A 106,720-nucleotide genomic window follows, 5' to 3' on the forward strand; every position below is an offset into this window, starting at 1 on the left:
AATGGAGAGCAGTCCTTAGAATGTAGCTCCTTAGAATGCGTTGCTTTAGCGCACACCTCGAGAGTCGAACCAACGCCGCTTAATCTTGAAGCTTCTTCGTTCTCGAAGTCACGCGCTAACCAACTAAGCTATCGATGCGGACATGAAGACAATAATGATGACAAGCTGAAGAAATGGTCTCTGCGATGAAACTCAAAGACCCACCTGTAAACAAGCACTGCCGCGTGTATAGCGATCAGCTTCTGTTCAGCGATTATCAACGTGATCTATAGGGCACCAAGCCCAGACACCTGCTCTTCCCTGAAGCTGTTCCTTCTGTCTTTGATTTTTTTCAAGACATGTGAAAGCCACTACCAATGCAGTACCCACAAAACTCGATCGACCTAGGTACAGGTCTGTGAGTACGATCGGGCGTTTGGATCGAATAGCAAAGCGAGAAGACAACAAGACTTTGAAACAGGTCAGAAGAACAGTAAAACATTGGCAGGGTATGCAGCTCTGAATAGATAAGCTACTTTTGGTTCATATAAACCACTTGGTTCAAGCAAATTATTTTCCGGATTTTTCCAGATTCACCAGGCAGTTAATGAACACTTCAAATCTAAACCAGACCCTCAACCACCTATCCATGCAAAACCTAAACTACCCAACCTTGCGGAATTCACAAATGCACAAGAATTCCCCACGTTGTCGTCCATAGGCACACAAACAGATCCTCTTCCCTCTTCACCTTGCTCTGCTCCATGTTGCCAGGCAATTAAGACCAACACACCCATAAAACATCCAAAGATGGGTCACATCACAGCGAGGAAGTCCCGGACCATGTTCACTGGGCCGTTGACGGGATTTCTCGGGCCCGGTACCAATTTATCTTCGGGCCCCCTTCATCGACAATGTTATGAATATAAAGGTTGTGTACAAACTTTTATTGATGTGCTGTTAAAATGAGGATGACACATACCATTCAAAGTGGAAAATTAAGAGGAGTATCGTTTATATATATATTATTATATTCCCAAAGGCATTAAATTTTTTCTACATAGCCTACCACTATGCGCTTATCACAATCTTGGCGCTGCTGGTAACCTGTATTGCAATAGCTTGCTCTTCTTTGTAGTGTCAGTCTTGTCAGATGTAGAGCTTTTTGTTATTCTGTGCTCGATTAAATCCGATATGCCAAAAGTATGGTCGATTAACAAATTTTGTGCAATCTTAAAATTTCCCGAACCGCAAAACTTACTAAACTATGTCTATATGGCGGTTGCTTTTTTGAACTTTTATTTGTCACATTGCGCAAGGATATTATTTCCCAATTCCATTGATGTTTCACTGGTCATTCTAGGCTCACCAGAAGAAAACTTACAGCAACGTTAGTACAGACGGTCAGAAAGTTTTCAATTTGATTTGGGAAAGGTTTTTGGGCCTAGGTCAGCGGTCGGCAACCTGTGGCTCCGGAGCCGCATGCGGCTCTTTTATCTCTGCGCTCTGGCTCACGTGATACTTTTCTTGTACTAGTTCGTGTCACAAAAAAATATTGTGGTGCAATAATCAAAAACCGAATAGTTGCGAAAAGGAAGCGCAACACTTTATCTTTGTAGCCAGTGTTGCTGATTGGTACTCTGGACTCTAGAGTACCAAAAAATAAAAAAATTGGTAGGCCTACCATTTTGGTTGCGTTTCCGAATTCCGATTAACCGATTAGTTGTGTTTCCCAGTCATGTTAAGAGTTGACAGCTGTTGAAATGGTAACTACCATGGTCACCTGAAGATGCGGCCTGATTTGTTACATTTTGATTACAGCTACCGGTACTGCTAGTGTTTGACTGACGTTTTCGGAGATTGTTTTCTATTTTGCTGTCTCCTAATGATATAAAAGCTTTTTGTTGCCTTGGGGAAGCAATAGCAAATGAGAAAAGTAAGTTGAAAAATGCTGAATCAGACTGTTATTGAAAAATTAACAGTCTGACTAAAATCTTCGAAATCACATTTTCTTTGTTTTTCAACATGTGAGGATCTTAAAACCTATTGTGTCTTCTGAGGAAAACAATAATAAAAGCGTAAAAATATAATTTTTAGAAAAACTTCTTTAAACATTCTCCCAAAGTTAGCAAAACCTGAAAATTTCTGCAAAATGTGACAAATCAGGCCGTATCTTAGGTAGCCATGATGTAGCCTAACTACAACTCAGTTCTACAGGGTGCGACCGAATAACGCGAACAAAAGGCTTTCCTGTAAGCGTTAGGTTTTTGCTGTAAGCAGTCAATTAGATGGGGCGGTTCAGAGCAGGTTTTAGTTTGATGGAGACGAGACCAAATGGCTCTTTCAATGCTAAAGGTTGCCGACAGGGGCGACGGAAGCGGGGGGGGCAGGGGGGCGGATGCCCTCCTGCCTTCAATTTTTCTGCAGATGGAGGGGAAGGGGGGGGCAATGGTGCCCTTTTAAAGCCATGTAAGCTATTGCACATTTTGCAATATAACAATTTCTGCCATTCGCTTTTAGCCTAATTATAATCTTTCATTTTTACCTCAAAATAATATTTACGGCTGGTCACAGCGGTAAACCATAATCTCTTCGTGGGAAAATTGTAACATAAGATTCTCGGATCCGTTCGTCTGTATGTAATGACCGAAAAAGAAACACTCCTTTGAAACGTCTATTCAAAAAGTGTATTTCTGTAAAATTAGCCCGCGGCTATCGAAAATGGGGTGCAACGCAATAGACCACTAAAAACTTGTCACTACAACAAACTACTTAGTTAAAAGACGGAAACTTTGTCCAGCTAGCAAGCAAAAAGCAAAACAGTTAAATTTGCGACCAACTTCCAAGTAACAATTTTAAGAATGGTCAGAATAATTTGCAATATCTCAAACTCACGTAAGCAGTTAAAGCAGTTATGTGACGTAATAATGAAAGGAATTGTGAAGCAATTCAAACAGGTGTTCAAAGGTGATGATGCAATGTTTCATCAGGTCTTACGAACGATGGTGCAATATTTGGACATTTTCTAGCAATTTCCTTGACGTAAGATGCCAGCTAGGTTAAGTAGACCATAACGGTTTTATATGACGTTTGATTTGGTGAACAATTGGCTGGAACATAGCGGCCCCTAGTTATGACAGTCTAACATGGCATAACTAAAAAAGAATTGACGACAATTGTGAGCCAATGAATAAAAACACACGATTCACAAATTGTTTGAATCACTCACGTTTAAGTTAATACGCAAATACAAAGGGCATGCAAAGAATGAACAACAATACGAATAATACACGACGATACATGAAATTGGTACCATAGGTACACGCTAAAATGACGCTATATACAATGGTTAGGATAATAACCGACTGTTCTGGGCTCAGACAAGGGTCGGCCACCGCAGACAAAACCAGGCTCAAACCCTAACACTTAAGTGTTCTTTACGGGGGCGAGGCACGAAATGTCACTCAACACGTAGTCTACTTTCACTTTCCCCGTACTCTCATCATAGTTGCAGACGGCAACTTTAGCTCTACGAACCACAGGCTTCCCTTTCCTAATTTGTGGGACCACCTCATGCACCCTCCCAAGTTGATACTTCCCACGTTTACCAATGTCTTGGAGAGAGCCCACCACTACAAGTTGACCAGGCTCCAAATTCTCGGCCATTTTTAACCATTTTTTCCGCCCTGAAGACCTGGCAAGTAAAAATCGATCCATTTGCTCCAAAACTGCTGAGAAAGTGACAAATTGAACCGATAATCTCTTCTTAATTGGTCACGATCATGTGATTGCCCAACAGCACAGTATGGGTCTAAGTATGGGGTCAAAAGTGAGGCAGAGGTGATGACAGTAAAATCCCTAGGGTCGTCACTCAAAGGTACCAAAGGGCGTTCGTTTACGATCCGAACGGCACTGCCTGTGTACGTAAGCAGTTCAATAAAATTGGGCTTACGTATTAAAGAGTCCAAAATGTAAAAAAATTCAATTTTAAATTGTTTTACCATTGCCTCCCAGGCGCCACCTTGCACCGGAGCATACGGAGGTATAAATTCCCAGTTTATCTCTCTCTGTCTCAGGGCGTAGTCAAATTCAGCTGATTCTATCAACTCGGGTAACTTCTTAGATGCTGCCTGAAAGGTGCTTCCATTATCGGAATAGATAGCATTAACCTGCCCACGTAAATCTGTAAACCTAACAAAGGCAAGTAAAAAATCACTCAGCGACAATGACGTAACCAGCTCAACATGAATAGCTCGAGATGCCATACATGTGAACAAGAGTCCCCAAGCTTTTTTGTGGCTCCTACCTTCAACAAAGGTTAAAGGTCCAAGATAGTCTAAGCCGCAATCAAAAAAGGGTTTCCTATGCGCAGTTGTGCGAGACCAAAGTAAATCAGACATGAGCTGCCTTATAGGCCGCGCTTTCTCAATCGCACATACACCACAATCATTAACCGTATTAAGACTGGGCTCTGAAGGGATTCCCTGAGTTGGGGGGGGGGCATAAAATGCCCACCATTTTTGAACGTTTATTACGCCTTTGATATGCATGCTGTCAGTTAGATATTTTACCAAGTGAAAGAAAATTTATCTGACTTTCCAACAAATTCAAACTTGTCTTCGAATCATGTGTATATCTATAGCTATAATAGATTTATTAGACAGGCATCAAATCGCCAAAGTTGGATGTAAATTATAATAAAGAAACAAGGCTTTATCTTGCTCTGCTTGAGATAATGACGTCACTGTATTCCCACGGTAATAACACTTCGCGTTATGTCTCTCAAACTAACAACCGTAACGGCTCATCAACTGCCGAGAAACTATTTATTCTGTAATCATCCAGCCGGCAAAAGTGCGACATTATTATATCGACTCAACGTTTGACCACAGTGCTTAGACGTAAAAATTGTTTATTTGACTTCAGTTTGTTAGAAAAGATGCGAATATCGGAAACAAGTGTTGCTTGAGATGTAGGCAGATTTGGCTACAAGCAGCAAAAAATATATTCTTACACAGCTAACCATTCCACTCCTTTTGCGTTGATTCAACGTCTTTAGTCGTTGAATCGACGTAAAAATAACCGATTTGCCAGTGGAGAACAAGCACATGGAAACGATTTTATTTCTGTTTGTTTCAATCGCAGCAACGTTTTTACGTCGTTTGACGTTGGATCTGCGTGACAATGTGTAACTTTATCATTGCTGTTGTTTTCCGACAAAGAAAAATAAATTGAATTGAATTGAACTATCAAATGCAAATGAAATCAAAATACGTTGATTCTATTCAATACCGTATTACAGCGAGCGAGTTATATCGATTGAACATCAGCGTTACATCAAAATCATTGAACAATAACCACAGTTTGTTTTGTAGTTGCATGATACAAGCTAATAGAGTCGGTTTACAATGTTCTTCTCCCCGTACTGTTACCTTGCCGCGGTGGGGAGGCTTGAGTATCTCAAGGATCCTGTGGGCTATACCGAAGGGGGCTCGTAGCCCCTGGCAGGTTTAACCATGTCGGGCAGGTTAGAGGTGAGAGGCCAGACAAAAGACAGTACAACAGCCGGGCAGACGGAGCCCGTCAGCCTTGGACGGCAGTTCGTCTCGGGGAAGGCAAACCCTGATTCAAAAACCTCCGCTGTCTTGCGGCTATATCCAGTCCTGGAAAAGGCTACGGGAGACAACCCAGACAGAAAATCCGGAGTGGAGTACGTGAGGCGGTCGACTGTCAAACTCTGACATCTTTCCGGCAACTCCTGCAGCCAAACCGTCGCCGAGTGTCACGCTTTGCATTCCCTTGGACCACGCCGGAGAGGCAGAGAGGAGGGTCCTGTTGTGTATTTGGGCAGCGCAAGACCTCCATACAGACGCCCAGGCCAGCACTCTGGAGAGGTCACTCCAGTCGCCCTCATCCCTGGGTGCAAAAAACAAACCGGAGGACAGCAGTCTACGGGTTATAAGTCAAACAATGATGCGTAGCGACCGCCCGCGTTGTGAAATCTTTTATTTGGCATCACAACACTCGACTAAATTAATTTTGATGGTTGTTCTCTCGCGCCAGTGTAAACCAGCTTATCCTTATGCATGGCTTGTGTACCGTAACCTCCGTTAGCTATATACTATATGCATTTCAGAGTGAAAAAAGAAACAAATCACGTTGTTACTCGATCTACACGCTGATACACAGCTCGTACAATTTGTCATATTTATGTTGATTCAACGTCTAGCAACGTAGAACTAATGCCAAATTTATCGAGTTTTCGAGCTGGGTATAAATTGCAACAGTTTGCCGATGTTTAGAACAATCCAATTAGCGAAATCAGGAATTGTTTATTTACCACGTTTCTGCAGAAACAGACGCAAAACAAAAACGTAGTGCGAAAATATAAAGTTACAGACTTTTCGCATTCTATACCCACGAGTTACGTCATTTTACATCGGTTCAACAATGATGATAATAAATCAAAGCTGAAACAGCAGTGTGCTGTTCTAACGCTTATCTTTTGAAACATAACAATAAGCGACGTCCACTTGTGCAGTCATTGGAGGCAGCCAAGTTTACAATAAATCAAACTCGTCTAACGTTGATTCGACATAAGAATCCTATAGTATAGGCGATCGTGTGCAAGCATTCTCTCATCGCAAACTTGTCGATTATTAAATCGATTCAACAGCTGATGATATTGAATCGATGAAAACATGGCACTTGCTGCCATCAGGCTTGTACGAGGTTAGAGATATATCATTCATAGCATTATATACCATTCCCCAATAAGTAAAGTGATGCACTTGACTTGTATTAGACAACTTATCTAGTTCGAAATTCCTTCATATACATATGCGAATTCATTTTTAAAATACATTTCATCAACATATTGTTATTTTTTTCTGTCGATATCTGCTTCATTTCGCCAATTTCACATTAGAGGGACATCTAAAGACTGAAAACTGATAGACAAAGCAACCAAACTTTGAAGTAGGTTATTCCAAGAAGAATATATCCGTTGCGTAAAATAAATGGTTTTGTTTCAGTCACAGACAGAAGTAACTGTATGCAATTTACACCAGACACAAATCATCATGCAGTGTCTTCTTCACAACTAATCAAATTACACGCGCGATAAACTCATTAGGCGACTCGGCTTGGCGGCTTGGCGCCTTTGAATAAACGATCGATGATCTTTCACTCTTTTTATAAAAGAAACCAACCAAGCGCAATCTGCTCTCACTCCAGGAGAAAATCAATGAAATATTTCAAGGTACAAGCTAAAAACAGTAGAATATCTCCCAAACTGAATCAGGTATAGCCACGAAACTTTAAATACGTTTAGCCAAGTAATATTTAGGAAAAGTCAAGAAATTTCAGCTTATTAGCACGTATGCCCATTAAAATACATTCGTTTGAAATTGGGGTGGGCACATTATGCCCAACCCCAGTCTTAATACGGTTAAGATACCTCTTCACGTAGGCATTACCATTAGCGATCCAAAACTTCTGTCGCGTAGACAACAAAGTGTGCTGTATTCCACAGTGCGCATTTCGATTATGATGCGACAGTACAACAAGCCTAGTGAAGGGGTGTTTCGAAGGCAAAACAATCGGATGCTTTGCTTCTAGAGGGATCTCGGGAGAATTACTTAAGCGCCCTTCAATGCGGATTACACCAGTGTCATCTACACAAGGTCTGTACTTTTTAAGTGAACGCAATTCTTTCAAGCGTTCCTGCTCACGTTGCGAAGCGCCAACACTACCCCGCTTTATCACTTCCTCAAGGGCATCCGGCGATCGTTTAGTCATTAAATGTACCACATCGCCATACACGCTCTTCTGAACAAACTTCACAGTCAAGTCTAAGGCTCTATTAAGATAAGAGGCGTCCAGTTTTGGCTTCACAAAGCTACGCTTTCTCGTTTTACAGCACAAAAATTCAACAAAAGCAACCAAATAAGCGATTCTCTTTTTCATAACATACAAAGAAGGTGCGGCCTCGATCAATCTGTGAAGACCACCCTGTCCAACGTCAAGCGAATCCTCTTTGTCACGAAGATATAGGCTATGGACCGGTACTGGAGTGGCGTTTTCTACAGATAGAATTTCTTCACACTGATAGAGAAGACTAGAACCATTCAACCACAACTCTCGAAATTTTTTCTTTGTAATAAGATTGGCCGTGTGCCAACATCAGCTGGGTTCATATCGGTAGAGCAAAAACGCCAATCCTGGGGTCCAGACAACAATAAAATATGCTCAACTCGACGCGTAATAAACTTATTCAAACGTAAATCAGGGTTTTTAACCCACTGCAACACAGTACGAGAATCACACCAAAAATACTTAAAGTGCCTCTGACAGGAAAATAAATTTGCTAAATTTACCTAAGATACCAAAGAGATGACACTAACAAACTTCCCTGACCAGCAAATAGTAAAAAATATCAACAGGCTAATAAGTTACACGCTTGCAAACTTTCGTTCACTTTCGGCGAATCTGGCACTCATTCAATTGCAAAAATAAAAATGGCAACCTCGCTGTGACGTCACCGTGGATGGGAAGGATACATTCTTTCTCTGTGGTGAGTTGGTAAGGTATGGTACGACTGCTCCAAAACGTCAATGTGTGGGGCTATATTGGTCTAAAGCATGTGAAAAATGAGAATTACCGAAAGGAAAAAGTCAACTTATTATTACTATCAGGTTTAGATCAAATAGATTGAGTTTATTTTTATCAAACAGCATCTCAATTCAATTGAAATTGCAGTTTTTCTAAACTCTTGTAGGGCTACAGTTTGGATAATTTTTTATTTGTCCTAATCTGGCTATAGCCATTTGCAGTGTAACAGCAGTATCTCACAGACAGTACACTTAATTTATGGTTGAGGTAGGCCTAATGCCTGGAAATTGCTGTTCATGTGACAGAGTCAGTGACAAAGACGTGTGGTATATTTTCATGCTTTCAAACAAAACAAGGTGCTGAGAAGAAAATAGTCAAAGTTTTCTTCAAGTGTTCGAAAGTGGGATGGACCATACAAAACTAGTCGTATATGTTTTCTTCACTTCACTGGAGATGATTTTGTTAACACCACCAACCCGATTTGGATCTTCTCAGCAATGAGTGGCGTGCTGGGAACTGTAGGTGGTGCGTTTGCCACAAGTGCGAGTCTATGTCCCAGCCCAATGAATGTGTATGTTGCCATGAAGTGCCATAGACGAAAGAACTTTTGAAGAAAGACGCATCTAGCTGTGTTACCAATTTGACCGATTTTGAGGCACACTTACATCCCGCAGTTCTGAGGACTTTTTTTATGAGGAGCCGGAAGAACTCGAGAAAAAAACAATAAACCGAAAGGAGAAAACGGAGACCTATCAAAAGAGTAAGGATGCTACATTAGACTAAAAATACCCTAAACGCTAAAGAATGCACACTAAACAAAGTGATTTTATTTCCTTGCAGGCAGTATCGGTAATTAGTCGCTTACAGGCATGTATTGAAGTGGATACTACAAGGGGGTGCTCTCGGAAGCAACAATCGGATTGTGCTGCCGTCATGCATTGTTTGGCGAATCAGAAACAATTTTCAAGCCCAGATGGCCGTTGCACCGGATTTCAATGGCCAACACATTATGAGGGAGAGAGAGAGAACTTTTATTTATTTATGAATAGTGATGAATGATGATGAATTAAATATGAATGATGATTCGTACGATTTCTTCATTTTTCACTTCAAGTATATTTTAGGTTTTCTAGGAACGTATCCAGTACAGTTTTATTAAACTGCAAAAAACAATAAATCTTTGAAAAAAGCAACCGCTTGTACCACTCCGACCAAACTGTGATCCACCAATTACATCTAGAAAGCATTTGTTTCATCCGTCGCTAACAACGCCCACCCAAGATGACGTAATACCACCAAAGTCGTCCCAGAGCAATGAAATATGGAGTTTCGCCTGTGGTGGCGCTGCGGAACTGTCGTTTTGTATAAATTTTGCCCTAACCAGTCAAGCTTCGAGGTTAAGATTAAAAAGTTCGCTAAGCATAATTTTGCGCTAGAAAATGCTTAGAAAATTTACTATACTTGGGTCCAACCTGTCAGGGGCACTTTAAGGCAGTCGGGCATCTTCAATGCCTCGTAGGCCTGCTTCACGAGTCTTGCTGTATTCAAAGCGGCAACAAGCTCTTTCCTAGCTATCGGCCAAAGAAACTGATTTTTTTACAACAATGGTAGATTTACCCAAAACGAAAGACACACTAGGAACTCCACTAACCAGTTTACGTAAGTAAACAACAGAAGAGAAAGCTTGATTCGAAGCATCACTAAACCCATGCAATTGAGATGAAACAACATCATCCGGACTACACACACCAGAGTCTGCAAAATACCATCTCGGTAACGAAAAATCTTTAAGCAGGTCCAAAGAGCGAAGCCACGACTCCCACTCTTTAACAAAGTTATCAGGAACCTCGGTGTCCCAATCAAACTTGTCTATCGCCAATTGCTGAAGTATCATACGTGCTTTCAGAAAAAATGGCGCTCCAAAGCCTAGCGGATCAAAATTTTGTCCAAGTTGACTGAGCATACTTCTGCGCGTGTGTTTAGCTAAGGGCTTTAAAGAACATGCGATACGTATCTCGTCAGACTCGGTTTACCACACACAACCCAATGTCTTCGCTGATGGCAAAGTCATATTTTCAGTCTGAAAGTCAATGTCACGAATCAAAGGTGAAAGCATCTCATTATCCAAATTTGACAAGACAATCATAGCCTCCTTGTTAGCACTCCACTTAACAAGTTTAAACCCACGGCTATCAAACAAAGCAATTGATTTATAAGTGATTTGCTGAGCTTCCTCTAAGATATCAGCCGAAAATATAAAATCATCCATGTACATATTATTTGCAATATTGCAGAGAGTTAATTCACCAGCACCGCTGGGATTTTGCTCGATCATTTTCTTTATAGCCAAGCAAGCGATATATGGGCTACTCTTTATTCCCAAGGGTGTACGCAAAAACGAAAGGGTAGCCTACCATTCTACCATTTTCAAGGTCATCATCTTCAAACCACAATATACGAAACAAATCCCTCTGCGACTCAGGTAACTTTATTTGAAAGAAGCATTTAGTCACATCAGCCATAAGACCAAATCTACTGAGCCGAAATCTAGCCAAGACATCTCCCAGAGGGTTTAACAAGTCAGGACACGAAAACATTACATCATTAACACAAGTTCCTCGAAATTCAGACTTGCCATCGTAAACAATACGCTTTTTTAATTGTGACGTCACAAAATATGGTAAATCCCACTCAAATCCCTTTACGTTTCCTGCTTCACCAGCACGCTCAATATAGCCATTTGATTTAAGATCTTTCATGGTGTCAGTAAGGAAATCACGAAGTTCAGGTTGTTTTAAAGCCTTCTTCCTTAAAGCAGCAACTCTATCTGACGCCAACACAAAATTGTTAGGTAGATCAATATCTTCCTTCAACGGAACAGGTATCTCAAATCGACCATCTTTCAACTCAATATTCGGTTCAACAAGTTCTCTAGCCAAAATGTCATTGCGAGACAATTCACAGGTTTCATTTTGCAAGGTCAAATCCTGAATGACTTTATTCAGGTCTGCTATTTCCATATCGCGAGACTCAATTTTACGCTGAAAGCCAGAGATGACATCCGACTCTGAAGACGTCTGCACTCTGCACACGTTAGCAACGCTTTCATCTAAGGGTGACTTACCACCACAAGCCAACCAACCGAGAGGAGTGAGTAAAGCATGCGGTTCACTACGATTTTCACCAACACGCTCTTCTTTTGCACACATCAAATAAGCGTTGTCGTTGCCAATCAGTACATCTACAGTACTACAATCATTCAAATGAAACATATTCACGTCATGAAAATGACGGAAACCATTTAAATCTTGTTTATGCGGTAAATTTTTAACATTGTCAGCGCAAGCTGGGTTAACCACCGAAGTTATATCACAAAACAGTTCATCCGTCTCTAACGACTGGATGTTGAGTTTAACAAGGTCAGCACAAGTAGGTTTCTGACCAGCCAGAGTATCCATTTTAAACGACGTTTTATCATACGGTTTAACGCCAAGTTTGCAGACCAAATCACTCAAAACAAAAGTCAACTGGGAACCAGAAAAATGCTGACAATACACCAACTTCGATTTGCCAGTCATTGGATTCAAAACACGAGCAGCAGTAATGCGGTTAAAAGCTGCTTTAACATTTCCAATCTTAACATTAACGCACAGGAACTCTGGCACCAGCATCCTCTTTGCCGACCGAATCCAGAGAATCACGTGACGTCACATAATAATCATGCAGAAGAAACAAGTGTTTCCTATCGTTGTTAGGCCCACATTGACGACAGTTATTTGCATGATTACAGTCCCTAACCATATGCTGGCGCAAACAATTCAAGCATTTGCCAGCTTTCACAATAACATCTCTCCGATCTTTAGGTGTTGTAGCGGCCAGTTTCCTTTGCTCCCTTTTTTGTTTTGTTGGTGCTCTCTACTGCCTTCCGCAAGGCACGCCTGACGCCTTGTAGATTTCGATAAATTTAGTTTTTGGGTTTTTGTCCGCCATGGAAAGAGTACTGTAAGTAAATGTGTGTTTTAATATTGTTTTTATGTTTCAGCACTGGAACATTGTTAAATTTAAATCAGTTTTTGATCACATGCTGAAAGAACCAAGTTAATTTGTCATAAACGCCATTGTTGGCTATTGTTCTCTGATTCCTGTTTGGTGTTATCTGGTGATTTGGTATTTGCCTAGGTTTGAACCTTTTGTTTTTTCATCTTTGTGTACTTTCTTTCTTTTATGCCTCTTGGCCATGTACGATCTGGGTGACCAAGTTTTTGCCTTTGTTGCAAATATTTGCTAGCTCCCCTTCATAGTAAACTGCATTTTTATACAAGTTTGCTAGTGCTCATTTCAAATAGGCTAGTCTCTGTAGACAGGGTTTCTACATCATTTAAATTTAACAGTAGGACATATCCTTTGTTGGTTTAAAGTTTAAACTACTTTTTTAGGTCTGAATTCATTTAAACATGTATCAGAAAACTCCTAATTGCCCCTTTGGTAGTAGACTTTCCAAGTTAGAAGCAATATACAATACTAAAATGAGGGGATTGCTCGAATCTGAAAGAAATGTTTTAGCTGCCATAGCTGATGGCTTTAGCGCTCCTAAGGTCAGAGAACTAGAAAAATATTTTTTCGATAGTCATAGTAACACAATGTGTGCTTGCTTGGATCTTATGAGTGCCATTCCTTCGGACAATGTGCACATGGAAAGGAAATCCATTGTCAGAGCTCAGTGTGAGAAGTTGAATTCACTGAAACTGGCAATGGATAACCGGTGTGCGACATATACAAAACAACATAAGGCTGTTGGCCCTAGTGCCATGCACTCATCTCTCAATCAGGTAGATAAACCCTTTTGTCCCTCTAGCGGCACCAGGGAAAGAATGCGTAGATTGGCTCGTGAAGCCATACTAGAGTATGAGCTAAGTGCCCCTAACCAAAATCAATCTACCTCTCCATCAGTGTCTGCGAGTCAAACAGATCCAAAACAAGTCTTTAAAAAATCCGCCAAAGCGACCGATAAAAGTGACTTTATTACTCTCGACCAAACAGGGGGAGGCCTGAAAGTTGGACTTCTTGCCGCGACGACCCAAAGTCTCACCAAAATGACAAGCAGTTGCCAGTACCTGCAACTGGTGAACAGTCGTCAGGTGTTTACCACTCATGGACACCAGAATCTGTCAATTCTGCCACATGCGGTACGCCTTGTGGGTCAAGCTTTCAAGCACCCAGTCTTGGTGAGTCACATTCCTTAGCCAACGCTATTTACACCATGGCTAGCTCCATGCAATATCAAAGCCAATCCTTGCGTGAGAAAGAATTGTTTGATGGTACGCCTACTAAGTACCATCAATTCATTTCTCATTTTGATTCCTTTGTCATACGAGGTGTGTTGGATCCAGCTATTAAACTGGATCGACTTATATCTTCCTGTACAGGTGATGCAAGAGATTGCATTGCGAGCTGTGTACTGTGTTTCTCTTCTGAGCATGGCTACCAAGAAGCAAGGAAGTTACTGGAGTCCCACTATGGCCAACGGCATACCATTGTTGGTGCTTCTGTAAGCAAGTTAACTGAAGGTCCACCAATCAGGGCCAATGATCCTGCTGGTATAAACAGATTGGCCAGGGAGATGAGAAATTGTGAAATGGCTTGCAAGGGTTATGAGATGTCTGATCTGGATACCCAACAGACAATTGGAAAGATCTTCAGCAGGCTTCCAGTCCATCTGCAGCAGGCTTTTGCTAGCAAAGCAAGTTTGCTGTTAGGAGCCGGTCACCGGGTTAAATTCTTCGACCTCATGGAGTTTCTTCAAGCTCGCGCCGAAGTTGACCGAAGCTTTCTTGGTCAATTAATTGGCCAAAGAAAAGATAAAATGAAGCCGGATGCATCTAAATGGCGGAGTACAGGGGCATCCTCTTACTTCACCCATGGCGCACCAATAGAGAGATCTAATTGTATGGTTTGCAGCGAAAATCACATGTTAGCTGACTGCAAAACATTCCAGCATATGCCCCAAAGATCAAAATGGAAGTTGGTGTTGGACCATCGGTTGTGCTTCAACTGTCTAGGAGACCACTTCGTTCGCCGTTGCCAAAGCAATAGCAAGTGTGGGATTTGTCCAGAGAAACATCACTCCCTGCTTCATAACGGAAGATCTCATGGGAGAGAAGGAGAGCAAGGCCCCTTGCATGGTGGGAATGAAGGGCATCCAAAGGTGTCCACAAACATGATTATTGAAGGTGGTACTGAAAACGTAGCGGTCACTTGTGCAAGTAGCGATGTGTGTTCCCGAGGGGATGGTATGGTGAACTTAAAGGTTGTTCCTGTCACAGTGTATGGAAGTGATAGCCAGCATTGTATTAACACATATGCGTTTTTGGATGAGGGGTCTAATACCACATTGTGCTCCACTAGTTTAATGGATCGGCTGCAAATGAAAGGACAAAGTGTGAAGTACTCTCTTTCTACTGTAAGTGGCACCTGTGTAGAGCAAGGATACAGGCTTTCCTTTTTGGTTAAAGGCATCAATGAGAGCACTGTGGTGCCCTTGAAAAATGTACTTGTTGTTGCGAACCTACCAGAGTTAAGTGACAGCATCCCTACAATGAGGGACACGGAAGGACGGGCATACTTGAACGATGTAAAATTTCCAGAGCTTGTGGGTGAGAAAGTGGAAATCTTGATCGGTGCAGATGTTCAAGTTGCCCACCGTTCACTGGAGCGCAGAGAAAGTCCGCTTGGAGGTCCTGTAGCATTGAAGACTGAACTTGGATGGACTCTGGTAGGCCCGATTAATGACCAAGCTCCTAACAGTAGCTTGGCGTATGTTAACTTCATTCATAAAGACAGCTCTCTTCTCCATGCTCAGATGGAACGTATGTATAACCATGACTTCAATGATGGCCCTGACGTTGATGGTTTTTCTCTTTCCATCAATGACAAAAAGGCTGTTTCGCTAATGGAGAAGTCAGTGAAAAGAGTAGAAAGCCACTATGAGATTGCCTTGCCCTGGAAGTCAGAAAACACAGAGTTACCATTCAATCGTGTTATAGCTTACAAGAGATTGATGTATTTAAAGCAGAGATTTCTAAAAGATGATGGGTTATTTCAACAATACAAGGATAAACTTTCTGGGTATATCATAAACGGACATGCACAAAAGGTTCCTGAAGACCGATTGGCACCAACAAATAAAACCTGGTACATTCCCCACCATTCAACCAGTGGAAAATTCAGAGTTGTCTTTGACTGCGCAGCCCAATACAAAGGAAAATCATTGAATGGGGCATTGTTATCTGGACCAGACTACACCAGCAACCTTGTTGGAGTTCTTAACCGTTTCCGCACTAATCCATTTGTGGTGGTAGGGGACATAAAGTCAATGTTTCATCAGGTGTTGGTGCCCCCTAACGATAGTGACAGCCTTAGGTTTCTTTGGTGGCCCGATGACGACCTGTCTAGGGACCCAGAAGATTATCAAATGCTGGTTCATCTTTTCGGTGCAGTCTCATCTCCCAGTTGTTGTGGGTTTGCTTTAAAGAAGGTTGCAACTGACAACATGCTGAACATGGGACCCGTTGTGTTAGATGCTATTCGTCGAAATTTCTATGTAGATGACTTTCTCAAATCTTTTAAAAGTGTCCCTGAAGCCGTACTGATTGTAACTCAGTTGCGGGCCTTATTAAAGTGTGGTGGGTTTGATCTTGTAAAACTGCGAAGCAATTCGAGTAAGGTACTAGAGGCCTTTCCAAGTGAAGACTGTTCATCAGCCAGCATCAACTTGGACTTGGAGGCAACAGAGGACGAGAAGACCTTGGGCGTGCACTGGAACACCCAGACAGACAGTCTTGTCATTAAGGTCAACATTCAGCCACGCCCAGCCACCCGTCGTGGAATTCTATCGATGGTTAGCCAATTGTATGACCCTTTAGGCATCGTGCACCCCTTTGTCCTCCCTGTGAAGGTACTCATGCAAAAGTTGTGTGCTGATGGCCTGGGTTGGGATGAGACTATTCCGTCAAATCAGCATAAAATCTGGGAACAATGGCTTAGTCGCCTCCCTCAGTTGGAGGGCATCTCTATCCCACGCTGCCTCTGCAATACCAGTTTAGCAGTTGACAATGCTCAATTACACTGTTTTTGTGATGCGAGTCAGACAGGTTGTGGCGCAGTGGCTTACTTGCGAGTGGTTGACAGTTGTGACAATGTGCAGGTTTCCTTTCTTATAGGAAAGTCGAGAGTAGCCCCTTTAAAGTCTCAGACCATTCCTCGGTTGGAGCTCACTGCTGCTGTGGTTGGAGTAAAACTTGCTACTTTTCTCAGGAAAGAGCTTGATGTAGTGATCAGTACCACAACCTTTTGGACAGATTCAACTTCGGTGCTGCAGTACATTCAAAATACTTCAACTAGGTTTCAGGTTTTTGTTGCTAACAGAATTGCTGCCATTCACTCTGGGTCAGAACCTTCTCAATGGCGGTATGTCAATACCACAGACAATCCAAGTGACCTAGCTTCTAGGGGTATCATGCCGGACTTAGTTGACAAAGCTAGAAACTGGTTTACGGGTCCAGATTTTTTTTAAATGAGTGAAACTGGCTGGCCTTCTTTTCCCAATCCGGTGCCTTCTGTGGCAAGCAGTGATCCCGAGTTGAAAAAGCAGTATCGCATCAATGCATTAACCATGCAGTCTGACGATCATACCACCGCGCTGGATCGCCTGTTGAATCACTTCTCCTCATACCTTCGCCTTAAAAGAGCTGTGGCTTGGATGCGACGTTTCAAGCAATTCTTGAAATCTAAGGTCAAGGGAAGTACCTTTAAGCAACCAAGTAAAGTAAACTTGACGGCCCAGGAGCTAGACGAGGCAGCAGACGACATAGTGAGGCTTGTGCAGAAGCAGACCTTTGCTAGAGAGGTGGCGCAGCTGCCTGATCACGAGACCTTTAATGCTTCAAGTCATACCCCTACTGTGAACCTTAAGTTCTCCCCTCTGCGCAAGCTTTGTCCCATCATTGTGCATGGCATTTTACGGGTTGGGGGTCGTCTGCAGAGATCACACTTTTGCTTGGAAATGAGGCACCCCATTATCTTGCTTAGTAATCATCATGTCACAGGCCTCATTGTAGATTTTTTCCATCGTAGAGAAGGACACTGTGGCACATTACACACACTTAATGCCACCCGTGAAAAATTTTGGATTGTTAAGGGCCACTCATCAGTAAAAAAGTTTTTAAGGAAATGCTTAAAATGTCACAGCATTGGCGCCTCTCGTGGCCAACAGCTAATGGCACCCCTTCCAGAGTTCCGCGTAGCTCCGGGGAATGCGGCATTTTCGTGCACTGGGGTAGATTACATGGGGCCTATCCTCGTCAAACGTGGTCGAAGCATGGTTAAGCGTTACATCTGTGTTTTCTCCTGTCTGGCCACTAGAGCTATTCACTTAGAAATCTCTTATTCTCTTGAAGCTGCTTCTTTTCTTCAAGCCTTGCAAAGGTTTACCTGTCGCCGTGGTACTTCAAATCAGATTGTCAGTGACAATGGCAGCAACTTTGTTGGCGCCGACCGCTTGCTCAAAGAAGGTCTGAAGAAGATGAATGCAAACCTAATTGCCAACAAGCTGAGTTGCCGTGGGATCGAATGGAAGTTTAACACTCCAGCCGCGAGCCATCAAGGTGGCGTATGGGAGAGAATGATAAGATCGGTTCGTAAAATCCTATGTGCATTAACTGATGAAAAGGCTTTAGATGATGAAGAACTTCTGACATTTGTTACCGAAGTGGAGCGCATTCTCATCGGGCGGCCCTTGACACCAGTGAGTTCCGACTGGGACGACATGGACGCCTTGACGCCGAACGCCCTTTTGCTTGGGAAGATAGACAATTCTCTACCACCGGACGAATTTTTGAAGTCAGATGACTACAAGAGGTCCTGGCGACTGGTGAACTACTTCGCCAGTCAGTTCTGGAATCGATGGGTAAAGAGTTATCTGCCAACACTACAAGTCCGACAGCGTTGGCTCCAACCTGCCAGGAATCTTCGGGATGGTGATTTAGTCTTGATGGTCGACGAGTCGTTAAAGAGAGGACTGTGGCCCAAAGCGCGTGTCATCGAAGCTTACCCCGACGAGCACGGTACGGTGCGGACTGTAAAGATTAAAACGGCAAGTTCGACTTACCGTCGAGATGTGCGAAAACTTTGCCTGTTGGAGGCCGTGGAGTAATTAAGAGACTATTGTACGACGGATTGTTGTTTTTCATCGCTGTTTTCCATTAGGCCTATGTGTGTGCATGCATTTTTATTGTATTCCAAACTTTTGTGTCGTTGGCCTGTTTTGATCTTGTGTGTCTTCTATCACACAGTCGTAGCGCTAGAGCCTGTCTCGTCATCTTTGACTTACATTAATGTTTTTTTTTGTAACCTTTTTTTTTGGATGTTGGCCACACTTCTGTGCGTGTACTTTAACTTTAATATAACCATTTGATGGCATGGTTACAGGTGTCAAGCGTAAAAAATCTTTACAATTAGACAAAAAATGATATTCAACTTGACCACGTGACGAACAATAAAAACATGCCGGTATGTCACTACGTCTGGTCACACCACCGCGCGGTGCGCCAACAGCAGTCGAGTACTGCGAACTCCCTGAAATCACATTATCATGGGGTTTTACCGACGTCTGCCTAACCGGACATGAAGGCAATTTTCCTTTGCCAAACTGCTTAAAATGCTGCGACTCACCAGAATCGCCCATTAGCATAATGCTAAAATCAGTCGACTTACGCGTTTTCTCCCGTACTACAAATTCAAACAAACTCTGAAAAGTAGGTTCATCAGTGCTACCATACTGATCACCTAAAAAGTCAAGATAACGCTGCTTAGCGCCAAACAGGAGTCGCTTAGCCAAATCCAAAACAAAACGTCCTTCTAATTTATCACGCTGACCATAAGCTTGCGCGTATAGCAGACACTGCGACAATTCATCTTTAAACTCTTTCAAATCACTAGAAGAGATCGAAGTCAATTAGCTACCATAGCGATACTTTCTAATTTCCGGTTCGGCGAAAAGACCTCCACGAACCCCAAAACGCTGGGACAAGAGAGCTAACGACATTTCTATCCTGTCTTCCTCTGACAAGCCAGGAGTGTCGGAAACCAAATTAGCAATCGTTTGCGCAGCTGTCCTAACACAAGCTGCTTGTAACAAAGTCAAACGAGTTCCTTTAAAGGGGAGAAGCTGCCATCAAGGCCGCAATACGATTTTTAAAGAAGACAAATGGCATGTTATTACCATCGTAACCAATCAAGGCCGCCTTATCGAAAAACGTCCTTCTACTTTGGTATTCAAAAAAGCAATCCTGTTGTTGAGAACTCGATTTAGCGGGAGAAGACAAGCTATATCCCTTAAGGGGCTGAGGGGGCTCATTCATATGTACAGCCCGATCACGATCCTCACAAATGTTAAAATCAGTAGACGTGACACGCCTCTCACAACCACTCAAATTACGTGTAGCTGGGCGATCAAAACCTAGCGGCGCAGAAAACTGTGAAGAGGGCAAAACATTACTTCTGATAGCGGCCCCGTGACCTGTACGCTCTGGGGCAAAAGTTCGGCTATAATTCGCAGGCCTTGGCTCTACAGCCTTCGGAAGACCCTTAGCCGCGGCCCCGAAACCTCCTGAAACAGCTGGAAAACGTGTGGATTGCCCTGGTCCACTCACGGACTGAACAGGCGCCTGGAAAAGGTTATGTAAATTAAACTGCGATTGGTGTTCACTTCTGGAATGGCTAGAAGAGCCCTTCTTAGAACTACGCCGGGAGCCCAACTCTGAACGATATTCAGCTAAAACTACCTCTTTACGTTGTTCAGCCCTCAACTGTGCGTCTTTGAGTGCGAACTCAGCAGCTCTCGCTTCGGCTCTCGCGGCGGCCTCAGCAGCTCTCGCGGCAGCCTCTGCTCGTGCGGCCTCAGCTCTCACGGCAGCCTCTGCTCGTATGGCCTCAGCTCCTCGCCATGGCCTCAGCAGCTCTTGCTTCGGCCTCAGCTTGTATCTGGAGCTCCTCTCGTCTTAGCTGTAGGTTAATTTGTGCAACTATCCGAGACGAACTCCAAGACATCCTAGTGCTTACATTTGAGGCGCTATCCTCAGGATGTACGTCAGCATCCAACATATCTGAGAACTCACTTACTTTTTGTTCAAAGTTATTTTTTAATGAGTTAAATTCCGGATCTACCCTGTCACGAAGTTCTGCCAAAATTGCAGAGTTAAAAATTTTACTCAAAAGTGCATGGAAATGCCGTAATTCCTCTTCTAAAGTAGATAAGTTAGATTGAAAAATTAACAGTTCCTGCTTATCACTCAAAGAACCTAGGGCTACAGAAAGTTCCCCAATTTGAGTCAAAATATCCCTTCTAAGATGCCGGGCCTCGCGAACTGACTTAGCCTCATCGTTACCGGGTCCCTCCCCAGAATGGCCTGCCCGACTGGAAAGAACATCATCAGGCTTAAACTCAGTCGAGTCGACGGCGGCCGAGTCCTTGTCGCCACCGAGTGTAGACATATTAAATGTTGGGGCTAAATTTACCAATTAAAAAATTAAGTTACACAAACACTCAAAATTATTACAGTAGTTATAAAAAACTTAACTGCAAAGACCGTAAAAATACAAAAAGAATTTAAATGCACAATATCGTAGTTGTACGGGTATATGAAGTCCTAAAGTTCCACAAACTTGCTTGGATTCGTCCACTTGAATCTTCAAGCACAGATCGATTGTCTTTAATCTTTTTTCTTGCCAATGAATGTCAGTGTTGTTTTTCTTCAGAACCAACAAAGAAACGCCTTTAATTTTTAGCTTGAAGTTCTTCAGTACCAACTGAGAAGAAAAGTCTTTAATTTTCTTGTGCTTCTGTAGACTACCAACCAACAAGATCTTCTTTTATTATTTCTTTGCTTCTGTAGCCTACCAAACCAACAACTTCGTCTTTTATTCTTTCTGCTTCTGTACCAAACACTAGGCAGAGTAACGTCTTTTATTATTTATGGTCACAGCGGTAAACCATAATCTCTTCGTGGGAAAATTGTAACATAAGATTCTCGGATCCGTTCGTCTGTGTGTAATGACCCAAAAAGAGAATGTTGGAGGATCATGTTGAGAGCCTTCACGTGGTGATCCCCGTTAATCCTTTACAGGAGACTAATCTCAACACTACACTCCAGTTACTGCCAGAGAGAGCATGTTTAGGGTGGTAAAAGGATAGACCCTCGGCCCTACGATGAAAATAATTAGCTTCAATACGGAAGGTTTGTCAGCCACGAAAGCAGTTCTTATAGCTAACTTACAACCAGACATCCTGTGCTTGCAAAAAACACACAGAGACAAAATCCCTCCTAGCATCCCAGGAATGTACTTAGCCATTCAATCTCCCAGCCGAACCCATGGTAGTGCCATATTCTGCAGGGAGAAGTCAGCGATTCTCGGATCGGCCAACCTAACAACGGGTGCTTTAGAAATTTTGCACATAAAAACTAATTCATTGGAAATCTTCTCAATATACAAACCCCCCACAGAATCTTTTTCCTGGCCAAATAACACCTGGATCGACAACAGCAAACCGTGCCTCATAATAGGGGACTTTAACAGCCACAACATTGCCTGGGGATACAACAGCAGCAATAAAGATGGAGAACTGGTCGAACTGTGGGCCTCCAACAATAATCTCTCATTGCTCTACTCGCCGAAAGACAAACCAACCTTCCACAGTGCCCGATGGAAGAAAGGCTATAATCCCGACCTTGCTTTTGTTAGCTCAAAATACATCAACTCCTTTAAAAGAACAATCCTCGAACCCACACCCAAGTCCCAACACCTCCCAGTATGCATCAACATAAACCCAGTAATTCAGCCCCGAATCTCCAAACCACTGCCACGGTTTAATTTCCGCAAAGCTAACTGGGACAACTTTACACAAGTACTAGACTCAGAAATCGACAATATACCCCCCACACCCCAATCATACGCTGTTTTTCAAAAACTGGTTTGGAAGGTCTCAAAACAGACCATACCAAGAGAAAGCCGCAAAGAATACATACCTGGTCTCACAACCGAAAGCAAAGAAGTGTATGAAGAATACCTGAACCAATACAACTAGGATCCTTTCAGCCAAGAAGCTCAGAACCTTGGCGAAACAGTCCTCAACAAACTCGATGAAGAAAGAAAAACGCGCTGGAGAAAAATGATAGAGTCAACTGACCTTCGCCACAATAGCAAGAAAGCATGGGCTACCATAAAAAAATTAAATTCTGATAACCAACTGCAAAATAACCTCGCAGCAGTCACACCAAACCAAGTCGCCCACCAACTGCTCCTTAATGGAAAGACCAAAGCCAAGCACCGATACCACAAACCCACCAGGTACAAAAACGATAGGGGAGAGTGGGGCTAGTTGGAAAGATTTTTTTTTAAAGTGAAATTTAAAACAATTGGTGCATAACCTGACAACGTGAAGTGGCTTAAATTATCATCTATGGTGTCCTCTATCATACAACCAAAAATAAGTATTGAGTCAATTCAGCTTTTAATAAAAATTTAAAATAAACAAACATACAATTGATTTTTCAACTAACCCCATGCCTGGGGTTAGTTGAAAAACGTCAGTTTAATGCCCACCAATGAACTGGATACTCTTTTTTTAACCAACAAACATTTACATGGGGTTGTAAGCAAATATGTTTACCTGCTATAAAATCAAATGCAATGAATTGTACACCTAATCATCGTAAAACCATTTTTTAATAAACGCATTGTTAAAACTTGTGATGCCGTATATATAACACTTTCCAAGTTATTCAAATTAAAATTTAACAATGTATGTCTGCTTAAAACAAATACATTGGAACTTATACTACTTATTATCATACCACGACGATATACTCGTATCGTACTACGTAGTCATACCGTTATCAAACCATTTTCCAATTAACCCCACCCACTATTTTCCAACTAGCCCCATTAGCATATGACAAACTATTTTCCTAAAATATTCAAGCATGGCGCATTGGACTAAAATTTGTTTATGTCTTAGTGTTGTTGAACACCTACAGCTGACACACACCAAAAAACTTTTGCCTATCTTTAACGATATCGACGCATAAGATGTTTTTTAATTTCCAAAAATTTTACTTCGAAAGTAAGAAAATAGAAAACTGTCAGCCAAACAGGTATACCTTGACTCAACAAATCGAAACTAACATGGATTATGTCTTTTTATAAACTACTTCACATGTTGGCAGTAAATATTTAAAAAAGTTATCGGGAGTTAAAAAAATGATCATTTTTCAACTAACCCCGCCTTCCAACTAACCCCACTCTCCCCTACCTTACTAGAAAGGGAAACCAACGATCAATTTTTTACACCAGCAGACCTTCAGGTAGCCTTCAAACACTTGAAAAGTGGTAAAGCAACAGGCCTAGATGGAATCACTACTGAACAGATCCTCCATTTTGGTACGAAAGCAAAATCCTGGCTTTTAAAATTCTTCAACAATTGTCTGGCCGGTGCAACAATCCCAAAGATCTGGAGAAAAGCAAAGGTAGTAGCTCTTTTGAAACCCCAAAAAGATCCCTCTTCCCCAAAGAACTATAAACCAATATCACTTTTATGCATCCTCATGAAAGTATACGAACGCCTCATACTAAATAGGATTTCAACGCAAGTAGATGACCAACTTACACATGACCAGGCAGGTTTTCGACCAGGGCGCTCTTGTTGCGGTCAAGTATTAAACCTAACTCAATATATAGAGGATGGATTCGAACAGAAACTCGCCACTGGAACCGTCTTCGTAGACCTATCTGCCGCTTATGATACCATCAACCATAGGGCCTTGCTTCTTAAACTAGATCAAGTCATCAAGAACCCCCACAATCAACCAAGCTATTCAATCACTTCTTACAAATAGACGATTTTTTGTTGAGATGAATGGTCGAAAAAGCCGATGGAGAACCCAACGTAATGGCCTGCCGCAAGGCTCTGTCCTTGCACCTATCTTATTTAACATATACACCAATGATCAACCAAAACCCCCCAACGTACGTCGTTTCATTTATGCCGACGACCTCTGCCTAGCTACCCAATCAAAAAACTTCTCGGTGATAGAAAAGACCTTAACAGGAGCACTCTCCGAGTATTCCACATATTACAAGTACTGGAGCCTAAATGCAAACCCTTCCAAAACCCAAGTGACATGCTTTCACTTGAACAATCATAAGGCTAGCCAAAAACTTATCATCAATTGGGAAAACACTGCTTTACAATATACCCCCTTTCCTGTATACCTTGGCATAACACTAGACAGGACCCTATCCTATAAGACACACCTACTGAAGCTTAAGAAAAAATTATCTGCTCGCAATAACCTTTTGCAAAAGCTGGGAAACTCAAACTGGGGAGCAGATGAGCACACACTGAAGCAAACAGCACTGGCTCTCTGTTATTCGACCGCTGAATACTGCGCTCCAGTATGGGCTAGGTCAAGCCACACCAAAGTAATTGACTCCAAATTAAAACAAGCATGTAGAATCATAACTGGCACACTCCGTCCAACACCAATCGCCGACCTCTATAACTTAGCAACTATAGCTCCACCTCATATCCGAAGAGAAGTCGCTACAAAAAAGGAAAGAGTAAAACAAATATCCGACCAACGCCACCCTCTCTATGAACACAAACTTATTCCAGCAAGACTCAAGTCACGCAAAAGCTTCATCAAAGTCGGCCCATTGGAACACACAAGCGCGACAGCTGCACGACTAGAAATGTGGACCTCTGAGCCCGATAGGACACAACATCCTGCCATCCCAAGTCCTTCCGAAAGTCTACAACAAACTCCCACCCTTGAGAGAAGAGAGTGGTGCTGCCTAAACAGAGCCCGCTGCGGAGTCGGGAGAAATAAAAGCAATCTTTTCCGATGGAAGATGACTCCTGACCCAATGTGTGATTGCGGCCTAGACAATCAGACGATGAAGCACATCCTCACCAACTGCCCCCTTAGCCCTTCATGTGATGACAACGACCTCAAAAACATCACAAACAATGCTCTTACCTGGCTCCGACACTGGCGTGACAAGCTATGAATGAACCGAAAAAGAAACACTCCTTTGAAACGTCTATTCAAAAAGTGTATTTCTGTAAAATTAGCCCGCGGCTATCGAAAATGGGGTGCAACGCAATACACCACTAAAAACTTGTCACTACAACAAACTACTTAGTTAAAAGACGGAAACTTTGTCCAGCTAGCAAGCAATAAGCAAAACAGTTAAATTTGCGATCTTATAAGGTCTTTCGCTTACTTCTATGTAATGTAGGCCCACCAGTGTATTTGTCGTGATAATTTGAGAAAAAAATAAACCAGTGATTGATTGATTGACCAACTTCCAAGTAACAATTTTACGAATGGTCAGAATAATTTGCAATATCTCAAACTCACGTAAGCAGTTATGTGACGTAATAATGAAAGGAATTGTGAAGCAATTCAAACAGGTGTTCAAAGGTAATGATGCAATGGTTCATCAGGTCTTACGAACGATGGTGCAATATTTGGACATTTTCTAGCAATTTCCATGACGTAAGATGCCAGCTAGGTTAAGTAGACCATAACGGTTTTATATGACGTTTGATTTGGTGAACAATTGGCTGGAACAACGGCACAAAACTCTGCAACACAGTACAGGCCTTAAAACTCGTTTTTTTCGGCAGACATTGCGTGGCCTAAAGGCAGCTCCTTCTCGGCGGCCAAATCTGCAAGCTTGAAGGCCAAAATACAAAATAAAAATAACGATAGCACAAGTAAATAGAATTAAACTTACAACAATGCTAAAATGATCACTTAGCGTTGTTGACGCCTAGGCGACGTCCTACAATAGAATCGTTGCACCACGCAATAACTGCTTTATCGGGATTGTAATCCAGTACTGCGGGACCATCTAACGACACCAGTGATGTACGCGCATACAAAAAATATTGACGCCGTCAGCGTTAACGCAAACGTTCGAAAAACCATACGCTGTATGCGTCAACGCAACTTGTAAAAAAAGTTGGCGGCGTCAGCGTCAGCGCATACACTAGCGTAAACTAATTTTGTTTGCTAGGTGCCAAACATTCACACGGTATAAACTACTTGAAACAAACAAGTTTTATTTTGAATTTCCACGAAGAAACACAAGCATCTGAAAGTGTTCATCTGACATTTTGCTGTGTTTTGGTTGCAATATGTCTTTGTCCATTGGAAACATTCTTTCAACTGCAGCGCTGGAAGGTATTGGCGTGTTGTAGCGAAAAAAATACATTAAAAATTATGCGTTGACGCTATGCGCTAAAAAACCGCGAAAACTTTACGGCGTAGCCTCAAGCGCAAACTATCCAAAAAAATGTGGCCGCAAGCGTTAGCGTAAACAAAAAGTCTACGCTGCATGTATGCGGCGTAGAATTTGCGGCGTATACGTACATCTCTGAACGACACTCCCACTAGTGTCTCCACTGTGGCTGATTTTAAAGAAGTTCGCCACTCCCCTAGAATTCTTTTTAGCAACGAAAACAACGTTCGACATGTGTTGACGATGGCGGCAAGGTATAATAAGTATTTCAATGATGCGAAAGACATTACTAAAAGAAGCATAATTTTTGCAAAATATGATCAAAAAATGTTTTCCCCTTGGATGTCAACTCACCTAGTTCTCCTTTTTAACAACGATTCAATGTCCGACAACATCGAATCGACATAAAAACGACAACATTGCCAGCCGATGTAAATTAGCACTTCGGATTAACACTTTGTTAAAATAAATGTCGGGAATTACAAACAAGACTTACAGCGCTGGTGATCGGCTGATCGCAGATGGATATTCCATCAATAACAAATATTCCCCGCACAATGCAACAGTGGCGATTATGACGCGCTGACCTAATTCTGCGTCACTCTTTGATACTACGATCATTCCATTGCGAAATTAAATAATTGGCTAGAAGAGACCGGCGGCCAAACTTGGCCGTTTGAGGAGGTAGCACCGGCGGTCATTCAAGCACTACTTAGCGGCCATGGCTGCCGGCTGCTTTAAGGCTTGACAGTAGGTTACATCATTATAACATAGCATGATGCCCTTCTTTGTATACCGGACAGGCAGGCTATCATTACTCAATACATAGTGAGCTGATAGATTAGCATAATCGCTATAGCCTATCTTATTTTAAATCTTTTTAAAAAATTGGCTTTTTAGTAAACAAAAGTGCTCTTTTTTCGTAATCCTGCTCCCCAGTCAAAAATCGTTCCGGCACCCGGCCTGGTTTCCGACCCGTGGCCTAGGTCAAACATTTGCTGATTGCTGCAATCTGAAAAGCGGTTTTGGTCTAATTTTCAGTGCAGAAATAGGGATAGCAATCTTCTTACCTGTGCCATTTCAGTTTTTGAGTTTAAAGAAACATTAGCTTGTTTATTTTGTAATTCGTGTTTCGGGTTATTTCACTAAATATTCGTGGTTAGAGAAATCACTTAACGTACTATATTCTGTTCTTACTATATTCTATACTAGACCAACCTAAATTCTTATTTTACTGTTTGGTGGCTGAAATGGCTATTTTACAACCAGAGAGCTGAAATAGGCATAGTACCCGGAAGAGGACCCGGTACTTTACCATCTGACGGCTGATGTGGCTGTTTTTACCTCTGAAGGCATTCCTTTAGATCTGATTGTAGATTGCGGGGAACCTTTTAAATCCGGGCCCCCTTAAATATTCCGGGCCCGGGTACAAAAGTATCCCCTAGACCCCTCTGTCAACGCCCCTGCATGTTCAATATGAATTGCTCATTTTTTAGTGATATATCACTTGATGCAGATAGACTCAATGAGACGTATGTGGTTACTGAATAGTGTGAAAACATCAATTTTTACAGACATTTCTTTCATTGCCAAATTTTCACCCTGTCGGTGAACTTTTTATGCGATCGTAGACTATGTGAATCACAAATGTGTAAGATCAAAGTTAACGATATGGCTTCTGAGTTACCGGTAGTTTAGTGTCGTTGAGGTAGGTTTAGTAGTTTAGTAAATTGTACAACGATCTAAACTGACCTGTTTGAGATTGAATCTCGGAGATCCTCGCCAATCACTTCCTTCAGCCCAGCCAGCAGAATTTTTAAACTTCTTTATCCAGGCACATCGTTTCAAAGCTGCCGGCCTGAATTATGCATTGGCGGGTTGTGCTGGTTTTGGCTACCAGAGAGTCATTCTCCTGGCAACATTCGCTTTCGATTATTGTCGGCATGATGGCACAATTACCACACATAAGCCTACACCAATGCAAATTTTCCATCCGACTGCTGTCCGAACTGGTGTTGTCAGAGCACGAATCAGAATGATGTTCTTCGCTGTCAAGTCGCCGTCTTTTTGGTTCAAAGAGAAATCCTTGTCTGGTTTCGGATATCTTGTTTGTGCTGATCTTCTATTAAGCTATACTCAATATACAATGACTTATGCGACGTTTCCAAGGCAAATGCGTGAAGCTGTCAACTTGGCTGCCACCCGATGACGTCACAAGACACATAGCGCCATCCGGTGGCCGATTTTTTCGTTGTATTTACCAAACAAATAAAAAAATAATACTTAAACATCAAAGAATCACCAAAAAAAATGTTCTTTTCAGGTCCCCTTTGGTCTCACCCAGAGATATCTAAACAAGGGGATACGAAAGCTTTTATTAATTCTGACAATAGAAGGGCTTTTGTTAATCGTAAATAATCTGTGTTTATCGTGAAATGACAATTGCCACCGATAGTAGTTTAATAAATCTTGTTATGATAACTTGCATTGCGCTATTAGCATCAGGCCTGGATATTCACAGCATGCTCATGGTTGCTTGTTAATTTAACTACCCTAATACTTGCTTTACATCTAGCCTACAGCAAAGGCTTTGTTTAAAAAAACAGCTTACTGCATGGGCGCCGATCGCTCTCTAAGATTGGTGGGGACATTTACTAGGAAAGAAAGGGAGGCCAGCGAAACGAGCTGAAAGATCGGGGTCTGTTCAACAAACAAACAAATACAGTAGGTACAAGTCTTATGCGATGTATTTTAATTGTCAGTGTCAGCGTTGAACAGCAGATGTCTAAACACTGCAACTCGGCAAGAGTCTCCGGCGAAAAACGAAGTCCTTGGAGAGGTAATGGAGGTTGATTGACTGATAAAATTGTGACATTTGGTTAATATTTTCCCTTTTACGTTACAAAAATAATGTAAGAAGATGGTGGGGACATGTAAAAAGATGGTGGGGACATGTCCCCGCTGTCCTATAGGGATCGGCGCCCATGGCTTACTGGTAACTTTTCAACCGTCTTTGTAAACAACTAGCCTATTCTTTAAATATGCTCTATGTAATATTTACTAACTGTCTTTGGTAGCTAACTGTACCAGTTGCACTACAAAATTTTCTGCAATTTTGAAAAGAACCTTATGTTTCACGCGCTACAATCTACCGCCCTGGTAGTGTCATGAGAATAAGGCAATCGTTGTAAGCTTTCATATCCCCTTCTCTAGATATCCCTGGTCTCACCGCTTCTTTGCTTGCAAAATTAAGGCTTCACCCGCTTCTATATAAAGTCATTGTCAAAAACCAAGCAAAAACAATTTAAGATTTCCATAAAAACTTTACAAGTAGCCTAAAAATAAAGGCTAAACGAGCAATTTCATGTGTGCCAAGTCTCACTTTACTGAAAGCGGACTGAAAGGTATTTACTTTTCTTTTAGTCCACAATAAAGGCTACCATAAAGACTACCATACGCCTATTCAAAACTTTATCAAAAATAATGTCTTGGCGACAGTTAGTTTAGTTGTTTTCTTTCCACAGAGGTAAGGATTGAATTGTTTTGTTTGTCTTTCATATCTTTATCCTGCATTGCTGGAAGGCGGACTTGAGCGCTTTGCATCGGTGTACGGCTTCCGACGTACACCTGTCCCACGCTGCAGCCGACGGCAAAGTCTGTTTCCGGTTGTCTACTCTATTTATGACTTAAATTTGGTAGATACTACCCATTAGGCCTACTCGAAATCGATCACTGGGTAGAGGCAATTATCGTAAAGTTTCTTGCCCAGAGAAACAACAGCAAGTGCGGGTGGCTGGAGTCGAACATGCAGGCTCTCTACTGCAAGCCCAACGCGTTAACCTCTCGGCCACTGAACTACGTGGCAGAATTGGTGGTGCGATACTAATGAGCCCAGCATCGTGGGCGAAACACGTGTCTATCGCTGAAATCATGCTATTAGCCTATGCTACACTCGACAGCTGAGAAACGAGAATAATGTTCTCAAATTGTTTTTGTTGCCCCAGTCAAGAACAATAAAATTAACTTCAATTTGATAATAAAACTTTTACCGTTTACAAAAATCTATCTTCAATTTCAAAGCTATGGTCAATAAAATTTGCATTTAAACAAAAAGCAATAACTGATTGCCCCACAAAACACACTACGCAAAAAAAAAAAATAATAAACGGGAAGCTAAATTTGGCAGTTATCTTAGATGCCATATCACTTTCAACGTACCGACTAAACTACTTTGGCTTACAGATCTTCTACTGATTTACTTTTGTTAAGGTATTGATGGTAAGAATCCTTATTCTTTGCCGAGAAGTGGAAGCTTAATTCTAACAGTTTTGCAGAAGCTTTTAACTACTGACGCTGGTCACCTAAACTGACAGAGTGAAGTTTCTATATGCTCGTTAAAGTGTTGTTGCCTGTATATTACTTCATTAGTAATTCCATAAAAAAAAGAGCTGCCTTGAAAGTGTTGCTCAAGCGCGCACACCGGGAGTAGAACCATATTCTGCTTCTTTCTGCAGAAAAATTTCATTCAGACTGTGTGAGTTTCAAAATACGATTAAACTGCGCAGTTGTAGCCTACACGCTTATAAGAGTAGGCTCGATAACTAAACCAGGATGTGCACATGATTGCCAGATCGATCAATGCGTGCTTATATGTTAAGCTTAATGAAGGTTTTATTACTTCATTAGATAACGATAAAATCTAACCCAGGATCTGCTTAAACCTTAGCAAATACAGTTTCAAGAAACATCTCCAATCTTTGGGAAATCAGATTCAAAACCTTTCCTGCTACTCATACAAGTCAAAGGTTTTCAACCGAGTGTAAATTTACACCTTTGGGAGTAAATTTTGCAAGAACTAAATTCATGTTTCCAGTAAATTTGTCTTGAACAACACTCCTGCGGTTGAAACTACAATCAAATCGCTTTGTTATTGGAGCACCGGTCGCAATGGAACGTCATGACAACGTCATATCAGTCGTCCCGCATGGCTTCATCACCTGGCATACTTCCAGTTGCTTTAGGTATGTGGAGTTAACTGGTTCTTTCAATTAATTCATCTCTTATTCTATTTTAAACTGTTAGGTTTGGTGGCTGTGCTTAATTTACTTTCATTTACGTAACCATTAAATCTGCATCGCATGCACGTTTTAAACTTCTGTCGTTTTTCGACCTTTTCCTTTTGTTCCCGTACACTATTTGTAACTTTATCATTGCTGTTGCTTTCCGACAAAGAAAAATAAAGTGAATTGAATTTTTATTACATTCCAATTAGAATACAAGGAAACAACATCTAGTGAATGTTGATATTGAATGGCCGCCAATTATTATTCTCTGGCCGGCTGAATCGTGAGGCTATCCCACACGCCAAACCAGTGCTTTTCACATTGATTCAACATCTGTGGACGTTGATTCAATGAAAAAAAGAACTTGTTTGCTGCATAGGATAACTATATATTCAACTTGATACAATTTTATTTCCAAAGAAAAAACCAGGTGTGCTTCCAAGACGACAAGCTTAGCTTTTTGAAATGAGAACGTAAAACAAATAAAATGTGTAGACATAACCGAAAGCTGTTAACCCATAAATGAAGGTGTTCAACGTGTCATTGGATCTGCCTCCACTTCTGTGCACTGGAATATGATACTCTTTCAACTGCGGAAAGACAACACTGGAGTCAAGATTATGTTTAAGACAGATACCGCTGCAATTTAGAATAAGCAAGATCATGTCTGTCTCAGAACTGTTTGTTCGTACTATATATTTATTGCTCTATCTCGCAACTCGTTTATCTAGCAACAGTTGGAACAAACAGCTCAGTTTTTATTTCTGATCATTACAACAAAAACAATACAGGTATGCCAAACATAGCAGAGGTCTAGAAAAAGATAGAAGCGACAAAAAAAGGAAAGAAAAGGATAATCTGTTTAAAATTTGGCACGGTCGCAACACCTTTGAAAAATTTTTAAATTTAAAAAACGAAAAGAGTAAGATAAAATTAAATCAACAAAAATTAGACAAAAAAAACTGACAGTTCAGTTGCAATGTTGACAGGCTTTGGTTTGTCATCAAGAGTGGTAATGGTCATGAGGGCAACACTGTTAATGCGTTTATGTCATCCCTTCTACATATCAACGTATCATTTCAAAAAGATACAATTAGTCCAATCATTATTATAGGCTGTTGGCAAGTCCAGCATGCATGTAGGGTCAAAAATCTGTTGTAAAAGGGTATTTTCTAAAAAGTGTGATTCATTCTCACCATCTTGAGGTGGTGCTTTTGTTTCGCAGCAAGATCAGGAAATGCTCGTTCAAAGTCTTCACGGCTGTTTGTTGACATGGGGCCAACATCGTTGTCTTTGACAATACGGGTTTTCACTTCAGATGAAAGTGCCTGCGAGTAACCACAGAAAGCTTTATTGCCCGCCTCCAACATTCAGTTGCAATCCACTCAAAGAGTATGATAACAATTCAAATATATTTGTACAATATGTGAGCGTTTTTGAAATCTTGAATGCCAAATTATCAGGCAATGTGTTCAATGCAAAATTGCATGCCCTGTTTCCACTATAGTATTAAATCTAACTGATGCTACTAGAGCAGTGGTTTCCAACCTGGTGGTTGCAACCCTAGAAGGGGTCGTCCAATGGTTTTGTGAGGGTTGCGACCACCAACTTTGTTTGTCACAACCATCGACATTGATCTTGCTGTTGAAAAAAATAGTTGATCAGGGTAGGGGAGTTACAAGATATTTAAAATCAACATAAGAGGTCGTCATTAAAAAAAGATTGGGAACCACTGTACTAGAGAAACATCGGTAATGTAATAGATGGACAACACAATGAAAAAACAAAAATGGAAACTTTTAAGATATAAAACTCTACAGTCTACACACATAGCAAAAAAATACTGACTTCACATAAACCTTGACTTGAAACACTGTACTTTAGAAATGCCTTGTTAGGCATGCTGCCGAGTATATATACTGTAATATGGTATAAAAATAATGGCCATTGGCCAATAATGCAGCAGACAAGAGCATTAGTACCACAGCCATTGACTCACTACAGGCCACAATATGTATAGATATTCTACAATAACCATAATCTTACCCTTGTTGTTCTTACTAAAAAAGCTTGGCGATGGGCCATCTTTGATAAGGCCAAGCATGGCCTCAACATATTTTTAATTTTAAAGGTTTCTTTCTACACAAGATAGTAAACAAACCTGTATTAAAAAGTTTTGAAGTAAACAAATAAGGTTTTGTCAACACAAGAAATAGGGTCGTGTCTAAGTGGCCAATCAGACTTTTTATGAAAAAACTTGTGAATTCTTCAAACAAGTAAAAACTTCCAAATTTTTCCGGAAGTGTTTTAAATAGGCTTGTGTGACCTCCAAATTCATATTGTCTTTGCATTGCCATAAATACTTTACAAGCCCAAAACTTCTGTACTCTTGCCAAGAGCATTTGAGGGTATTCTTTCATTTCATTTAATTACTCGTAAAAGCATTTGCAAGCTGATGGCTAGGCTAGCCAGGGTGGCAGCTGACAAACAGGCTAGGGTGGCAGCTGATATAGATGACCTTACAGGTCTTTGGTTGCCATCCTGTTGTGCTGATAGACACTCAATTTGTATGTACTTTTTGTTTGTTTATCGCCAGCAAAACAATAGACTGAACTGATGGAACCCCTCTTTTGCAAAAGTAATAAGGCTACTGAGGTAGCTTCTTTGGGAGCAGCTGACTGGATGACCAAATGCCGAATGGTCTTTCGCTGTCCCTGGCTACTAGACTGCATTGTGCAACACTGAGCACACTTAAGCATTTCTCTTAGGTTTGTAAATTGAATGTTATTGTGATGTAAGCTTATCATGAACTAAATGAAAGCTTATTATGATTAGCAAACAAAGTTGAAGTTTGAAGTAAAGTTAAAGTTATTTCTCTTTCTCATGCCAAGGAAAGCAAATAACTGATTGGTAGATATGCAATTATGCATGTGGTTCATGGATAGTCACTTCATAGTTATATGTATAGTTAAGGTTTTTCAGTCACTGAACTTTGTACAAATTTTCTTTTCTTTTATGATGTGAACACAGTTTTCCCAATTTATTATATTGTCACAATTTAGATTATATGTATAACTTATACGGTATAAAACAATGAAAACTATTAATACTACAAAAAATCGATCTTTACTGTTTGCATGTTTTTTCAGACCTTCTGATGATCCGTTAGGTGAAACAATTTGTAAAGGTTTCAGATAGTAATAACTATATTTGACTTATACGGTATATATATATTTGTTTCATGTAATTTGCTCTGTTTGGCTGTTTTGCTTGGCATTGAGCACTTTTTGTAATAATAATAATATTGATTCTTTGTTTGTTACATTCTATGTACCAGTTTCAAGAACTGGTAGGCTGATTGTTTGGCTAAAAAAATGCCAAAGAGGTACTCGATTAGGTAACTTTGCATTTTTTCAAGGTCTCCTGATGCGCTGTGTGACATTTGTGTGTATGTTTGCAAGTCTGGAGTATGCTGTAGTAGGCCCACATTGCTGGTTGTTCTACACCAAAATAATTTTTTTTTCTTTATACAAAGACCGGAGCTGGCATACACGTCCCCCCCTCCGGTAACTCATGACAAAGACAGGACTCGACCAAAAATATAGGGTGAAACTACTTTACCTTTGCTTTATTGTTCACACACTTCAATCCACATGTTTTGGTCAATTCCTCTTTGTCATGAGATGAGTAACTAAGGGGGGGGACTTGTATACCAGCTCCCAAAGACCTAATCCGGGAGCTACGGTAGTATACAAGTCTCGTTCCTGGTAAAAAATGCCAGCTGCTCTTTATACAAAGACTGGAGCTGGTATACACGTCCCCCCCCCCCCCGGTAACTCATGACAAAGACAGGACTCGACCAAACATATAGGGTGAAACTACTTTACCTTTGCTTTATTGTTCACACACTTCAATCCACATGTTTTGGTCAATTCCTCTTTGTCATGAGTTACCAAGGGGGGGGGGAGGGACTTGTATACCAGATCCCAAAGACCTAATCCGGGAGCTACGATAGTATACAAGTCTTAGTCCTGGTAAAAAATGCCATGAAGTCATAGACAGGAATCGGGTGCAACCTAGTTCGTACCTTGAACCATTCGTACAGTCAGTTCGTACCATGAAAAGATCAAGAAAAAAAATTAAAAAAAGCCGAAGTCGCTGATCGCAGTTTAATAGCACAAAGCCGAAGTCGCTGATCGGAGTTTACCCAAACAATTTGAAACAAACTCAAGGGTTAGGGTTAGCGGAAACTGCGGTTAGCGGAAACTGCAAAACTGCGGAAAAATGTTTGCGGAAACTGCGATCAGCGAGGGTTAGAGCATATATTTATGGTTAGAGTTAGGGCAAGCGGAAACTGCGGAAAAATGTTTGCGGAAACTGCTATCAGCGAGGGTTAGAGCATAGATTACTCTATGGTTAGGGTAAAGGGTAGCGGAAACTGCGGAAAAATGTTTGCGAAAACTGCAGAAAAATGTTTGCGGAAACTGCGATCAGCGGTTAGAATTAGGGTAAGGGTTAACGGAAACTGCGGAAAAATTTTGCGCAAACTGTGATCAGCGAGGGTTAGGGTTAGAGCATAGATTACTCTATAGTCTATATCAGGGGTGTGCAACGTGCGGCCCGCGGGCCAAATGAGGCCCGCGAAGAAAAATTGTGCGGCCCGCGAAGATGTTCCAATTTTTAATTGTGTGCGGCCCGTGAAACGTGTTTATAGTTTAGTTTAGTCTGGTACGTTAGGGCAGTGATTTTCAACCGGTGTTCCGCGGAACACTGGTGTTCCGTGAAAGATCGTCAGGTGTTCCGCAAGAAATTTATTAGTTTGACTAGTGTTCCATGGAACACCGGTCGAAAATCACTCCTTTGACACAATTAATGTGCACAAATAGCTATTATTCATGGCGTTCAGATAAAGGGTTCAGATAAAGAACAGTTAAGCAAAGGACTTGAAGGTTACTGAAGAGTTAGGTTTGCAGCAAGTGGTTATTTTATTTATGTTTGCAGCAAGTGGTTATTTTATTTAACAACTTATTGTTACTTCAACAGTGCTACAAATAGACTTGAAAACAGTACGAAAAATCATAATTAATTTTAGCTTTCGAGTTTAAAGTTTAAACTGGTAATAATGGATAGATATTTTAAAAGGAAATGTGCAAATGAACAGGCTAGTTCTGGTAACAATGAAAAGAAAGCAAAATCTGTGATGAGACAATACAGTGAAGATTACATTTTGTTTGGATTTACTTTCTCTGGTGATCCTACTGCCCCGATCCCATTATGTATGATATGTGGGAAAGAGCTATGCAACAGTGCCATGGTTCCAGCCAAGCTGAAGCGTCATTTAGAAACAAACCACCCGTCATTAAAAAACAAGAAAAAAGATTATTTTGTTCGCCTTCGTAAAGACATTGAAGTGCAAGCGAATTTCATGAAACGAGTAACAACAGTATCTGAAAAAGCTCTAAAAGTGAGCTACCTTGTAGCTGAGCTTGTAGCTAAGTCAAAGCAGCCACATACTGCAGCAGAAAAAATAATACTACCGGCTTGTAAGATGATTGTAAATGAGATGCTTGGTCCTGATGCAGTTAAACAAGTAGCTAAAATCCCGCTCTCGGACAACACAATTGCTAGACGGATCGAAGACATGTCTGTGGACATCGAAAAAGTTGTTTTGGAAAAGGTACGTATCAGCGGAAAATTTTCATTACAACTTGATGAGTCGACAGACATCAGTGGACATGCTCAACTCTTGGCAAACGTACGTTTTGTGGATGGTGATTCTATCACAGAAAACTTTTTGTTTTGCAAGAGACTGCCTGAGAAGACAACCGGGGAAGAAATATTTCGTGTTACCTCAGATTATTTTGAACAAGGAGGACTTGAATGGAAGAACTGTAATAGTGTCTGTACAGATGGAGCAGCAGCCATGGTCGGACGTCACAAAGGCTTTGTTAGCAGAGTTAAGGAGAAACACCCAGCTGTCATACTTACACACTGCTTTTTTGCACCGAGAAGCCTTAGTTGCAACAACTTTGCCAGCAGATTTAGCTTCTGTGCTTGATGCTGTGGTGAGGATGGTTAATTTTGTCAAAACAAGACCACTAAAAAGTCGCATATTCGCAGCTTTATGCGAAGAAATGGGAGCAGAGCATACAACTTTACTGCTTCACACGGAAGTCAGATGGTTATCAAGAGGAAAAGTCTTAGCTCGTGTTTATGAATTGAAAAATGAGCTAAAGATATTTTTAACGGATGAAGGCTTTGATGGGGCAAAGCTGCTGGCATGTGATGATTGGTGTGCAAAGTTAGCATACATGGCTGACATATTCCATCATTTAAATGAATTGAACACACGGATGCAAGGCCGAAATGAAAATCTTCTGACAAGCACAGATAAAATACGTGGATTTCGTTCAAAAGTGCAGCTTTGGCAACGACATGTGAAAAATACAGTCCTTGATATGTTTCCACTCACCCAAAAATGTCAAAGAAATGTGAACACTGCTGCTCTATGCGAGACTATAGAAAAACATTTGAAAACTCTCGAGGAGAAACTGTCTTTTTATTTCCCTTCTGCTCCTACCGAACGCTTTGACTGGGTCAGGGATCCTTACAGCTCAGCAACAGCTTTTGACAAAGTCATGACTGTACAGGAGCAAGAAGAATTTATTCAACTTAGACAAGATCGCACGTTAAGATTGAGATTTTCCGATCTACCTTTGGAACGTTTTTGGGTGATGACTTCCAAGGAGTTTCCTATTGTGGCAAACAATGCTATTTTGACTTTGCTTCCATTTTCAACAACTTATCTGTGTGAGATGAGTTTTGCAAGCATGACTGCTATAAAAGTTAAAAAACGAGAAAAATTGAGAACTGTTGAGGAAGAGCTTCGCTAGGGTGTTGCAGGCGCCCCGACCCTCTCGGATTTTGCTTACCTTTTTTGTGGTACTGTGTTTAGATCAGTAGACCACAAATATGAAGTTTCATAAATTTTCATCGACGTTTACCTCCACCGCCGAGGCCATTTTGAGGACCACTTTTTGATTTTTTTAATATTTTTTGCCACTAGAGGGCAGTGCATAAGTTTTGCAATATTAGGAGTATATTTAAAAGATGCCCTATGATGTTCTGAATTGTTAAAAAAAAAATTGGGGAAATGGGATAAGTATATCCAGAAATATTCAAGTTTTGTCACTAATTTTTTGCACAATACTGCTCCTAGTGGTGAAAAGAAAAATTAAAATATCTTAAAAACTACTCATCATATTGTTATGGAACTTGCATGCACCCCCCCATTTTCGTGGATAAGGAATTTGATTTTAGCAATATTTTTGCAAAATATTACCACTAGAGGGCGGTATTCCTAATTTTGATCTGTTTTCCTGTAAAAAGGCGATATTGTTGCATTTCTTGAGCTGTGCTATCTGAAGAATACAATTTCATGACTTATGCACAACAAAATGTATTCAATTGTAAAGAAACTGCATGCATGCACTATGTCTAATTGTCTATATCAATAAATCCAAACAGGCAATGTGAGTCTTAGTCAACACAATTTCCGCAAAGTTGTACATCTTCATTGTGTTGATAAACGATGTTTTCTATGATGTGGTATCCTTCCTTCGATTCTCCTCCACCACTTGAATATAGTTTTGCAGATTTTTTTCCTGTTTTGCTAGATGAAGAAAGTCGGATACCAGTTTTACCCCTCTCTCTGCTGAATCATTGCAGACTCTGAGTGCACTTATGATACCATTAGCAGAAGCATAGCCATCATCTATTTCCCACTCTTTCGGGTGTTTGGCAAGAAAAGTTGTTGAAATGTGCAAAAGTTCAAAAAACATTTTGCTGCTGGGATTTGCATAGGAGCACAATGACAATGAGTTATCATTAACAATGTCTGGCAACTCTAGCTTTCCGTATCCATTACCAAACCTGTTTGTAACCTGGCCATCGAAACTTGCATTTAAACGCAACAGAGTTCCAGCCAAAGCTTCCTTTTCATCCATAGTGACTTGTTTGTCCCATAGAGCTAGGGATCAGCTGCCCAGTTGCATACCATGTGTGCCTACCTAAAGCTTTTAAAGCAGCAACACTGATAGTTTTGTCTACTGCAGCATAGCTTTTGATGTCACTTACCAGTTGCAAATCTTCTCGGGGTGCTGATGCAGCAATTGGACAGTTGAACCACCATCCATTAAATTATATGTTTTGTATTTGTGACTTGGAAATGATTCCTTGTGGTAGAAAGTCTTGCAGCATTACTATCTTATATAGCAATAGAGCTGCTTTCCCATCCACCTTGCTCGATAGACTGTACCACATTTCATGAAGTTGAACTGTCCACTGTTGATTCCAATGTACATCACCATCAGGTCTAAAAGTTCTTTGTAGTTACGGTAGTTACCCCTCTGATAATTTTGCATATCTCTCTCAAAATTTATAAGTGCTTCCATTTTTCTTTGAGTTGTTACAAATTCTCCCAACTCTTGAGGATCTTTGGTATGCAGTACATGGATGGATGGTCATTTTATTTTTGTTTGGATGCGAAACGCCGAAACATACATAAAACAAAAACTGACAGTGTGCATCATGATGGGTTGCATTGAATCCTTTGTTCCGGAATCTTTTGAATAGTTCAATGCCGTGAAAATCGAAATGTTAAGATCTCCAGACATTGAACTATTCAAAAAAATTGATGCAACCCCACATGCTGTCTTAACAACCCACAACCCGTCTTAACACTTTTTGAAAAAGATTTTCATTTTGTTTCAATAATGTTTCCAACAGGTGGGAAATGTCTCACTGATAGCAGAAACCAATTTTTAGGGATTAAAAACGATTTTTTAAAGTTCCACACTCAGGCTGAAATATAGTGCTTTCGGATATGCAAATTAGGTTAAATAGGGGTTATTTATGCTTTACACTTAATTTTTTTGTTCACAAATAATTGCAAATGGTAGGAAAAGGATGTATTACGGATTATAATATCGAAATGTCATATATATTCTATATTTCCTATCAAATCATGTTTTGCAACATTTATTTTGGGCATACCTAAAATGTATTATTTTGTAAATAACCTAATGTGCATACAACATTTACAGTGTTTTTTTACATTTTTGCACTATCTTTTTGTACAATTGTCAAGAACTGTGAAATTTCTACAAACATACATTATTAGCAACTGTTTGTCATTAATAGTTCCTTGGTTTGGTTGGGATAAGTACCGTATTATATGGATTATATACGGTACAATTAGAATATATGGTATACACTACTATACAGGGTTTTGTTTGTCGTAACCAGGCTTACACCCAATGGTTGAAGATTTAGATTAAGTGGACGGGAAGGCAAAGAAGCCAATCTTCGTGGCCACCTTCAGGCATGCCTTTAAGTGTCATGCCAGAGACACAGCCGCATGCTCTTGAGCGGTGTCGAACCGGCATGGCTATACACTCATACAGGGTCATCAATAACTAACGTTACAAGAGATCCAATTCAAAAACTAGCAAAGGAGGCAAATGTGGCCTATGGAACCATGTTCACAGTTCTCAAGAAGGATTTGAAGATGAGCTCATTTAAACACATGAAGAAACAGTTGCTAAATGCTAATACTATTGAAAAACGTCTCTCCAGAGCCAAAATTCTGCTCTCACGCATTGAAGAGGCACGCTGCCAAACCTTGTGTTCAGCAATGAGAAGAAATTTGATGTCCAGCATCATCTTAACAGTCAGAATGATCGTGTTGGTCAAGAAATGGTGACATGGAACCCCGGTTAGTCTGTCGGAGACAAGGGGCGGCATCAGTGATGGTGTGGGCCGAAGTCAACGAATCAGGAAGGAGTATATTGATTTTTGTGGACCAAGGAGTGAAATTGAGCCAAGAAAACTACCAAAATGATATTCTTGAGGGTTCATTGTTGCCTTGGGCTAAGAAACACTTCAAAAAACGTAATTGGTCATTCTAACAACATTCTGCCCCCTCACATGGAGCTAAGAGAACGCAAAACTGGCTTTCAGCCAATGTGCGGTTCTTCATTTCCAAGGAAGGATGGCCTCCTTCATCCCCGGACCTGAACTCCCTTTGGCATCTAGTTTTACCTGGAGAGCAAGGTTTCGACTAAACACCACCAAAGTTTGACCAACCACCTGCTAGTGTTGAAAATGTTAAGACAATTTCTGTTCCATCAATTAACACCCAAAAACTTATTTGGACCAATAGGCCTTTGAAATCGTTCTTTGATATTACCAGTAAATTTTCTCCAGCTATTTCAATTGGTTCACCTGGTGATTGCAAATCATTCAAAAACAAGCATGACAACTTCGTTGAAGGAAATTAAATAAGATTTGATTTGTCTTTTGATTCCAATTTGATTTTTGTTGGTTATTTTTCTCGGACATGTTGTTTTGTACAAACTAAACATATCTGCTGCCGTAATATTCATTTTACTTTTGGTATCACCGTTTGCATTTTACTGTAAAATGTTGTTAAATTAAGAGTTTTTGAAATTCTTTATGCCTTTAAATTTAGGCCAAGGAATCTAGGAAGATTAGGGATGGGCAAAATAGAATACCGAATATAACCGGTTGTAGAGTTTAACCGGTTTCAAAATGCATATGAAATCGGATAATTGAAACCGCTTTAACGATCTACTTCGTACTAGTCCGTTTGATCGCAACGAATTCGCTGCAGCGAAAGTAGAATTGTTTATCGATTCAGTGCGATGCGGCGTCGGAAAAACGCACGAGTTTCATTGTTCGCATTAAAGAGATCTTTCTTGTCAAGCGCTTTGTAGTCCTCACAGTCTTGCGGAAGTGTGGCACGAAACAGCTTAATCCGCTTTCAGGATTTTTCTCTATTTCGGTACCACAAACCTAAGTTGTTTCTGGTAGAATAGAAGGGTCGACTTGCCTTCGCTGAGCCACCCAACATCGTAAGCTACCACTCTCGTATGCAAGGCAATGTCGACCACAGGGTGTGCGCATTAGCGACCCTCCCTGCAGAACTACGTACGGGTAGTTGGCTTTGTCTTACTGTACTACCGCAGAGCAAGGGGGGCAATTTTTTTTAGGGGGGGGGGCAATTTTTTTTAGGGGGGGGGCAAAATCATTATAATTGTAGCTGTTGCTCGAGAATGTTGGGATTTTGCCAGGGGGGCAAAAATTTTTGAGGGGGCGAGGCCCCCCCTGGCCCCCGGCTGGCTACGGGCCTGTACTACCGGTATGCCAGTACAGTGACATGGACGACTTGTTGAGCTGTGGGATTGAAGATGCTACTTGCAGTAGTGAAGATGAATCAGCAAATTTGGCTTCCCCTGCTTCAGAAATAGATACCTATCTCACGTTGTTGAAAGCAATGCTTTCAAAGCATCCACTACTTCAAAACGCCCTTGTTTGATGGAAAGTAAAACAAAAACCAATTTTCTTGTTTCTATCAGTTAGTTTCAAAATATTTTTGTGTACCTGCTACATCTGCTTCTTCAGAGAGATGTTTTTCAAGTGCAGGTTTAACTGCCACCAATTTGAGATCTCGTTTGACTGGTGAAAATTTAGAAAGCCTAAATTTGTTACACTGCGATAAGCAATTTTTGTGATGTTCATTGTTTTTGTAAAGTCGTAAAATCATTAAAATGTGTCGATGGTAAAAACTGTCAATTATTCTAGAATAGATATCTGTATTCTATATTCGGTTTCAGTATTCTAGAATATTCTAGAATAGCTAATTATTCTATTTTGCCCATCCCTAAGGAAGATGTCAATTTATTTATTTTTAATGACCAGACAAACTTAAAACTCTCTTACACATATATATATAACTGTTTTACAACAACAAAGACCTTGCCAAAAACAACAGTATTAATGAGTCGCGCGACATTTTATACCTAAAAATATGAATATTTTCAAGTTAAGTGTGGAACCTCAAAAATTAATTTATCGTCAAAAATCTTTTTAGAGCATTTCAGTATCACCATTTCCCATCTATAGAACATATTATTGCCCTACTTTTGGAAAAATGTTACACCCTACTGGTACGTGTGGCGTCAATGTTGGCGTCATGAAATCTCCCTATCGGACGATTCTGACAGACGAACACTTGGAAAATAGACTTGAATAGCGAACACTTCCACTAAAGTAAATTTGGAAAAAAGCCGTCGGGAAAAGAAGCCAGCTGCAAACTTCTCACTGAACTCGTTTAAAGACGGTGTGACAATAAATTTGAATAACAGTTTTCTTCAAAAATTTATGCGTCTTAACATATAATTTCTGCAAGGAGATAATTCCTAATAATCCATAGGAATAACATGAATAACAAAAAAACTACTTTTTTGTGCCTGCCACTACTAGAAATCATATGTTAAATAAACGTGCGGCCCGCGGTTTCCTCCCGTTATTTAAATCTGGCCCTCCTGTAATAAAGGTTGCACACCCCTGGTCTATATGGTTAGAGTTGGGTGCAACCTAGTTCATACCATGAACAGTTCGTACTCTGAAAAGATCAAGAAAAAAATTAAAAAAAGCCGAAGTCGCTGATCGCAGTTTAATAGCACAAAGCCGAACTCGCTGATCGGAGCTTCCGCAAACAAACTCGAGGGTTAGGGTTAGCGGAAACTGCGAAAAAATGAAACAGCGGAAAATATTTGGGGAAACTGCGATCAGCGAGGGTTAGAAGATAGATTACTCTATGGTTAGGGTAAAGGTTACCGGGAACTGCAGTTAACGGAAACTGCAAAACTACGAAAAAATGTTTGCGGAAACTGCGATCAGCGAGGGTTAGGGTTAGAGCATAGATTACTCTATGGTTAAGGTAAAGGTTAGCGGAAACTGCAGTTAGCAGAAATTGCGAAACATTGTTTGCGGAAACTGCGATCAGCGAGGATTAGGGTTAGAGCATAGATTACTCTATGGTTAGAGACTTAGAGTTAGGGTAAGGGTTAGCGGAAACTATGGAAACTGCGGAAAAATGTTTGCGGAAACTGCGATGAGCGAGGGTTAGCGTTAGGATAGGGTTACGGTTAGGGTTGGCGGAAACTGCAATCAGCGACTTCGGCTTTGTGCTATCTTTCCCTCGATCTTTTCAGGGGGAAAATTTTAAAATGTTTGCGGAAACTGCGATCAGCGACTTCCGCTTTTTTTAATGTTTTCTCTCGATCTTTTCAGGGTACAAAACTAGGTTGCATCCGTTAGAGTTAGGGTTAGCGGAAACTGCGGAAAAATGTTTGCAGAAACTGCGATCAGCGGACTTCAGTTTTGAGCTATTTTTTCTCTTGATGTTTTGAGGGGAAAAATTTTAAAATAATTGCGGAAACTGCGATCAGCAACTTCGGCTTTTTTTAATTTTTTCTCTTGATCTTTTTAAGGTACGAACTGACGATCTGAACTGTTCATGGTACGAACTAGGTTGCATCCACAGGAATCGACCAAACATATAAGGTGAAACTACTTTACCTTTTCTTTACTGTTCAGTGTTCACACGCTTTAACCCATGTGTCATGGTCAATTCCTATCTATGACATGATGGTATTTTTCACCAGGGGAAGACTTGTACACCAGCTCGCCTCCCACAATCAGTAGACAAATTTCCAATTTTAACATTTCTATCACATCATACAGCCTCATAAAACCCTACTGGTTGAATGGTTTAAAATATTTATCCTCACACTGACAAAGACTTGATTGGTTATGTTTGGTAGTTTCGCATACCGTACTTGTAAAGGCTTTTGACGCAGGGCCAGTTACGAAGATTTGCAGAGTGAAGTTTCCAATTGTTGAAGTGTTGTTGCGAATGTTGCCAGGGAATCATTCCATTTATTTGGTTCCGCTGAGAGCAGTCCTTAGAATGCGTTGCTCATGCGCACACCCCAAGAGTCAAACCAACGCTGCTTGATCTTGATTGAAGCTTCTTCGTTCACGAAGTTACACCTTTAAAACCAACTCAGCTATCGGAGCAGATAAAAAGAGTCAAGAGAACATTACGTAGGTTTTGAAACTGAAAAGTGCATATCAAGTAGGCCATAACCCTCATGATTCCAGACCAACCATTGCCTGCATATTGTCTACTGTCTCGTTTCCACCCCTCCGCTTGACCTTGTTCATTTCAATATAGATTCACTCAATAAAAAATTATAATCTTGGTGCGGTGCTGCCAGATACTCCACAACACCACTTTTACATTTCGAGGTCAAAGTGACAAAGTAATCGAGGTCAAATTTTCTTAACGTTACGCATACACGCTCTGACAAAACCGTATCAACCACGATGTCTCTATAAGGTTTTTACTTACTAAAAATAGTAAAAACAACCATAGTTTGTGTCAGTAGTTCTACCCCCTAAAAATTGGACAAATGCAATAGCCTGTTATGAGATGTTAATATGTTACCAACGCAATAAGCAGTGTTGTACGCGTCATTGAAATAAATTGACAGCGTCAGCGCAAATTGCCTAAAAACTTTACGGCGTAAAGTACTGCGTAAGCTCTTAAAGAAATTGACGGCGTCAGCGTCAGCGCTAATTTCTAGCGCTAATTTCTAGCGCTATTTTTTGCCAGCGTCTCATAAAAAAAAAATATTTCAACCAAGTTTAGGCTAACAATAGCTATAAATAGAGAGCAGCTATTATGTTTAGAGACTGTATTGTAATTAGCTGCTTAGCCTATTAGTTATTTTCTTGCAGAAAAACAAGCATTTCAAAACGTTTGTCTGACAATCTGCTGCGTTTGGAACGCATATTGTCTTTTCCAAGTGAAAACATGCGTTCCACAGCAGCGCTGGTTGGTATTGGTGTGTTGTATTTCAAAAACAAGTTGAAAATCTTTACTCGGAAAGGTATCACTGTTCCAAGCGTGCTGTGATAGTTTAGCATGTATAGATCTTTTAATGAGGTCCACTGCACCAACATCGCTCTTTTCAGGGGCATAGAGCTCTTGAAATAAAGTATCTTCAACGTCCGCGATGCCATTGATGGATTTTTCGCTTTTTGTCTCTGATCCCTCGTTCTCAATACATGGGTGATCACCATTTGGCGAACTTCTTCCGCTTGTATTCCAGGGAACCATTCCAACCAACGCCAAAGCCGGTAATTCGGATGAGTCGCGCTGGCCAGAATACATTGTGAAACTCTTATTGTGAAACGAGATTTTCCATGAAAATAAAAAATGACGCATAGCGCTTGACGCTTAAAATCGGCAAAATAGTTGACGGCGCTATCACTTCCGTCAACTGAAAAATAAATTGACGGCGCTAGCCTCAGCGTCAACAAAAAGTTGACGCCGTCAAATGAATCATTTTGTTTGCTAGGTGCCAAACATTCACACGACACGGTATAAACCACTCGAAACAAACAAATTTTATTTTGAATTTCCATGAAGAAACACAAGCATCTGAAAGTGTTCATCTGACATTTTGCTGCGTTTTGGTTTCAATATGTCTTTGCCCAGTGAAAACATTCTTTCAACCGCAGCACTGGAAGGTATTGGCGTGTTGTAGCGAAAAAAAGTATTTTGGAAATCTTTTGTTGGAAAAGCGCCCACGGTTAATGGTCCTTTGTGTGGCCTCTGTCCAAGTACGCTTTTACAACCTCGTCTATGCTGTCTTCGCCAGTGTCCTCATAAAGAGCATGGAGTAGCCCACGGGGTTCGTTGTCTCTGGCTTCCTTCGTCTGGTTGCAGTGGCTCTCAGCCTCAAAGTTTTTTAACAACTTTGATATGTGGCGAGTGTGGTGCAACTTAGTTCGTACCATGAACAGTTCGTACCCTGAAAAGATCAAGAGAAAAAATTAAAAAAAAGCCGAAGTCGCTGATCGCAGTTTAATAGCACAAAGCCGAACTCGCTGATCGGAGTTTCCGCAAACAAACTCGAGGGTTAGGGTTAGCGGAAAATAAAACTGCGGAAAAATATTTGCCGAAACTGCGATCAGCGAGGGTTAGAGCATAGATTACTCAATGGTTAGGGTAAAGGTTAGCGGAAACTGCGGAAAAATGTTTGCGGAAACTGCGATCAGTTAGGGTTAGAGAGCATAGATTAGGCTACCCGATTGTTAGAGTTAGGGTAAGCGGAAACTGCGGAAAACTGTTTGCCGAAACTGCGATCAGCGAGGGTTAGGGTTAGAGCATAGATTAGTCTATGGTTAGGGTTAGGGTAAAGGTTAGCGGAAACTACGGAAAAATGTTTGCCGAAACTGCGATCAGCGAAGGTTAGGGTTAGAGCATAGATTAGTCTATGGTTAAGGTTAGCGGAAACTGCGGAAAAATGTTTACTGAAACTGCGATGAGCGAGGGTTAGCATTAGGGTAAGGGTTAGCGGAAACTGCGATCAGCGACTTCGGCTTTGTGCTATTTTTCTCTCGATCTTTTCAGGGGGAAAATTTTAAAATGTTTGCGGAAACTGCAATCAGCGACTTCCGCTTTTTTTAATGTTTTCTCTCGATCTTTTCAGGGTACGAACTGAGGGTATGAACTGTTCAGGGTACGAACTAGGTTGCATCCTGGCGAGTGCCTATCAAGAAAATTCTAGTATTATACTAACTGTCGCTCCTAGTAATACTAGAGGTAGGGGATACAACACATTTTTTTGGGGGTAGTGTCAAAAACATCAGTGTCCAACCATTTTGGAAACAGTTTTGTTGTACGACATCAAAACTGCAAAAAATATTAAAATCCGTCAACTACACATCAGTAGACATCATTTGCAAGATTAGTTTTTCCAAATTCGCGAAACGAAGAATAACAAAAATAAAGCTAAATTTCAATGATGTTTACAATTAACTCACACCAACAATTCAAAATATATGGTAGCCTTAATTTTCAAGGAAATCAGGTACGCAAGTCTAGTTTCCGAGATTCGGTCCCCAGATGTATGATCAATGACCATGACCGATAGATCATTTTTTCCTGGGACTAAAGCTAGAAAATGGAAGTTCGGTAGCAGAACTTTTGGGCGCGCAAGTGTGAAAATGGTACGGTATCTGCAATCTGCATGCCTGATTCCTTTCCCTGAAGGGTGAAAACACACACTGCGTAACAGTTTTCGGGTACCGTAGTTGCAGTTTTCACAGTTTTTGTAGCAGGCTCCTTGTACGGAAGTGTGAGTTTCACGCTTCGGTAGCAGGAATCCAGGTACCGTAGGTCCGTAGCGTGAAACTCACACTTTCGTGCAAGCAGCCTGGAAAAAAGTCACTTCGAAAATATAGCCTAAAGATAAAAATGCGTTTTTAAAGTCATCTGCATTCTTAAGCGTGAATTTCATCATGCGTCCACCAGTCATTTCCCAATCACCATCTGGTTTACATGGCAACACTTGCTCTGTGTCAACATCCTCAATGTCATTGTGTTTGGGGTATGTCCATAGCCGGCTGCTTTTAGGTTGTACTCTATGCAAATGTTTAACTTCTACCACCATGTTTCCTTTGTGCGAACGTGTATAATAGTGCACAACAAAATCACCCAAAGTATCCATTTTGCCATTCTTAAGATCTTCAAATACAGGGTCATCAATAATTAACGTTACAACAAGAAATCCAATTCAAAAACTGGCAAACATGGCCTATAAAACCATTTTCACAGTTTGTTTGTTTGTTTGTTTGTTTATCTTTATCCTGCATTGCGGGAAAGCGGACTTGAGCGTTATGCATCGGTGTACGCCTTCCGACATACACCTGACCCACGCTGCAGCCGACGGCAATGTCTGTTTTCCGGTTGTCTACTTTACTTATGACTTAAATTTGGTACTACCCATTACTCGAAATCGATCACTAGGTAGAGGCAATTATCGTTAAGTTTCTTGCCCAGAGAAACAACAGCAAGTGCGGGTGGCTGGAGTCGAACATGCAGGCTCTCGACTGCGAGCCCAACGCGCTAACCACTCGGCCACGGCTGCCGAAGATGTTGTTGAAGATGATGAAGTTGAAGATGATCCCATTCAAACACATGAAGAAACAATTGCTAAATGCCAATACCATTGAGAAACGTCCCTCCAGAGTCAGATTTCTGCTCTGACGCATTGAAGGAAGAGGCACGCTGCTAAACCTTGTGTTCAGCGATGAGAAGATAATTGATGTCCAGCATCATTTTAAGTCAGAATGATCGTGTTTGGTCAAGAAATGGTGACGTGGAACCCGGGTAGTCACTCGGAGACAAGAGGCGGCATCAATGACGCAGTCAACGAATCAGGAAGGAGTCCGTTGATTTTTGTGGATCAAGGAGTGAAATTGAACCAAGAAAACTACCGAAATGATATTCTTGAGGGTTCATTGTTGCCTTGGGAAAAGAAACACTTCAAAAAATGTAATTGGTCATTCCAATAAGATTCTGCCCCTTCACATGGAGCTAAGAGAACGCAAAACTGGCTTTCAGCCAATGTGCCGTTCTTCATTTCCAAGGAAGAATGGCCTCCTTCATCCCCTAGACTTTGGCATCTGGTCTTACTTTGAGAATAATGTTTCGACTAAATACCACCAAAGATTGGAAGCGCTGAAGGCTAACCTAAAAAAAGAATGAGCAAAAATACCTCAAATAGTTATTCATGGCTCTTGCAGGTCCTTTTCGAAGAGTCTTCGGCTTGTTATCGACACAAATGGCAAACACATTGAGTAAAACTTGTTTTTCCTAAATATTTATTTCTTTGACAATAATGTTATATGTTTATTACTCAAAAATTGCCAACCATTTGTTAAATACAGTTGTTTGAAGTCATAACGTTAATTAATTATTGATGACCCTGTAGTTGTGGGAATGTGTTCAAAAGGTAAGGCTGGTTTGAAACTTACACACAGTTTAAGAGAGGCAGAGTAATCTTGTGCATAAAAACAGATAAGACCTTCAATTCTGTGATAAAAAGCTCACAGTTTAAATAGAGTTTACTTGCTTAAAGGGCGGGGAAACCCAAATTCACTTTTTGCGAGTTTTTTGTTTCAGCGTGATGTCATTGTGTACAACATGCGTTTTAGCAAAAAAAAAAATCCAAATTTTGTTGCCCTCGTCTCGCTAAGGCCGCTTTTGTTTGATACCCGTTTGCGAGGTCTCGCGTGCATCAAGCTGTGATTCTGTTCGCTGTGACGTCACAAGGTACATATAGTTGTGGCCAAAAGTTTAAGACCAGACTTGATTTATGAGGATTTTTGCATTACTTCAAAATACTGCATCATATATTGTTTCAGTTGCATCATCTTTATGCATCATCTTATATCTGATGCAGTAATTTGAAATAATGCAAAAATCGTCATAAATCAAGTCTGGTCTTAAACTTTTGGCCACAACTATATGTACCTTGTGACGTCACAGCGAACAGAATCACAGCTTGATGCGCAACGAGACCTCGCAAACGGGTATCAAACAAAAGCGGCCTTAGCGAGACAAGGGCAACAAAATTTGGATTTTTTTATTGCTAAACGCATGTTGTACACAATGACATCACGTTGAAACAAAAAACTCGCAAAGTTAATTTGGGTTTCCCCGCCCTTTAAACCAACAAATTCGTCCGGATGTTTCGTCCAGTAGCATATGAAGCAATGGTAATACATGAAGAATTGAGGCTGCTGAATAACTCAACTTGGTGAAATGCTGTTCGCGATATAGTGACATGTGCTTGATTTGCTGTTCTCTTTCCACAATAAGATCAAATTCATCAGCAAGTGAAGTTGAATTACCCGATTTATCATGGGTAACCAACTTTAATATTGCAATTATACCAGACACAACAATAGCCTTTTTGCCTCTAAAAAAAGGGCGTTCCAGTTGTTCCAGTCTTCCCACTTCCCCTCCTTTCTACTCTCTTTGCCAAATCAGCAAGAACTTTAACATTTGACTCATTGAGCTTCTCAACAGGGCTGTCTTTAAATGTAGCAAACCTAGCAAACCTCGCAAACCTAGCAAACGTAGCAAACCTCGCAAACGTCGCAAACCTAGCAAACGTAGCAAACCTCGCAAACCACAAGATTGCCAGATGGTATTTTTTATTGTATTCTTTAAAATTTCTTGGCTTTTTATTTATCGGGTGCATGTTTTTTAAAACCCTTTTGAACAAGTTACTTGTTTAGTGTTGATGTTGCACAAGTTCTATTCTCATCTATAAAAAGATATCAAAATCTCTGCTTTGTTGGTTATGGTTAGTTTTGATATAAATACATTTAAAGCAATGCCTTTGCGATCAACATTTGTGAGATAGCCTATTGCAAGTTAATATTAACGCAATATTTGGTAGTCAGACATTCGGGAATCAGTACTCCATCGGTCCATCCCTTAGTTAGACTATGGTTGGGTGAGTTCACTAATTACTGGTTTTCTAAAAACCGGGCTGCAGACGATAAATAAAACTTAACTTTTGCAGACGACCGTAGTTCCAGCCCTGGGCTACGCAGTGTGACCACAGTCTCTATATTACTAGTCTGGAAGCTCAATGGCGTTGCTATGCAAGGGTGTGTCTTAGCATTTGAGACAGCGCCTCAAGTGGCACGTCAGTACTTTGCAATTCGTAGCCAAGCCAAAAGTCTAGGCAGGTTTAGCCGAGTAATGTCAACTGCAGGTTGTTTTAACTTTAAGTAGGCTAAATTCTTATTTGCATATTACCGCTAAATAGGCGGTAATAGGCTATTTTTTCTTATTCCAGATTATCCTACTAAGTTAGTCTTAAATTTTTAATATAGAGACTGTGGTCAAATCACAGAATCTGCTTGGAAGGTAGGCTATGCAAATGCAGGCATATTGCCAACTATCAACGGTGAAACTGCATGATATTGTGGTTGCAGACTGTTTTTAACTAATATAGAATGTTTAGGATGTTTGTTACAGTTAATATCTAGCATGACTACAAATAGTTAAAACATGATGTGAGTTTTCAAATTACTAAAGAATTGATTACTTTATAGTTTGAAGTAGTGGTCTTTAAAGTTCATAAGTTTCTATGTACCAAGTAGCCTATATACAGCAGCTTAATATATTTGAAGGGTTTAATTACTAAATATTTGTGGAAGCTTTAAGCTGAAGTAGGCTTGAAATTAGTACCGTAATTGGCAGATGCTACTTAGCCAGCATCATTTCCAAAAACATTGATTGATCAACTAATTCAGTTGACACTTATTTAAAAAAAGTGTATAAAGTTGTTTTATTTAGTGATACAACAAAAAGTTGATATGTTTCAATCTGTGGCACTCAAAATAGTCACTCCCAAAAATAATTTGTAAACAAAGAGCATTAGCAAGACAATTTTGAGTACGGTACCGGTAAGTATGCAGGTTCAGTAATTTAAAGCGACAAAGATTAAAAGTTCTGAGATTTAACTTGTATATATAGCAGCGTTTCTCAACCTGGGGGTCGCGAAGGTCATTTGAATGTGACAACATATGAATTTGACAACCATGTAGGCTTTTTTACTCATCCAAAGCATCTTGCAAAGAATTGCTTGTGCAAGATTATAAATATACATAAAATCCAAGACTGTGTACCAGAGGAATATGCCCAGTTGTTTGAGTTAGCTGATCATGGAGGTTTGTCTGCTCCTACAGATGCTCGACTGCACTACATTATTTTCTATATGTTAGTGTAGCGATCCCCCCCCCCCAATCAAGGAACTTCAAACATCCTCCGAAACCAGGCAACAATGAGCGACGTGGCAGTCGCGATACCCCCCTTTCAAGGGTTAATATGCTTGCCCATGGCAGCAGGGGACCTGGAGCCACCGGAATTGCTTAAATACTTAGAATTGCTTAAATACTTTTCAGAGTGCTACGTAGTGCACTCTTCGGCTTATGCGATTGTTTAGCTGTTTTGTTTCTACCATGTAAGAAGTCTTGTAGTGGCAAAAATATAACCTCCTCATTCGCATTTCCAGCACTTTCTTTATAAGTTCATTTTTTTATTTCTGACCATCACAGCGAAAACAATACACGTCAACATAACAAGGGTCTAGAAAAGTTCTTCAAAGGCGCCTTCGTAGAGAGTTTCCAGTTAATGGATTGCTGTATACCTTGCACAGTCCAGGTCCGGCAATAAGCTTTCTTCACAATTGTCATGATATGCATCAGGCAGATTAAAGTTGTTGATTTCATTGCGCAATATGTCGGTGTAATACTGTAATACCCCACTTTTTGAAGAGAATTTCCCTGTCATTGGCGCATTTCACCTTCCAAATCTTCATTCAACTGTAAGTACAAATGAATTCAGTAATGCACCATTTTCATCAAGTGCCAGCATACCAGTAATGTACGTAATGCATATGTGTAAAATAAGTCACGTTCAATTGCTATATATACGTAGTATGCAAATAATTGGCACCCAAGGAAGAACGTTCATTACCGGTACCTCAAAACGTAAATATATATAGCTACGGAATTATTGAATTAATGTACTTCTAAAGTAGCACCATCGTAATGGTGTATATATAATTGCATAGTATGCTTTTGAAAGCTAACTTTTCCAACACGGGCTAACCCTGAAGCAGTTAAGTACTTCATTGGCTAGATTTCCAATTTTCATACCATATTAATAATATTATTATTACTATTTATTTGCATCAGGCCAATAAGTCCATATTAATTATGTACCATACATGCAAAAAGACAAAAACAAAAAATACAAGAACAATCATAATAACCCGGCTAACCGATAATGCTGTTGTGGAGAATTGTTAATGAGTACCGTAAGCTGCAAATGGCACATTTGAAATAAGACGATTTGATAAGAGCGTCAGAATTGCAGCAGAGCATTTATGAATAGAAGTGTTAAAGAGACTTACCGTAGTTAGTACGATATATGAATAGTATTTTGCATGTAAACAAGTGTAGTTCAACATACGTTATGAAAACATATTGCAAGTTCTTGTTCACTCTTGTCTTGAAAAGACTCCAAACATTGTGACAACATTTTAATGACTTTTTAAAACAAAATAATAAAAAACTTTTCTGTACCCTATTGCTGCATTGTAAAAAATATATATATATATTATATACTGTATTTATGAACATGCTCTGCTTGTATTATGCATATAAATTGTTTTCTATATCGTGAGTGGCCCACGAGTAACATGCTAAATGTGACATATCTGAAATATAGAAGTGCTGTATTTCCTTTTCTATGAAGCTAGCCGTTTGCATTCAAAAGTGAGTTACCAATACCTTAGCCCACCCGACAGTGTTTAACGCAAACATAGTTATTTTGCTTAAGGAATTGGCTCAAAATCAACCATGGTTACGGTAGTGAATAAGAACTCATAATTTATAGGCTACAAATGTGTCAAGTGGAACAAGAAAGGAGATTACATACATAACGTAACTTTATATTTGTATCAGTAGTAAACAAACAAATTTTTTGCCAGTATATCTGCAATCTGTAGTAAACTGACAGCAATAAATATTCAATGGCAAGTTAGAATGAACTTATAGGGCCTAACCTAGAAAACTAGCCACAAGAATGGGCAATTTTTTACTGTACTGTAATTCACATATTCTTAATGAACAGCAAAATTGTTGATTGTGACAAGTATAGATTTGACCAATGCATCATAATTTGCACAAGTCTGATATAGCTTTATCTAGATTTACATAATGTACCGGTTATCAATATCTTTTAAAAATTCTTCAGAATAAATGCCTGTACATATACATTTATAAACTTTGAATAGACAAAAGTACTGTTTAATCTTGAGTCTAGGTCAATTTCCATTGGCAACAAGTGCCTTCCTTTAAACTAACCAGTGCCTAATATTTCTGGCAGAAAAGTTTAGCAACTAACCAGCCTTTCAACAACCTATGTTTTGGTCATCTGCTGAAGAAGTCAAAATTCAATTCTTTAATAATTTGAAATCTAACATCATCTTTTAACTACTTATGTTCATGCTAACCTAAGCCTAAGAAAAGTAGAACAAACGAATTTTACTAGATAAATACTGTAACTAACATCCTAAACATTCTACAATAGTTAAAAACAAGTCTGCAACCACAATATCTTGCACAATTTCACCATTGATAGTAGACAATATGCCTGTATTTGCATACCTTTGGTGCTTTGCTTTCATAATATTCTGACGCACCACTAGGAGCGCTGTTTCACGAGCGACGACAACTGCCTTTTTCGTTAGCCTTCCAGACTAGTAATATAGAGACTGTGGTGTGACACAAAACGAATAAGTGCCTAACTACCTAATGACAAGTTTTTGTGTGTGTTTAGAAAGTAAAGGATATTTTGTGAACGAAACCGGTTTTTCCAAGGTTTGGTCATTTGAAGTGTGTTTAAAATACCTATATGCTTTGGCTCTTTTTTGGGCTACTTGCAAAAAAATGGTTTGTTTTTGGGATTGGTTTGAAACGTGTTTTGGTTGGGTAATTTTGTGGAATCTGGCAACTCTGCAAGGTTTGCTTCTTTAAATGTAGCAAACCTAGCAAACCTCGCAAACCTCACAAGGTTTGTACATTTGTACAATTACGGGAAAATATTTTTTGTGTTATGAGGTTTTCTCAGCGGGCGTCTTTAAATGTCGCGAACTCCGAATTCCTCGCAAAGCTTGAGAAGGTTTCTGCACTTAAAAGCCTACCGCAATAGGTTTTCATAGTCTCCCTAAAGAAGATAGATTTAGACTAGCAGCAAGTAATGATAAGGTTGTCTGTAGTCTAGGCCTATCTATTTGGTGCAAACTATGAACAGTTGAAAACCTCATCGGCCATCAATTGTAGAAACCTTTCTCAAGGTTTGGGCGTTTGCTATATTTAAAGAAGCAAACTTTGTAAAGTTGCCAGATTCCACAAAATTACCCAGCTAAAAACACATTTCAAACCAATTTTTTTTTGCAAGTACCGTAGCCCAAAAAGGAGCCAAACCATATAGGCATTTTAAACACACTTCAAATGACCAAAACTTTTGGAAAAACCGGTTTCGTTTACAAAATATTCCTTACATTCTAAACACACACAAAAACTTGTCATTAAGAACTTCTTCCTTTTGTGTCACACGGCGTAGCCCAGGAACTACGGTCACCTGCAAAAGTTAAGTTTTATTTATCGTCTGCAGCCCGGTTTTTAGAGAACCACTGATTAGTGAACTCACCCAACCATGGTCTAAGGGATTAAGTACTGATTCTCGAATGTCTGACTACCAAATATAAATTGCGTTAATATTACCTTTCAAGTTTCAACATCTCACAAATGTTGATCGCAAAGGCATTGCTTTAAACGTATTTATATCAAAACTAACCATAACCAACAAAGCAGAGATTTTGATATCCTTTTACTGATAAAAATAAAACATCAACACTAAACAAATAACATAATCAAAAATGTTTTTAAAAAAATGCACTCGATAAATAAAACGCCAAGAAATAAAAAAAAATAAAATTAAAAAAATACCATCTGGCAACCAGGTGATTTGCGAGGTTTGCTAGGTTTGCGCAAAGCAAATGGTATGGTCAGAAGACAATGCAATTGCAACATGCTCTTCCACCCCACATTGGAAAGTTTGGCCTGCGCGGGGGATAAATCCCCCGCGCACTTCAAATTCCAGCCGCGGTTTCAGCCGCGCAATTCACAAAAAATTACAAGCGCAGCCGCGCAAAATCGCTCAGGCCAGCCGCGAGACTGCAACTAAATAATGGCAACAATGGTGCTCCATTGCTCGTGTAAAATCCGCTTTAATGTCAATATGACGTCACAAAACGGACGCAACTATTATTGGGAGGGTGAAAAAAAGGAATGTAAAAAGCGGCGGAATGGAGGTGATAAGGCGGAATGAATATGGTTTTTTGACAATTTTACTATTTTTTCACAATAAAAACATTACACCAACGTCGAGTGTTCGATATAAGGCCCTAGGATAACTTAAAGCTTATCAATTTGCATCAACTCAACTAAAAATTTATCTAATTAAAGTTTAACATCAAAAATATGAAACCTTTGCCACTATGTGCTGTAGCTTTCTCATACTGCTCGGATTTTAGCAATTTTGCCATCGTTGGAAAGCACGATCGTAGGCCTACATCTACCTGAATCAATTGGCTACAAACCCAAAACAAGTAGGCTACTATCTTTATTTTGTGATAACTTAAACTTCACCAACTTGTACCAATTCTCAGCAATTTAATTTTTACAATAAAACTATTATTTCTTTCCAAGCTAAAACAATATGTCTTGCTTTATGCACCTGAAAAGTTTCAAGTTTATGTCTCATCTACAAAACGGGCAATCGTCGTTCAAACTTAATCGCCTGGAGAAGCTTTTTTACAATGCATTGTAAAGGCGAATCGATCATTCATCAGTAGCCTCTAAGCCACCCCTGTTTGATTCAGTAACAAGACTTTACATTGCCTAGTTTTGATCGGAAAGAAGAGAAAGGTTACTCAGCCTGCTAAACTCTAAGTTATGACAACAGTGAAGAGAGGGGCGTTCTTCCCGGCTATCAGCACAAGGCTGAGCACTCGCTAGCACAGCGAGCAGCTGCGATTCGCTAACCATAACGGTGTAGCTTTCGCTGTGCTAGCGAGTGCTCAGCCTTGTGCTGATAGCCGGGAAGAACGCCCCTCTCTTCACATGTCCTCTGCCCTGGCGCCTGCTGGTTTTGTTGGCTCTTTCTTTGTTTCCACAAAGATAAGAGTTAAACTGACTGGTAAAGCGGTGGTCGAATATCATTGTGCCCCCGCGACCTAAGCTGGTGGACTTACCCCTCCGGGTGCATCGTCACCCCTAAATCACGCCACTCCCCGCCGCCGCGGGGTGTGGCAGGCCGGTTTTCTAAAGTCTTCGACCTGGCTATGTTTGTTTGTGCTCTCTCGCCGTGTCAATTATTTGTACCCGTGCGCTGTTGATGCAAATAAAACAGTTTAACACTAGTGGTGTGATACTGACGAGTTTTCGCCTCATGGGCGAAACAAGGTGTCTATCGCTGTCAATTCTTGCTACAAATCGGCTGCCGAGAAACTTATGACAACAGTTTTGGGTCGAATTCTTTCAGGTAAAAATCCTCCTTGGTAATTGCTTAGCGGTTAAGTCCAGCGAACGCAGTTAGTACCGTAGCTATGACAATTGGTCAATATCTTGTTGTCCATACTAGGCTACTTGTTATTTGTAGACAATGGACTATGATATGTCAATAAACACCCTATTTAAAAGGAGTTTTAATTCCAGTGTTTTGTTGCTTCATCACACTGGTGCCGCGCCGGGACCGAGCTACTCTCGTGGCTGAAATTATACGCCACATTGCTCCCGGCACCGAAATCCATTCTGATGAATGGGGCGCATACTCGAATTTATCCAGTGAGTGTTTGTTTATCTTTCAGTTTTATCGCAAACATGCAATAAAGCAACGAATAAAGTCAGTAGGCTTGTGTTAGCCTACTGTCCCTGATAAATAGCCTAACAAGTGACTGCATTTAGTCATCTGATTGCAGCTCTCGACACGTAGGCTACCCACAACTTTGTTAGTGTGGGCCTACCGTATCTGATGGAAAGTATCTGATTTTGAAGAAGATTTTATGACAGCAACCAATCAGTAACCCAGCGATTGATACGGGTTTATGGGTATAAACGAATTATGCCAACACAATCATTTACTAGGCTATGCCAGTTTGCAGATGAATGAAACGTTTTGTAGCCAACCTTTTAATTAAAAAAATTTCATACAGCACCTTATTTTGCATTTTTAGGTATTGGTTATCTGCATCAAACGGCAAATCACCGTTATCGGTACGTATCAGCCACAGGGCTCACACCAATCACATAAAAAACCTGTGGCTGAACAGCAAGAGGGAGCTAAAAAGAATGGGGGGTACAAGCAGGGATATGTGTTACGTCGTATTTGTCCGCCTCCTTTTCTATGTTTAAAAACTAAATTCGGATTCCCTAAGTAGCACCTGGCAACTCCTGCTGTCTCACCTCGAGGTGTGATCGTTACGTCATAATTACATTTGCGCCTTTGCGTTCGTTACTACGTTTCTTTGAGTTTTGTTAAGTGGCAGTAGGCTACGTGTAAAGATCAGCTTAACGTTTACAGCAACTATAGTTAGCGACTGGTAGTTAATTCTAGCTATTTAACGGTGCTGCTGTTTTTTAGTTGAATAAGAGTTGGCCTACTGCGTTAATGTACTGTGTGGTTGAAGCATAGTTGAACTCTGTGCAGCAATTTCATCTGTCGTTGCCGTTGGCCTATGTGGCCAAATCAGTGATTATCACAGTTCACGGTAAGCTTAACATCCTACTGCAACCTTTGTGATAGGCTAGGCCAATGTGAATTTTAGTGTCAATGGTTAAGTGTAATAAGTACCTCGTCTTATTTCCCGATGTTTAAATCAAGTACGGGACACACCTATGATGTGAAATTTATAGCATAATATTTTACTGTTTACCGTTTATATGTTCAGTTTCGATCTACAACGGTAGAATTTTCAATTGTTGGGTTTCTCCCTGTGCTGTTCCGTGCGCCACAAAATAGTCGGTAAGAATTCATTAGGCCTATAATTCGTCATCTGTAATTCCGCATTAGGCCTAATTCGTAAGTTTTGTTTGCTAATCGTTGTTTTGCTGTGTTGTCACAGAAACCTTCTTCTTCGTTTGACCTTCTGCTTGTTCGTTGTCGTCGCTGTCGTTGTCGTCGACAGTTGAATACATTACCGTCACTCTGTGTGCGTGTTCGTACGTTACAATATGATTCCTGGTTATTTGGACGAATTTATGTGGAGACACCAATTCGCACGGGAACAGTAGGATATTTTCCAGAAGTTATTCGAGCCAAAGCGGAATCATACCCGCTGCTATAGTAGGCTATCCCAAGCGCTCATATATTCAAAACAGTCTACACAAGAGCTACACAAATAGTCGTTGTTGGGGCTACCGAAACAGTCTTTTTTAGGGCTACTCAACAACAAAAAGAGTAGGCTAACTTACCGTAGTCCATGTTTTGTGATCACTTTAAAATTTAAAAACAATCAAGCTTCCAAATAGCCATAACAGACACATAGGCCTATGTTTCATTTTTTTGGGTAGGAAGGCTATGAGCTACCCTCCAAACAATCCCAATTCAAAGGGTTTAAATTGTGTTCCATGTTCTTTGAAATGGACGAGTAACGAAAACGGATAGCATCTTGCTCTTGTTTTAGATGTGAGATGTATCAGTGTTGTCCAAATACGAACGACGAATGCTCGCTTCACAGATAAGACATCAACATGAAATTTTGCAGGTGCATAAAGCAAGACATACTCTTTTAGTTTGCAACGAAATAATAATTTTATTGTAAAAATTAAATTACTGAAAATTGGTACAAGTTGGTGAAGTTTAAGTTATTACAAGACAAAGAAAGTACTTGTTTTGGATTTGTAGCCAATTGAATCGTGTAGATGTATGATCGTGCTTTCCAACTATGGCAAAATTGATAAAATTCGAGAAGAAACGAGAAAACTACAGCAAGTTTATTGGAAGCACTATATTTACCGATCACAGCAAACAGGGGGTGGCTTATACTGAATATAATGATCGATTCGCCTTTACAATGCATTGGAAAAAAGTGTTGCCGAGCGGCAACGTTTGAACGACGATTGCCCGTTTTGTAGATATGTCACGATTTTTTTTTATCTCTTACCAGAAAAGAGACTTGGAAAGGTTCAATGACGTAGTTTAATGGATTATAACCGAAAAGCAGTCAATTAAATTCACGGATAGTTCTGTACCGACTGCTGTCTCGTATTCGTCACCAGCCGGTATTCTGCGGTGCAGTCCAACGTTCTCATAATTCTGTACTGTTTAGCCTACTTTCAAGTTTTAATATTTTTAGCATTGCGTCTGGCAGCACTCGCCAAGGATGACTGATTTCGCCTATAAAACAGACTGGTGTGGTAATTTTCTCCTTTTTCAATCAACAAACTTCTGATGGAATGACGTGACGTTTCTGAATCCGCCTTGATCGCTTCACACGTGGCGTAATACAAGATGTACTTCCTGATACCAACAATCTAGTATCGTTGTCAGCCACCCTTAGACAGAAGCATTCAACCAGCAATCCTAGGAACGTTACAGTTATACTAGTGAAATGATATATGAAAACGCTTGAAGGACTCCAACGAATGGTTCACCACTTCCAGCAATTAATCAAAGTAACAGTGAACAGCAATAGATTCCAACGCTTGCGACTATTGATCGAGTTTAACGTAATCCACTCACAGCTTCTCATACGATTCTAATTTCAATCAGAAATTATATTAGCATCATCATCAACAGTATCATAGCCGATTATTGCGGCCTTTGAAGAACTAGATGCTCAGTTCGTAAATTTTTCCAGTGTTCCCTTTGTCGCGCAGTGTCCCAAAGTGTTCTTGGTTGGCTGATTGATGTATTGAAATTGGATATAAATGTTGTTCGTTGTCTGCCACGAGCACGTTTCCCGAGAAGGCGGCCGCTTAGACAGATATTTTCTAAATCTTCTTTTCTGATATTAGCATCAACTTTGCTTTACTCGTATTCAATACTTCAACTCTCGATCAACAATAATCTTTGCGTCTATTAACAACTGCTACTACTACAACAATGATCTCTCATAATCAACTCATCATAATAATCATTACGTTAATTACACCACTATTTATAGAAGGTTGTTGGTCTAGTAACGTCGAGAAGGTTACGTAATGTTACATCATAAGGACTCATTGTTCTGTCAAGTTGCATTAAACCGTAAACAGCAGAAGTTTCTAGATTGTCACGTAGGGTAAACGGTTCTAGAAAATACATTACCTAATAATAATTTCGCAATCAGAGATTCATTGGTAAACATCCTTATGGCGTCATGACATACGACATTTGGCAATTGTGGAAAACAACAGAATATTCGAGGTTCGCATTTTACAGAATGATATAAAATTACATTACATAACAAAGATTCGCAATCAAAGGTTACTACTGGTCATTGACCGATAATAACATACCGCTCAAGAATTCTATAATTAAAACAGCGCGTTCGGTCAAGATACAAAGCAACCCATCGCGAGGCATTGCACATTGATTGTGACATACGCCTCTCCTTAGAATATTGTTGCAAACAATATAACACCACAATCAATACAAAACACATTACAAAACAATTAATTACTCGATAAAACAATTCTCATAAGTTATCTTCAACGACTCATTAGTCCATCGTTGCATGAATTACCAAGGACGGCGTTTTTCAAAACAATAATTACGTTTTCTGCGAAAGTTTCCAACGTCCTCAATGTCTTCAGTGCACCGGCGAGCGAGATGACCCATCTTCTTAAATCGGAAACACTTCCTCTCCGGACAGTCCTTGGCGAGATGACCTTCTTTGTGACAATTGTAGCAAGCCTTTTCATCAAAAGGGCAGCTCCAAGCTATGTGTCCAATCTCCCAACATCGGTAGCAATGGTTGTCACGGCAACGTCTGTTTTCCGAATGTCCGCCGTCAGCAACGCATTCCCTGGCAAAGTGTCCGTGTCTACCGCATCTGTAGCAAACTCCAAATGGCCGTCCCCTGCCTCCTCTTTTAATTGAGTCTTTCATATTAACAAATTTCTTCAGTGTCAGCCTGTCAGGTCGTTTTCTTGAATCTCAGCCAATTTATTCCTCTTAACGGTTAATTTAGACTGTACCTCAGCTATCCTTAGAGGCTTTACATTATCTTCCATCTTCCTTGCCTGTGCCCTCGTAACAGCGGCAGCACATATACCCCACTCCGGATCAGGTTTACTAGGTGCCCTTGCTTCATCCACATTACCAATTACTAAATCAATGTCAAACAAACACCTTTCCAAACACAAAGCTTCCACCATTCCGGTAAGGTAAGAAGTATCGATATGCACTCTGGCTAAAGGTTCTTGAATTAAAGTGCTATCAATTGCCCTGGTACGACCCGTTTTACCAGTCAACTGATCTTTCCTGACTATAGTGGCAAAGGTTTCATATCTTTAATGTTAAACTTTAATTAGACAATTTTTTAGTTGAATTGATGCAAATTGATAAGTTTTAAGTCATTCTAGGGCCTTATATCGAACACTCGACGTTGGTGTAATGTTTTTATTGTTAAACACATAGTAAAATTGTAAAAAAATCCATATCCATTCCGTCTTATCATCTCCATTCCGCCGCTTTTTACCTTCCTTTTTTTCACCCTCCCAATAATAGTTGCGTCTGTTTTGTGACGTCATATTAACCAGGGAGGCGGATTATATACAAGACGATCCCTATAAGACGATAGAGATCGCCTTGATTCTATAGGAGCACGCTTAGCGCAGTTATTAAGCTGCTGCTGTTATGCTATTTCCAAAAGAAGCTCAACGAGGCAGGACAGCATTGCAATTGCAAAGTTAAGGTTTCAGTAAGCATTTTCCTTACGTTTTTGTAAATAATTTTCAAACGCGCAATTTCCAGCCTTTGATATTGACAACCGCGCAATTACCAGCGTTTGATGTTGACAGCCGCGCAAATGCAACACCTGAAACTCTTCTCCCCCGCGCAATGTTCAAACTTTCCAATCTGGCTTCCACCTGCAAGTTCTTGTTTGCAGGGCTGCAGCATCAGCCTTTAGACTATCTGTTTTGTCCCATAATTGCTTGGCTGTGACAATAGAAGATGTAGTCAGTGAGGCTGCTGTAGCCAATCTCTCGTAGGTTTCAACTATTAACTTCGTAATATTCTTCCTGTCTTTATACACAAAAAAAATTGTTCAAATTTTCACTATTCTAAAGGTCACAAAACGAAAGGTCAAGCCTCTGCTCTTGGGGTCAACTAAGGTCAAAATAAAATTGAGGATGTGCGGAAGAATAAAGTGGGTCAGGTGGAACGTACCTAGCATACGTGCATGTAGAGGACCTACACTCTACTCTGCACTCTTTATTATGAACTCATCAAAACATCCCGAAAACCGAATATTTACGTTTTTTCTCACAATTATGGTCAAAATTTTAAAAATTGTGTCTACTGATGAAAAATAAATATTTTTCAAATACTTTTGCATATTGTTGATAGTTATCATAAATACTTTCCAAAAAATGTGGACAGAGCAAAATCTGAGAAGGTCACACTTTATCCCCTACCTCTAGTAATATACTAACTGTCGCTCCCTAAAAATCCATTATAAAAAACACTATTTTTAAAATGATTCCGTTTGAATAAGGCTGATGTTGCTTTTAATGCCATAATTCTTTCAGTAAGCTCTATGCTTTTTTCTGATAAGATTTTTAAAAACTGCCAGAAACAAGCAAGTTTAGATTCTGAACTGCACAACTCTTTGTTATTAGCATTCAGGGATAGTTAGCATTAGCCTACTAGTGTTATTAGCAGTAGGCTACTCAAAAGCCTCTCACAATTGGCCCCTAGATGCATGTTTTGCTAAACTGCTCATCAAGTTACAAAACATATATAATTACATACTTACGCAACAGAATGTATAAATTGTCAAGTAAAAATTACCTTTGCTTGATAGCCTACTGTATGCAGGCCTACACATTACTACGCTACATAGCCTACAACAAGAATAACCGGCAAAGTAATGTAAAGTAAAGTAAATAATGTAAGTAAGTAATGTACCGTTGGAAAAACGGAGATTAATTTTTGATTTGACAGAAGTTTTTAAATTAGTACACAATGTTTCGGTATCACCATCTTCCAAATATTTCCTTTTTAACTCTAATTCAACCAGAGGCCATAATTTTAAATTGCATAAACAGTTTGCTCAACTGAACTGCCGTAAATTTTCCTTTGCCAATAGAGTAGTCGACACTTGGAATAATTTACCATATGCTGTAGTCAATAGTATGTCTATTGCGATATTTAAGCGACGTGTCGAAAACTATTTATGATTGTGTCTTATCTTTTTTGTTCTTTGTGATTTTTGTTTTCTCTTCAAAAATTTCTTATTTTTATTTATTTACGTTTTCTTATCAATTGTTATTTGCGAGTATGTTAATGTTTTTCTCTGTAGTACCATGTGTACTGGACCAGAATACATTATTATTATTATTATTATTACTAGTACCACATATAACATACCATACAGAGTACAACATCATGCAAGCAATCACGATCGGAGACCAAATATTTGAGTTTGTTTAGATACATAGGCTGCACTGCTCATTGCCTGAGAAGTTTCTGATTTGCCCCAAAATGCAAGACTTAACTAAAATAAATTAAAGTGCTCACAATTGCTTACAAATGCCTTCAACACTGATTGACTGAAAATACTTCACACTACGAAGCCAAGTCATTGTTTACATTTTACATGGAGCGACATTATCAACCTACCTACTTGCTTGCTTACATTACATTCCTGCTCTGACCCGTAATTTACTAATTTCTCAGTAGGCCTAAGTTGTTTTAACTAATTCTTTCTTTTTTTCTGCAAGACTTCAGTCTCCACGCGGGACTCTATAGCGTCAAAGGCAGTAGTGCGATATACAAATAAACTCCAGCTGACTGAACAATAGACGACACTGTGACACAACACTAGAACAATGGGCAATTGCAAGACGTCAACATTTTGCAGTTTGACAAAAAAATTGCAAACAACAACTAAGACATTAAAAAGTATGCGTTGACGCTATGCGCTAAAAAACCGCAAAAACTTTACGGCGCAGCCTCAAGCGCAAACTATCCAAAAAAATGTGGCCGCAAACAAAAAGTCTACGTCGCAAGTATGCGGCGTAGAATTTGCGGCGCATACGTACATCTCTGTATTTTAGGTATATGATATCATCTATTTGAATGCTCATTTTTGACTTAAACAGCATTTATGATTTTGCTAATTAGGCTTACATAAAAATGAAAGAAGTTCGTCAGAGACATCGTTTCAACACAGCTGGCTTTGAAGCAAAGGATGCAACTGAGAATTCAAGAAATGAGATCAGTAAGTTTTTTGAGTTTTTTTTCCAAGTTTTTTTAGTTGATCAAAATTATAACCACTTAGGCTATGTAATTGTAGGATCAATATTTGATTATTGGCTGCTAGTCACTAACTTGAATCACTTGATATTGGCCGTTGCCTTTCTCCCAGTTTACCTGGTTTTTAATACCTGGCAATAATCACATTTATGTATTTTATGCAGAGTTATGATCATCTTTACCATCTTAACAAAAGGAAAATTATTCTGTCTGCATATTAACATTATTTGATTACCTCAGTGAAATGTGTGCAAACACAGTTATGACCACTGAAGAATTAAATATATATATTTAATATTATCATCAGGTCATACAAGTAAAAGAAAGCTGGATGTTGATCTACCAAACCAGATGATTTTGTTTATCATTATTGCAATATATTCGTTTGGTTTATATTCTTTGGTAAATTATTCTGTTCATTATTTACCTGCACCAAAATTCCATGAAAGCTCAAAACCAGAAGAATTTGCTGAAGATATAGCCCGGTAAATTTACTTGCATGAGTTACGGTACTTATAAAAATGTACAATAGTATACTGTATCGCAAAGCTTTGTGTGTGTTTGCATTACCTGTTTATAACAGTGCGTTATCTCACAAGGAAGAATTTCTGTTCTGCTAAACCTGTAAAGTGAGTTAAAAAGTGTTTATTCCTTAACCCTTTAACGCACATAAGGAATTGGATATAAATTTTCAGTGAACCATTGTATTGTCTGTTTTGTCTAAACCAGTGATTCTCAAACTGTGTGCCGCGGCACACTAGTGTGCCGCCACAGATTCTCAAGTGTGCCGCGAATCTTTTTGAAATTTTGGAAAAGAACTGTATAAATATTTAAAATAAGCAATTCAGACAAGCATAATGCGACTTAAAAGCGCTTTAACTCCATCAATAGATGATGAATAAGCATATGTGACAATGAAACCAATTATGGCATTGCCGATACAGCAGGGTAATTGCCACGTCACTATCGGGCTGCTATGTTAGCTATTGCTATTGCTAACATTACTTCCCACCATTTGGAAGCAATAAATCAAGCAATCTTTCTGCAGAAAAAGAACAGCTCATTGATTTACGAAACGACTCATTTTTTCAAACGCTGTTGCCACAAAAAACTTGGATGCGTTTTGGCTGTCTGCTTCGAAATTCTATTTCATGATCCGTGCAAAAGCAATCAAAATTATATTACCATTTGCATCTTCATGGCTATGTGAACATAGCTTTTCTGTTTTGAGTGAAATTAAAAGCTGTAAACGAGAGAGACTGCTTGGAATTGACGATGAAATTCGGGTATATGTTTGTCAACCATGCAACCTCGTTTCAATCGAAGCTTATATTGGTATAAACAAGCATTGACACGCATTGACATTGACATCCATCGCATTGACACGTGAAAATAATTTTTTTAAAGCAGCTTTTCCTCTTTTGTAAGTGTGCCGCGTGCGTTTTATCTTTTTTCTAATGTGCCACAAGCTGAAAAAGTTTGAGAACCACTGCTCTAAACCATTGACATGTCTGAAGAAACTAGTTCAGAGTTTCCAACTACTAGTTTCAAATTAAATTTCGATGTATAGAGAGGTTGCAGCACAAAAATTATATCAAAATATTACGATTTTGAAATATAAAATCATAATTTATTTTGTGGCACACATGCGTGCCACTGTACTTCAAAGGGTTAATGACCTTTTTGATAGTTTGATTGTTTTTGCCACCAACACAAGTTACAAGTGAGCAATCATTGATTCATTTAGGATGGTGACGAATAGTAACATTAAGCCACAAGTATTTTTGGTTACTTATTGTACAATATGTGCAATGATTGATTCAATTGACTTGTGCATTACGTGCATATGTGCCAGTGTAAAAGCTTTATTATTTTAACGTCACTTGCAATTTGTGTTTTTTTCAGCTCCTTTTTTTAATAATATTGTATCGTTTAAACAGGTCTCATTTACAAGGACTAGTTGGTCTTGGGCATAGAGTAGCTGGAAGTATACCCAATGAGGTAGATGCTGTGAACTACATTCTTCGCAGTGTTAAAGATATTGATGCGTTGCCTCACCCATCACTAAAACTGGAAGTTGACATTCAAAAGCCGACTGTGAGTAAAATTTTCATAGAAACATCTTAGGTATATATATTTACAGTAAAGGTAAAGGTCCCATACTCAGTATACTGAGCTTTGTGGAATGAGAAGATAAGGTTCTCATTACACTAAGCCTTTGGCACTAAGGAGAGTAGGGTGGCCAGTTCCTTTCTCTCGGCCGCCTTTACTTCAGCAACTACGCCCACCCAATTTATTACACCCTAGGTAGCGGTGAGCTGTGTTTTTCAACAACCAGCTAAAGCCGGGAGTCGAACCAGGTTTCCATAATTGGAAAGCCAACGCCTTATCCATTGCGCCATCCCACCACAATATTTACAGTAATCTTCTCTTATTATATGGCTAAAGTTACAAACTGCCAAACACTGACTGTTACTTAAATTGCAAAACGCCGAAAAAGGGATATATACTGGGTATGGTATAATACATTACTTTTACCATCAATTTTTAAGATGACTAGTACACGTAAATGTTTTAATGCATTCTACTTTTTATATATCTTGAAGTGTAGTACCACTAGCAATTTTAAGAGACTATTATGACCTGTTCTTTTGTACAGTATTGTGAATATAAAATGAAGTAGCAACTTGATTTTACATGAGTGTAAACGTTGCTACAGCAAATGATTTATTCAAAAATTTTTAAATAATGTGGTTTGGCAAATTTGCCTAAGCAGATGTTGAGATATCTTGTGGGCTGTAGTGATCGGATCTGCAACAAACTGGCAGCAATAGTTTATATATATACTCGTTTATCGGATAGTAGCCTAATTGAAGAATTTTCACATTAGTATGTTTTTCTATTTCTCACTATATGATGTTAGATATTGCTTATAATTCATGAACATTGACTTTTATCTGCACTTTGCTATCTGTTCTGGCTTTCTACATTATCATTATCCAGGGTTCTTTTACAATTGACTTCCTTGGGGGCTTTGCATCATATTATTCTAACATAACGAACACAATTGTAAGATTATCACCCATCAAGTCGAAATCAAAGCACACATTACTGCTGAATTGTCATACTGATTCCGTGTCTGGTTCCCCAGGTATTTCCTTCAGACAAAAATTTTGTGACATACATAATTTTATATATACCTTTTTAATTTAATAAGATGGCATGTTTTATCTGTTTGTAGAAGTAGAAGTGTATGCTGTCTGTAATGAAACTACCTAGGTAACACCACCAAAGTTAGGAAAGTCTAACTTCTGCCAAAATGTAATGGTAAAGTGCAGATTTTATGTGATTTTTAGCAGTTATAAATATGTCAACAATTTCTTGTATGCAGTTATAAGGAATTATTTTCGATTTCCAATTACCTTGATCATCAGAATTAAGAAGCAAGCTGAATTGGAAATTTGTTGCTGCAAAATGATCATTGTTTGCATAGATAGTCTATGTAATAACATTCAGGTTTTTATGAACTGATGAATCACAAAATGTGGATGTTCAACCACCAAAACTCATGCAGAAGCGTTGCTAGGCTAAAATAAAGTAATTTAATTAAAAAATTGTTACATTCATTTTACTTTTGACTAAACATAAAAAAATCTATATTTGGTCATAATAGAAAATTGAGCTGAATGTCAAAGCAATTCTGTTTAACATCAAAAACGTCTTCAAAAAGTATTCTTCATGTTGTTTTGTTTGTCGTATCCAGGTTTACACCTGGTGGTTGAAGATTTAGATTAAGTGGACGGGAAGGCAAGGAAGCCAATCTTCGTGTCCACCTTCAGGAATGTCTTTTAGTGTCCTGCCAAAGACACAGCCACATGCTCTTGAGCGGTGTCGAATCGGCGACCTTTCGATTGCCGTTCCAAGGCTCTCACCACTCGGCTATGCAGCCGACTGATTTGAATGTTGATTTGAATAGATTAGTTAGTTATTGCATGAATGATAAGCATCGGCTCTTCCAGGAGCAAGTGATGATGGGGTGGCATGTGCAGTACTGCTAGAGGTGATGCGAGCATTGGTTGCTGATAGAAACAATCCTCTGTTGCATCCAATAATTTTCCTTTTTAATGGAGCAGAGGAAAATATTCTACAAGCCAGTCACGGCTTCATCACAAAGCATCAATGGGCCAGAGATGTATGATATTCTGTTAATTTTTTTGGTTGCTTTTAGGCTTACAATCGGTTAGTATAGGAATGTACCAAAGCCCACACTCTTTGTGAGTGTGTCCACTCTCAAGCGTGCTTTGCCAAAGGCACAGCTGCACTTTTTCTGAAATGAGTGTCAAACAAAAGTTTTTCCAAACATCCTACCAGCTCTCAGACAAGCAGCTGACATGTTCTGCATATAGATTTCATTGGTTGATGTTCAAGTTGATCATGGAAGTGTTTATTTTAAGTTTGACGAATTGAGAAAAAGATGTAGAGTCGATTTTCGATATATTTTGATTGTTTCGTTTTTCTATTTTCATTCAACTTCACAATATTTTAGGTGGTAGCTTTCGTCAATTTAGAGGCAGCAGGAGCTGGAGGAAAGGAAATTGTTTTCCAAACTGGCCCTGATAATCCTTGGTTGGCCATGACCTGGGCTGCACACGCCCCTCATCCATTTGGAAGTGTTGTGGGCCAGGAACTTTTCCAAAGTGGGATAATTCCATCCGACACAGATTTTAGGTGGGGGTAACTTTGCGAGTGTTGTTAACTTACCGGCAGTGGAATTTTTACTACTTGAGTTAGATTTGTTTATCTATTACTGTATTATTTGTATATATGTCACGATTTTGCCTGTCCGACCTGGTTTATATAAAAGCTCCAACAGTTATTGCAATGCTGTGTTACTTTCAAGTAAATTATATGGACATCAGGTCTCGAAATTCGTTTTTGTTGATGGCGGACAAACGTGTCCGGTCTGAGCAGCTATCTCGGCGGACAAATTAAGTTTTACGGCGGACACACCAGTTTTAGCGTCGATCGTTATGCGTAATCACTTTATCTTGATAATTCTTCGCCATTTGAGAGTTATAGCTAGTGCTACGGTTTAGAAGGCTTTTTTAAATTTCAGCCTAGTCACTCTGAAAGGCTTTCATCAGACCAACGACGTGCGCTTGAAGCTAGTCTAAGCGCCTGTGTAGCTGCTTAACTTCTACCGAACGAGTTCGTATGGCTTCTTGCGTCACAGTGCTCTGGGCAAGAGTCGGAAAACTTCCACACTAACGCTACTATTTTCTGCTGTGCAAAGTTTCACTAGGCTTTTTTTAGGTTTATTTTTGCGTATCATGTGAGCGAAAGGGAATTTTCCCTGGGCTTTTACTTTGTTACTGCAATACCAAAACTTAACAAATTTTGCTGCATCTTGCTGTAATAGCCTACTCGTATCGGAATGGCCCGTTTCGGCGAGTCCGATTCGGCGAGTCCGATTCGACTAGTCCGATTCGGCGAGTTCCCTATTCGGCGAGAGCCTTTTTCGGCGAGTGCCCTATTCGGCGAGTTTTTGAAATTTTTAAAATGAAATTATCGGGTACAGTAGCCTAATTACAATTGCCGTTTTTACATCGTTTTAACGTCGCTAAACGTTGAAATCGTGCAGAAAGGAATAAAAATAAAATGTTTGAACTATTAAATTAAAATTCGTCATGTCAGTTCAGTTATTTTTATTTTTGACCATCATATCAAAAACAATACACGTCAACATAGCAAAGGTCGAGAAAAAGGTAGAAGCGACAAAACGCGAAGTTAAAACGTGCTTGTGACCGAAGTAAGTTATTGAGTTGAAAGAAATTTGGCACGGTCGCAACACCTTCAGAAAAATTTAACATATGAAGGGAAAATAAAACAAAGACAATGTTACAAAAAAAATCATGTTTATGTCTATAAGTTAGTACTTTTGAATAGTTAAAATGATTAGTTTGGATCAACAAATGTGTGACCTACAGCTTAGATTGAAAGGAAATTATCGGGTACCGTAGCCTAGCTATCCCGACCAGCAAAAATTTGTTCCAAGAACCCAGTTAGCCTAACACAGGGGTTCTTAACCTTTTTTCTCTTATTACCCATTTCTGTCCAGATCAGAGTCCCATTACCCAAAATCTACTTTTACCTATTTTACCATACTAAAAATCTGAAACAGCGTTATTCAACAAAAACAACATTTAATGTAAAGAACAGCATCAATAGTTTCAGTGAGACATTTGCGCTTTTTTTGTGTACAATCGATGCAATATTGGGTGCGATTTTGGATACTGCACAAAGCAAATCTGACTTCAGATCTAACAGCTTGTTTCGAAATTTTGACTTCAAAGCAACAACCCTTGAAAATGCTAATTCACAGAGATAAGTGGAAGGGAACATAGTCAACAATGTTAGTGGTTTTGCACAACTTATGGATATGCTTTCCTCATCATTCCCCACAATTTTCCCAAGCTTTCATCTTCAAAAGAATATAGCTCGCTCGTCTCAACACTACTGTAACTCTAAATGTACACTATATATAATACACTATATAAACTACTTCAAACAACTTCTAACAGCAACGCATCAAGTTTGCTCATAAAACAACTGTAAATGAACTGATTATACAAGAAACATCTTACTATTATGTCACAAAAATGAAATACATAAAACCGGCAACAAAAATGGTGCGAAAAATAAATCACTATGATGAAACAATTCTAAAAATGATAAAATATCACTGTACTTGTTTGGTTGTTTTGAACGGACTCAAAACATCAAAAAAAGTGTAAGTAATAAAGCAACTTTACCACTTACAACTGTGACATTGTTTGTTACATCTATAGGCTAATTCTAAATATTCTGGTTCAGCTGATTACCCACCTGCTATCCTGAAATTACCCACATGTGGGTAATTACCCATAGGTTAAGAACCACTGGCCTAACAGTTCATTTTTACATTGTAGTAACAGAATAAAAAGGCTAACCAAATGTGTGGCCTATCGTTTTAACGTCGCTAAACGTTGAAATCGTGTAGAAAAGAGAACTTTGCTGACTAGGATACTTTGAAACTGAAAAACATTCACAGAAGCCCTACGATACGTTGCATTTTTAAGATAATGTATTCAGACGTTGAATCAATGTACAAATGAAATGTTATGCTAAATGGGTTCTTGGAACAATTCGAAAGGCTTCTGTGAATGTTTCTCAGCTTCAACGTATCCTAGTCAGCAAAGTTCTCTTTTCTACACGATTTCAACATTTAGCGACGTTAAAACGATGTAAAAACGGCAATTTTTGCTGGTCGGGATAACTGGGCTACGGCACCCGATAATTTCCTTTCAATCCAAGCTGTAGGCAGCCTACAGTAGGCCACACATTTGGTTAGCCTTTTTATTCTGTTACTACAATGTAAAAATGAACTGTTAGGCTAACTGGGTTCTTGGAACAAATCGAAAGGCTTCTGTGAATGTTTCTCAGTTTCAAAGTATCCTAGTCAGCAAATGTTCCCTTTTCTACAAGATTTCAACGTTTAGCGACGTTAACACGATAGGCCACACATTTGGTTAGCCTTTTCATTCTGTTACTACAATGTAAAAATGAACTGTGTTCTTAGAACAAATTTTTGCTGGTCGGGATAACTAGGCTACGGTACCCGATAATTTCCTTTCAATCCAAGCTGTAGGCCACACATTTGTTGATCCAAACCAAGACGGACTATATAGAGGCCATGACAACGTACAATGGGATTGTTAAAACTGGGGGCAGATAGTGACGTCATAGTACCATTGTCTTCAATTGAATTTCTCTACAGATGCTTCCATTTTGCAGTGCGTTTAGTTCAGGGTAGTCAGGAATCATTTAATTTAATGAGTACCGGTACAGTAGTCTACTTAAGCTACAACTCTAAACTTGGTAGGAATGTGATTTATCAGTGTCCTATATCAGCATAAGGATGAGATAGATCGATTTTTGAAATAGAAATAGCCTACTTTGATTTGTTTTGGTATTTCAAAATATGTTTTTAATCGTTTCAAAATCCAAGCATAGCCTAATTGAATTGCTGGCCGTCATTTGAGCTATTAGGGCGGAGGGTCTACCCTTGAGCAACCCGGTTACCTTACTAGTAATGAGTCAGGATGCACCGTAAGTAGGCCTACCCGTATTTCGAAATACAGTAGGCTATGTTTGTTTCGAACAGCCTTGATGGATAGGCTATTTAACGTTCTAATACGTCTATATTTGATTCAATCTAATATTTGATTTGTTTTACGTTGTGAAGCATTGTTTGTGATATATTAGTACTCTTGTAAATGTGGTTAAGAAGTGCTGTGTCTTTAATTGCAATGGAAATTATAGTGAAGAAAATAAAGTTGCAGTGTTTAAACTGCCTAAATGCCGACCGGAACGTGATAGATGGCTTGCCACTATTTCAAGGGATAATATTCCCGATTCAAAGGACACCTTCGTTTGTGAACGCCATTGGCCAGAAAACTATCCTACCACTATCAAGTAAGGGAAAGTAAGACCTTTGTATCCACCATCTGTGTTTACCTGTGTCCCTTTGAGTTTAGTTCCTTCACTACTATTTCTTCCTAGAAGTACTCAAAGGGCGTTAAGTGGAACTCGCAATCAGCCTGTTGATGAATTACCAAGTTTTGACAAAAGTGACATTATTGTGAGCTTTGAAAATGTCCTGGCTAATGCTTTTAGTGTCCAATTTCCTTTTTTAGCAGGTGATGATGTTGTATTTCGGGCTCATCAGACGCTTGTTTTTCAATGCAAGGAATTTATGCAAGATTCCGATATAGGCTACCCAAGTTTGTGTTAAGAATTGATGACAATCTGAACTTTGAAGCATTTCATTCTGGAGCAAAATGCTCTATAACGTCTCTATCAGCAAGTAAATGTTCCAGATGGTCACAAATTCAAGAAGCTGTGATTCTTGCATTATCTCATCAACAAAGTATTCTTTTACAACAGATGAAATCTATGAATTTTATGCAGGCTGTGGAAAACAAATACACCGTGGAAACAATCGTTAGGTCCTTCGAATATTTTTCTTTGTCCAGAAGCTCATACAACCGACTGAGACGGGATTTCAAGTTGCCCAGTACTAGAACACTTACAATTCTCTAGCTTGGGAATTAATTATCATAGACTAGTTAACTTTAGTTTATGAGCTTTTCTGGATATTTATCAATTTTTTTTCTTGAGGGTTCTCATTAATACTACAATAAGTCGGGTTAGCATATTAGTCAAATTATATACTAAAGATGATGCGTATCAGTTTTGTCTCGATATCGATTTGTTTATAAGGCTAAGTGAATGATGCCTTACTTTTTACACGTTAACAATTAATCTTTTCACTAATCGAGTCTTGGCTACGAGTAGCTGGTGCATTGTTTTTTTTAGATACTTTTTGCTAGTGAAGTTACCACTTTTTTAAATATCTCAGTGTTATCTACTTATCATGGCTGATCCATCGCAATTTTCATTGTTGGTGTAGTGCAATATCAAACAAACGATTTAATTGTTTTTTCCTTTTACAAGTTTGTAGTGGGCCCGTTTGATACGAGATTAAAAAATATATAAATTGTTTACAAGACGATTAGCGTACTTGGTGATTTGTATTTCAACTTTCAGTAGGCTACCGTTCTGTAACAACATATTAATTTTTTAAAGCTGCCACAGCTTTAGTTTCAATGTTATAAATATTAGCCTAACGTACGGTTCAATGTCGGTTCAATTGAAGACAATGGCACTATGACGTCACTATCTGCCCCCAGTTTTAACAATCCCATTGTACGTTGTCATGGCCTCTATATAGTCCGTCTTGATCCAAACTAATCATTTTAACTATTCAAAAGTACTAACTTATAGACATAAACAAAATTTATTTTATTTTTTTTTGTAACATTTTCTTTATTTTATTTTCCCTTCATATCTTAAATTTTTCTGAAGGTGTTGCGACCGTGCCAAATTTCTTTCCATAGGCGCCGACTTTTCAAAAAACCTTCATAACCATAACGCTATTTTACTCAATTAAAATAGTCTTTGATTAAGCTAAGTGTCGTGTTTATATTAACAAATAGGTCGCAAACCGAATTTATTAGAAGCGCTGCTTGAAAGGATTAGTTTTACGCATGCAGTACGCCTAGTCGTAAAAATTTTGATATTGTTAGCTCATAATTGGAACTGTTGGAAAACAAGCCGATTCATTTCCTTTTCGTGCGAGTGAATAACAACGATCAAGACAGTGAAGTTATCCAAATAAAACGCAAAAAATCATGATCTCAAGCAGAGTGAAAACTCGCTATCAGTTTTATTAACCTCGTTTCGCTAATTACTTTCAAAGCGTTGACAACGGCGAAGTGTTTTCTCTTCTGTTTTTTATCGAAAGTCTTTATAGTCTTTTATTGAATACAGTAGGCTATACTCGAGTAAAGGTCGAGATGTTCGCAAGTGATTTTCACCTCAAAAAGACAAGTTCAACTAACACGGGACAAGCTGTTGTCTCCAGCTCGGCAATTTTCAAAATGAACGCACTAAAAATCATTGTCGACGTAGATTACGGAGTGTGAAATCGCGTCGGCCTAAGTAAAACTTTTGAATACGTTTATTTGCAGTGATTCAAACTTAATTTTCAAATTCAATTATTTCTTGTCAATTCTAAACTTTATGCACTTGTTGAGCAATATGCAAAGCTCACGAGACAAAACAGAAAGAGGAAATCATTTTTTTATTTTTGCGTGTAGGATATAATCGTTCTTTTATAACGTAACATTCCATGATCGTTGAAGTCGATGTCAAACCTTAGCGGTCGCATAAAACAATGATGTCAGGTTAGCTAGGTGATAATAGCGGTAAGAGACGTCGTTAATGCAGGCAATATCTGCGACCAAGACCATTAAACACCTTTTCTTTTATCGGTTTTCGATTTAATTCTCACACATTGCGAAGAAAACAATGCGTTCTGTTGAATCATAATTGTCTCACAGCGGGAAGACCTCGTTGAAAATAGCGCGTCTAATTTAGCTGGTTTACTTAATATTGCAGTGAATAGTTACGTGACTATTCCAGCAGTGCAAGTTACTCTACCATCTACTTTGAAACTTCCATACCGTATGAGAAAGCCATGCGATCAGCTGCTGTTTTGCGGGCAAGAGCAACGTAGGCTTTTCTTGCTTTCAGCATTCTTTAAGTCCGTTTAAATTATCTAAATCTCTTTCACGAAGTGTTTTATCTTTGAAACACCACTTGTCATCACCATTTTTGTTGCCCTTCAACCATAAATTTACGGGGGGCGCCGCCCCCCGGAAGTCGGCGTGTATGTTTCTTTCAACTCAATAACTTACTTCGGTCACAAGCACGTTTCAACGTTCGTGTTTTGTCGCTTCTACCTTTTTCTACACCTTTGCTATGTTGACGTGTATTGTTTTTCATATGATGGTCAGAAATAAAAACAACTGAACTGACATGACGAATTGTAATTTAATAGTTTAAACATTTTATTTTTATTCCTTTCTGCACGATTTCAACGTTTAGCGACGTTAAAACGATGTAAAAACGGCAATTGTAATTAGGCTACGGTATCCGATAATTTTCTTTCACAAATTTCAAAAACTCGCCGAATAGGGCACTCGCCGAAAAAGGCTCTCGCCGAATAGGGAACTCGCCGAATCGGACTAGTCGAATCGGACTCGCCGAATCGGACTCGCCGAATAGTAGCAGACCCTACTCGTATAATCTAATTTTGTAACCAACCTTGCCTTATCAATATTACTCGGCAATCAAAGCCTGACATTGTGACGTAAGACTAGAACTAAGTTTCGCGTGATTAGTGTAGAAGTACAGGTACTCCTATCCCATCAATTCTTAGCGAAGAATTTACCTAAGTTGTTACGCCGATTCAATGTTATCAATCGTTGAAGCAACGTAAAAATGGAATGTTTTCCTGCTTGAATGGAAGCTAAGGGATACAGTATTCACATTTTCTAGATGCGCCCTAGAATGCGCGAAAAATTATATTCTCGCAACCAGGGCTGCGAATTTTGCCTTTTTCGGCGACGACGTCGCTCGACACGCGCCGTCACTATTCGACAAACGCCGTGTCTTACGGAAAAAAAAAAGGAAAAAAAAACTGAGAAAGGACTAAACGTCGTCAGGTCGAGGAACAATCCGGAGGAAGGGGCATCAGGTGATGCAATCATAAGAGTGCTGACTTACGTAAATTTTCTTGCGCCAGGTACTTCAAGGCAAAGCCTAAAAGCTACGCTTCACGCGAGAAACTCCCAAGGCGTCCGCTCCACCATTTCGAACACTGCGGGAGAATGCTTTGATCGAAGTTCTAACGCCTGACATCAAACATTTCGCCACACACGTTTCGTGCTATTCCACACAACGGGTTTCTTTTATAGATGAAGTAACCTAGGCTACTTTTAGTTGTGAACGTCTATGCCAGTTTGTATTTCGTCGTATAAGCCAATTAACAATATTGCTCTGTTAAAATGTGTGGGGTGAAAACGAGAAGGGAAAAAAGGACTGAAGAATTGTTGGATATGCTAGAGATGAGAGAGACCATAGACCAACTGGCAAGGGCAAATGGAGTAAGATGGTATGGACATGTGATAAGGAGGGAGGAAGGAAGTTTTCTTAGAAAGGTACTAGATCTAAAGGTGGATGGGAAGAGGAAACGCGGTCGTCCAAGAAGAACGTGGAAACAACAAGTGAAGGATGAATTTAAAAAAGTTGGACTGAAGGAGGAAGATGCAAGTGACAGGGTGAAATGGAGAAAAGGGATTAAAACAATTGCTGCGCGGAAACAATTGGCCACCCCCACTAGTGGGGAACAAACCGACGATGGATTATGATGAAAATGAATCTGTTGGATACTTGTTACGAAAGTTTTTCACATCTAGAAAACAGCCTAATTTCCAACCAGATGTTCAGAAATACAGATGAAAAAGCCGCTATTTTTATGGAAAGGAGTTTTCTTCCAGAAAAACATTTTGGACACTACTGGAAAATGCGTTGATCGAATTTCTAACGCCTGGCATCAAACATTTCGCCACAAACGTTTCGTGCTTTTTGACTCAACGGGTTTCTTTTATAGATAAAATAACCGAAGTAGGCTACTTTTAGTTGTGAACGTCTATGCCGGTTTGCGTTTCGCCGTATGAGCCAATTAACAAAATTGACTCTGTGAGATACTTATTGCAACAGCAGCACGTCAGCACGCTCTTCAACACCTACAAGTGATGAGCTCTCTGGTTTTCGCCATCTTCGAGCCCGCGGTGCGGATTTTAACCTGGAACGCCTCATTTCGCTGTAGCGCACGCTTCATCAACGCCCAGTATCCAAAGAGTTTCCTTCGCTTGAAAATTTGTGGTACAGCGTCCTCACAAAGGAAATATTTTATCAGGATTTAAGTGAGCTCATGCATTTCTGCTTGAAGTAACTGGTGCGCTGTTGCAACGAATGTATCGTCAAGTCTTTCTGCTCCAGCTACGCACTGCACGACTCGCGATTAAGGCCGCTGTCCGACGAAGCTATTCAAAATGAACTATTCGTTAGCATGTGCGGCCCACCGATTTCACTGGCAAAACCATTGTTGCAAAAAGCAAAAAGCACAAAAAGCAAAAAAAAGAAATAACCCAAATCTCCGGTCTAAAGTCATGCAGAGGCAGCAAAATCAAGATCTAGTAGCAAGCATGCCCTGGCATTAATGTTTGTCTTGTTACTAATGTTCGTTCCTTTCACTGTTATTAATTAATTCGTTTTTGTGTGCATTTAGTTTCTTGATTCGTACGTGATTGCATTTAGTATCTTGCAATGTTGTACGAAGAGGCTTGTTTGCCATATCGACACACCTTAAACGCTGTAACATTACGCCGTTGTTTCTTATTATTGTAGTATTGTTCTGTTTTCTTTTATGTGCAGTTCATTTTTCGCTGTATCTTTGCAGTGTTTCTTGGTAACTTGCTCCTAACTGTGTTTGCGTGCGGGACCGGGTCGGACCGGGTACGTACATAACTATTTACTAAGTGAGACTGCGAGACTAAAAAGATGTCCAGGAAAAATCTCTATCACGCAGTAGGTTACATTAGCGGTATAGCCCAAGGGCTTTTTTCTTTTGCGATCCTCAGTTTCGCGTTTACAACAGTTCTCTTCCCGGAGCAAAACAAATAATATACACGTCCGGTAGGTAGACAACTTATCGCTGGATACTCCTTTGCAATCATTCAATCAGTATGCGATTAAACATTCACGTGACTCTGACGTACATCCACACAACTTGTGCGGTAATTCGCGGACAAACGCTTATCTGACTCTTGTGACGTCATATTACTATTCGACAAACAAACGCAGAATTTTTGGTCGTTCCACAAGAAAGAAAAAATCGCAGCCCTGCTCGCAACAATTGTTCGTGCTATGCAATGACGATTTGTATCGCTAGTTCCTGTGTTGTTTCTCGGCGGACAAATATAACCGATCTAGATAGTACTTCCCGCGGACATGACATGCTGTGACGGCGGACAATAAGCCGGACATGTCCGCCGTGAATTTCGAGGCCTGGGACATAGAGTCTTTCGGTTGACAGGTTAATGTTGATTTTCTTTGTGCTATCTGTGCAACACTAACCTTGACAATATATATACTCTGCAAACTCTGCACAAGTGCACATGTATGATGTAAGCGGTGGATGCAACTGTACCATTTCCCCGGGAAGCAAATCAATGTAAAGAAAAACTGATTTTCTTAATGGTTGTGATTACCTTTTTTTTTATCAAAATGCTTTATCTGTAAGAAGTAAATGCACTACCGATAAGCTTACATTTCTTTTGCAACAAGTTCTTGTGTCTCAATGTTACGTTTGTTTTGTTAAGCAGTAAGCACCCACCGTCCCACCTGTACGTCTGGAGTAGTGTTTGCTGTTTCAGAAAGACAATCGATTAAATTATTTGTTTCTGACAGAATATTTCGTGACTTTGGGAACATACCTGGGATAGATTTAGCTTACATGAAGAACGGCTATGTTTACCATACACCCTACGACAACATGGATATGATACAACCCGGGTGCATACAGAGAGCAGGTTTGTGATAACGTAGCGTTACGCACAGCCTTAAGATAACCGTATGCATTGATGATGTGTTGTTTTAGAGAGTCTGAGGTCAAACCTGGAAGTAAGCAGTGGCAAGGTGACTTGGGCTTTGTGACTTCGGGTCTGCTACTATTCGGTGAGTCCGATTCGGTGAGTTCCTAACCTCTAACCCTAACCCCTAACCCTAAAACGGCAATGATAATTAGGCTACGGTACCCGACAATTTAAAAAAAAAATTAAAAAAATCCCCCGTTACGGGATCGGACTCACCGAAACGGGCCATTCCGGTGACTTCATTGTTGTTAAAGTACTTTGTTCCATAGGTGATAACATTCTAGCTGTTGTCCGAAACCTTGTCACCTCCAAGACCTCTCTGCTCCCTCATCCTACCTCTTACCGACATGGATCCACCGTATTCGTTGACCTCCTTGGAATCCACATGCTCATCATCCCCTTCCGGCTGGTGGCTGTGCTCAACTTCTTGTGCTCCACTGCCGGATTGTTGTTCATCGTGAGGCGCATTGTTTTCACAAGTGGTATGATCACAATCCTTTGCTTATAATCAAATTAATCATATGGAATGTATTAGTTATCACTGATTTAAATTGATGAGGTATCGATGCTTGGAAAATTTTACATTATATTACTGTGGTTATAGTCTTCAATCAAATACAAACTTTAAGCCTTTTTGCTGGTAATGTTGTATTGTTGTAAACTTGCGAATTTAAATAAACTCTTTAAACAACACCTACCGTACTAAGAGAGCGTGTCTCCATCAGTATTCTTCAAAACAACTTCGAACTAACATATTCTGAAAGAATGCATTGTTGGCATTTGATACCAGGATTTGCAAATTTAACGTTTTTTTTTCTATTGCAGACGAACCTGCAGTATTATATGGGAAGCATTTGATACAGGCCACTGCCACTGTGATTTTGTCCTGGGTTGCTTGCTTTTGCACCGTGGTCGTTATTGCCGGCTTTGTGACAAAATTTGGCAACCCAATGTCATTTTATTCCATGCCAAGCTTAGTTGTGCTTCTGTATGCATTCCCTGGCTTTGGGACGATGCTGGCCGTGCATGTTGGTGCCCGGCTCTGGATCTTTAAGGTGGCTACTAATGAGTTTATTTTTAGGAAATGTAAATTTCATTAAACTTTAGAATTTCCCATAAAGTCAAGTGGTGCCAGGCAGCACCTTGACTGGTTAACCGTAAGGTTGTTCGGTGCTGCCAGACCTTTCTATTGCTATATTTTGATTTTTATGTAATTGTGTTTCTTTTTCTCAAATCGTATTAGGAAAGCAAATAAACAAACATCTCTCTCGCAAGTGCTGTTACTTGCAACGCACATTTTTCTTTTACTTTACCGCTTTCTGTCACTAGTATTTGTAAAAAACACTTTTATTTCAAACTGTATTTGTTTGTGTTTGCCACTATTTGGTACTTTTTTAAATCAGCGTTTTTTTTTGTCAGACTGGTAGCAGCTGGGCTTTAGAAACCATCTTCTTTGATGCATTCCTTCTCATCTGGTCCGCGATCTTGCTCCAACTCAATTATCTCGAACTCCATTCCAGTTTCCTCTTCCTCCTCAGTCTTGCTCCCGTCTTCTTGCTGCGATGCGTTTTCTTGAGAGGATTTTTTGACCCCAAAAGTGGCAAGTCATCGGATTGATTTTATCTTAAGCAGGTTAAGGAAATGACAACTTGGGAAACGATCAGTGATTGGTTTAAGGTTATGCAAACTCTGCTTTTTTCCGTTCATTTAACTTAAAACACAAATTTTTCTCGTGAAATGCTTTGTTTTGAGAGGGCTTGTAATAAAAGCGAAATTCTAAATGTCAATAAAAGGACATTTTTAATGGTGCGCCGTTAGTACGACATTTCAAAGCAGACTGACTTTTTACCACTGGTGCAGTTTCTCATCTTCTATGGCAACCTAGTTCTTAAAATCATATAAATGAGTAAAAAAGTAATATTAATTTTGAAAGTGTGCATTGAAGTTACAAAATAGACATGCATTGTTGAAAATGATATCTCGAATTGATCAGGTACCGACCATGTGAAGAGAGTTGTACTTTATTTGCTTTCGTTGGTTCCTCACACCGTATTCGTGCTTTCTCATTCCATCATTGTCATGCAATTTTTCATCCCTCTCTGTGGAAGGCTTGGAAGTGAGGTTCCTCCGGATCTTGTCATCAGTGTACTCACCGCTGCTCTTCTATGTCTCGCCTGTCATTTCCTCTTCAGCTTGGTGCATGTGACGAAATCGTTGCAATGGTAAGTTGGAATTGGATTCAACTTGTTACTTAGTCACGGCTTTATTGATTGCAAGGCTTTTAAGTTTTCACTTTCAGTGGAACTTCGGGACTAGTTTTGCACCACTTGGGAAGCAGGACAGGCTATAAAAATACAACTGCAAAGTTTTTCAGGACCTTATTTCCGTCCTTTTTACCTGAGTGAACGCAAAAACACTAAATGAATAAACAGATTTTTAAAAACACAATGTGTTTTATTTTGGCTGCCGGGAAGGTGCTCTGGTAGGCGATGCGTGCTGGTCGCCAGAAAAATAAAGGAGTTTAGAGGCCTGCGTGATCGTTTGTGCCTTCGGTTGCATCATGTTTTGTATTTCTGGTTTGCTTTCATGTTGTTTTCGTTCCAGGGTTGGTATTGGAATTGCTGTTGCTTTTGTTTGCGCAATTTCCATCGCTGTCAGCAGCCACGGGTTTCCCTATGCAACGAACGCTTCCAACCCCACAGCTAAGAGGTTGTTTCTTCAGGTAGCCCATGTTTAGAAGTAATTCTTCTGTACAAAAAACATTTGTTCATAACTAGAGATTAATGTCGTTTAGGAGCAATGAAGCTTTATTTTGATATCTGCTTTCAATTGATCGTGCATGAATGGCATTGAATTTCTAACTCCACTTCCGTTGCACTTCCAAAAGTATGTGTTGCTGTTTTGAATTGTGTTAACGTGATTTTCAACAATATAATCACCAACCTCATATCGGATTTGAGCGCACTTTTGCTAGAGGCACGTTACATGCCACATGTAACTATCCCAAGCCTGCCCTTCCGTTACCAGTAATTCTAATACCGGAATTGAACTTTGACATAGCTCCAGGTCCAATTTTGAGACAAAGGCCAGTCGCTTTAGGGTGCTCGACCGCTTGTCGCAAGGGCTACGCACAGTGCCGCACACGGTCTTGGCCACCTCCACGTCTGCTGCGGTCCAAACGTGCAGCTTCAATGAAACCGGTTGCAACGGGATGCTGGGCGCTTTATTCATAAAGGCTTGCTTTACAGGGCTCCTACCTTTCAGGAATGCAATGCGTTTTTCGACCGAAAAGGTTGCTGTTGAAAGCTTTTACGTGTGTCCATTGGCCTCAACCGTTGTTACGAATATGTCTATACATGTGCACAACATGGATTGCAATTTTTTGCATTATCCTCTTGATAGACCCAACACTAGCTCAAAAGTAAAACGTCAGATTATTTCGAGGCATAATAGTTTGCAGAGTATTGCTGTGATTGAGTGTGACAGATTGATCATTGTCCTCTGCCTCTAGTCAAAGCAATATTAATATTCGTAACCGCATTCCAGCACACCTCCCGCGAGTTCTATGACGTAAACAAGAACCTAGCCAAGAAGGATTCGGGCCTCTGGGTTAACACGATGGATTACCCCGGTTTCACCGTCGGCATGGAGGATGGAGTCTTGGAGCATCTTCCTACACTGCCCTGTTCCGGTTGGCTTCTAGTTACTCATATGTCTTCAAACAAAGAGATATCGGTTTGGGAAACGGAAAATCGCTGTATTGATCGAGTTAAACACATGGGCACCTCTTTACCGGTTGCTTTACGTGCTAGATCGGCCTTGCCTACACTCAGCATTGGACTATTTGAACGTTTACATTGTGAAATACGACAAACGACCAATGACGTTGAAATCGCTTGCCGCCTGTTTATTCACGTCTCAATCCTGTTTATATTTCCGTTTCATACAATTTTTCTATTTATTTTTTCCAGGTTTATTTTGCCACTTTCCTTACTCTATCCCGATCCAAATGTTTGTGAAAAACTCAAAGTACGTCCCTTCAAGGGAACCTGTTGTTCGTGGAATGAAAGAAAATCCCTTCTCCATAAAACTTGTTACTGAAAGAATAGAAATTATAAAAGGTTCACATTCGTCTTTTCAGCCGATAGATGTTTAATTGTTATCCACCATTCGAAATGATAATCTAGAATTTTTTTTATTTAGAATCAAAAGAGAAACAAAACAGAGTAACCTTAGCGGGTTTAAACCATGTTTAAACCCGCTAAGGTTACTCTGTTTTGTTTTTCTATGGTTCAACAAAGCAATCTCTCTACCAAAGCTTTAGAATCAAAAGTAGATCAAGCTTTGTGTAAATTATCAAATTTGAAATTGTAAAAAAAAATTCTGAAAAGGAATTTAAGAATTTTGAATCTCTAATTATTTACAAAGCTTTCCATTGCTTCTGTCTGTCACATTTCAGTCATGAGTTGTTGAAGCTCGTATGGTGTGATAGAGACAACATTGAAATTCATAGTCTGTGCTGAATATTTGTGTTTATGCAGAGAACTCCACTACGCGAATTTATAAGAAATATCTCCGGTACCGCATCACTGGCCCAAGCCACATGTCTGTCCAGATCGGGGCTTTGTCAACGGACGGGTCCACTACTGACCTCACCCGCTGGTCCGTGGACGGAGACATCAAAGTCACTCGACTGGAACCAACAGCGACTCCTACTGGTGAGTGATTTTGAAGTTTGATTTTGATTTTGAAGATTTTAAAGAATGTATTTGTTATTTCATGCTGCGCCGAGTGTAATCAATCAATACTCATGATACTGGCGTCAATGTAAAAGTGGTTATTGGTATAATCTGGAGCAACTTGTTTCGTCATGGTAAACCTTCATTTAAAGTCGTGATGAAATTTTTAGTTGTGGTGCTTTTGAAGTTAAATTAATTTGTGCATCTCAAAGCATTTGTCATTTTACGTAGTAGTTGGTTTTGTGCCTATTTTTACCTTGTTGATTGATTTGGAAGTACTACATGTAATATATTACTTTTCCATTTTGTTTATTTTCTTTTTTTTTTTCTTCTACAGTGGAAAACTATTCTTACAGTGACTGGCGGTTTCTCTATTACGGCTCAGGATTGAACCCTAATGCTTGGGAACCGTGGTTTGAGTTCACAGTGTTTCAAAGCAGCAGCCTCCCCGCCCCAGGCTCACTAGACTCACCTTTCTTGGCTGAGATTGCGTTCAGCGCTCAGTATTATTCAGAAAATCCGACTATCCCCATCGCGGGCGATACAGCCGAGCTTGAGGCTTTCATTGGCACCATCCATGACTGGGTGATGCCGATATCATGGGTATCCTTGTATAGAAATTACCTTTACTAACTTATTGATTGGAAATGTATTAGTATCTTGAAGGCTGAGCTGAATCCCTTTGGAGTAAGTTGTTAATTTATTTCATGTGATGGCGCGTGTAGATTCAGGTCTACAGAGCTTGCACATGACGAATGCGATAAAACGCTAAGTCAAGTTACGCAGCTTTTCCATGCGATTAAACGAATTATACTTTTTCCGAAAGTTTACTTCCAGTGTTGACCTAGACCGCACTTGAAATGCGCAGTGTATTACAAACCACGTCACAATGAATAAACCTACGTCGAGCAGTCCAACGTCTGCAGACGTTGAATCAATGTAAAAATGACGGCGCTGTCTGGGGTGTAAGTGAACTCAATGATGATGTAATGAAATTCGCGCAATTGTTTTCACAAGTTAGAGGGTTTGTCTTAGAAGACAACCTCATGAGTGTTCTTAGAAGTCGTCAATTGTTACACTTGGAAGACAACCGACACCCGATTATGGTTGTAAATTTGTAAGAATTGGCTTACGTTTCGGTTAATCTAATACAATAGCTTTATTCTATTCAATTAAGCGGATTATGCATCATAAGCCGACATGCGATAAGCCAAATTATTATCTTAACAGCAGATTGATGATTTGTTTGAACTTGACGATCATTGTGCGACAGCTTATTATTAGAGTGCCGACATGCGGATTAGCCATATTGGTCGAAGCATACATTGTACAATCATAGTGGTAGTTGTACATTGTACAATCATAGTGGTAGTTGTACATTGTACAATCATAGTGGTAGTTGTACATTGTACAATCATAGTGGTAGTTGTACATTGTACAATCATAGTGGTAGTTGTACATTGTACAATCATAGTGGTAGTTGTACATTGTACAATCATAGTGGTAGTTGTACATTGTACAATCATAGTGGTAGTTGTACATTGTACAATCATAGTGGTAGTTCTTTAGGGATATTTCTATTTGTGTTTTTATAAACATAAATGCAAAATTTTGTAGATGCAAAAACATCTTTCTTACTGAAACATAACCCAGCCAACAAATTAGTTCTTTTTTACATTGAATTAATGTAAAAAAGTGGGGATCTTCCTGCTTTGGAAATGTATGCTCTTGAATCTGCACATATGTGTTAGCGCTGAATCTATTTTGACGGGTAATCCACGATGACACGTGGTGAGCTATGATTGGCCAGCTTTATAAAAAACTGCAATAAAAAAAGGTTGTTTATGACTAACTGGTCAGAGATCATCGAACACTCAGATTATTTGAAAATCGAGATTTATGAAACTTAGAGACCTACAAGTGTTACCGCCAATTTTGACGAAGTTGTAAATGAAGGTTTTTTTCAACCATAACTTTCGATAAATGACCTGTTAAGTTTTACTAGTGCAAACTAAGCTGAACCATCACAAGATTTATAAGGTGATACTTATACATTTTGTGATAGTTCGGCTTAGTTTTCACCAGTAGAACGTATCATGTTATTTAACTAAATGCCTAGTGAACAGCCTTATTCAATTTTTAGCTTAGCTTTCGATTTTTCAAAGTTTGTTTCAGTGTAATTTGTTCAACGCAACAGCTTGATCCTGTGTGGACTTCATGTTTGTGTTAGCGGTATGCTAGGCCACCTCGAACCGGTGCACTTGCCAATCTTCACATGTGTTATCCTGAGACAGCAACATCCTTCATTTTTACATTGATTCAACGTCTGAAGATTGTAAAAATGACGGATTTTGCAACGTCTGAAGACGTTGAATCAGTGTAAAAATGTCGGATTTGGCTGTCTACGTCGATATATATTTAAACATAAGCACACAGTACTCTTTATCTTGAAGCATGTTTATTTCTTTATTTGTGCTGTACTTGTTTCACTTTGTTGTAGACTGAAATTGTTTGTAAGAGAACTAAGAGATGTAATTATAATCAATGTTCGTTACCACAACGTTAGATATGCAACATATTTGCACTAACATCATCGCAACAAAAAGTGACGCCTCTCAGACACAATTCTATTTTTACAAACCAGCTGATGATTGATGCGGACTGTGAGACTTGCTGTTTGCTGATCACGTTTTTAATTTTAATTAAACCGCTGCACCAATCGTTTTGCTGTGTATGTTCTGTGTGTTTGTTATAATTATTATTTATTCAGTGAAATTATTGTCATTTTTGAAGGAAATTATGCACGATTGCTACAACAGCCAACATTATAATTGCGTCCGTGTGCCATAACTTTAACACTAACGCCGCTTGCTATATAGCTTGCTTGTTGCGGAGATTATTTTGTTAGTTGATCACACAACCTTCAAGTTAAGGGAGAAGGAATATTAGAAAATTACAGGGAAATGTTTATTTTTAGTTAAAAACTTTCTGCGATTAGTAAAATTAGTCATGCAAACTGTTAAAAAACGAATGTTATTATTTTCTTGTGCAGGTGAAAATTGCTTATGATGTTGAATGTACTTTTTCCCGGCTTGCACATTTATTAGCCAGCTGTTGCAGACTTGTTGGTTATTATTTACAACGTGGAAGGCCGATATATCATCGACCTAGTGTGTATTTACTTTCCACTATTTACGACTTTTGGTAACTCCGTAAAATTCCTCATGTGAACGAGCGAACAGAGCTTTGTGCTTTATGCTTTTATCATTGCTTTGATAACAGCATTTAATCGTTCCGTTGTGGAAACACACCCAGTTGTTTAAGCATCGCTTTGCGTTTGCTTGCTTGTATGTTCTTGAACTGACTACGTCTTACGATGAGACCATGTGTTGGTAAGCGGCTAGTTCGTTGGCCAATGACGTTTACTGGAGACCCCGATGTTGCCCAGTCGGATTGTGTGCTAGACCGTGATGCGATGAACCCTTCTGTATTTTTTTTTTCTGTACTCATTTTAATTTGGAAGATCTTCTTCATCGTGTGTCACACGGCTGTAGCCCAGAGCATCATACAGGCTCTAACTCTATCGTTGAACTTGGCTAAATTCTGTGCAGAGCATCTTACTTTCAGGACAGGGCATTCGAGGAGATATTGCATCGTTTGCTCTTGTCCACATTTACAACTTGTGCTTCCCAAAGAATATCCTCAGTGTAGCATCAACGTCTTACATCTTTCTATACCAGTTCTTAAGCGGTTGAGGTATCGTCCATCCCAGCCTCCATCCTGATTTTGTTGTTGTTTGCGACTGAATGCACAGACAGCTGCGTTTGCTTGTTTTAATTGTTCACATCTATGTTATTGTACTTCAAAAAGTATCGAAGGTGTCAAATTTTTAATTTATTCTGAAACATGCCTAGCTATAAGAAGTGACATAATTTTAATGCTATCCAACGGCAAGTCAACGTTTAAATAACCCCAGTTACAATATTGTCTTCATATCTTCTACTGGCTTTGAGTTATCCTGTCCTGCTTTTAGCACGACATCGGAACGAATGGTCGCTAGTCGTATTAAGAAACTTCATTGTCTAGAAATTTCCGTCCGCACTGCAGGAGCGGGTACAGAGAAAGCTCGACTCCATTGAAAAAGTTTTATGAAAAATATGTTATAATATTTTCGATTTCTTGTTTATAAATACGAGTATGTGCACCGTAGTTTTGTTAGCTGTTAGATGTGTTGTTGATGTTTTGTGATATAAAGTGCTATCACTGTTAAGTAAAGTTTTTAAATTCTCTGCCAACTATGGTCATCCACAGATGAGGTCCGGTTTATCGCAATTTGCTTTTTTATTGTTGCTATCAGTGACATTTTCTAAACATCATACTTTCTCATCTTGTATTGCCTAGTGATACTGAAGCTGTCAGGAAACGCAATCGAATAAGACAAATATTATTTAAAAATGTTTTCATACTGTTAGTAAGTAACCTACAGACTGATTGCATTTGTCTAAAAATCAAATTTCTCTACTTTTAAAGCCTTGGTGCTGCTACAACCCGCTGCGCCACCTGGAAAAGGCGGTAAACTATTAGAAAAATGTTGAAAACGAAATCAAGAAATCAAACTGACCTTAATTGTAACTTTGACCATTATGTCATCACATGACAGCAGTTGTTTGCAGCTAATGCGCCCTGTCAGTTCCTATCCTATGCAATCGAGCGAACGACATTAATAAGTTTTTGGTCTTGAAGATTTAGCATGTACCTTGAATTTCTGTGTGGTTCTATTTTACTTTGTGCAAGTTGTGTATACTTTGTTTGAACTTGTGTTCGGGTTTTTAAAGAAACGTTGCGAAATACCTATCGTGGCTCAGTGGACCTCATGTACTTCGAATGTATACCTGTGCTGCATGCTACAGTGGTGCAGGTGCTCCCATGTGGACAGAATTATCAACAGTTTCCACTGGTGCTACCTTTAATGAATTATCACTCTCTGTACGATTTTGATCAAATTCAGTGAGAAAAATTAGTCTTCTATCAAACGAATTATATCTGTCCAAAATAAAATGCTCTCAAGTCTCAAATGCAACAAGGCAACCTTATGCTGCCTTTCACATGAGGCCTTTCATACGTAATTCCCACAACACATGGCAGGGTATCAGAATCACAATTTGTCAGATTGCATCGACAGACTTGTACAAGTGGGTTCAATGAAATCTTCATTGTTGATAGACACCTGCACCACTCAGCTGGATATCAGATGAAAACTTCGCACTGATATCTCGTCAAATGTTCATTGAATCGATGTGATAATGTTTAGTTAATCCCAACAAGCAAAATCCTATCTTTTAAGACGTCGAACCTTGAATCAATGTAGACGTTGAATCGATGTAAAAAGGAAGGAGTTTGCTACCTGGGACGCGTACATACCGCCACCCCCATCTTGCACAAGTGCATCTATTAATTGAATGACTTGCTGTGTTCTAATTAGGACCTAAGATAAATAAATGCAGCAGGTTTACAAAGTTGATTGGCCGTCGGACCAGTGCAGGCTCGGTCATAATGACGTCATCGTGTGTGCGTGGTCAGCTACGAATTTGTTCGCTTTCACCACGGAGTTGGAGGTCAAAGGTTAGCATCGTGTTTTATGTTAAACATATTTTTCATTAGTTTAGTTTTGGTGAACATTGTACTCGATTCATCCAAAGCTGTTAGGTTGATCACTGGCAGCAACGTGAAACTGCGCGATGAATACACAGAGTTGTAAAGAACGAATTTTATCATTTCTTACTTGCAACTACAGTATTTGGCTGCAATAAATCTTTTGTTACATCACAAACATACATTGTTAAGTAATCTTGTTGGTAAAGTGGCTAACAGTGAAACATGCGGAGTTGGTCCAAACCCCCAATGGGGTTTTGTGGACGTACTAGTTACAAACATGTAACTTAATATCCATACAACCATTTATGCATGTTTTATCCTTTTAAGGTTTTGCTACATATTCCGTTCATTGTCGTGCTGGTACATCACTATCTGTAGCTAGTATTGTATTTTTCTTCCCACACGCGCAAACGACTAACGACGATATGATCATGTGGCTGGAACGAGATTTCCTCGTGGCAGGCTCACATGGACCTCACCAGCCGCATCAATGTGCCTCATTTTTCACCCCCCTTGCTTCCTTCAGGTAACAAGAAACAACGAGTTAATGTCCTCAACCCCAACCAACCCTGGGATGTCTTCAGTTCTCCTTACAAAGGGGGAGAGATCACTTCATTACAATGGGACCACACAGGTTGGAAAATTGAAACTTGTTAAATATTTCACAATTTTTTTGCTCAATTCTTGTTTCAAGATTTGTAATTTTCGATGTTGCACCAAGTTTTGTCTCCTGTAGTAACAACAAACAACCATTTAAGCGTCACTAGCATGTATTGCCATGTAACCACTACCGGTTGACCTCCCAGTAACCTCTCGGAGTTCGATGTTTGGTTCTCCATGGGACAAGACAGCTTGTCAAGACTTGCTAAACTTTATGTGTGTTTAAGTAAAGACGTATTGTCAAAACCATAATTCTTTGCTGATTATATGTCGTCAAACCGTTAACAACAACTCAATCCATCACCACAGGAATGCGATTCCTAACCGGAGACTCCGATGGTCTTTGCCATGTCTGGTCCATGGTCAACTCAATGGGTAATGTATGGGTTGCCAAGCAACAGCATAGTCTTGACCTGGAAGGCGAGGAAGTGCTCACCCTGGGTTGGCTACATTCCGGCGTTCAGGTGGGTGACTCTGCCTGAGGTTCATTTAAGCAGTGGTTGAACCAACCGTACGATTGTGGTGCACTAATAACTTCTGTTGTACCGATTTTGATCATAATAAAATTCCCTCTTAGCTCGGAGGGTGCTAATCGAGAAATGACAAATAGTTGAAATCCATCCTCTGAACGAACAACTTGTCAACTTCAATTTTCCTCGAAAATAGTAATGTTGTGCGTGCGAGACGTTACTAAAACAAACAAAAACTAAGAACTTCTGTCGTCGCTGAGACAATGCCACAACAGTAATTACACTTTAGGTGTTGTTTCACATTGGCAAGCTCGATTTGGTGAACCTCGATGAAAAATTCCAACGTGCAAAGTTTCGTCCTTCTGTAGTCCTTTACGGAGGGAAGCATATCGATGGGTGAGTAAAATTGGTACATTTTGGTTGGCTAGTTCCTTGCATTTTCCTTAAAGATTTTTGATATTGAGTCAGCAGTAGACATAGTCAGTATTGACTGGGCCTAGTTAAGGATTTTTACCTTAAGTAACTAGGACGGCAAGGAATCTATTTGCCATATCCACCCTCGTCCCTCAGGCATGTCTTTAAGCACCTTGCCTTCACAGTCACACATGGCACCGTGCTTTTCACAGGCGCCAGAACGAGAATCTTTCTGGATCCGCACAGATGTCATCACTTGTCTCATTGTTTGGTCACACAACTTTTTATTACGTCAATATATCACACTGGAACCGAATTCAGGCTGTATTTGAATCACACGATCTTCGTGGGAGCGTGAATTGCATTGCGATTGTTAAAAACTATAATTCAAATGACGGTATCACAACGTATCCTCGTTTCATAGTTCTAAACCATCCGCTTCCTTCCACAGCTACATCGTGGTCACAGGCACCGGGCTAGTCGCTGTACAACTCCTCAAATCAGCCACTGAAACCAAAACAGGCCGCGCCTACTTAAACGTTCCTGGCCACCAACGGTTGGCTGATATCAGATTCACTAGTAAGCATGACCTGGGGTTAGTTGGCATTGCTAAGGGTGATTGCTACAAATTAAGGTACCACGCTAATCGCTACACGAAACCATCCCAAAGGTAACAATTGACAAGATCCATGAGCATTTTTTTATTATAAAAATATCTGTACAATACATCTGGAGTATGTTGTTAATTTGGGTACCCGGTCATTTGGTCGACAGGACGTTTGGTCGACAGGACGTTAGGTCGACAGAACGATTCATTTTAGGGTTAAGGTTAATTAACTAACCTTAACCCTTAACGGTTAATTAACTAATTAACCTTAACCCTAACACTAAAATGAATCGTTCTGTCGACCTAACGTCCTGTCGACCAAATGTCTGTTGACCAAATGTCCTGTCGAACAAATGTCTTGTCGACCAAACGTCCTGTCGACCAAATGACTGTCGACCAAACGACCGGACACCGTTAATTTGTACTGATAGAAGGAATGCTTGTTGTCAACTAATGCCTGGTTCTGTAAGTGAAGCATACGATTCACTGAACACAGTCTTTGAAGCGCTTCAATCGATCCGCTGCTCGCATTTCATTAATATTTTGCTTCATTGATAGAAATCCGAGCCAATGCGTGGTTCAACACTATTTTGTGCCTTCTATGCGTCATAGGTGCAAACTTATACAAACGACTTCCAACATTGTGACTACTGAGCTTTATTCTTGCGCTGACAATTGTGTTTTTGAGCAGATCAGGGCAAGATAATCGTCCTCACCACCGATGGGGACATTCACAACCTGGTCCAGTTTCATGAACTTGAACTCAAATACGACTTTGAGGAAGAAGCGCTCTCGTTTCAGGTGATTCCCAGCTTACCTGCTGATATGTCACACAATTTGATTTGAGTACGTTTTTGCAAAGGTTTCAAGTGCTCGCGTTGAGCGATTTTTTTTGTTTTCAGAAAAGTTGCAATGCTTCTTTTAAAACTAACATTTTAATGTTTTGCCAAAATTCAAAAACTAGATTATTAAAGAGGTGCAAAAGTTTGGTCATCATAAATTACCCTTATCTACTTGTTTGCCACCAGCATATATGTTGTATGCTATTGCTCGGTGTTGATACGAAATTAAAACTCCATTTTAAAAATAGATTGAATTACTTTTAAATTGAAGATAATTTAACAACTGACCAGTCAAAAAGTGAGTTCCTTCAACCCAGAGTTTTATTTCAAGGTGAACTCTCTCCCCGGTTTTGCCCTGAAGTGTTCCAACGACCAGCAGAGCATCTACACGCACATATCTCATGCACAGTTCGTCTGCAGGGAAAGCCAGGACCACGTCTTGGTAAGCTGACACCAACCTTCATCTGCTTTCAGTATGCGCGTTTATGAAGAAGTGACGTGCAATTTTTTGGCCATTATCATAACGTTTTCTAACATTATTTTTAGGCATACGCGTTTGTTGTGTTGTCCACAAATCGCAAGTCCTCAGTGTTTTCGTTGATTTTCTTTAATTATTATTTTCCACTATATGGGATTTGACTTAATTGTTCAGTGTCTCCCATTTCAGTATGAAAATCGATTTGCAATTTTTGCCTGCAATCATGCAGCCAATCATTGATTCCCAGGAACGATGGTGAACTAACTTGGACGCCGCGTTGAATGATTGTGAAGATTCTTTATTCTCTGACTGAGAAAGTTTCTTTGAGAGCTAATCCTGGCAGTTCCGCAATCCGCATACTTGTAGAGGGTTTGAACCACAGACACAGGCCCAGTTTTCTCAATAAATGGTTTTCTCTATAAATGGTTTTCTCTATAAATGGTTTTCACAATAAATGGTTTTCTCAATAAACGGTTTTCTCAATAAATGGTTTTTTCTATGAATGGTTTTTCAATAAATGGTTTTCTCAATGAATCATTTTCTCAATAAATGGTTTTCTCTGTGAATGGTTTTCTCAATGAATGGTTTTCTCAATGAATGGTTTTCTCTGTGAATGGTTTTCTCAATGAATGGTTTTCTCAATAAATGGTTTTCTTTTCTCAATGAATGGTTTTCTCAATGAATGGTTTTCTCAATGAATGGTTTTCTCAATAAATGATTTTCTCAATGAATGATTTTCTCAATAAATGGTTTTCTCTGTGCATGGTTTTCTCAATGAATGATTTTCTCAATAAATGGTTTTCTCAATGAATGGTTTTCTCAATGAATGGTTTTCTCAATGAATGGTTTTCTCAATGAATGGTTTTCTCAATGAATGGTTTTCTCTATGAATGGTTTTCTCAATAAATGGTTTTTTCAATGAATGATTTTCTCAATAAATGGTTTTCTCTGTGAATGGTTTTCTCAATGAATGGTTTTCTTTTCTCAATGAATGGTTTTCTCAATGATGACATCATCAGGTGTGCGTGTCTGGTCCCACCGGCTCTATGTTCGAGTGCTGGTTGATGTACAAGAAGGATCAACAAGTGCACAGGATATTCCTCCAGCAAACCACTCCTTCCCATCCCATCGGTGAAGTGACCCGGATGTGGAAGTATGTCACCAGCTCCGTCCACCTTGCCAAGGTAGGTCGTCAGTATAGATCGGACTTAGCCCAGTGGTGGATAGTTTTGTCCGCGTTTGCCTATGGCTTATTTGATTATAGCAAGGTGCAAACAATAAAGCTACGTTTTAAATCGAAAATCTTTGTAACGCTGCTTCTGACAAACTTCATAGCGTTAGACAAGTATTCTTACTTTTGAAGCTTCTGTCTTCAAAGTTTTCCAAGGGTTGATTTTTCTAGTCTCTTTTCATTTTTAAACATTTTGTTAATTTATAGGGTTTTCTCAGAGAGTCCACTTTGTATCATCACAAACATATCATACTAAATAGCATATTGAACATCAATTATTTTAGAAGTCTAACGAGTCATCATCAAATTATTGTAATTGCTAATTTGTATGCTAAGACTTGACTCCTATTTTGAGGACATTTGGAGCTAGAAATTTGATTCATTGAGAATTTGCACCAATTTGATAAAGTATCGCTCACAATTGCAACTTCTGCAAGGTCTTGAATTTCTCCATTCCTGCCATCACGATGGATAGCTCATCCGCGGAGACTCAAACATCAAAGGACACTAACTTCTACTGCGGGATGTACATTGCCGTGGCTCTGGCGGATAACACGATCCAAATAGTCCACAGGTACCTTTCGTGATACGGAAAAGAGTCATTTGCTGCCAGGGTTTTTATACAGAGTCTTTTTCATTTTTACCAGAGTCTTTTTCCATATTTTTAAACTAACAACTTTGCAGCTAAATATAAAACTATTAACATTTTAAAACTATCGCTTTAAAAGACGATGTTTCCACTCCATATCCCATTGGGAACTTTTTCACGCTCATCATTGGTCCATAGCAGCCAAAGGCTTTATGTGGCTGGTGTCTCGCAATGGAAAAGTGACATTGCAGCCTTTTATATTGAAGGCTGTCTCTTGTGTGGAGGACATTCAAAGTATTTTGCGTGATGCGATTTTTAACATTCTCGACCTTTACGTTAGCGCTATGAATGAAGTTGTTTCTCTTTTCACGCTTCATACGCTCACACCTATTCAGGTTATTCTTGCAATCCCACGTCACACAGCAGCTACCAACCAGCCACCATAGTAATCAAGGGACAACCACGCTCAAGCAAATCAAAGGAGCCCCTACAATTCGAAGTGTCACATTTTCACCAATTTCTTGTGCTGTGGTATGTATTTTTTGCACATCTATTATCTATTCCACAAAAACACATTGCATAAAAAAATGATAATTTCTGCAAAGGTAGCATATCATATTCTTTTCACAGCATCATATTCTTTCACCTCAGATAGCGATGGACAACTACGGGGGGTTGTATTGCTACAGAGTGCCCCCCTGGCTAGAAACATCCGGGAAAGCTGCCACACCACAAGGGATGAAGCAGATTATGCAGTTGCTACTTTACTGCTTGGTGTCTGGCTATGACTGGTGAGTCCTCAGCTCGTTTCAATTGAGATCAGTCAATGACAACCACCCGGCTGCTTATGGAGTCTTAAAGCAACATTAAACAACAATAGTCCAACTCTGATCATTAGTGATTAGCTTTTCTTGTGGGCTTTAACTTGTAAATTATTTTATTTATATACCGATATCTTGCATTGACGACTGCACGTGTATCCTTCGTTTAAATTTTTGTGCCTTGTTGGTTTAAGCTTGAACGTTATTGTTTGGTTATTACTAACATTTTCTTTTTTTAAGCAGGCACTTTAGCTGCAGTCATGCATGTCATTGCTATCTTAATGACTTGTCAAGTATGTTTTAAATTTTATTGGGTGTTCATTACTCATTCAACGGAGGCTTGGTATATTGGCACCTTCTTGTGTTTACCAAGCATGTTGGTGACAAAGTTTACTGTCAGCCTTCGTGATCGTGCTTACGACAGTGGTTCACATCCTTGCGCAGGTGGGATGTGCTTCTACACGTCGAACCTCAGTTGGTGAACAACGTCATAGAACAGATATCTCTCGAATTGAAGAAACAACCCGAGCATGTCCAACAGGTTAGTGGCTAGAGAGATTAAACAAGTTTTTATGCTTGTTTTCCTGTTGCAAAAATATTGGACAAAGATTGTGTTTGCTACTTCAACTTCCAACGCGATGTGTTTCACATCCGTGTGGTTTGCTCATGAAGATTGTCGTCCGGTCCAAACACTCCTCCTATCGTAAATTAGACTTGGATTATGTTTCAATCTATTCTCATCATTGATCGGGATGGTGTACGTTGGTAGTGACATTTCCTGCACCACCAGGGCCATTGTAAAGGCCGGTCTCCGCTGCTTGCAATGTTCCATGTATCTCTATCCTCTTAGGTATTGAAATCCCGGTTCCTGGCATTGAAGATTGTGCTTTATCATCTTGCGGCTAATCCGGCAGCTATGGATTGCCACCTCAAGTTAATATTCGATGCTGTGTCATTGGTGAGGACGTGTTTGAAGCAGTCTATCTGACGGTACTACTTGCACAGTGCTTTAGTGTATTTTACTTTCGTTATTTCTAAGCTAAGATTAATAAATAGATCATCGGTGTAAATCTTGTGCCGAAACTTACTCGAACCGCAAAGTTATAATAATTTAAAGTTATATAGAATTATTAAAGGTCTTCGCGACATGCCTAACTTGCACGAGGGCTGCCAACCGCTTCTGTGATTCGGTAGCCCTACTAGCTTTGGACGTGCAGTAAATTACTATTCAACCATCTATTCACGCATTCTGTAAACCTCATCAGACTCTGCCACTTTTTTATGTATCGGTACGTGTTGGTATACCCCGTACTGTATATAGCTGATATACCTTCTTCTTTCTCGGACATGTTGAATCATGAAACGAAATATTTTGAAATCGCTTTACTCTGTGAGTGTTAATTGCAATTGTTTCTTCAGGTGTTTCGATCATTAGTGCGTCCTCCCCAGCCGGTAACAGCTGAAGAGAATGATCCGTCTATCAAGCTCCAGTTGATCAGTCGGTAAATAAACAGCGTTTAGATGTGCAAAAAGTTGTTACATTCAAATGCAAGAAACTGTTTTATCATACTGATGCGAAATACGTTTTACCTTATTAAACAAACAGTATAGTCTCTCGGTATTTGAAGCATATTTGTGATTCTGTTATTACAACAATGCAACTCATTTTGTTGGCCAGCGACTGTAAAACTGTTCAATCAATATTATTCCACCAGTGCGTGCCTCCCGTTCGCAGAACCACCACCGAGAGAGAAAGATAATGTTTTGTTTTGATTGAAAGAATCTTATCCGTACATGTTCCATCGCTTTTAGAACCAGAGTTACGTGATCTTATCCATTACCTCAGCCTTCACATTTATTCGGCCATGTTAAACCGCCTCACCTCCACTCACAACTCCAAATGTTCCTTGGATTTGCAGAACATCTTTTGAAACGGACATCAATCAGCTCCTCCTGAACGTGGAAACCGAGCCCCAGGTTCTCCTCTCCACCCAGCAGCTCATCCAATGGGTAGCCGACGTCACCTTGTACTTACTCGCCTCTGTACCTTACCACGTGAGCATCCTGTGTTTTTCATTTGGGAATAATTTGTCGGGTTCAGTTGCACACTTTAGCAATAAGGATAAAAGCATGGAACTCTAGAAACGTGGTTTGTGATTCAACAAACGTTTCGAACGTTGCGCTGTTCTCGTCTTCAGTAACAATGATAATGGTTTGAGATGATGTCCATTGTCCAGGCCCTTGCCTGGAAATGAATGGTGATGTTTCTATTAGATAAATGACATATGACTCTGAAGTGAAAAGAATCGTACGACATGAGAAACACTTTAGCTCAATGCCATTTACGCTAACTATGAACCATGTACGTTGAAACAACGTTGCGGTTGATCACATCATTGCAATGATACTTTTATCTTTCAGAATCAATCAAACCGACCTGGTTCCATGTTGCTACGCGACCGACAATGGCTCGCTCTCCTCCGGGAGATGCTGGTGCTCATCCGGGTCTGGGGGCTCCTCAAGTCCGCCTGCTCCCCCGTCTTCCACATCCTGGATAACCGGACGGAGATCCTCCCTCATTGCTTCCGTCTCATCACTTTGCTGTGGCAAACCTGTGAGTCACCGAGTAGTGTGTCTGTTCTCTCAACATGTTGGTATTGTTGGAACCTGCAGAACTATGAACTTGGGTTTGAAACTAGGCTTGTTTGCACATGGTTAGTTGTTGCAAGCATTCGGTCAAGTGCAGTTTGATATATTAATTAACATGACCACATACTCATGTTCACTTTCCTCGGCGATGCCTTCAACAATGTCACCACTTTTGTTCTGTACACGTACAGTGGTGATTTAGGTCATGACGTACTAAGCACAGAATGACGTCATGGTTACGTTAGATCTAATGACATGTTCTGACGTATGTAATATTTTTCACTTGTGACGTTTCAAAATGAGGAGCATTGGTTTTTTGTTGGAAGCTTCACAACTATCTCCCCATTTTGTTCTTGGGTCTAGTCTCTTTATGCTTTCAATTGTAAACCGCAATTGTCCGTTAAATGAAGATCTTGTCTCCTTCAGGCTCTGATGGTCGCAACGAGATTCCAACCAGCCTGGTCAACGAATGCTGCCTCATCCCCTCCCAAGTCATCATCCCGCCTCTCGAGACCATCACTCCCATCAACGGGATACTGAGTCACGTCAAATACACTTCTGGTGTCAAAAAGTATGTGACTTTTATTGTTGAAAAGATTGCAAATACAAGTTTGTGGAATTTACATTTCCTGCATCGCTGTTGTAGCTTTTGGAGTGCTGAACGATGAACAGTCGAGACATCGTAAAGTTTTTTTTATCGCCGCCTGAGAAATTTGTCCCATCAAAATTTGCTCTGCATCGTTGGCAGAGTCAGTCTCTTTCAATCTGGACTTAAACATCTTGAACTTTAAACTATTTTACTAAAAGTAGTATATGGTGCACAAGCAAAGTTTCATTTGACCCAGCAACGCCTTGAGTTGATCAATCGATTCGGTTTTGAACCACAAGTTGTTATTTCCAGCCTGATATTCGGCGAGCCTCAATTCGATGCGAACGTTCATGCATCCAGGCAGAACCAGTTGTTCTTCGTGTCAGTTGCTGGCAGTTCTGGAAAGGTCGACTCGCTGCGTAGAGTATTTCTTGGCAAAAAGCCAAACCAGGACCTCAAAGAATGCACCAGGTCAGTTCACAGGGAGTTTTTTCATTGTATTTATTATGTTACTTTTATTTTATTATGTATTATTTTATGATATGTCATTATTATATTATTTTATCTCTGGTTATTGTCAAACCCATCATTGACAAAGTTTTATGGGTTAATAAACAAAACTTTTAAATATCTCCCGTCTAAAATTGTTTCAATACGTGTTTCTATGTCACGCTTGACTTGTGGCAGCGTAATTGCATGAGATACATTTTCAAAATATTTTTATTCATCCATCAATGCTTCATGCGTGAAAGCTAAATTTGACATGCAGTTCGTTCCGCAAATAATGCTGGTGCTACAATCTAATAACTGAATCATTCATGGCATATACAAGTAGGCTATACATTATACAATATACCTGTCACCACCAACCATTGCCATTCTTGCTGTATGGGTAGTGGCTTTGGTCGCCATAATGTCTCACCTTGGACTAATCTTTATATTTACACGGTCTGCTCTCGCCAGAACAGCTCGGTCTTCACAAGGTCATCTGTGAATAGTTCGACGCCTGATCTCGGTGGATGTCCGCTTGCAGTGTTGTTAGTTGTTGGTCTATAAAATTGTCTGTTACTCTTTCCTTTTGAATATAATACTGATAGGAAGTCAAAAAACCAAGGGCTGGGCCTCTGAATCCCAAGACTTGACTCCAATCACGAAACTTCATCATTCGCTTGAATGGCAGCACTTTCTTTCCCCGGTCACTTTGCATGTTTCCTTTCAGGTGTGGCATATTGACAATGTACACGAGCGTCAACAGGCCATCCTTGAAGGTTTGGGACCAACGGTTCGTTCGCACCTGTTTGTGCGGGGGTTTGTGGAAGAGGGTTGCTAACTTGAACTCGTGAGGTCCAACCAGGAGGCAGCTACCCCAGCCGTCACTGGTTAGCTATTCTTAATTAAAAAAGTTATCAATTTACAGCTTTACAACATTGCAAGGAGAACATTTTGATTGTAAATGTTTTGTAACCCATTGTAAAATTTGAGATCTACTCTAGTTTTTTTAATGTGTTATTTGACAATAATGCTGAAATAAAATATTTCCAAAACTTTAAATTTTTTCATTTCAGTTTGTTTGGTCGATGACGTTATAAATGACAAAGCGGTTCTGGCGAGTGTTGCAACCCCAGATGCTCGTATCCGGGAGTGACTTCGAAAGGTGGTGGCCACATCGTCAATCAACGCACAAACAATCTAGTTTGAGCAATCTCCTGTACCTTCAGCTGCTACAAGAACTCATCGTCGATTGTGACTTGACAATGGCATCAATTCCGATGTGTGGGACGGTTGCATTGTTGCGTTTCAACTTGTTTAATTAATATTTTTTAACTATGTTTGAAGAAGCGTTCTTCCTAGCAGTCAGCACAAGGCGCATAGGCGAAATACGTGTCTGCCAATGTTGCTTTTCCCTACAATTGGCTGCTAAGAAACATATTTTTAACTGGCTCGGTTAGGTCTAACTGTTACGAATGTACAAACACACTGTTCGTATTGACCCAATGTGTACGATTTGATCAGAAACTCAAAAATGCAATGTTACACAAATTCTTTATTCAACTCCATGATCTCCTTGATAAATGGTCACTTGCTTTATGAACAAACAAGGCAGACGTTAAACACTTTAAAAACGTTTTGTTTCTAGGAAAGTTAGGCGCTTAACCAACTGTGATCTAACGTGGCAAACTGTGACAACGCTTTACGAAATATTCAGCCAAAACGTTAAAAATTTTACTGTACGTTGAGTCGTTGATGGTTTTCCTTTCTGTGTCATCGCATATAGGCCTGCACTGCTAGCAAACTGCTATTCAGCCTATCACAAAAGTTGTTAAATCATATAAATCAAATTGCTTACCTTGTCGGTCATTTGTCTTGTATTCGTTTAAAACTACTGAAGTAAACTCACTGCCTGACAATTAAAGTCACCTACAAAAGGCGGTAGCAATTGTTATGTAGAGCATGTTTAAAGAATAACTTACTTGTTTGGAAAGACAGTTGAAAGGTTACCAGTAAGCTGTTTTTCTTAAACAAAACATTTGCAGCAGGCTAGTTGTAAAGCAAGTAGGCTATACGGGTAGTTGAATAATGAATATGCTGTGCATATCCATTATCCAGGCTTGATACTGCAGGATTCTCGGGTTTTATTTTCCGGATGAGAAATATTTGATAAACAATGAATGAATGATTGACACCGACAACAGCAGATTAAGAATTAGAATTATGCTCAGTCAAACGAGACTGCGCTTGACAAATTCTGCTGCGACCGTGTCAGAACACAATGCTGAATTACAGATGCAAAAAATATCAAATGCTGGCATTTGCACAACAATCTAATCTTTTAGTGTGATAGCCTACTTAGTGCGATACTGACGAGCCCAGCCTCATGGGCGAAACACGGTGTCTATCGCTATCAATTCTTGCTACAATCGGCTGCCGAGAAACATTATTATAAGCTTTATTAAATTACTATCCGTGCCAATTGTCATTTTACGACAAACAGAAATTATTTTCGATAAACAGAAGCCCTGTTATTGCGCAGCACCCCCCTGGCGTAATTTCACTTGTTACACATTTCACCTAATGTATAACCTAGCCTTTATTGAAGAACCTAATGTATGCAGGGCCGGTTTAAGGTTTTGATGGACCTGGGGCTATATGGTAATCTGAGGCTTATATTTCATTTCCCTAATTGTACCGATCACAATTAAAATGAAATAGGTAACAAAAATTATACCCGAAGTAGGCTACAGTTAGACTATTTACTTATTAAACACAATCAAATGACATGTTTTCTGGATTTAAACAAAGCAAAGCTGTTAGTAACATCATCGGTGTCTATTTTTTCCAAAATTTCGTTTTCAATGCAGAGTAGAGCTAAGGAATGCAATGCAACGTTTTCTGCCCCATGGATGAACGCAGTTGATTCTTTACTCTTTTAAGCACTGAAAATGAGCGCTCGCCTGAACAATTAGAAATCAGCAGACAAAGATACATTCTTTATAGTAGGCCTACAGCAGATGCGTTAGGAAATGCATAGGCGACATAAACTCGTTTTCATTGATGAATCGAAACATTTGAGTTTCTTGGCTGCATTCGCTGTTAAAATGGTGTTGTTTTAGTAGTGCAGGAAAATGAATCATCTCTTCAGGCAGTGATTCTTCTAGAATCAAATTCTAGATCATCTGGACATGTGAAGCAGTGTTTTAGAACTCTCTTCCATTTTACAGTTAGGCTATACATATTTGCCAATCATTGGCTAAATTATTTTGTGTATTAAATCCCAATTGCAGCATACGATCGTCTTCAAATAAGATTTTCGTTTCTGGCGGAATTAAACACCATGAGTCTACTTTGAATCTGCATGATGGATCAAGTAATGTGTCTTCAGATCCACCTTCGGTATCCAAGCATAGCCTACTTTTCTTCTCTGCTGATTTGAAATTTCTTCAAAATAGCCTTAAGATGACAGCCATTTAGGTAGGCTACTCTACCCTTTTCTTCGAATTCTTGAAATTGAGATCTTAATGTTTGAACAAGGTCATGTAGACCCTGAAGCAAATTTGTTGCCTTATTCAAAGTAATTTTGCTATTCTACAGTGCCCGACTAGTTTTATGAAACCGTTCCATTATGCAAGACCATAACTCAAATAAAACAACGGTTTCAAGCTTTTCCATTGACAAGATAAACCCCTTGGCTATTTCTTTAGTCTGTGATTGTTCGTTGTTGTCATTAGACATTGCTTTCAAGACTTGAAGAACTGCTTGATAACCTTTTCTTAGCGCATGTAGCTAACCCTGTAGCATAATATCGTGCCTCCCAACGTGTATCAGACAAAGGCTTAATTGTTGGCAAATGAAGTGGTTTCAGTAGGTCTCGCTTTCGCTTGGAAATTAGCTGACGCCCCCCTTGGGGAGACGTGCCCCCAAGATAAGAAGCACTGGCTTACACAGTTAGCATTCGTTCAATGGTTTTCGTCCTTTATTCTTTTGAACCTGATAATAAGCATGGCAGTTGCTCTTATAGGCTACTAAGTTGTTATCGGTGGGCGAATTATTTTGGTGGGCCTGGGGCTGCAGCCCCATCAGCCCCGCCTTAATCTGGCCCTGAATGTATGTGTAATTTACAGTAGCCTATACACTTATAAAAGCTTCAACTTGCCGTTTTAATTGCGACCCAGACAGCAAAATCCGTCATTTTTACATTGATTTAACGTTTGCAGACGTTGAATCATTACAAAAGTGACAGATTTTGCTGTCTGGGAAGCAAGTTTCACAAAAAATCAACAAAGACTCGTTGTGTGTAGACTATTGGTAGCCCATGTGGAAAATATAAACCTTGCTGATCTCACAGAAAAGGATGCAATGGAAAAAATGTGGAAGCTTTGCTATTGCCAGCGTTAAAAAAAATTATTTCAAGGATTGATGGTTACGATTGGGAAAGTTGGTAGTTTTACGCACA

At 39.7% G+C, this 106,720-nt stretch overlaps 3 protein-coding genes and 1 long non-coding RNA gene across 4 annotated transcripts; 3 read left to right on the forward strand and 1 right to left on the reverse strand.

Moving 5' to 3' along the window:
- Window positions 1-32,192: 32,192 nt before the first annotated feature.
- Window positions 32,193-34,181, reverse strand: LOC145782502 (uncharacterized). Its single transcript, XM_082594300.1, has 3 exons — window positions 34,065-34,181; window positions 33,215-33,346; window positions 32,193-32,608 (listed from the first exon to the last, which is right to left on the reverse strand). Exons 1-3 carry the CDS (start codon window positions 34,131-34,133, stop codon window positions 32,471-32,473), a joined length of 339 nt encoding a protein of 112 aa, XP_082450426.1. The 5' UTR covers window positions 34,134-34,181; the 3' UTR covers window positions 32,193-32,470.
- A 25,869-nt stretch (window positions 34,182-60,050) lies between these two features.
- On the forward strand, window positions 60,051-60,603 carry LOC145782607 (uncharacterized). Its single transcript, XR_014290853.1, has 2 exons — window positions 60,051-60,163; window positions 60,344-60,603. It is a non-coding gene; the product is annotated as an uncharacterized LOC145782607 (long non-coding RNA).
- A 6,138-nt stretch (window positions 60,604-66,741) lies between these two features.
- Window positions 66,742-88,468, forward strand: LOC145782320 (endoplasmic reticulum metallopeptidase 1-like). Its single transcript, XM_082594110.1, has 17 exons — window positions 66,742-66,826; window positions 67,169-67,346; window positions 68,802-68,958; window positions 69,865-70,012; window positions 70,881-71,053; window positions 71,408-71,589; window positions 81,841-81,962; window positions 82,295-82,504; window positions 82,851-83,080; window positions 83,445-83,625; window positions 84,019-84,247; window positions 84,630-84,747; window positions 85,572-85,716; window positions 85,997-86,146; window positions 86,567-86,743; window positions 87,102-88,076; window positions 88,293-88,468. The coding sequence occupies exons 1-16, from the start codon at window positions 66,742-66,744 to the stop codon at window positions 87,395-87,397; spliced, it is 2,781 nt and encodes a 926-aa protein (XP_082450236.1). The 3' UTR covers window positions 87,398-88,076; window positions 88,293-88,468.
- Window positions 88,469-88,472: 4 nt separating this feature from the next.
- LOC145781929 (mediator of RNA polymerase II transcription subunit 16-like) lies at window positions 88,473-104,186 on the forward strand. Its single transcript, XM_082593626.1, has 20 exons — window positions 88,473-92,386; window positions 92,946-93,053; window positions 93,389-93,543; window positions 93,839-93,945; window positions 94,415-94,542; window positions 95,262-95,371; window positions 95,744-95,854; window positions 96,910-97,074; window positions 97,559-97,695; window positions 98,106-98,241; window positions 98,362-98,501; window positions 98,976-99,072; window positions 99,382-99,489; window positions 99,951-100,033; window positions 100,451-100,586; window positions 100,953-101,145; window positions 101,607-101,751; window positions 102,082-102,240; window positions 102,989-103,148; window positions 103,335-104,186. The coding sequence occupies exons 1-19, from the start codon at window positions 92,263-92,265 to the stop codon at window positions 103,110-103,112; spliced, it is 2,466 nt and encodes an 821-aa protein (XP_082449752.1). The 5' UTR covers window positions 88,473-92,262; the 3' UTR covers window positions 103,113-103,148; window positions 103,335-104,186.
- Window positions 104,187-106,720: the final 2,534 nt, after the last annotated feature.

The sequence above is a fragment of the Aplidium turbinatum genome, chromosome 13, assembly GCF_918807975.1.
Source record: "Aplidium turbinatum chromosome 13, kaAplTurb1.1, whole genome shotgun sequence".
NCBI classification, from domain to species: Eukaryota; Metazoa; Chordata; class Ascidiacea; order Aplousobranchia; family Polyclinidae; genus Aplidium; species Aplidium turbinatum.

Excerpts from the sequence above, each read along its gene's own strand:
- LOC145782502 (XM_082594300.1), bottom strand. The coding sequence starts at position 34,133 with ATGTTGAGGCCATGCTTGGCCTTATCAAAGATGGCCCATCGCCAAGCT. Across the intron at positions 33,347-34,064 it reads TTTTAGTAAGAACAACAAGG|GCACTTTCATCTGAAGTGAA; the intron begins GTAAGATTATGG and ends GGTTACTCGCAG. Across the intron at positions 32,609-33,214 it reads AAAAGCACCACCTCAAGATG|TTGAAAGAGTATCATATTCC; the intron begins GTGAGAATGAAT and ends GTCTTTCCGCAG.
- LOC145782320 (XM_082594110.1), top strand. The coding sequence starts at position 66,742 with ATGAAAGAAGTTCGTCAGAGACATCGTTTCAACACAGCTGGCTTTGAA. Across the intron at positions 83,626-84,018 it reads ATTTTTTGACCCCAAAAGTG|GTACCGACCATGTGAAGAGA; the intron begins GCAAGTCATCGG and ends CGAATTGATCAG. Across the intron at positions 84,248-84,629 it reads GTGACGAAATCGTTGCAATG|GGTTGGTATTGGAATTGCTG; the intron begins GTAAGTTGGAAT and ends TTTTCGTTCCAG.
- LOC145781929 (XM_082593626.1), top strand. The coding sequence starts at position 92,263 with ATGCAGCAGGTTTACAAAGTTGATTGGCCGTCGGACCAGTGCAGGCTC. Across the intron at positions 93,946-94,414 it reads GGAGGGAAGCATATCGATGG|CTACATCGTGGTCACAGGCA; the intron begins GTGAGTAAAATT and ends TTCCTTCCACAG. Across the intron at positions 99,490-99,950 it reads TATTCGATGCTGTGTCATTG|GTGTTTCGATCATTAGTGCG; the intron begins GTGAGGACGTGT and ends TTGTTTCTTCAG.